The following is a 144,179-nucleotide window of genomic DNA, read 5'->3' as shown; positions in this document are numbered from 1 at the left end:
TTATCTGGTTTATGATCGGAAACAGGTTGTTTTATTTTTGTTTTTGCCTTTGCTTTGTTTTTGTCTTTTTTTTCTACCTGCGCTTTTTCTTTGGACTGACCGAGGCATGCTGCAAACAAAAAATAAGCCTACTTATTTTAAGGCAGCATTGTGTTTTAAGGCATCCCTCTTATTGTAAGTGAGATGCTCCCACCTAGTGGACTTGTCCAAATCGTAAAACGAGCTAAGCAACTTGCGAAGTACAATGTAGTTTGTGTTTATCTTGCATTGTAAGCACTATGTTGTGAATTGATATGGTGATAACGCACAGCGCACTTCAGGTAAGAAGGAAAATCAGTGAGTGTAAGTAATCTAAAATTACGACTGGCATTTTTCGTGAACTTGCACTCTACGGAACCTACTGCCATCACATTATCTGCCGTCGTCTACATGCAAATTTAAATCATGTCCTCACAATGTTATGCTCATGCTTTTGTGCGATTCCAGTAGACAATCCCATCAACTGCAGTAAAAAAAAATACTTACTCGATTTAGGAAATACCTGGACAAGATGTTTATCTCGATATGAATCGGTACAGGGAAATAATATTTCAACGGTCTTAAGATATCCTGCATAATCACCACACCCTATTGCCCTTTTGACTCAAGAAACTGAAAGTTAATTTTTTTGTAAAGTGTTAAGTGTGAACTATTCACACATCTGTAAACTCTAGAAACATACAAACTTAGAGCTGTATTTTCTAAGAATGCTTAGATTAATTGCAGTGAACATGCAACACCAACTACCTAAGGTCGTGCACCCCCCCCCCCCCGCCACTCTGATTTATCGACTTAACAACACATACAGTACTCGCACTATGGCATAGGACCAAGTCACGCCATTATTTTCAAATTGGTACGTGCATATCTGGATAGATAGTGATATAATATACATATACTGTAACATGAAAGACGTAAAGTAATACAAGGCCTTTACTCAAATTACAACAGGCTTCTAACATTTTAAATCGAAAACAAGTAGTCAACGATGGTACAGTACTTTTAGGCAACTCAGTTGCAGATTCAATGCAGGAAGACTCGATGTCAAAGAAGTGAAGGTCGCCCTTTGGTCCTACGCACAGTCTTCGTTCTCCGCGTCGTCTCAAAGTTCTTCCCTGGATCACATGACTTCCCGTCGTTTCAACTGCAAATGTCTTTGATCAGACATTCCGCCCGCTTGTGTTTCCATGACGTCACTTCTGCATCGCGAAGACTCCGGCAAGGACGGCGACAAGAATGACGAGGAAAAGGACACCAATGCCGACGACGATAGCCCTTTTCTTCTTCGACATCTGCAGTGAGATTTGATTAGATTATAATATTTCTAACGTTCCTGATTAAAGCAAAGAAATGTGCATCTCCAAAGACAGACACAAATCAATCCCCATGCTTTACTTAAATTCAATCAATGGCCGAAGCTGAGAACATGGGGGGGGGGGGGGGAGAGAGGGGGAGGGGAGGGGGGGGGGGGGGGGGGGGAGAGGGGGAGGGGAGGGGGAGAGGGGGAGGGGTGCTTTCCATCTGAATTCCCATCCGCCGTCGAAGGTTTGCTTTTAGACATTCGGCGTCGTCGATGTTTTCTCTAAAAAGGTGTTTTGTGTGTGTGTGTGTTTTTCCATGGACTTTTCGGGTTCTATCAACGAAATAACTTTTCGACATTCACAACTATGTAGATTTGAAGTTTACATAATCAAACATGCCATCTGTTATAAGGCGAATACCAAATTGTACTTAAGGAAAGTGTTATTTCAATGCTATTTTCTAAATAGATATTATGAGAAATTCCTTCGAAATGCAATTTAGATTACTGAACACGATACAATGAAGAAATACACCATTTTAGGGCATCGTGATGTCCTGTATGACGTATGTTCTACCAAAGAAGTATATATCAGCAAAGAGCTAGTGGGTAATAGCTCTTTGGTCACAGTAAGATCGGTAAACAGATAGGATGGGGAGGCCTCTGGGGAGGCGGGAGGCGGAAGGCGGGAGTCAAAGATATGCAGTAGGAAGGAAGGGTAAAAGGTGTGGGATGAAGAGGGTCGGTATTTGACAAAGCGTGGTCTTTCTACATTGACATGATGTGGGTCATGCACTGTTTGGCAAAGGATACAGTTTCTTTGCTTACCTGCGTATTTTCATTCTGGAGAAGGCAAAGGCATGTCAGCATCCGTGAAGCGCGGAACAATGTAGGGAGGAATAAAGATATAACGCTAATTAGCGTCTTAGTTTACCATGCGTATCATAGAAGGACACATTTATTTCACTATGACCGAGAGAACGCGGGAGCAATGTGAAATACTAGTATCGGAGGGTAGTCGTATACAGCAATGCTGGCAAGTTCTTGGATTGTGATAATGGTGATAATGGATACATAAAAACGTGTCCGTATATAATACAATTTGTATATGCTCATGGTCACCGATTGTATATCCCCCTGAATAAGGCGAATACCAACAGTGTTGTTGATTGTCTGCAATAATTTTACCTTGCCTTGTTGAACATCATGCATCGTGATAGAGTCTCCCATATTAATTTATTGCCAGCCTTATTCTGCACTCTGTACTTTGTGCTCTTGAATACCAACTCAGAACACGCGCTTACAACAAGAGCACCACTGCTGAGCACAACTTGCACCTCAAAATCCTTTTCTGGTGCTACACTGGTCCTGTCACAGCAACAGCCAACATTTTTCAGACACTCCCTCTTCCCCGCTTTTTATATACGTTGTCTGTCTCCCGCGCAAATAACCCCTTTCCTGGTTCTGATTAAAATGCAGATTTAAACCTTTCTTTGGATATCCAAAGGGCAGGCTCCCATTGTTACTCCTAGCCAATATTCTTGCATGGGATGTAAACTTATTGGTATCTTCCTGGACTTCTCCAAGGCCTTCGATACAATTAATCATGAAATATTACTTTATAAACTGTCTCATTATGGAATACGCGGGAAGGCCTTGGAGTGGTTCAGAAGTTACCTACAAAACCGAAAACAATATGTATCTCTGAACGAGTACAGCTCGAGTTTAGAATTCATTAAATGTGGCGTCCCACAGGGTATAGTTTATTAGGACCTTTACTTTTTATCATTTATATTAATGACTTTTGCAGATCATCTGACATACTCTCATTTATACTTTTTGCTGACGATTCAAATATTTTCTTTTCTCACCAAAATCCAGATACTCTTGTACGCATAGTTAATTCCGAATTGAAAAAAGTAACTCAGTGGATAAGAGCTAATGAATTATCTCTTAATCTTCACAAAACTAAGTATCTGCTTTTTAGTAATTCTTTAGAAGATTTAGACACAGGTATTGTTTTTGATGACACTTTGTTAGAACGAGTTTCTCATATAAAATTCCTTGGTATCACAGTGGATGATAAACTTTCGTGGAGGCCGCATATTAGTAACATTAGTACAATAATTTCACGCAATATTGGTATTATTAATAGACTCAAGTTTCATATTCCATTTTCCTCTTTGTTGACGTTGTATTTTTCTCTAATTTTACCTTATCTTAATTACGGACTCCTAGCGTGGGGTAGTGCCCATCAAAACTTGCTAGATAAATTACTTTTGTTACAAAAAAAAAGGTTATTCGTATTATTTGTGGCGTCCCGCCACGTTCCCATACAGAGCCATTATTTATTAAACATGAGATTTTGAAAATTAAAGATTTGTATTTTTTTCAACTTGGTCAGTTTATGTTTAATTACAATGTAAATGCACTTCCCAGTATTTTTAATTCAATGTTCCCACGGAACCAGTCTTTTCATGATTATCCCACTAGACATTTACCCCTCCTGACAACTTTATTTGCTCAGAATACATTTATATACACTGGTCCTAGATTTTGGAACTCACTGAGCTGTGAAATAAAAAATTCCCCATCTTTGTATTCTTTGAAGCGCAAGTTGAAACTTTTTTTTATTAAATCCTCCCTGATATGTTTTTATTTCCATTAACAGCTATAGTTTTTGTTAACCTCAGGGTTCATCATCCACCCACCAATCATTCAAACACTGAATTTATTATTACGTAAAGAAGTAGCCATTACAATCCTTGCTCAGCTGCATGCAGCACCAACTCTATGAAGCACATTCTCTACCATCCTCTGTTCCATTTCCCTTGTTCAGCGTGTAGGTATTCTCTCATTCTCTCTTTTTTAGTTCTTTCCTTCCATACTTTTCATCTATTCTGGCATGTTGTGTCATGTTGTTGTGTTTCTTCTGTTTTGTCCCGTCCTGTCGTATATTATATTCGTCACAAGTGTTTGTAAATAAGTAATTCATAGGTTTTATGAGTGGTTCACAATCTACAAGCTTTGCTTTTTAGTGGACCTCTCTATTCTTTCTTCCTTTTTTTTCAACTGAAGCATGACTTTGTATTATTTTTTTTTTGCCAGTATGCACTCCTATGTTTATTGATACCATTTATTAATTAAGACAAATGTTCTTTGTTTATGATGTAAAACCTGATCTATCTTGTGTTATGTTTTTTGTTGAAAAAGAAAGAAGAAGAAGAATGAAAATAAATGAATTGAATTGACAAAAAAAACAACTTAAACTCTGGCCCTGTGAAATACCCGTGCGGAGTATGTACCAAAGCATGCAAGTGGAAGCAAGATTGTATTGCATGTGATAAGTGTGACACTTGGCTTCACAAAGAATGTATACAAATGAGCTCCCAGATTTTCCAAATCCTAGGCAATTCTTCTTATTCCTGGATGATTATGCGATAATTGTGACCTCCCAAATTTCTGTACAAAAAGGGTAACTTTGATAAAATTAATGAAGATATTAGGTCATTTGGTGAATCTCTCACAGAAAATGTCATCAAACAGTCCAGTGTGAATGAACTACGGTGTTGTTTCAAAGACATAATCTCTTCTTCCATAGAGAAACATACCCACTGGCCTATCTAGGAAATGCTCTCAGGCACCATGGATTCATCGCTCCCACATCAGAGGGATTAGACGCAAACAACGTTTGTACAGCAAAGCTAAAAAGTTAAAGACTACTGTTACCAACACAGAATTTAGGAAATTTCGCCGTGAATTAGATAGGAGTGTTCGTAAATCCAGGTTTCAGTTTCTGTCAGACATCGGGCATAGTCTAGAACTTGGATATGTAAAACCTTTCTGGCGTTACATCAAGAACTCTCGACAAAACTTTTCAGGCATCGCACCCTTAAAAACAGCAAACGGATTTGCGACATCAGCCTCAGAGAAAGCTTCGTTACTCAACAAGCACTTCCAGTCTATTTTCACAAAGGAAGACACCATAAATGCTCCTCCAATATCTACACATAGTGGAGATTCTCCAGCTATGGCACCTATCACAGTCACTGTAGAAGGAGTTGAAAAGCTCTTGAAAAACTTGGACCCCCAGAAATCTTCAGGCCCAGACGGAATCTCAGCTAGGGTTTTGAAAGAATGTGCATCCAGTGTAGCACCTGTCCTAACAACAATTTTTCAGAAATCCCTTTCTACCGGAGATGTCCCAGAAGACTGGCTCCAAGCCAACGTTACGCCCTTGTAAAAAAAAAGGAAATCGTTCAGACGTCAGTAATTATCGTCCCATTTCGTTAACCTCAATAACGTGCAAGGTTCTTGAACACATCATACACACGAACATTATGTCCTTCATCGAATACCATGGCATCTTGAACGATAACCAGCACGGTTTTCGTAAGAAGCGTTCCTGCGAGACACAGTTAGCTCTTCTTATTGATGACCTCACCAAAATTTTAGACAACAAAGGGCAAGTAGACTTAATAATTATGGATTTCAGCAAAGCATTTGACTTAGTTCCCCATGAACGACTCCTCTACAAGCTCCACAACATTGCAATTCAGGGTGCCTTTTTGACATGGATCAGAGATTTCCTCACAAAACGAACCCAGCAAGTAATAATCGAAGGTGTCGCATCCACCTCAGTACCAGTTCTGTCCGGAGTTCCACAGGGTACTGTTCTCGGACCCCTCTTCTTTCTTCTCTGCATAAATGACATCTCTAATGACTCTTCTTCAACAATTCGCTTATCAGCAGACGACTGTATTATCTACAAGGAGATCCACACCACACAAGATAGTCAGGCCCTTCAAACAGATCTTGATCGTTTGAGAACGTGGGAACAACAATGGCAGATGAGACTCAACAAAACAAAATGCTTCATTATGCACATTTCACATAAAAAGAATCTAATTAAGGCAACTTATCATATCGGAGAAACCATCTTGGAACTGTTACAGATCACACTTATATGGGATCCAATTAAACAATAAATTGAACTGGGCAAATCACATTCGAGGTGTTTCTTCAAAAGGAAACCAAATCCTTGGCCTCCTGCGAAGAAATCTCTTCAGTTGCTCGTCAAAAGTCAAATCCATCGCCTACAAAACCCTCGTACGACCCAGACTAGAGTACTGCGCATCAGTTTGGGACCCATACCAGAAGGAATATATAACTCAACTGAAAGCTATTCAACGACGATCTGCCAGATTTGTCCTCAACATCCACCGAAGAACCTCCAGTGTCACTGACATGCTTGAACGCCTTGAGTGGAAACCACTTGAACATCGTAGGGCTGCCCTTAGACTGACACTACTCTATAAATCGGTCTACAATCTTAATGCTGTGGACACGTCTCATTTGCAATCAAGCCCAATGGAAAACAGCAGGACGACAAGGCAACAACAGTCTATCTTCTTCAAAAAGTTAAAAACATCAAAAGATTGTTATAAGCATTCTTTATTCCCAAGAACCTGTGCTGAATGGAATCTCCTTCCACCGGATATCAGAGAAGCTCCCAGTCTAAACTCATTTAAAGGGAAGTTACATTTATTTGACTTGGGGAAAATTATCCAAAAAGCACATTACAAAATATAAACACTCCGCTCACTCGACCACGCCTGCACGTTTATATCCCTGATGTGGAGTTTGTGCAGTATCTCACCAGATCCCACCAGATGTTTCCTTACAGTAACTATCTTTCAAATGATATGTCTTGTAGTTGGCAATAATAATGTGTTGCCAAATGTGTCCTCAGCTTATACATACATATCTGTTTAGAAATGTGTTTTTTTGCTAAAACAAAGAGAAAGAAAGATTTCTAAGGATCAAAAATTGAAACAAAACGAAACATAGAAATAAGTTTTTTTTTTTGTGAAAAAGAGTCACCCTGCGTCATTCAGGAAGTCCAATCCTTCCGGTCACATTCTCCACTTTTACTTGCCAAATTTGGGCATAATGTCCACTCTCTGCCCTCCTTGGGTCAAGCTATGACCTCATAGCCAGTTATAGCCCTCCACCCAAACAGAGTGGCAGTAAAAGTGACGTAGAACTGTGCGTCGGTGGATTGGAATTTAAAGTTAAAATATATCTTTGGGAAGGGTCCTAAACCCAATAAATAGAGAAAGTTTTCCTCTCCTCACTTCATATTGGAATCTTTGACAACGGGAAAGCATCGAGACATATTGTGAGCAGAATTCGTGAGAGTCAGCTATCTTCGTCTCCGGCAGGGGTAAGTTATCTTCTTTGTCAAGCTTAATCTGTGAAGGCTAGTTCGAGTCTGTTAGTTGTCCAGATAGTGTTAGGATTATCTATGAGCTGCTACTTGCGCTAAAGATCAGTGATAACAATGTTGCTATTTCAAATTGAGTTGAAATAGGGATCCTCTGTTATGTTGAACAGTGTGATGCGAATGTGCATGGGCACATCATGAGATTTCATTGTCGTTCATATATATCTGACTTCTGAAATGTACGGCACAAACCTGCCTCAGACTCAGATTGGTTGATATGACATTGTTTATCGGTTATCGAGCTCCTACATTATGTGAGTGGACGTTAAGTTAAGTCGAGTTGACAAATAGGAAGAACTGGTTAAAAAGCTGGTTAAAAGATAGACTTGACAATTTGGAGATGTATGTTCATTCCTGCTTTCAGTCACAACATCTTGGTCAGTGACATCGTGCGTGATTACATTGTGGAGTAAACACTCGCGAGTGTATGAATATTCTAGTCATATTGGAGTATGCACTAGGAACCCCCCCCCCCCTCTCTCTCTTCCTTTCGTGATTTCCATATCTTACCTATTGAAGACGATATGAGCGCTTAGCAGTTAAAGTCTATGATATAGGGAACTTATATGTCCAGTATTGAATGTACACTGTTGGTTCTTTGAGCAAATGGAATCTTGCTTTATTATGTTAAGTTGTATTTATAAGAGAATATTGAGATATCAATCTCTCCTTTGCTGGATTGGATTGCAATCATGTAAATTCTCTACATGTGATATCTGCTAATTACATTTGCTATCAATCATTCTGCTTAGATGCATTATTCTAACAATGTGACTATACTTGTTCAGTCAGTTGTTATAGCAAGACATTTATGAACTTCAAGAGCATTCAATAGAAGATTCATTGGAGCAAGAAACACATTGACGTCAAGATTCTAGAAACGAGCAAATTCGTGAACGGACTTTGGACCTAAGGTCATTCAATCCTCTCTGGTCAGCGAGAGAGCATTCTTGACACATTTACGACCTATAGGAGCTTTCACATAGGATACCTGTTAGAGAACACTAGAGTTACAGTTAAGCCAATGCAAACGCTTTCACATTGGAGTCTGTGCCAGTACTTTTGACATAAACTTAACTTTAGAGAGAAACCTAATGCGAATTAGATATTTGCTATTGTAAATATGTATCTGTAATGGAATAGCTATAATCATGCAATTGAAACGAGACTCAATGAGCATAGCATGAAGTATCAGAAGTAACCATTCACTGCTGAAATGTCGATATAATCAACGACTATGTGCCAATTACAAGTTGCAGAAATTATACTATTGAATGTCGATATGATATATAGCAATGATGCAACCAAGCATCACGATTAAGAATGAACACAAATGAATACTCTGTATTAATGAACCTCGTTGACAAATACTGTCAAATGTATTCATTGATTATACAATGTACTCATTATCCCTTGTACATAATGTTTACATCTTTCAGGGTTTGGGTTTGGTTTTGACGATCAGAACCTGCGAATTAATAAAGAACACCCGTAACCAACACTGCGAGTCCCGGCTCCATTTGTTGCCGTTACATCATAGATAGATAGATAGATAGATTTCTAAACAGATATGTATGTATAAGCTGAGGACACATTTGGCAAGATAATAATTGGCAACTACAAGACATAGCACTTGAAAGATAGTTACTGTAAATAAACGTATGTATATACACACAATATATGCATATACATCTATATAATTGTAGTAATCATATTTTAGACACAAATCATAAAGAGAGAAAGAGAAAAAAACACTCACGTACATCATAATGACATAACACGATCTAAATAACATAATGATTACACACGAGACTAAAAGGAAAATAGATCATTGTTTCACAGAAAATCTGAAATGGCGGTTTATACTCACGGCCATTCTGAAGCGCTCAATTCCAATCTTGGCAGGCTTTGCACACTATTCGTGTATTGCACCAACTGCTGTAGGTATACTCAGCAATACGCGAATATACTTTCTCTCCTTCACAGTTGCACAGAGTTGGCTCTCCTCTCTACAGTGGATGCGTATGTAGCTGCAATTGATTGACACGCCAACCGACGAGATAGCATATTTCTATAGTGGCGAATCTACTTCCACAGTATGCACCTTGTACAGTTAGACCATATTCATTGAAATGACGATATTCTAAGGAGTCACTGTTACTGTCAAGATGTACTATCACATAGCCGCTTTGATGGGTACGAGGACGTTCAGAGGAAAGGGATAGCCCATGCTCATGAATACTTATCGAAGCATGCGACGGCACGCGACGTAAGCGATTCCGAGAATTCCCAGCGGTATTCTCAGGGCAGCATACGTTCCCATACCCCGCGACGCGGGGACAGCCACAAGAGATCTTATCTTTTTTACAACTGACCGTTTACTTAATGACTCATCTGGGGGACACATGGACACGAGCGAGCGCACACAAACTTGGGCGCCCACGTATGCGGTTGGAATTCCTATCGCCAATGACGTCAAAATAATGTAGTAGTCTTGACGCAGGCTTTTTTTCGACCAAAAAAGGTTTGTGCCTGCAACTAACGGAGTTGTCACACCCTTTCCGGGTCCGGTAAGCCGCGCCGGCTTGAAACGAGTAACGTTAGGGATTTTCCAGCAAGCAGGAGAATCTTCTGCGGGCGGACAAGGGTGTTTGCGAGTTCCGTACTTGCGTCTTACCTGCTAGACGCGTGCTACTTACCTGTTGCTTGAGTGTATTCCGTGTGACCTGCGTGAAAGCTTCGAAACCGACCCGTTTTCAGTTCCGAGCGACATACGGGGACTGCGTAGTACCTACGTGGGAGTCACCTACGAGGTCTGCCACTATTGAGGGCCTCTAGCTTACTTGTGAAGTTGTGTTCTGCATGTACCTCTGCGGGCAAACCCCCGCGACTCACCCGGAACAAGTTTTGAGCATGCTCAAGGCCTTGTAAAACAGTGCCTGGGGAAGCCTTGCGGGTTGACTTGCGGGGAAAAAGATAGCCACCCGGAGCTCCCCGCAGTTGGCCAGCACCTGGTAGTACTTATCTGGTATCTCGCCCGTAGTTGCCGGGAGGTGCGGATGCTAATCCAATACATTTACCCGTAGCCAAGTTTTGAGCATGACCAAAAGATTTTCCGAGTGAGTCGCGGAGATTGCCTGCAGAGGTCCACGCAGAACACCAGTAGGAGGCCGGTAGCTGCCGCAAGTCGCAGGCAGTTGATCCGCTTTAAGTACGTAAGTTGCCCGTGAATCTATGCAAATCGAATTCCTTTAGAAGGATTCCTCCACCAAGTTGTCAGCCCTCATTCGCCACCCATGCGCCTGACACGCAGGTCACATGAAATGCACTTAAGACGAACGTAAGAAGAACAGGTCCAGCATGGCACTGGCGTAGCCAGGGGGGGGGGGGGGGGCGATGGGGGCGGTCGCCCCCCCCCCCCTAAGATTTGGACCGGGGATTTGGGAGGCGGAAAAAAAAAATGCGTGTATACTGTATGCATGCACATGAAGCGGGTCTCCTTCGCAACCTTTCATCAAATAAGATATATATTTTTTTTTTTTATATTTCACTCAAAGTGTGCACCAGATCGTTGAATTTCAATTCAAAATATGCAAAATCTCTCGTGCTTGGGAGGGGGTATCCCCCTCCCAAACCCTCCCCCTCTGTGCCTCTTTCCTTAGCTTAGTACACTTTTTAGATTAAAAAAAAAAAATGAATAATTCTGAGTGCACAAGACTTATCACTTATATTCCGAAAACTCAAGGTTCCCTCATGTATAAGGGGAATTTCCCCTTTTAATCGACCCTCCCCCCCCCCCATCAGTCTTTTTTTTTGTGTGTGTGTGTGATTTTCCAAATGTTGATTCCATCAAATATGCGTATACGAGATATCTCAATTTCAACCTTAAAAAGGCAAAAGCTCCATCGGAAGGGAAGGGTGGAGATAACACTCGCCTACGCCTTCTCCCTGCTCGCCCGCCCCTCCCTCCCCCCTTCCGCCCCTCCCCCCCCCCCCTCCGCCATGCATAGAAGTAGACTGTGGCTATACCCAGATCGCTTTATTTCAATTCTAAAACGCAAAAGCTCCGCGAGCGGGAGGAGGAATCCCCCTTCCCCTAAGCTCTACCTCACTAGACTTTATACATACACACAGATGGTGCACATTCTGAATAAGAGCTAAATTCCGTGATTTTAACACTTCGATGAGAAAGTATTGCACCAAAAATTTGCACCAGATCGCTGAATTTCAGGTCTGAAAACGCAAAATCACCTTCGTGTGGGAGGGGATATGCCCCTATCTACACCCTCGTGTGCATGCTTTTTCTGTTTGATTGCTGAACTGCAGACAGCGTTCATGATATTCAGTGTAAGAATTAATACAAGAAGATTATTTAAATGATATACCATTTTATAGGTAAATAAGTTATTGTTCAAAAATAATCTACACTAAAATATACTGCAACCTTAAACAAGTGGGACTGTTTCAACTCGTTAAAACACGCAAAAACATGCATCAAATTGCACCATTTGCAACATCAAAATGCAAAAAGTTCTCACCGTGGGAGGGGGACACCCCCCTCCCACACCCTCCCCTCCCCCTTCGCTCGCTCCGCTCGCTCGGGTTCAATCGCGTTCATGATATTCAGTGAAAAGAATTAACACAAGAAGTGTATTTGAATTGTACCATTTTATAGACAAATTGTTCAATAATAATCTACATCAAAATATACTGCTACCTTAAACAAGTGGGACTGTTTCTCGTCGATAAAACGCGCAAAAACATGCATCAAATTGCACCATTTACAACATCAAAATGAAAAAAGTTCTTACCGTGGGAGGGGGGACACCCCCTTCCCACACCATCCCCTCCCCCCTCGCTCGCTCCGCTCGCTCGGGTTCAATCGCGTTCCTGATATTCAGTGAAAAGAATTAACACAAGAAGTGTATATTAATTGTACCATTTTATAGACAAATTGTTCAATAATAATCTACATCAAAATATACTGCTACCTTAAACAAGTGGGACTGTTTCTCGTCGATAAAACGCGCAAAAACATGCATCAAATTGCACCATTTACAACATCAAAATGCAAAAAATTCTTACCGTGGGAGGGGGGACACCCCCCTCCCACACCCTCCCCTCCCCCTTCGCTCGCTCCGCTCGCTCGGGTTCAGTCGCGTTCATGATATTCAGTGAAAAGAATTAATATAAGAAGTGTGTTTAAATCATACCATTTTATAGGCAAATTGTTCAATAATAATCTACACTAAACAACGCTAATATACTGCTACCTTAAACAAGTGGGACTGTTTCACGTCGATAAAACGAGCAAAAACATGCATCAAATTGCACCATTTGCAACATCAAAATGCAAAAAGTTCTTATCGTGGGAGGGGGGACTCCCCCCTCCCACACCCTCCCCTCCCCCCTCGCTCGCTCCGCTCGCTCGGGTTCAGTCGCGTTCATGATATTCTGTGAAAAGAATTAACACAAGAAGTGTATTTAAATTGTACCATTTTATAGGCAAATTGTTCAATAATAATCGACATCAAAATATACTGCTACCTTAAACAAGTGGGATTGTTTCTCGTCGGTAAAACGCGCAAAAACATGCATCAAATTGCACCATTTACAACATCAAAATGCAAAAAGTTCTTACCGTGGGAGGGGGGACACCCCCCTCCCACACCCTCCCCTCCCCCTTCGCTCGCTCCGCTCGCTCGGGTTCAGTCGCGTTCATGATATTCAGTGAAAAGAATTAATATAAGAAGTGTGTTTAAATTATACCATTTTGTAGGCAAATTGTTCAACAATAATCTACACTAAAATATACTGCTACCTTAAACAAGTGGGACTGTTTCACGTCGATAAAACGAGCAAAAACATCCATCAAATTGCACCATTTGCAACATCAAAATGCAAAAAGTTCTTACCGTGGGAGGGGGGAATCCCCCCTCCCACACCCTCCCCTCCCCCTTTAATTCAAGAATTGTATTTAAATCATACCATTTTATAGGCAAATTGTTCAATAATAATCTACACTAAAATATACTGCTACCTTAAACAAGTGGGACTGTTTCACGTCGATAAAACGAGCAAAAACATCCATCAAATTGCACCATTTGCAACATCAAAATGCAAAAAGTTCTTCCCCTCCCCTCCCCCCTTTAATTCAAGAATTGTATCTAAATTATACCATTTTATAGGCAAATTGTTCAATAATAATCTACACTAAAATATACTGTTACCTTAAACAAGTGGGACTGTTTCACGTCGATAAAACGAGCAAAAACATCCATCAAATTGCACCATTTGCAACATCAAAATGCAAAAAGTTCTTACCGTGGGAGGGGGGAATCCCCCCTCCCACACCCTCCCCTCCCCCCTCGCTCGCTCCTCTCGCTCGGGTTCAGTCGCGTTCATGATATTCACTGAAAAGAATAAATACAAGAAGTGTATTTAAATTATACCATTTTATAGGCAAATTGTTCAATAATAATCTACACTAAAATATACTGCTACCTTAAACAAGTGGGACTGTTTCACGTCGATAAAACGCGCAAAAACATGCATCAAATTGCACCATTTGCAACATCAAAATGCAAAAAGTTCTTACCGTGGGAGGGGGGAATCCCCCCTCCCACACCCTCCCCTCCCCCCTCGCTCGCTCCTCTCGCTCGGGTTCAGTCGCGTTCATGATATTCACTGAAAAGAATAAATACAAGAAGTGTATTTAAATTATACCATTTTATAGGCAAATTGTTCAATAATAATCTACACTAAAATATACTGCTACCTTAAACAAGTGGGACTGTTTCACGTCGATAAAACGCGCAAAAACATGCATCAAATTGCACCATTTACAACTATCAAAATGCAAAAAGTTCTTACCCGGAAAGGTGACAGGGCCTAAACGTGACTGCGGGTAAATGTGACTTGCGTGCTCAACTCCGGGTAAGTACGGGCGAGATTCATACTAGGTACTGTCATGTGCGGGTTATCTGCGGGGACCTTTCCTCTGCTCTTTTCCAAGGTTGTTTCGAATAACCATCACTCTGTAAATACTCAAAAGAGCTAACATTAGAATATCATTGGCTTAATTGCTCTCTGTATTCACATATATTTTTAAGGGAAATTTGTGTCCATACATTGCTAAAAACTACTTTGCGTGTACTTTGAAGTCAAATTTGTGTTGAAAGTACGACGGATGTAACTTTTTCATGTATTCACCATTCGAAAATGATATTTTCTTTTCAATGGCCGTTTACTGAAAATGTGTTTTTATATGCCTTTGTTTACAGATTTTGCTGTAACTTGAGAATGCTTCCATATTTTCTTCCCATATGCGGTACACTTATGCAGAAGGACATGCTTATCGAGCTTTCTGAAATTATGGGCTTTAGTTTTAAAGTTATTGACAGCTGAATCTTGATTGGATAATACTGGTTGCCATGGCAACAGGAGATTTTTTTTACGATAATCAATACAAATGTTTGCTTTTTTTTTCATTGCATCTATCTAAAAATATGAACAAAAATACCAAAGTTTGCGGCAGTAGCCATTTTGGGGTTACCAATCACCTGTAGGCATCTCGTTACCATGGTAACCATGCCCAATATTGCCTTACAATGTATCCTATTGTATTGCTGACATCTCTAGCAACATGTACATATATGGTTAAATGGAGTTTTGATGAATTCTTCATGAAGTAAATACAAAAACTGTGATTATTTTGTCATTTTATAGCGACAAGAGTTACCGGCCCTAGTCTAGTTTCTAGACGTCTTTATTTCGTCTTTATTTCTCTCTTGCAGCTTGTGTATGTGCAGAAGCCCGCTGGCCCATACCCAGTGATTGCGACGCCCGAAAAAAAAACAAAAACAAAACAAAGCAAAACAAGACAAAACGGTTCGGGCGTCTCAATCACTGGGTATGCGCCCTTACTCATCTTGCTGCAACTCGGAAAAACTAAGACGAAATAAAAACGTCTAGAAACTATACTACGCCGACCCCAGCTTGGCATGAAAAGTTAGGTTGCAGGCGAAAACCCTTCTTTGTTGAAGAAAAAGTCTGCGTACGCTAAAACTACTACACGCACAACTGGCACTGGAGCCTGTAGCAGAGCTAGTGGTGCATATAGTAGTCTTGGCGTGCGCAGACTCTCTTTTGAACAACAAGGTCTTGTCGCAACTAAAGTGGCCTGTAAAATTTTATTGATACCACAATTTGGAATCACATACTAACTAGGGGTGTTCCAGAGGGTCCAACCGACCACCCCATGCAGTCAAACCTTTTCTGCGGGGTGGGTTGAACAAAGTCATTTTTTTCTGGGTCCCTGCGCCTTGACTAAAAAGAGATTCTTTTGAAAATGATGCCCTTTGGAATTTTTTCAAAAAAAAAATGTCTCAGTGCTAGCCCAAACAAAGAAATCCTTCAAAGTTGTGTTTCTGCCAAGATCTAGTATCACAAGAACACAATAAGAAAACAAATTGTAGTTGAGCGGAGTTGGGGGTGGGGGTGGGGGGTAGGGGGAAGTAGGGTGGGGTAGGGGAGAAGGGGGGGGGGGGAGGGACTCAATAGATCAACATAAACCAGCAGAGCTTGTGTTGGATGCTAAGAAATGGTGTTTAAATGGAAAGTCAATGACATCAACACCCCATGATATTTGCAGGATGTTGCTGGGAGCACTGTTATCTCTTCTGACAACGCATGAAAATTCAAAATTGAAACATTCATTTCGTTGATTTCCTTTAGTGCGATTTTTTATCAAACTTTTTTTTGAGAGGGCGGGCTTGATGAGCTGCCGACAATATGGGGGAGAAACGAAAGATGGGGGGGGGGAGGGTTAAGGGGGAGGGGGATCAAGAGATAAAACCTGTAACGTCCTTTGTTACCTGCCACCGATCATTATGTAAATGATATAGCAATGATCGATGTTGCCAATAATATCATGCTGCGCTATACTGGGTAACACATCTCTCTCGCGCCATGGGACTACTAACTAGTATGCGTATGAGTATTACATGCATTAACATCTTGCACGCGCCTGAATAATACAATGCGATGGCGATGGAATCACAGTCGTTTACTAATAATTATTCGCGCAAGCAGACAAAAGAGTGTCCTCACCCATACGAAAGCCTTTTGTCTATGCAGGGAGGTGGGAAGCCACCTCCGTGGTCTATGGGTATCAGGTGGCGGGAATTCATAGTCCATCCCCTCTTCTATAATCCCTCACCCCCCCCCCCCCCCCTCCCTCTCTTGATCATCAAATTGTCAAAGAAATCCCAACTTTCCAGCAACCTCACCACCATGTATACACTTTGTCATTAGATTTACCACATGCTTAAGTTGTAAACTATCATGGTAACAAAACTCTTTCTTTCTCACCCTGTAATCTTGCTGTTTAGTCTGTTCATTGCACTGAAATTAGCCAAATAGGGAGACAGTCAATAACATCCATCTCTTTGTTCATTGACTGAACCCATTATCATGACGAGTGATAATCATTACAGGAAGCAATATGTCTCTTTAAATGGTTGTAATTCACAAATGTCAAATGTTAAATGTGGCGTCCCACAGGGAAGTTTATTAGGTCCGCTTCTGTTTCTTATTTATGTAAATGATTTCTGTAGATCATCAGATACTCTTTCTTTCATTCTCTTTGCGGATGATTCAAATTTATTTTTTTCGCATAATATTCCTTTTACCCTAGTAAAAACATTAAAATTTGAACTAGAAAAAGTTGTTCAATTGATAAAAGCTAACAAATTATCTTTTAATCTTCAAAAAACAAAATATATGCTTTTCAGCAACTCCATTGAGGCACTACCTGCTGATATTATTTTTGATGGCACACCACTGGAAAATGTTTCTTATGTCAAATTTCTGGGAATAACACTTGATAATAAGCTTTCATGGAAATTTCATATTGATAGTATATGTAAGATTATTTCACGAAATATTGGTATAATCAACAAGATTAAATTTTGTCTTCCTTTGTCGTCTCTCCTTACATTATATTCATCCCTCATATTGCCTTATTTAAATTACGGTATTCTTGTGTGGGGAAATACATATCAAACTTTTTTGGATAAATTACTTCTGCTACATAAGAAGTCACTGCGTATTATATGTCACACTGCATATTTGTCTCATACTGATCCTTTATTTTTTGAAAATAAAATATTTAGAATTAAAGATTTGTATTTGTTTAATTTAGGACAATTTATGTATGATTACAATAAAAATAATCTTCCATATATATTTGAATCAATGTTTTCAAAAAATCAATCCGTTCATAATTATCCTACAAGGCAATCCAATGAATTTCATTTGCCATTTTTAGGACTTTGCTGGCTCAGCAAACCTTCATCTACGAGGAGCCCAAGTATTGGAACTCACTTCCCAACGACATAGTAACAGCACAAACTTTGAATTCTTTTAAGAACAAATTAAAATTCTTTCTATTGAAATCTTACGATATACAATCAAATTAGGTTCGGTTTTATTGTCTCAATCAAGTCATCTTTTTTACAAGTATTAAGATATCACACAGAAATCATCTTTTAAGAAAATAATCTGTTTAACATAAGTTTTCCACAGATTTTTCTTTTATTGTACCAGACAACAGTGAGTCTATTCTCTTTCTCTTTTTTACATCCGTTCCTATGCATTCATACTGGTATATGCACCCAATCAATCGCAATATCAAACCAGGGAGCGTTTTATCGTTTTATCATTGCATTTACATCATGAAGTACAGTATGCTTGTGTCCACGATGGCGTGTGTTGTACCATAGTCTCATTTCCCCTTTTTTCTTCTGTTTCCTTTTTTTTCTTTCTTTTTTTCTCTTCTTTCTTTCTTTCTTTTTTCCTTCCTAAGTTAATTTCATGTCAGTTGACATTGGTTTCTTTGATTTTGTGTACGTATTTCCGAGGGTCCCATACCCTACAAGCTTTGTTTTTTATTGGGACCCTCCATTTCCATTCTAATCTTTGTATTATGTATATGTATTTACCTTAGAAAGGAATTTCTGTTGTTACTCGTGACCACTTGTACGTTTTCTTTGAAATTCTTACAAATATGTTCTGTAAATGCATTGTATATGATTTTTCCTGTTTATTCAATGGAAATGGAAATAAAAAATTGAAAAAAAATGAAAAATTGAATTGAAAATGTTTACTTGACCACTGATTAGTTTACATCGAATGAATGTGTGTGTGTGTGTGTGTGTGTGTGTGTGTGTGTGTGTGTGTGTGTGTTTCGTTAAGTCGAGTAATATTCAGGTTCTTTGACAACTGACTTGGCCTACACTGAATGTACCTGATGTATCATTATGTCTTATAACATGATTACATTGACATCTGAATAAGTCTACACTTAACGAACCCAATGGCAGCATGTCGAGTAGTAATGAATTCAAGTTCTTTCATTAGTTTACATTGAATTAACCGAATATCATTATGTCCCTCAGCATTTTTTTTTCTTGAAAACTGAATAAGTCTACATTGACTGAACTCATTATCATTATGTCGAGCATTGATAAACATGTTTAACTTCTTTGGAGAACTGAATAAGTTTGTATTGATTGAACAAACCAAATATCATTATGTTGAGTAGCATTCATATATTTTGACCTCTGAATTATAAGATTACACGTTGGATGAAGTCACTTAAGAAATAAGAGAGAATTTTGAAGACTTTTGTACTTAGCAACCATGAGAAAAACAGAGGTTAAAGAATTGAAGTGAGGTGGCTCAGTTAACAACATAATATCTGCCTTTTCGTGCGGCAGTTTCGAACCTCGGTGAGTCTTGATGTGTGAACGGGCCGTCCGCTTTATTAGACAGTTAGATCGCACAATGGGTTTTAAACATTCTAAGCATTTTGAAAATAAATCCATTATCAATTAGAGTAAAATAAATCCTCTTACGTGTACCTCACTTGTAACATATAAGCAAGGAATATCCTAGAAGTTATGACTAAAAATATCCAATATTTTCTTTTTATTCTTTAAAAAAAAAATATTCCATGTTTTCTTATTCTTCTCTGTTTTCTTTTAGCAGCTGTAATTGCGAATATCTCATGAACAAGAATGGGGTTAACTCGTGTTAGATCAAACTAATCTGATTTGTATAGGCAGAACAATTAGTACCTTAGTACCATTAGTATCATAAAAAATAACGGAAGTCCCGTGTGAAAGAGAGTCATAACCCATCAAAGTAAAAGATCCCGCTTTCTAACATTCCTTTATGGGAATGATTAGGGCACACAACCTGGTGAAGTGGTCCCCGCCCCACTTTTCCAAGAACAAACAACTGGACCCACAGACCAATTTTATATTTTCAGGGCAGCTTTATTATGGAGTATCTAGTCATCTTCTCAAGTGGAAAATGAGAACAAAGACAAAAATCCTTATAAAATGGAGTGCATTATACACATGAAATGATATATTGAATACGGAAGGGGATGACATATAAACCCTGGGGGGGGGGGGGTGGAAATCCCCGACACTTGTAGTCTGGCTTCCAGACCCTCCCCCGTACTATTTCGCTATCCAAGATATTGACGGCTTCAACGTCGAAAACTAGTATAGTCTAAGGTACATGTGGTTTTGTACTGCACACAGAACTCTACACACAGTAGTGTAGAGTTCTGTGGTCCTGCAGAGGCCTTCCGCAAAGGCGGCGACGAAGTCGCCGCGGAGTTCAGTTGGCAAAGGGTCTGGAACAAGACTATGACACTGGGAAATGCCCTAACAGGGCTCACACCCTGTCCTGTAAATAAAATGGACTGTCCCAGACCCCTTCACAAATTCGTACCAAAGATACCAAAATACATGAAGAAAAAAAATAATAATTAAAAAGCAATGATGTAGTTCGGCAAAAAACTGAATAGCTGTAGATATTGAGTATGAATTCCTCTACAAACTGCATTTTGGTTGGAGGATGAAAGCTTTTCTGATGGAATTTTAGGGGACTATATTTCATTGGGTACGTGTACGGAAAATAGGTGATTTTTTTTTTTTTTTTTGAGTGTCAAGAACTCGTAGTCTGGCTTTGCGGAACCTTGAACAGAATTTGAGCCAAAGAACCCACCCTGGAAATTTGATGGATGAAAGGTTATATCTCACTTATCCAGGTTAGTGAAGCTGAAACACCTCATTTCTCCCAGCTATTTTATATATTTTTTTGAAATTTGAATTTTAACACACGTCTCTATGGGGAATTATTTACCCGTGTGAGTCCTATAGAGAATGCACGCAATGCACACAAGTCTATGGGAAGTATTCATCCCATACAAGCTCTGCTGGTTTATGTTGATCTATTGTGTCAGATCTCTTCCTCCCTCCCCCCTTATCCTTCCTACCCCCCCCCCCCCACCCCTCTCCTCTATCCCCCTCCCCCCAACCCTGCTTGGCTACAATTTATTTTGTTATTATGTTGTTGTGGTACTAGATCTTTGTACTAAGCAGTCATCTGTATCACAAAACTTTGAATGACTGTGTTATTTTAATGTTTTTCTTTGTTTTGGCTACCACTGAAACAGCTCAAAATTCATAAAGTTAGTCTGTTTGACAAAACAAAGTCTTTTAACTCTTTATGTGCCACGTTCGCACCTCCGACTCAGTCGACGGCGTGCCAACTTCGCATATTCCGCTCAAACGCACAAACCCGCCCAAACCGATCGATATTTTTTAAATTGCAAAATGTCACAGTACAATGGAAGCATTTTTCGTGATTCCGTTCCTCTCGTCTATATAGCTTGCATTTTACGTGGTGACTGACTACCAAGCAGTGTTTCATATTGGATCTGCGGGAAAATTTTAAGTTTGTGTGCAAAAGTCATACATTTACGGTAATGCAGCTATTATACTGGGCATTTGAAAGAAAAGCAACTATAGATTTGTCATAGAATTTACATCGATGCAAAGCTTGGCATTTTTTCTACAAATTTGCTCACTTCCTGTATTATTTAGCATAAATATATAAAAGTTACATAGATATGAAAAACAGAATGTTTTCTCAACGCATGACTACGTTGATGTCTCAGAATAATGTGGCATACGGGGGGTTTCCACCATAGCACATAAAGAGTTAAAGTGCTTTGTAGGCAATAAGGTTATGATGACACCCCAATAATCACTGATAACTGCCTGCATCTGTGTATTCATCTTATGAAGAACTGATCAACACTGCAAGAAAATTTTTGAAAAAAACCCCAAAGGGCATGATTTTCAAGAGTGTCCCTTTGAGAAGCTTTATAACCCTTGAATGTGTAATTTCCCAAATGATGTTGGGGCAAATATCATCAAAAATACATTTATGATGTTAAAAAGTCAAAATAAATGGACTGTCCCAGACCCCTTCACAAATTCGTACCAAAGATACCAAAATGAATGAAGAAAAATTTAATTAAATATCAATGATAAAAAAATGAATAGCTGTAGATATTGAGTATGAATTCCTCTACAAACTGCATTTTGGTGGGAGGCTGAAAGCTTTTCTGATGGAATTTTAGGGGACTATATTTCATTGGGTACGTGTACGGAAAATAGGTGATTTTTTGTGTGACAAGAACTCGTAGTCTGGAATTGCGGACCCTTGGACAGAATTTGAGCCGAAGAACCCACCCTGGAGATTTGATGGGTGAAAGGTTATATCTCACTTATCCAGATTAGTGAAGCTGAACACCTCATTTCTCCCAGCTATTTTATAGAATTTTTTGAAATTTGAATTTTAACACACGTCTCTATGGGGAATTATTTACGCGTGTCAGCCCTAATACTTTCGTGCGACCTGCAAGTTGGGAGCGCGCCCTCAATCTGTGTTACATGGCAACGAAACTAGATACTGTAGGCAATGCAAGAGGGCTTGAATCAGACTTCGAACCACAATCGTGAATAAATGAATGAATGAATGAATGAATGAATGAATGAATGAATGAATGAATGAATGAATGAATGAATGGATGAATGGATGGATGAATAAATGAATGGATGAATGAATAAATAAATAAATAAATAAATAAATGAATGAATGAATGAATGGATGGATGAATGGATGAATGAATGAATGAATGAATGAGTGAATGTATGAACGAATAAATAGATAAATGAATGAATGAATGATTGAATGAATGAATGAATGAATGAGTGAGTGAATGAATGATTGAATGAATGAATGAATGAAGGAAGGAAGGAATGAAGGAATAAATGAATAAATGAATGACTGAATGAATGGATAAATGGATGAATGAATGAATAAATAAATAAATGAATGAATGAATGAATGAGTGAATGTATGAATGAGTGAATGAATGATTGATTGAATGAATGAATGAATGAATGAATGAATGAATAAATGGATGATTGAATGAATGAATGATTGAATGAATGAAGGAATGAAGGAATGAATGAATAAATGAATGAATAAATGTATGAATGAATGAATGAATGAATGAATGGATGAATGGATGAATGAATGAATAAAATAAATAAATAGATAAATGAATAAATGAATGAATGAATGGATGGATGGATGAATGGATAAATGAATGAATAAATGAATGAATAAATGAATGAATGAATGAATGATTGATTGAGTGAATGAATGAATGAATAAATGAATGAATGAATGAATCAATCAATCAATCAATCAATCAATCAATCGGTACTCTGCTCATCATCATTACGAATATTATATACTTTTTATCATATGTAGGCCGAATTGCAAGAATCAATTCAGAAAGTAGGGTGGTAGCAGCAGTAAGGACATTGGAGCGACAGAAACGCTTTGATCTTCTGATCATTGCTGCTGTTGCTGCTGTTACTTCTGGTGCATACACAGTATGATAATGATATGATTATAAAATTTGGCCCACCCAAGTTCAGATGGGACCATGTTGGATGGCTTCCCCCTGCAGCAGGTGCAGCTGAAGTCAGTGTTTTGTTTGCTCCGTTGTTTGTCATTGTTGTTTCATTTTGTTTCCTCTCTGTATCTTTCTCATCTTTCCTCGCTCTCATGTTCAAAGTGTGCCAACCTTGGGTGGTTAAGTTTTGAATCCATTATAGGCCTTGTCCCATAAAACAATTGACAGCATATGGGGTATTCAATACTTGCTATTTCCCACTGTGACAACCTGGCAACATTCAATCAAGCAGTAGTAAGCCTTTTACAATTACCCGGAAATTAGATATCAGGAACTATACCTCTCTTAAGATCATGTAAGATAGAGAAATAGGGAGTTTATACCTTAAAACAGAACAAACCTCATGTAATTTATAAGTGTCTCTTGATTGACCAAGTTAAGAATTTATCCTCATTTCCTGCCCCAATTATACTGTCTAGATATACGACCAGTCCAATCCAAACCCTATGAACACTCCCCAGCTTTATAGTCTCATATCCTTTTATTAACAAGACCATCAAACCTCCAATGAAACTTCCATTCAGAACCCAACCATCTTTGTTATTACTTTGGTTAATCTCTACTCAATAGTTAATCCTTCCCTTTGTCCTCAATCAAGTTTAAGTAAATTCAGACCAACTGTGTTTACAATTCCCACCACCAGTCCCTTACACAGTACTGTTCAATGAACCTATAATCCCCACATCATAGACCCTCTCCTACTAATCTCTTAACTTCTATTCATGTCCCTATATATCTTATGCTTCTGGAGTTGTGAAATCAATCTTACTCCGGCCCCGACTCTGTTCGGTCATGTGCCAAGAAGGAGTGGAACAGTATTCTTTATATATACTACCGACAATATTCCCTTGTCAATATTATGCACCATTCTGGAATTCCTGATTATTATATCTAATAAACTAAATTGTATATCTTGGAACTACCACCTTGTCTCCTGCATGGACTAATGTTCGACTGTGACTTGACATCATATACTATAGTTAAGAGTGCACACCACGCTACCAACACCATAAACCAGCACTCTTACAGTGGTGGCAGCGGTAAAGCGGAGCCATCTACCCGCTCGACGTTACTCTTGGTGGCAGCAGCAAAACGGTGACCTGCAACCCGTTGGCGTGATTGACTACTCGTCGTGCTGCTGATCATCCTGATGTCAACTTATATGAGCCTGGTATGTTTCCTGCATATTGTACAATTGTACAATAATTTTTTGAACGCTCTGCTGCTGTTGACTAACTCAGGTTAGTCAGTGTTCCCGTCTACTCTGTCTGTGTTTCCTGTTCAACTCCGCCTGGTCATCTCTTCTCATCGACTTTCTGGGATCCTGTTCATCTTCTTCCTGTCTACCTTCGGCTTCTACCTGACGATCTTCTGTACCTGACGATCTTCTGTCAACCCATCATCTTCCCTCTAATGTGGTCATCCTCCTCATCCTGTCTCTGGACTTGTGCTATCTGAAGCTGCTCCTGCAAGGAAGCTGCCTTCGTGGGCTCCTCAACACAGTCTTCCCGGCAAACCTCGCCTGTTCATCTGTCCCTTCTCTCCAGATTGTTAAGTCTACTTTCGAACTTTATTTCCCCTCTTTCTATATTATTTCTATTGTATGAATTATATTGCATTTTTTGTGTGTATAAGACCTTATGCTCTATTTTAAGTTTTTATGTTAGCTGTCATTATGACTGCATTTCATGATTTATACATATATAGCTATAGGTATTGTGATAGCTTTTAGTAGTAGGCCTATATCATATAGTTGCTTTCTTTGCTACCTCTCTTTGTAGCTGTTGTTTTTTTATTGTGTGTTATCGGCTGACGCTTTACCAGGCTAATTACATTATTATCTTATAGCTCATACTTTTCACTGCGTAGTAGTGCCCCTCATTTCCCTTCAGTGTCCTGTTTCATTCTCTCAGTCTGATATCTCATGGCGCTTCTTTCTTCTTTGCTATTTTCCCCCCTCATTGTTGCTGTAAACATTTGGTTATATTGATTTTGTACATTGATATTCCTTCTTTTCCACTTTTTTTTTTTTCAACACAATGTATTCTTCCCGGGATCATAATTACTCTCGAGATCGATCTCACAGTTTTCGACCCCATTCACCCTCCTATCATTCCTATCGCTCCCCCTATCACTCCCGTTCTCCCTCCCCGGAGCGCCATTCATCCTACTCCCATTCTCGTTCACACTATCGCCCTCGTTCTCCTTCTCCTGGCTATAGTTCTTCCTATTCCCGACATCATCGCTATGATCACTCGCGTTCTCCTTCCCCTGATCGTTACTCTAACTACTATAACCGCTCCATCTCTTCAACCAGTCGGTATGGTTACGGTCATTGTTATGATGATTCAAGTCATTATCAATATGGCCCCCATACACTCTCTCCTGGGGTTCCATCTCAAACCACCAGACTTCATTCTCCACTCCCACCTCCACATGATACCCCCGGTGTGAGAAAGCTTTCTTCTCCACCCCCGCCTCCTTCTCCTGGTGGTCACTACAAAGGTGGTCATGACGATTTACCTGTATCGTCATCTTTCCCTTCAACAATAGACAGAGGTCATAATCCATCCCCTCCCTCATCTCCATCACCAGCTCTACCGATTGAAGTAGCTTCACTTCCGTCATCGGCATCAGCATATGCCAATTCATCGCCAATATCATCTCCTCCCTCTCCTCCCTCACCTCCTACTAACCTGTCCTCCTTTTTTAGTGTTCTCTTAGAACATGGTGTACGCCTTCATCAAGCTCAGCACCAGAATCTAATCATCCGGCAGGTCACTGCCTGGATCCGTTCTGGATATGTACCCCCAAAATCGACCATCCCTCATTACGAGGAATGCTTGTTCAAGTTCCGGCATCAGTTTGAACGTTTCATAATTCGTGATGGATTGTTGTATCGGCGGAAGAGATATCCGTCTGGAATAATGATAGAACAGGTTGTCATTCCCTATTCTGTGATCCCTACTGTCCTGTCTGTCATGCATACTTCCATGTCAGCTCTTCACTTCGGTACAGCCAAGACAATTGAGCTTATCGAAGGGCTCTGCTACTGGCATGGGATGCGCAAAGACATTGCGGACCTCTGCTCTCACTGTGAGGCCTGTAATTCATATCGCACCTCAGTTTTTCCACCTCCCTCACTACCACAAACATGTGCAGTGATTTCCGACCCCTCACCCCCATCTCCCCCAACTCCAATCCGATCTCTGAAGTGCACTCTTCCCATCTCTAGCCCACTTTCCCCTCTTTCTATTGACTGCGACATTCCTCCCCTTGCCTCTGACTCCGACGCCCCTACATCATCTTCCACTGGGACTGATTCGGACAGTTCCACCCCTTTCTCCACCTCTTCTCCTCCTGATTTGCCCGACTACCAACCCCCTCTTCAAGCTCATTGTACTGTTTCCTCGCAAACCCACACATTTCGGCCCCTTCCCCCATCTCTGCCCCATTCTCACTATCCTCAGCCGTCGCCAAGCCACTTCACGAACTGGGACTTTGTGGTCCCCTCTCACATGTCCATTGCCTCATCACACCTCTTTTACGATCCGCACGCTGTGATCCATGCCGATAGTGTTCGGACACACGGCAGTCAGCTTCCTAATCCCCCAAATGATTATGATCCATCATAATTTATGATCTCATTTTTTGCGACAGGATGTAATGAAATCTTTTTTTTCCCTTTACTTCCAAATTTCAAATTTCAGAATTCTCATTAATTATTTACGCATAATCGAGCATTTATGGCAAGTCTCCTTATCCCTTCCCCTTCCTGGGCACTTAAATTCCTATTTTTTAGTAGTGAGACTTTGTTTTTAATGTCATCTCTATTTTATACCTTCTTTCTGTACTTTCAATGATATTTTGCTCACTCATCCCCGTCCCACATGGCTGTTCATTCATTTTTCTGCATTGTCCATACTTTCCCTTTTTTCCTTCTCACTCTCTGTCACGTTCAATTGCCCCTTTCTTGACCGTTTTATATCCCGATTTCTGCTTCTTGCTCACCAATAATGTCGGTTTAACTTCTGATGTAAATTTGTAGCATTATTTGGTATTTAGGTTTTTCATTGTTAGCATGTGTATTTGTATTTGCATGTATGTGTTTTATTTCTGAAAGAATTCTTTTTAACATGATTAATAAGTGTTTTTACTTTTTGGCATAAATTTCTTAGTTAAGTATGGTTGTAATTTTTGATTTTTTTTTGTGAGAAATGTTGTTTTTCTGATCAATTGCTTTTGTATGGAAAAAAAAGAAAAAATTGTACCATTAGTAAACTTGTTGCAGTCTAGATATATATGCACATTTTCACCACATATAAATTTCCTGTTGTTTGCCCAACTTTTTCTTATACATAATATTATTATCTACACAATTTAAATTACTCTTGATGCCAGATATCTTTTTACATGTTGTTCATCAACATCATTATATACAAGTTTCTCTCATGGTGCATTTCAAAGACACCAACTCTGTATAATTTAGGTCATTTAATCTAATTGCTTCATTCTCCTTTCTCCTCTGTCTGTTCCTCTTCTTAAGAGTTTTTTTTTATTATTATACTGTTCATTTTCAACATATTTGCTGTGCACAAGACTAGATGTATGCAATCAGTGTATTCTTCTAGTTTGTAGTTTTGTCATTTATGTTGAGTGTTTTTTAACATATGGTAAATATAATTTTTGTCAATTTTTGGATCTCTGATTGTTCTTTGAGTTTCACATACAGTTTGTGGATTACTATGATGATCTCTTATTTTCCTATCCCTTCTATTTCCATTCTAAATTTAATGTATATTGTTACCTCGGTATGTATTGGTGACTATGCTATGTGTAGGCCATGCTGTTTTTCCTACACCTCTCAAGACAATGATATGTCCCCTGGAAAATAGGTTTCTTTGGTGATTTTTTTTAATACCTCATCTGCAAGATTTATGTACACATCAATCTTCTTTTTAATTATTTCACTAATTTGTTAATTATTAATATGCTACTCAATTTGATTATGTTTTGTGTAGCAATCATTTTTGTTATGTTTACATGTCAACAGTGTTTTTTTTTTAAGTTTTTTTTTCTCTCCGTAAATGTATTAGAATTTCTTCATTTGTCAATCGTTTGAACTCTTTAAATATTGCAGTATATAATTATGAAACGAGGACGTTTCTTTTTGAAAAATTGGACGAATGTAAGATAGAGAAATAGGGAGTTTATACCTTAAAACAGAACAAACCTCATGTAATTTATAAGTGTCTCTTGATTGACCAAGTTAAGAATTTATCCTCATTTCCTGTCCCAATTATACTGTCTAGATATACGACCAGTCCAATCCAAACCCTATGAACACTCCCCAGCTTTATAGTCTCATATCCTTTTATTAACAAGACCATCAAACCTCCAATGAAACTTCCATTCAGAACCCAACCATCTTTGTTATTACTTTGGTTAATCTCTACTCAATAGTTAATCCTTCCCTTTGTCCTCAATCAAGTTTAAGTAAATTCAGACCAACTGTGTTTACAATTCCCACCACCAGTCCCTTACACAGTACTGTTCAATGAACCTATAATCCCCACATCATAGACCCTCTCCTACTAATCTCTTAACTTCTATTCATGTCCCTATATATCTTATGCTTCTGGAGTTGTGGAATCAATCTTACTCCGGCCCCGACTCTGTTCGGTCATGTGCCAAGAAGGAGTGGAACAGTATTCTTTATATATACTACCGACAATATTCCCTTGTCAATATTATGCACCATTCTGGAATTCCTGATTATTATATCTAATAAACTAAATTGTATATCTTGGAACTACCACCTTGTCTCCTGCATGGACTAATGTTCGACTGTGGCTTGACATCATATACTATAGTTAAGAGTGCACACCACGCTACCAACACCATAAACCAGCACTCTTACAATCACACAAACTCTACGTAGAAAAGCTTTGCAGGATACATTCATGCAATTGTGTGCAAAAGTATAAATACTAAATACAATGTACATGTATGTATGTATGTATGTATGTATGTATATATATATATATATATATATATATATATATATATATATATAAGTAACCGGGCCAAATGTGATGTGTGCATCTCACATTGTACGTATTTATAGATTAGATTCTGTTCTTCCCTTCCTGTAACCTTGAATGCTGTCAAACACATTATTATACACTTATTTCCGGTTAAGAACGCTACTTATGTGCTCTGTTTTTCCTTTTTTGTGTGTGCCTACGTTCCGTTTATTTATACATACACTCCTTGATTTAATTACTGTTAATTGTCGTTATTGTTTATATGGTTGCCTGCTTTGACAGACGAGAGGAGATTCACATGTGTGATTGTGCGTACATATCCGTATCTATATGTTCATGTGTGTGCGCAGATGTTTATAGTCATACGTATATTGTAAATGCTTATAATATTATGTCATGCTTGTTAGTGATTGTATGTACGCAAGGTACATTATGTAAGATTGATGCATATATACACTCCCATTTGTGTATTTATTCTCTGTCGTCTCTGCCTCTTATCACTGTCGTTATTATTTTCACTATTGTCTTGATCATCATTATTTTTTGTATATGATATCCATGTTTTGTATTTTGTCCGATTTGTCCTCAGTCTTGACAAAGGGCAGAAAGCCCGAAAGCTTGAAGTAAAATCACTTGTGAGGATTCAAAAGCAACGTCTACCGCCTCCTTACTCTCGTTATATATATATATATATATATATATATATATATATATATATATATACATATATATATATATGTATATATATATATATATGTATATATATGTATATATACATATATATATATATATATATATATATATACATATACATATATATGTGTATATATATAGTATATATATATATATATATATATATGAAGGGTTTGTTTGCAAAAACCGATAAGTCCATTTTTGAAGATTTTGAAGTACGATCTCTGTCATAAAGTACAAAATAATACCTTTTAAATGATATATTGGTCACTACATATAAAGGTATATTTTTGAAGTTATGGTCAAAAGAAGCAAAAAAATTCTTATTATTCTCTTTATTTTTCTTGACCTTTAATCGCAAATATCTCCATTTAGCAAATATGGACTTATCGGTTTTTGCAAACAAACTCTTCATATATATATATATATATATATATATATATTCTTGAATATTAGCAATGGCATGTCGCCTAGGTCCACCAGAAATTGGTATTGGTCCACCAAATTTATCTTTTGGTGGCTAGATCAGGCACATGAGATTCAAAATGGATTGTTACTTTTACTTTTATTTCAGGCCTACAGTCACTACATAAGATATTACTGGCATGAATGACCCATTAGATATTAAAAAAAAAAAAGTTAGTGTCAAACCCTGTATGTAGACATATACACATACTGGGTACATTGAACATCAATCATCTTTATCCTTTGATATACTTCGTTTAATTTTTGCGCGTTATGAGGTAATGTCTCCCTTACAGTTAAACATCAATATCTTCATATAATCTCTCTTGTTCATGTTTTCTCTCTTTTTCTCTCTTTCTTCAGCCCTTCTCCCTCACCCGCATTCACATTGGACCCCGCATCGCGGGGAAAGTCACTAGAGATCGTATCTTTAAGGGACTGACTGCCAGCACTGTTCTTTTGACTGTCCCCAAGCCGCGGCGGGCAATCGGGGCTCGGGGTGAGCCCTGCCACCTGAAACTAGACTTTGCGCATGCACACAACACGTTGATGAATACAGCTGGGTACTACATGTATCAATTATGGATCAAAGTCACTCTCCCCTCCAAATTTTGTCCCCGGACTCGACTTGCTTCGTGAGGACAGGGGGGACAAGTCCCAGTGAGCATCCACACCATGGTTTTGGAGGTGAAAGTCCTGCAGCGTGGGTCATTCCCTTGATGTGAGGACTACAATGAAAATGCGGGGCAAGGCCCAGATGTGGGGGTCACTCTCCCTTGACGTTTGGATGCCTTTCTAATCCCTCTCTCTATCACTCTTTCAAGTTTTTTCGAGTTCTTTCATTCACCCGAGAGTACTATCTGGAGGGGGACTCAATTCCTCCCTTTCTCCAAATACAGTCCAGTGCACTCCTGTTGTAAAGAACCAAGATTACATGTATTCTGAAATTTCTGAGACAATAAAGTAAAATTCAGGGCCCAAAATTATCATCTACACATTTCTATGCCCTTTATTTGTTCAGGTATAATGAATGAAAACTGCCGGTCCCGAGGACTTTGTTATAACCGGAGTGCCTTTATATCTTAACCAGATGAGGATGAGCTGATTTTGCCGTTACCTACATTTTCCATAGCTGCCTGCCCTAATATATTTGGGGCTTTTCTTCAACAGGTTAAGACATATATTGCAATGAGAAATGGGGGGGGGGGGGGGAAGGGGGAGTGAGTACAACGAAAAGAAAAGTCAAGACTACTAATTTATCTTGTTCATAGCATAGCAGATAATCTTTATACAATGTACTTTCATATTTACATGATTACACATAAAATAGGCTTTATTTTACAATACATGAATGATTCCACTTTAGAGTGTGTGTACATACATCATCATCAAATCCCAATTTGTTGACAAAAAAGTAATTTACTGAGTCAAGGTAATTGGGAAATGAGTGAACTACAGTGGCACTATCATGGTAATGGTCATACTAAAGTTTTCTTTGAAAACACTTGAAAAAATATTTCAGTGATTTATTTCTTACCACAATCTTCAAGGTAAGCAGCTGTGATGACAGCTTACGCAGGCAATGAGTGTGCCACTTAATAGTGTCATATGTATTAAATGCAAATAGCAGAGCAATGCCCCCCATCACAAGGAATAAACTTTTTATGTGCCATGGTGTAAACCCCCTGTGTGCCACATTATTCTGAGACAGCAGTGTAGTCATGCTTTGAGAAAACATCCTTTTTTTTTGTCAAATCTATGTTACTTTTATGGATTTTTGTTTCCCTCGACATGTAATGAACAAAGTTTTAGAGAAAATGTCAAGCTTTGCTTTGATGTAAATTATGGGACAAACCCTTTGATTATTTTCTCTCAAAAAACAAGTAGCTACATTATTGTTGAGGTATTAATTTAGCACACAAAACACTGACAGAATTTTAGAATTTTCTCACAAATCCAGTACGGATCATAAATTAATATTCAATTCACCACACAGAATGCAAGCTACGTGTGACAGGAATAGAACAGCGAGAAACACTTTCATTGTACTGTGGCATTTGGCGATTAATCGATCGGTTTGGGCAGTTTGTGCATTTGAGTAGAATCTATGAACTTAGCATGCAGTCGACTGAGTCAGGTGTGCGAACATGGCACATAAAGACTCAAGCATGAGCAGAAACTGCTACAACTATAAATTTTGAGATGACTTCCCACAGGGGTCAATCAACAAAACGGCTTTAACTCATCTGACACCAGTTCATTTTTTTTGTTGCTATGGAGATGGGAGTTTTGCTTTGTTTTGAATATGCAAAAAGCCAAAGTTACAAAGGGGCATGTGACGAAAATTTGCTACAGACACATTCATGAAGCATCGCAGTTATCAGACATTCACAATCTAATCGTCACCACATGACATGTCTGTCACAGACATCGGTGGTCATGTCGCTTAATTTTGTCACATTTCTGTAGCTTCAGACAGAAAAAGAAAATGTGCAGTGAGAATCTTTACCTGTGGCAAAAAGGTTGCTGAAAATCTGAGAATCTCTAACCATCACATTTATGAAGCATATTGCATTCAAGTATATCAGACACGCACAACCTACTCCTAATCTACTGTACAAGCTGTTATCGTGTGCAGATATTTTTGCGGGTGAGGAGGTCATGGACATTTTTACAAGAGATTGTTTCGCGAATTGACACCGAGGCTATCGTACGTGCACTTTTACCCTTCAGCATGGTCACATATTCGTGTGTTGTTAAATTCGCGGTCCAACAGTGATTTGTGAAATTCGCAAAAATGAAACTCTCACAAGAATAACAGTTTGTACAGTAGTACTGCATTTTTGACAATTATCTACAGTTTAGGAAAGAAAGGAAAAAAAAACTTTCAGTGGTGAGGCTGTCATCAGTTGCCCATCTGACAGGGCTCTACAGACAAGCAAAAATTGCCTTTCCCTGCTTTCTTAGCCCAGAATGTTCCCTGTTATTCAGGATCTCACTTGTTTACAGTGAACCAAGGACCTGAAATCTGCATGAGCTTGAATATGATAATGCCATGCAAAGCATTTATCAAATGATACTAACAGTGGTCATAACAACAAAATTGATTTCAGTGTGTTTTAGGTCCATGTCAAAATAGGTGTTGCACTTCTTCAGTTGTGCAAACTCAACACATCTTTATCAACAGTCACATGCATGTTATATATAATTACTATTATAAATCAAGGTGATGGTGAAGAAAGTAGGATTTAAAACACATTTGACACCGTAAATTCATGAGCCAACATTTGCTGGTACAGTAGGACCTCGATTATCCTGTCATCTATTATCCGGATTCTCTGTTATCCAGATGTCAACTGGCTGACATTTTTTGTAATGTTTTCATGTGTTTTCAGTGCCAAATCTTACTCAAAACAAACAAACATTAATCATTTTCGTGCAAATACACGACAGGACATATTCCAGTCATCATAGCATAGAGAAACTTTAAAGTCAGTTTGTGAGACAATGTAAAAGACTGCTGCCGCGCTTGTCACTGGCACTGAGTGCACAGCAGTGCTTAGAGTTTAATGCCGAAGCAGTATTCAACGAGTCACAATATTGATCTCATTGTCAGTTAATATCAATTAAACAATAAATGAAGGGATATTTTTACTGTATTTCGTTTTATTTGCATGTCAGTTCTGAAGTATGAAACATGGCAATGCCATGTAGATAAGCAATTACATGTGTATACCCCTAGCATTGATATGCTAGAAAGAGACATATTTGAGCACACGTATCTCTCTTATCCGGCCAAATTGATTATCCAGATGTTCGCAGGTCCCGACGTGGCCAGATAATAGAGGTCCTACTGTATGTAAATCCTAAGAAATGGAGATGCATGAGTAGTTGTCTCTATACAGACTATGCCTTGGGCAGATTTCCTCTTTGGATCAGATGCCTTTTTTTCTCTCTCCATAGAGGGCACTGTTTAATTTAAAGGTCTGTTTAATACAGTGTATCTACTGTACGACTCTTTGCTGACTGAATGACAAATACATTGTAAGTCAACCACAGTTATATGCCAGTCAGAATTCTTTATTCTTTTTCTACATGTTTTTTTTTTTTTTTCTTGTTTCAGCTTCAATCAACTTCAACTTTCTTTGTCTCTGGTAACTGTTCAATATCATCAGCTTTAAGAGCATAAACAGCACTGTGCTACTTCACTTATAAACTTAGTAGCTCTACAGTAGTTCTACACTGGGCTATGGATAATACAATGTAGGTCACAGAATACTTGTCTTTACAAACCACTGCTGAGGACAGCTACATCTGAGAATCTAATCGTTTTTCACATACAATATACATGTTCATGTAAGATCTTAGTTTGACCTTCATGTAGATAGAACAATCTGGGCCTCCATTGAGTGATTTGGGAGGTGACCATTTCACACATTAAAAAAAGACCCACTTACATGGGCAAAAACAAACAAACAAACAAATGTTTTTTTCTGCTCTGTCATTTACGATGGTAAAAAAAAAAAAAAACAGTTCATGCACTCACAAAACTTTAGGTTCTTTGCTACATGTACAGTGTACATGTGTATGTATCTTTGTTATGCCCTGTTTCTCATGGAGGGACAATTCATAATTCCCTAAAAGATACAAGGTGTACTAAAAATGAAAACCTAATGCTTGTGTGTAGAAAAATGGGAGCCAAATAATCTAGACTGGAATTGTACTGCATACGCCATATATTTAGCGAGTCTAAATTTTCACGAATAGGGACTTCCCGACAATTTAGCGAGTAGTTAAATTCGCGATCGTGGAGTTCGGTACTGAATGGAGAAATGGATACGCGTACGTCACATTCATATCAGCATTAGAGTTAATATTTTCGTGCGTCATTAATTTTGCAAATGGCAGCTGACTCGCGAAATTTGCAAAAATAAAAACCTTGCAAAATATTTGGCGTATACAGTGTGAGGCATACATAGTAACTGATGTGCGGCACACGAATATTCATCTTGAAGAGGGGGGGGGGGGAGGGGATAAATAAAAAAAAAAACAAACAAACACACAAAGAACAAAAAATGACCAAGATCTGACTTGAATGAACTTCACAAAACATACTGGATTAATGAGTATCTATTTTTGGACTTTTTGCAGAGTTTTTGAGCAGTTGCCTAGCAACTTTGGACAAAATTCTGGAATGTGAGAAAACCTGCATACGTTTTTGCTGCTAATTTAATCACCCTTTAAAGGAGAGATTGACACAAACCTTCTGTAACATTAACCCTTTGAAGACGAGTCCTGAGTATACTCGGGCAGGTGTCTATGGGATATGCGTGTTGCAGCAAAATTAGTCCGTCCTCAACGGGTTTAAAGTAGAGCACAAAAGCCAACTGACAAGGCCACACTACCTACAATGCACACTCAAGACCAGGAATTCCTGAAGTATGGACAAATGTTCTTCATTGCATGTCACTGCCGCCTCTCTTTCACTTGTGGTCCACTACTTCCCACAGGTTGGATAGGGTGAAGCCGTCCTTGAGCTTCTCGATGGCCAGGCCCAGCTCCTCCGAGTAGACTGGAGGTCTGTCTTTCTGCTTATCCCCATCGGCAAAGTAGGCCTGGGGGGAAAAGGACATGAAAGTAACAAAACAATTAGACCTCTAAACCTAATAGAACAGGTCCCCATTTCATAAAAGATGATAGGATAGCAACTCTTGCTGGAATGGCAACTTCCCATAGCAACAGCCAATCAAAAGCTGGATTCTTTTCGGTACTATGACCATTGCCATTTCAGCAAGAGTTGCTATCATATCAACGTTTTATGAAATGGGGCCCTGGTCTCTGGGGGGGGGGGGGAATGAAATTACATGTGTGCCATGCTAAGATTAGGCTGTCTGTTATGGGAGGCACTACTTTCACAATTTATTACTTTCTCAGATATATATCATAAAATCGTCTGTTGAGAATGAGAAGGGCATTAAGTTGTCTTGAACACTATGGGTTTAGTGACAACTTAACGCCCTTATCATTCTCAACCGACGAAATTTGTGACAATATAAATATCAGGTATGCAGCACACGTTGTAGAATTCAGAAGCACCAAACCCAAATGGATGGGATCCACGAGCGACTACAATGATGACAATACTGATGTCGCTGATGATAATAATGACAAAAAAAAAATCCATAGCACTGTATTTTGGTGATTATCAACTGCTATCAATACTGGCTGTAATTTGTTTATAAGCATTCCAACAGGCCTGTTATGTGAACATTATATAAATAAAAACTCTCAGTCTAGAAACAAAGCAACACGTACAGCAAAGGCATCAGACTGTTCGTCATCGTCGACAATGTCAATGTCGTCCTGCACGTTCTCCACAACCAACTCGTCCATGGTCTGCGGGACGTCATCGACCTCGAACTCCACGCCCAGGATGGGGTTGCTGCTGTAGACACGGTGCAGCGACTGAATCTCTTTCACCACTTCTTGGAGCTTCTCAGCCGGGTCGATCCTGAAGCCGAGCACGTAACCTCCGCTCTGAAGGGAACGTTTGTGTGTAGAGGGGAACTTTAAAATGACACACTGTATAATTATGCCATATATTTCGTGAGGGTTTTATTTTCCCAATCTTCACTCTGAGGAGAAGGAATATTTGCATGCATAAAGGAAGGCATAGTTGCAAGTGTGCTTTGTTAAATGGGGCACTATAAAATGATATATAATACTAACACTTGCAGTGCAATGGTACTTCAAATTCATATAGTTATAAGCAGTCACAAACTACAAAAAAAAAAGTCTGACAAACATAGAGGTTCGAGTTTCATCGGCATTGGCCGATATACAAATTGTATGGTGCCGACTTTTTGCTCACAGAAGTTGTGTGAATGGACAACATTGATAATGTATCTGCAAATGAGTGAATCTATCTCAGCTTGTATACTCTGTTTCTGGTCCACAATTTTATCAGACTTCTTCCATGTTCAATTCACTTATTGGAATATGAAGTCAGTTAAGATATTGAAAACCTCATCAAACCATCCACCAAAGTACATTTTGTATGTTATTAGATAATTCTTTCATATGTACTTAACAAATTATATCACACCAAACATCTAAGATGGTCATTTCGGTGTAACAACAATGCATTTTAACCTACTGATCCCTATATATTGTAATCACACATAGACAAAGCATGGCTCATCCAGAATCTGCAAGGAAAGGAATAACCTGACTAATCGACCATCATTCTGTAACTGTCCCATGTGCACATATTTCACTGGTTATGTAAGGTATTATTTCCACTGTGTGCAAGTTATGCTTTACATATGAAGCTTCAATTTTGGTCCATTTACATCATAAAAGCATGACACAGGCTAGCCCCTCATTCACCGGACATCATTATTTTTTTTTAAATTGCTCACTCCTTCCAACCTGCCCCCTCCCAAGTTAATTAAGATATTTCATCTACTACAAACCTGAACAGATGATTCCACAACCAGAGCCAGGCCAAACTTTGAATCCCTAATTTTCACAGATCTCTGGAAATAGTAGGAATGAAATTAAATGAAACATTATACATGTCCCTATCAAATTTAAAATGAGCATATCCTGTACATATTCTGTAAATTCAATACAAGTCTGTGTTGAGCTTAACAAGGCATATCAGATTGATCAAACATAATCTTTACATGGCGTAATGGAAGATATTAATGTCTTCAATAGAAGGGTATTAAGTAACTTTATTTTATCAGTACATGAGCCCTTTGACATAACTTTAATTTCATCATTACGCTTATCATTGTTCAGCAGTTAATAAAACTGTATGCCTATTTTAAAGAAAGTTAAACTGAAAATGATTAGCAAAATACAGTGTTTGTCAATACAAGCATATTTCACTTATTTCCTTTCATGATGACTAATCTGAATATCAGATGCATTAATGGTGAGAGCCTTAAAGTGGAATGGGGAGCTGCGAGTATCAGTATGTTTCATTTATCTTTCGTAAATATTCATGTGTTACATGTACACATTACACAAAATTATCTGCAAGTGGTCTGAATGCTATTTGAATGGCTTGGCAAGTTCAGTACAGCAATGCACATTGTTACGAAAGGATAAATAGGAAAAATATGGTCTACTAAAATTCCACACTGGCTACTATACAGCTCACTACAAATCTATTCTCTCTTTCTTTCTTCTTTTGGAGCAAATATCCTTCTATTTCTTACTAAAGTATCAGAGTAATGTCGACGGCATCTACAGGTCAATGCAAATGAAGCTATATATACTATTGTGTTTTTATTGCCTCACCATCTGAAGGTATGGAACACTGACATTGAAGGCTTCGTTCATGACTGCATGCCACACAAGTCGCACGTTGGTGATGTAAAATGTACCCAGATTTCCCTGCGTAGCAAAAAAAAAAAAAATATGAGGAGTAAATAGAAAGATTAATGATAACAAATACGCAAACACATACTATAAATGTATGAATGAACAAATGAACAAACAAATGAAAAAGGGAATGAATGTATGGATACATTCACTGAATGTTTGATCCTGATCTAGTACACGTCTAATAGCCTAACAGAAGAAGCATTTTTTAAGTTGTTTCACTAAATAAAACATGACTTTAAGACTAGAAATGTCGCTATGGCGACTGATGCATCCGCCATAATGCATGATTCTCCAAATAGATGTATAGTACAATGTCTTCACAATGTGTGATGACAGTTTCACATAACTGGCAAAATATTGAAATGACAGGTTTGTCAGAAATATCTTGAATGTTCACTTTCCTTGAATTGGGTGTGCTATGATTGTCTAAGAGTGCAGGTACACATATTTAGGGAATTGAGAATTTTTACTTGACTTCTGATGGACCCTTTTACAAGTTTATGCATTGAGTAATTTCCAAGGTATGAAGAAAGAGTGTAATTACAGTACAAAATAGATTATTTGGGGGGCATTGAAACCTGGCCTTTGACCCTTAACCTTTGACCTTCTGGCTGGAAATTTCCCGGAGAATCTCCATTAGGTAATGCATGTATATATTAAGTTTTTAAACTAATAATGCAAGCATTGAATATACTAGTATATGAGGGAAATAGTAAAATTTTGAGGAGTTGATACTTTGACCCCGTGACTATTGACCCATGACCCCTAAATTCCCTAGATAATCCCTGCCAGTCAGTACATGCGTATGTACCAAGTTCCATGAAGATACATTGAACCATTAACAAGAAAAGTGATATTGCAACATTTTCACCTAACCTTTGACCTTTTGCCCTTTGACCTTATGACATGAAACTCTCTCTGGAGAATCTTTATGCAGTAGTACATGTCTACACTAAGTTTCAAGAAAATACCTTTGGGCATTGCATAGATATGGGGGAAATAGCAACATTTTTAGCATTTGACCTTGACATTTTGACCTTTGACCTCTTGCCAATGTCCCTAAAATCTACTCAACTAATTGTCCCATCATACATCATCCTTGGACCAAGTTTGGTGAAAGCTGCTTCATCCAGTTTTGAGTTATCACATAAAGAGATAAATTTTAGGATTTGACCTTGATCTTTGACCTTTGACCTCTGTCCGATTTCACTAAAAAAACTAATCAAGTAATTGCCCCATCATACATCATCCTCTGACAAAGTTTGGTGAAATCTGCTTGATCCAGTCTTGAGTTATCGCATAAACGGATACAATTTCATGATTTGACCTTGACCTTTGACCTTTGACCTTGGGCCGATTTCACCCAAAATCTAATCAAGTAATTGCCCCATCATACTTTATACTTGGACCAAGTTTGGTAAAATTTCAGTCAATATCACTCAAGTTATCGCGTAAACGAAAGCGGACGGACGTACGTACGGACGTACAGACGTACGGACGTACATATGGACGGACGGACAACCCGTAAACATAATGCCTCCGGCACCACTTCATGGCGGAGGCATAAAAAGATTTGCCATGTCATAAAAATCACCAGACATAGTTGCAACAAAATTTTCATAACGGTTCATATGTAAACATTGCATATGCATGGCATTTCCCTTCATCTAGTTTTTGTAAAAATTCAGGAAAAACTATTCTTTCATTACCTACAGCAAAATTTGTTAATGTAACTTTAGCAAGTGATGCAGATAGTACAATGCAAGCATACATGTCCCAGGTACTTAAAACCACTTTGCTTCATGCCCCTTTGTTTAATGCTTAACTGTTTAAACTTGTTCAATCTGTATACAATTAACCCCAAAAAGACTGGGCTATTTTGATGCCTCGTAGGACTGGGGGGATCATTGGGCCCCCCCCCCCCCCCAAGATCTCGGCCGTTGACCGCGTGATCGCAAGGAAAATTGGCACGCATATCACCCACAAGGTAATCTATAAAGCTGAATAGGTAATGACTTCACAATTATTCAAATTTATTTCCAATGAATTAATTATGCTAATTTATGCATGAAATACAAAAAATTGCTGTAAATCTGTAATTAAAGGTCCAAAACTGCTTTTTTTGGTCAAGGTACTCTTTGTAGGATTCTTATCGAATGTACATAAAAAAACCGGCGGTATCAATTTTTTTCCTATGTATTTTATTGTTTTTTAAATTTTTTATGTATTTCTTTGTTTTTGACTTTTTGTTTTTTATTGTTTTTTTTTCAATGGAAATCATCGGCGACATTATTCCGATCATAAAAAACATGAAATTAATTGATTTTGATCTGTAAAAGTAAGAATAATGATACATTTATGAATTTTGTTCAGAAACAGAATTTGCATTGGATTTGTACATGAATCACATTTTTTGAGCAATTTAGGGTCTGACATGCACATACAAAATATTGCGTAACTTCAGAACCACGTACCCGGGCTTCGCGAATTTGGTCTCAAAAGTTGCGCAAGACTTAAAAGAAAAAAGTCATAAAACGTCGCGGTGCAAGACTTTTATGTTACAGATTCATCGCAAAAAATGTCAAACCCCCCCCCCCCCCCAGTCTTTTTAGGGTTAAAGAGTTGCTGATAGAGCACTGGTGGCTACCATATGATGTTACCGAAATTTCAAAATCTCATAATGCAAAGCTAAATGCTCATTTAACTTTTTGTCACTGTTCGCTGTATATCTAGTACTGCAGTTTGTTGTGGGATGGAAAGTACACAGGAATTAATTAATCTTAATATGGCAAAAGAAGAAAATAGAAGAAACAGAAAGGAAAACAGAGAGGAGAAAAAAAAAATAAAAAGCTCCAGTACCTGATCACTAGAAAGATTCCAAACACCTTGCACTTTATCGTACACCTGTTCCAGTGGTAACATGCGGAGTTGCTTGTTGCTGATTATGGCACCGCGCAGCTTGAGATCCCGGTAAAGTTTGGATGTTTCATAGGCTCTGGATTGATACACACCGATGACAACCATGGGAAAACATACACATTCAGAGCAAAACGGTGCAAATGTACCGGTAGTAGAATAGCAGCCCAACCAATTAAAGCCATAACCTTTCAGTCCATACATACATTCAACAGTGCATGCTTTGTTACCAAGAGATTGTGATAAAGTTGCAGAACATGAACTTTCTTATTTTGATAATCAAACTTTCTAAACTAAGCTTTACATCTGCTTATGATTTGTCCCATTTCATTCACAACAACCCACCTCAAAGCATGCAACCAAAGGAATAAAGTCGAGAATCTAAGCTTCAAAGTTTTGATGGAATTAGGCAAGCAGGATGGAAGGCATTATAGATCAATTCTGAGTACCATGTCACCATGCTTCAGAAGGACAAAAAAGTGTACTTGTCCACCTCTGCACCCAAGGAACTCAATTACATAAAACTTGCCATTCTGTTTGTTTTCTATCATTTTCCCTTTGTGTCACCTTGGGTATCAATATTCTTAATCCTTTGTCCAGGAAAATTTTCAGGATTCATACAAGACAAGCATACATACATGTATAAAGAGCACATGACAATACATACAGCTTCTGCTGTGTAGTTAAATGAAACTACACGATAGCTCTAGTTATTCACATGTCATGAATGCATTCTGGTATATTAGAGATCATACACCATCCGTCAAAACATGAAATGGAAATTGATGTGTGTTACGTCACATTTCACACTTTTGTCTACATAAAATGCTTAGTGTCTGATAAAAAAAAGTGGGATAATCATGTAAAGACATAACATGGTACATAAATTTCAGTGAATGCACTACCTGTGGACTGAAATGACGGTTGTGAATAGTCTTGGGGAGCCAGGCACTAGGTTGGTGAAGATGAATTCAAATCTTGTGTTGTTACACTTGGTGAGAAGGTACAGTGCTTCTGTAGGCCCTCGTAATTTCTATATTATGAACAAAATGATATACACAAGCAAACAAAAACCAGACATACAATCAATCAAGTATCAGATGTACCATAGATATAAACAACTGCATAAAGAGAAAAAGGTGTATGAATGCTAAAAGAAAGTGATTCAGTCAACAAATGTAAAAAAGAATATGTATTGTAAAAAAAAAAAAGAAAGAAAGAAAGAAAGAAAAACACCTCAATAATCAATTCAGGAAATGCATTAAATATGAAACACATCACTATAAAGCATGGCACTTAGGAGGGCACAGTGCCATACATGTATTACAATTGCATGCAAAGCATGGCAATACAGGGATGACATACAAATCTGGAAAGGAGATATGTATATTTTCCATAACTGTACCCCCCCCCCCCCACACACACACACAAACATACAATGTATAGAAAGGGCATTTGCTTGTGCTTCAAGGCTAAAGGGTAAATCCTATTAAAACATATGGCACAAATGGTGCATCTCAGAACATTATCTTACCGAGCTTGCTGTCCTGACGGTGATGTTTATGATGCAATTCAGTCCCACAGCTGTAAGAACCAGAATGAGAAATACAGGGGTGTCTTTTACCACACAGCCGAGAACTACACTGTAGCTTAAATCTTACTGGGAAATGAACACAGCAATCACAGTTTACTGATAACCCTACACTAAATCCACTTTACAAGACCGATTGTGCTACAACACAAATTTCCCATAGACACCTGCCCGAGCATACTCGGGACTCGTCCTCAATGGGTTATTAAACAGTCCAATTCAAGCCATAAGTGCAGGAATTGATAAAAGACACTGACATGGAAAGAGTTATATGTACAGTGTATTACATAAATTTGTAAGATAAGCATTGCATGTGTAGTATGAAATGCACTTCTGACATATGAACAGACCCAACACAAGAAGAATGTAGGACCCCCCCCCCCCCCATCACAGTTATTGATTGGCATTGTTGCAGTCCAGAAACGTACTGTAGATTCAGAATAGCACAAATATTCTACGATTTTCACACCAATCTTTGAACCAAATGATGCATTTCAACAGAGAAATAAATGTGACAATTATGACACTAATGGTAGGCTCCTGATGATGTAATAACATGCATGCTATTATAGATCTGTATTACACTGCCACTACAGCTAGTGACATGGACGGTAATAACAATAGCAGCAATAGTAGCAGGAGTAACAACAACAATAGAAGTAATAATAATAACAATAATAAAAATAATAATAATAATAACATAGCAGGAACTATTACTAAGTAACTACCACTACTACTACATGTACTACTACTACTATTACCACCACCACCACTACTACTACTACTACTAACTACTACTACAACTACTACTACTACTACTACTACTACTCGATTACTACTACTTCAACTACTATTACTACTACTTCAACTACTATTACTACTACTTATAATGATAATAATGAAGACATGAAAAATGAGGAACTTACACAGATTGACCCTTGGTAGAGATGTAGAATGCCAAATGACCCTCAGGTTTGTGACCAGCAAACGACCTACATGTAAAGTGGTACCAGAAAAGTAGCATTCCTTTCTTATAATGACATAAAGGAGAACAATTCAAAACAAATAGCCACCATTTCAACACAACAGTGACCCTACAGTGTAGATGAAAACTGAGGATGTGAAATATGCTATCCTCACAGCTTTCATTATGCACTGAAACACTTCCAATGTAATTTTGGTATGTGTAAATATAATCCTAGGCCACTTGTATCTGTATATTGGACACAGAAAAGAATCTACACAATGATGAAGATGTATGCTTAAATCACTATTGGGAACACATGCTTGCAGAGTCCTCACTGTACTAAATACAGATGGCTGTTAGAAGGATGCCTTTACTTGGTAAATAAAGTGAACATTCCATTGCAGGCAAAAGTAATTTACAGCAGCTTATATACAAGAAGTGCCCCACATAATGCAGTTGTGTATGTGTAGTCTCATTTCAAGTCACTCACCTCTGTCTCCATTGTTACCCTTTGTGTCCTCAATGGACTCAAGCTTGTCTATGACAGCCTCACCTGGTCTCATGTTCATTTGACTAGAGAGAAGTTTAATACCATGAAAGAAAACAAGTGAAAGACAAAGGCTCTAAAAGTTGTAGGTTGGTATACAATATGAGTGAGCACTGTTAATTCTCCCTGCTGTTTTCTCTGGGTTGTTTTTGTTTTTGTTTTTGTTTTTGTTTTGTACTTTATTTAATATACTGTAAAACAAGGAATGTTCGCGTGCATTTTAATTTCGCGAATTTGCGAAATTAAAATGCACGCGAAAGCTCGTGTCTACACTTATAAAGATTGAATGCCAGTGGCAGTTCGCGAAAATTTCATGCCGCAAAAAATGCAGTCGACTCCAATTTGCGAAAAATTCATGCCACGAATATATCGTGTTTTACAGTACACTGCATCAGGATATAATTGCTTTCTCTAGTCTTGACTTATAGACTTTAGAATTCATGGCTGATGGTTAATGTAACAATCATACAAGGCATCTACAAGTAAATACCACAAGAAAAGTGAGAGATGATGTGAAGAATCCCAGTGCTATGACTATTGAAGTCAATCTTATACAGTTAAACCTCTCTTATCCGGCCTCCCTTTATCCGGATCTCTCTATTATACGGACGCAATCTCGCCGTGATTTTTTTATTATTATTTTTTTTTAATAATTACGGGAGGAAAGGGGGATTCCCAACTCCTTGAGAACTCCTACACAAGAATTACATATTACTTCCAACATTAACATACACCTCTATTTTGGGGTCTGTTACTGAGTGTAACAATGGAAAGGTTGCAGGATACACATTTAACATGTGGTACTACAATGGGCTACATCAGTACATGTGTATGTATATGTACATGTATACAGCACTGAGTCTCCCGTATCCGGCCAAATCCCTTATCCGGATGAGCCCCCGTCCCGACTTGTCCGGATACGAGAGGTTCAACTGTATCTTACATACTACATCCCTATCCTTGTTAAAACATGAACTGCACAATTTCCTACTATTAAAGTATATGTACTAGGATTATCAATCCATCTCACTTCTACATTTCATCACTTTATCAAATTCTTTTTCTCTTTTTTTTTTTTGCCAATGCCGGCACATAATGCACAAAGATTTGATTGATAACACACACAAAAAATAAAATAAATAAATAAATAATCTGTATGCCACTTGCAGATATCAGTTGTCCTTGAGACTAAATTTACTTTGCCTTCACTCAAAGAAGCGGGGTATTAGAAATTTTTATATATTTCTTTTCATCTTTTTTTTTTTTAACATCTATATGATAAAACTATAAAACTTCTTGTCTCCTACCTCATGATGTGGCATTTACAATATCTATTAAGTGACATGTTTTTCCTTTTTTTTTTTTAGGTGGAACTGACTTCATAGAGGGCGCCCTTTGTTCACTCACGTTGGATTGATGTCAAAGCGCACATCCCTGTCCTCCCACAGGGCATCGTAGACTGAAGAGCTCATCTTAAAATGAATAAATTACTGTTGAGAGAAAGAGAGCAAAATCCAAAAATGCTGTTGGCCTCATCATACATTTGACATACATGGACATGCATGTTGTCATATTCTATTAATTGCAATATACGCATAATTTTTCATAATCTTTATATAAAGGCAACAAGCCAATGTGTTTCAGTATATGTGACCATGCGTCACAGAACCAACAAAAAGTCGCACCCCTTGATTTTACGCGAGGACTAAAAAAAAGGTGAAACGGGTCAACCAAGTAAATTTTTAGTTTTCCATACTTTCTGAAAGAGCTACTCTTCTTGTACATTATTCTCGAGTTTGGAATCATAAAATGAATGGGAAAGTGGGTTTTCAGCAGTTTTTCTACAACCCTTTTTTGGTAGAGTAGTGTGATCAGGTATTTTTAGAGGCCCCTTTTCATTTCATGAAAATCCTTTGCACACTCTTCACTTTCAACTCTGATAGCTTTTGAAAGGATAATCCTAACTGCTTTGAAAGTGCTGATAGTGTGCCTAATTTCAACTTAATTTGATAATCCCTTCATTGTTGTTGCTACAGTGGTTTACATCCTGTTTTTTGTCCTATTCATCACGCAGGTAGCATGGCTTGGTAAAAGATTTAGAATTGAATAGACCCTGTACTTCAGAGCCTCTTTTCTCAGTTCATACTTGTGTGTGCTTTCACAATGTATTCACAATGTTGTGCAACATTGAAAATACCCTCGAGTGCGCTGCATAAAGGGCTCCACTAACGCCCTCTCACCTGTGCATTATTAAAATGTATAAACTTTACTGCAAGTCTACTATAACTCATCGACCATCTATTTTTAGATTGACCACCTTTGCGCAAAGGCTTTCTTGCCTACAAAATACATAGTAGTTTTTTTTTTTTTTTTTTTTTTTGTTTGTTTGTGTTTTTTTTTTTAACTTTTACAGCTCTCCTCCATAGGAGGCATTCCATGAAGCCAGATGTAGAATGTAGGGTAGGGCCACTAGGGGCCTACACTGTAGGTCTAGTCTCCGTGGAATACATGTATATCCTTAACAACAAGATACAGACTGATCTTTCGGTCAAATTCAAACATAGGCCTTGCTTGCAACAAATCAACAGAAATGAGGGAACACATAAATAACCATAACCAGACTGTCCCGAGGAAACAGGAGGAAAAGAATTGAAGAAAATCCTCATAAGTTAATCACTATTAATACACTGTATACAGTTCTAACGTTGGGCCTAATCAATTGATGTTAAAGGTAGGGAATCCCATTTGCATGCCTTAAATGAAGAGTTGTATAAATACAGTGGTATGTTGAAGAGAGTATCATTTTAGAAACTCCCATAAAGTATTGAAAGTGGAAGGTAACATTTAGTACATTTTTATTGACCGGTAGATTTTGAATTTATTTTTTTTCGGGGCTCACCGTAAATTCCAGTTCATTACTAGGCTACCTTTGCAGACCCATGCACTGCATGTGTGTCCATCATGTATATTTTGTGAAGAAAGTTCATCAAAACTTACAAACATTTCTATGGTGAGATATACATTCTTGCCACACACTCTATATGTTATTACATCAGCTCTTATACTTTTAGATTTGTGTTTATAGATAAAAAGATACAGAAGACTGCAACAAAAAGGCGTAAGTGTGGCTGACACACAGAACTACCGAGAAGTTGAGTTTTGTGCATTATTCAAATTGTAGATAACTGTTGACTTCCAAATTTCTCAGCAGTGGCCTATAAGTCCCCTGAGGTTCATATTTAATGTTTTGCTGCATTTTTGGAGGTCTGTAAAAGGTATCCCCTACCTTTAACACGTCTTTGCCATTCACTAGCAGTGACTAGGCAAGTGTACATCTACAGTGTACGTGTTTTTATCAATAGAAATCTAGAGAACAGGCGGTCAGTCAAAATGATGTGCTAACACCAACGGCAACGACCCAACGCACAGTAAAAAATGTCACTTGCGTTTCATAGTCGCCGAGAATTCCGCACGTACGATGCGAGTCAACTGTCCAGTCTGTAATCTGAATCCGGGATATGAATCTGCGCGACTGCGGTATTTTCTGCCATGCGTTGCATTAACAGTGAAAGTGAAACCGAGGAATATTTTCTAAGAATCGACCAGTTATAGATGAATTAGAATCTACAACTCGGGCATATGATTCATGAAGGCATTTAATTAAAAAGCGGTCGATGAGTAGATTTCTAGTTAGACCCTAGCCTGACCAGACTGCTGTGCAAACAGCAGTCTGACATGTACTAGTGTTTAAACGTTGTAAACGACCGTCGCTTTTGATGGCAAGACCACAAAAATGTCTTTTATTTTGTTTTATTTTAACAGTAATACCACCCACCTATATCGTATTTTGCTGATGGTTGAGTTGAATTTGGTGTTTTGTTGGTATCCAAATCTTATTGTTGAATTTTTCAGAGTAGATTGTGCGATGATTCACAAAATCAACGAACTACCACGAACGCTCGTGCGTTTCTTGTGTTACGTAAAGCTTGTCGTCTTCTACGTACATGTATTTCCGCGCGTGCTGCTCTCATGATTTGACGTCACTTCCGCTCCGACTAGCTCATCCACTTCCGCTCCAACTAGCTACGTTGTAGTATAGGAGAGTGATTGCTATTCAATAACACGCAGAAGATGAGGAGTGAAGCAATACGGACGCTTACACTACAGACCTGATTTTAAGGACGGATTTCGGTGGGTTTTTGACGTAATTAAAAAAAAAAAAAAATACGCATACCGATTATTGAATGATTATCACAGATTACGGGGATTCCTTATATTTTAGTTTTCCACGATTAATAAAGATATTCATGAAGGAAACGTACACCCACCGCTGAAAATAACGTCTGCGAAGGAGTACAGGTGCAGCCGCTGTCGCGCTAGGTCCACCTATACATGTAGTGGGCACAATACTAGCTAATACTAGATCTATTACATCTAACTGTTTATTGTTTCACTGTTGTTACTTATTATTGTGAGTATTAATTATTCGCTACGTAGGTCTACGTAGCCAAAAGGGTCTCTCTACTAGCCTTGGATGACTACGGCAATACACAGATACAAATTAATCGGACTAAGGGCCTATGCAAAATATTCCGCGTCTGTTTATTTTCGTTGTACGGGCATTTTGAGCATATCAAAGACAACAGAATTGTGGCATATTCATTCCACACGAACAAATTATTGAAAATAGTTCAGAATTACCTTGATTTGAAGTTGAATAAGGACGTAAAATAGTCGGAGAATACGGTTGCTCAGGGACGCGGAACGTCGTCAGTAACAAACCTTGCAGATTTTATATTGGCTACATACACAAACGTACACGTTCGATAGGGATGGTCCGAAAAAATGTGTGTTGATTATGCATTATTCTGTCGCTAGCTGGAGACATTCCTTTTCGGAAGATCAAGACGAATAAATTCGCCTTCCAAACATCGATTCTTCAAGAACACAGTACAACGGTCTTGTAGGCCCTTCAGTTGAACGTACACCTGGGACCGACAGCTCTGCCCTTGGACAACATAATAGTACATTGTACTGAGTATTCAGTTTTAGGGAGCTTCTAATGACAGAATTGAATGCCTTTTAACAGAATCGAGCATTGCCTATCGTTTCAAATTCTGCAAGTGTTATCTTTCACAGTATTGGTCAAAGACAAAATATCACAGTCAAATGGGAATGCAATGAGAAATCAAGACGTGAAACGTGACAGAAAGGAATATCAATGTGAACAAAGAAGGGTTCAGGGGCGGATCCAAGAATTCCGTAAAGGGGAGGCGCCTTTGCAAAATTAAAGGGGGTCGCACGCACCCCTCCCCCTTTTTATCTTTTTATTTCTTTTGTTTTAACAAAAAAAAAAAAAAATAAAGAGGGGGCGCGCGCCCTGTGCGTCCTCCTCTGGATCCGCCACTACTGGGGTTAGTTATCATTTTGATAGACAACAATAGATTCTTTCTGGTTATACAGGTAAATGCCATTAATAGACAATGTGCAAGGGTTTAGAAAAACAAACAAACAAACAAACAAACAAACAAATCCAAAAATACATCACCAAAGCATAAATGTATATTACTCCGGAGAAGAACTATGGTAGGCCTCCTGTGAAATAAAGAAGGAAACGTGTTTCACATGGATTCAAAGTGATAAGCCGAGAATGATTCAGGTGAACTCACAATGTTGCATGCCGAATTTACAAAGTGAAGGGAATTTTCTTACTTTGATGAAATCAAATACGAGACTCGTATCCATTAAACATACATTTTAAAGAGGAAATCCAGCCCAAAAATAAATAAACTTCAAAAGAAAAAGAAAAATATGCCATACAGAACCATACAATGACAAACATCTGATAAGAAATAATGAAGATGTGACATTTTAAAACTTCACAATTTTCGGGGAAAAAAATCTTTACCAGTCCCTATAGGAATATAAAAAAAAAGCGAGTTAATGATGTCATACCCTCACATTATTTTTTTTTTCAGGTATATGTTATACAATGTATATGAAATTCGGAAACTGATACAGGTAAAAGCATGCTCTTTATACCAAGATAAGGGCCTATCAGAGTAAACATTTTGTTCTTTTTTATTTTGGGTGGTTTTAAGGCAAGTTTTAGATTATCTATACACACAGGCTGAAATATGAGATTTTGTCATTTCTGTATATGAAATGAATAAGAAATTGTGAGAGCATGACAACATCAAGTTGCTCTTTTGATTATTATTCATAAGGACTGGTCAAGAAATGTTTTCAGTTAACCCCCCCCCCCCCCCAACAAAAAGCTGAAATTTCAAAATGTCATATCTTCCTTATGTTTTATCATTTTTTTTTTTGTCTTTTTTATCATCGATGGAATATTTTCTCTTTCTTTTGAAGTTTATTGATTTTTTGTGGATTTCGGCGGGAGCATGTTCATGGGCACGATAGCATACACATGGTATTGCTGGTTAAGACGGGTGTTTTGTGTTTTGTATGTGTGTGTGTGCGTGTGTGTGTGTGTGTGTGGTGTGGGTGTTTGTGTGTGTTAACATATTGGCAGGAATCTTGGGTTTACAAACTGCTTGACTTTTCGTATGTGGTTTCGTAAGGAAGGAAGCGCTAGTATGCTATTATTATAATGTTAATATCTTTTGCGTACTGCAGAAACTTTGTTACAACAGGAAGGGAACAATATGCACTGATTGACAACTTGGCCTTCATCGACACAAGCACCGATCATTGTTCAAGTTTTAGCCATGATGAAAACAAAATGGGCTTGCAAATATGTATGCCCTATATACCTATATACTCGGGTTGGATCCAACCCCGTGAGTATGTATGTCCATGATTTTTTTTTTATTTTTTTATCATGGCCACCTTTAAAATATTTAAAAAAAAAATGGTTCTTATCTACTTCAAAATGAAGGGCAATATTCCTTTGTCAATCAGTTGCGATAAAAACAACCCGACACAAGAATATTCATTAATTTGAAGAAGGGAAGAGTTTGCATTCCTTCTCAGTCTTTCGAGTCTACCTCTGCCCCCCCCCAGTCTCTCTCTCTCTCTCCCTCCCTCTTTTCTCTTATTGATCTCTCTACATCTGTCTGTCTGTACAGGGACCGGGGGGGGGGGATGAGGGCTCCAGCCCCCACCCCCACATGCACACATTTTGAGCTCTCAAAAAATATAACAACAACAAGATCACTAATCCCCTCCGAGAGTTCCGCCAAGATATTATCTCCATCAAAACGAGATGGGGGGGGGGGGGGGCACATTGTACGTTGACCCTTGACACCCCCCCCCCCCGGATAACTTTATGCGAGCAAGGAACTGTTTTAATTTTAAACACTCTATTGTGTGGATATGGAGGGAGGGTGTAATGGGTGGGCGTTTATTTTAATTTCGAATTGATTGTACTAGTATTCATTGTTCTCACTATGAAAATGATATATGATCATAATTGTTCATTTTATGCTATAACGTACATAGGGTCTACTAGTTAATGGCAAGCCTATATAATGGAATTAAGTTGGAGAGGTCTTAAAAGTGGTAGATTGTTCATTTTATGGGACAATAAATATAATAACAACAACAAAAATTTCCAAATTATTCTAGGCACAATGACACATTTATACAACCATTTTTAAAACCTTTGAATGCTTTTTTTTTAATCTCCCTCCATTTGAAAATTATCATAGAATCCACTGAGGTGGCAACGTTTGATTTTTTTTTTTTAAGTGAGTCACCACAATGACAAAATCAGTTTAACATGTCTAGCAGTGACATTGAGGATATCATGGAAGAATTCGATTTCTGTGGAGTCTGATCATTTCTTGGGAAGAAGAAAGAAAAATCTAGAAGAAACATTTAAACACACAGTCAAGATTATTCACTAACGGTCACGTAGGCCTGCACAATCTTCTAGACTGAGAAAGAAAAAAAAATACGAAGAAGAAAGGGGGAAAAAATAATATCGGGAGTATTGAGGCCCTAAACTATAATTGTCATAGCATCCAATCGAACGGTGAATGACGTACTTTAACTTGTAATGGACGTTTTCCTGGAAAGGGAGGATTAGTCAACGACGTGCGCAAATCCCAAATCCGTCGTGATGAGCGAGCGAACCTGAACGACGGACGGACACACAAAACACTTTCAAGCCAGTGAAACCTGTGAAAGGTGAACAAACTTTCAGTCGTCAATTTTCGAAACCCCCCCCCCCCCCTCTTTCCGGAGGGGAGGGGGAGTAAACACGTGTTATAAATACGCACACATTCCAAACAAAACAACACACACACACACACACACTACGGATGCCATCCAACCGCACACGATATCGATAGCAAGCAGTGGTCTAAAGAAAGAGATGACGTTTACGTTACATGCATTAGCGTATTGACCGATTCGGGTTCGTTGAGGGCAGCAGACATTTTACGGCACAGGGCGCAGCCATAGTGGGTGTATCAGCCGACCCCCCCTGCTCTCCCCCACCCCCGGGCAACATGTTTACACGCACTTGTGACAAAGGTTCGCGCATTAGCAATCATTCGCGCACTCAGTACGAGACGCCTATTGGCGAAAGCAGTTTTTCATTCTGCGCGCGTGCTAATATAGGGAGAGGGGTGGGGGAGTGCGGAGGGGGGGGTCGGCTGATACACCCACTATGGCTGCGCCCATGCCAAAAATACACATAGCGCGTCACAGAATCGGTCAATATCTCAGCGAGCAGCGGGTACCACATTTTGTCGTGCGTACAATTTCACTCGCGCTACGACTGGCTAGTCGATAGGCAAGGTTCTCCTACGAGCTATAAATGCTAGCCGCAAGTAAATGGAGGTACACTGTATCTGCTTTCTGTCCTAAATTCGCGCAGGAATTTTTAAAATCGCAGTTACTGTAAAACGATTTTTTTAAAAAGGAATATAGAGGTGCACAAACAGTTTTAGCAGTTCGTTACAGGAAAAGTTGTCCATTGTTTTTCAAGTGATTTAATCATCAAGTAGCATTGTGCGATCAAATTTTATCAGACGACATCGACAGTTCTCTCTGTAACGTTAGGACTATTCAACACGTTAGACGCGTGAAGGCTTGTTTTGGAGAATATATGATTTCACTGATCATCCGATCAGGCCCCTAGTGATCATTATAAACATTCGTAGCATTGCCTCTTCAATTGTAGATCTAACGTTTAGGTCTACAAACCTAAAATTTTTTTTTTTTTTTTTTTTCCTCCGGCCATTTGATCACTTCGCCCGTGTGGCTTGATGAGTAGCTGTGCCTGTAGTGTGGAGGATGGCAGAGGCATTTGATCGCTCGGTCAAGGAGTCTGGACAATTTAACGGTTAGTACAATTGATGATGATGATGATGATGATGATGGTGATGAGAAGGAGGAGGAGGAGGAGAGGAGGAAGATGATGAGAATGATGATAACACCAACAGTGACGAGGAGGAGAGGAGCTATAGGAATAGGATGAAAGGTGACAACGATGTCGATGAGAATGACAATTGTGAGTGATGACAGTGACAGTGACGATGATGATGATGATAATGATGAAAATGATGGTTGTGAATGATGACAATGACATTGAGGATGAGGAGGAGAATACGAGGAGGATGAAGATGAGGAGAGTGATGATTGTGAATAATGACAATGTCATTGACAGTGACGATGAGGAGGAGGATGAAGATGATGAGAATGATGATTGTGAATGACAATGACATTGACGATGATGAGGAGGATACGAGGAGGATGAAGATGAGAGTGATGATTGTGAATGATGACAATGACAGTGACGATGATGAGGATGAAGATGACGACGATGATGGGAATGATGATTGTGAATGTGATGATGGTGAGGAGGTACTAAGCTGTTATTTTGACATAGAACTCACTACAGATATTTTCGCAAATGAGGAGGTCAGAGACATTTTCGCGAGATGTCTTTTTGAATTGATACCGACGCTATGGTAAATTGCACTAAATATTCCCCTAACGTGTTAGGTGCATGGCAACAGTCTTTTGTGTTATTAAATTCACGATCCAACCGTGATTCGAGAAATTCACAAAAATTAATAAAATAAACCCTCACAAAATTTACAGCTTTACAGTATTATAGGGCCTAGATTATCTACTTGTACACTTGTGTCTGTGTAGGACAAAAATAGTCCATAGTGAGTGTGCTATAGAAATGGCTACTCGACAGAAGCCTTATTCTTACTGCCAATTGAAGCCATAGTATAGGATGTATATTCCAGAAGTTGGGATGTATGAACATACTACACTTTGTAGGCTGTAGGAATTATTGCATGTGTCCATCCTGTCAAACCTACAAAGTTCCATATCTGGCGACCCCTTTCACAAGCATGTTCCCCCAGAGACAGGTCAATTGTATGTGGGTCAGAGATTAAATGCATTTATTTGTAGGGGGCCTACATTGTATGCTGTAATTTGCCAAAGCTCAATTTGAATCTTTTATTTTACGTTGCCTTGTTACAGCGATATATGATTTTACATTATAAAAGCAAGATGGAGTTTTTGTTTTCATACATACACCATGTAGTATATTCAAAACTTAATACACTGACTGTACAGCTTGTATATGTGGATAAATCAGAAAACAATACTATGGTACAATTATGTCGAAGCAAGGGAATCAGATCAGAGAACTTCACCTCTATAGAAGATCATCATATCTCAGAAAAGTTCAAGTCACTCATTTTCTACTCAAAGATTCCTTTGAGTAGAAAAAGTCTGAACTGCAAGTACAGTGGATCCTGAACATACAGTTCCCATTACATGTTGTACAATGTATGTCACAGCTTTGATAAAGGAGGCAGTCGTGTGTCGGCTACGTCTTTCCATCAGTAATAGACAATTACACTTTGTGAGCCAAATCTGGTGTGTGGGGGAACTTTATGAGCAGTGCATAATGTACACTGTGGAACTGTTAAGAGAACTAATGAGTAGCTTGCCTTTGATTCACAGATCTTGCAGAAAGAAGATATTCTGCTCAAAATTATATTTCTTTCATTCCTACAAGAATTTATTGAAGCATTGAAGAACATTTTGGCACCCATAGAAGACATTGTTTGTTTTGTTTTGTTTTCATGAAAGTTTAGTTGTCTTTGCATTTTAAAGGCATTGGTTGTCTTGTTAGCCTCTTCTGCTGTAGATTTGTTTTTATGCCTCCGCCACGAAGTGGTGCCGGAGGCATTATGTTTTCGGGTTGTCCGTCCGTCCGCACGTACGTCCGTACGTACGTCCGTACGTCCGTCCGCTATCGTTTACGCGATAATATGAGTAATATTTACTGGAATTTTACCAAACTTGGTCCAAGTATGAAGTATGATGGGGCAATTATTTGATTAGATTTTGGGTGAAATCAGCTAAAGGTCAAAGGTCAAAGGTCAAGGTCAAATCATGAAATTGTATCCGTTTACGCGATAACTCAAGACTGCATCAAGCAAATTTCACCAAACTTTGTTGGAGGATGATGTATGATAAAACAATTACTTGATTAATTTTTCAGTGAAATCGGACAGAGGTCAAAGGTCAAAGATCAAGGTCAAATCCTAAAATGTATCTGTTTACGTGATAACTCAAAACTGGATGAAGCAGCTTTCACCAAACTTGGTCCAAGGATGATGTATGATGAGACAATTAGTTGAGTAGATTTTAGTGACATTGGCAAGAGGTCAAAGGTCAAAAGGTCAAGGTCAAATGCTACAAATGTTGCAATTTCCCCCATATCTATGCAATGCCCCAAAGGTATTTCCTTGAAACTTGGTGTGGACATGTACTACTGCATAAAGATTCTCCAGAGAGAGTTTCATGTCATAAGGTCAAAGGTCAAAAGGTCAAAGGTGAGGTGAAAATGTTGCAATATCACTTTTCTCGCAAATGGTTCACTGTATCTTCGTGGAACTTGGTAAATATGCATGTACTGACTGGCAGGGATTATCTAGGGAATTTAGGGGTCATGGGTCAATAGTCAGGGGTCAAAGGTCAAGGTCAACTCTTCAAAATTTTATTATGTCCCTCATATACTAGCATATGCAATGCTTGCATTATTAGTTTCAAAACTTAATACATGCATTACCTAATGGAGATTCTCCGGGAAATTTCCAGCCAGAAGGTCAAAGGTCAGAGGTTTAGGGTCAAAGGCCAGGTTTCAATCCCCCCCCCTCAAAAAAAAAAAAAAAAAAATATATATATATATATATATATATATATATATATAATTATATATATATTTTGTACCATCATTACACTCTTTCTTCATACTTTGGAAATTACTCAATGCATAAACTAATAAAAAGGTCCATCAGAATTCAAGTAAAAATTCTCAATTCCCCAAATATGTGTACCTGCACTCTTAAAAAAATTATAGCAAACCCAGATCAAGACATTTTTGACAGACCTGTCATTTCAATATTTTGCCAGTTATGTGAAACTGTCATGGATTACACATTGTGAAGACATTGTACTATACGCCTATTGGGAGAATCATGCATTATGGCGGAGGCATCAGTCGCCATAGCGACATTTCTAGTTCTTCATAAATTTGATAGAAAATGCAGTCACAGATTTTTGAACTGAGACCATTGACCAATGCACAACAAAGAATGTGAATCTTGAAAAAAAAAAATGAAGTATACAGTAAATATTAAAGGTAGGGGATACCTTTTACAGAACTCCCAAAATGCAGGGACTTGTTTAGGCCACTGCTTAGAAATTTGGAAGTCAACAGTTATCTACAATTTGAATAATGCACAAAACTCAACTACTCAGTAGTTCTGTGTGTCAGCCACACTTAAGCCTTTTTGTTGCAGTCTTCTGTATTTTTCATCTATAAACACAAATCTAAAAGTATAAGAGCTGATGTAATAACATATAGAGTGTGTGGCAAGAATGTGTGATAGAAATGTTTGTAAGTTTTGATGAACTTTATTCACAAAATATACATGATGGACACACATGCAGTGCATGGGTCTGCAAAGGTACATTGTAGCCTAGTAATGTACTGGAATTTACGGTGAGCCCCGAAAAGAATTCAATTCAAAATCTAACGGTCAATAAAAATGTACTAAATGTTACCTTCCACTTTCAATACTGTATGGGAGTTTCTAAAATGATACTCTCTTCAACATACCACAGTGTTTACACAACTCTTCATTTAAGGCATGCAAATGGGATTCTTAAGCTCTTATGATATTCTTTCTTTTTTCGTTTTTACTTTTTGGTAATGGACATTCCATAATGCTTGAGGCAAGTGTCAATATCCCTGTTAGCACCATGTGAACACAGGAATTGCTGTCATTGTTCAAACACATTGTGCATTGCTTTCCACGTGGCTGTGAAAGCGAAAGCACAGTTTTACGTGGGACTGTGACCAATATCCTCTTTCCTCAGTCCTACACCTAGCTAGAATTCCGGGATGCCCCCAGTGTATCAGTAATGGAGGAAGTGGATTGAAATTACATTTACATGTGTCTGGTTATAAATTCAGTCACACAGAAACCAGAAAGTGTGATCACATTTTATTAAAGTAAAGCCTGATGCATCAAATCTTTCTCTGGCAAGTTTTTATTTATCTGTTGTTTATAGATCATTCTTATTTTCATTTTCCAGCACATGTGCCCACAAACAAATGCCTCTAGGGTCCTACACAACTGTACGTGTAGTGAGTGCTCTGAACTTTTTATTTTCAACTGAAGAGTTTTTTTTTTTTTTTTGTGTGTGTGTATGTTTTTTACTCAATTTGTCTTTTTGAATTTGAAGGGTTTACAGTAGTACCAGTAAATGTGATTCTTCAGCTGGTACATCTGTTTAAGGCCAGCCCCCCCCCCCCCTACTCAAAAAAAGAAGATCAATCCTTGTATTCAAAAAATGATTTAGACTACACAGGATGCTCTCAGAAACTGTGAAATGGTTGATGATATGAGCAGTTAATGTCCATAGTGCATCGTTGTTTTGATATGTAGGCCTACAATGTACCTTTCTTTGATTAAGTAGGACATGTGTATGATGAGATGATTCAACAAATGAATATGTAGGCCTACAATCTATGTTATTTGCTTTATCTTTAAACATAGTTTTCTATGTGATATCATTTTTTTCCAGAGATGTGTACCGGTAATAAATTTGAACTGAATTGAATTGATTTGAATTGAACTTGCTGCTTTGCACTGTTTAATGGAGCTGCCATTACTCCTTCTTCAAATTATAGTGTATAGCCCATTACATGTATGATTCAATGAAATGGAATCCCCTCTCCCATGGTGTACAGGAAATGTGCAGTCAATGAAAAGTTTGTTGACCCACATTCTGAGGTGGAAGGTAGACCACCACAATGAAAGCATTCATGGGTGAGAGTGTGTTGACCTATGATTGAACTTACGGTAGCCCCATTGATCTACATCTGGCAGGGGCGACACTCCAGGATCTAGCATCTTTGAACTGCTGCAACTGATTCTCCATCTACAACTATTTGTACATGCACATGTGCTACAACTGTAGAGTGAATGATAAATATTCAATATCTGATTTGTTCCTGCATGAACACAATAGACAGATAGGCCTAATAATGTGTATGTATGCTACCATCTTGAAAATCTTGGCATGTGTACTAGTAGTATAGACCTAATCCATGTCTTTATATTGAAGGTCATTGCTGACAACCAGAATACCTTTTGTTTTTGTACAAGTTAACCTAGGGCACGGGTATTACTATTATAGCTGCAACTTTCAATACACACAAATTTAATTATAAGTCTTGATATTCTTGGAATATAATGCATGTGTGGGTGAAATAGCTTTTTGGTAGGTCATCAGCAGCTAGACTCATTATGTTTGTAAATATTTTATTAATGAATCCAAAAATTACAATATATGTGCCCTGTTGACTCATGCACAGTAGCTTTGTTTGATATTAAAGCTTCTCATAACCATTCAGCAATCCATCCAAATTTTACCTGAATACAAAGTCAATGAGCAAGCTCACTCAGGTGCAGCTACAATTGTAGGTGCCTCACTTCCACAGGAAGGCCATAGTAACACAAGAAGGATTATGTACAGGGATAAGGTAATCTCTATTCACTAACAATTTGTGACCAGACCTCTACAATATTGTGCCAGCTGGCTAAGATTAAAGAAAGTACCGCAATGTGCATGCCAATAGGTGAACAAATTCAAAGCAAGTGCTGCATAAGGCTTTAATATACAAACTTTGTAGGTACAGAAAGAGTGACACAGTGCAGGAATATTCATTGTGCATAAACTGTGTCCACGATAAATTACATTGTTTGTCATCTTGCATTATTGCAATGCAGCTGGACTCAAGCAGATATTTCCTGTCTTTCTGTCTCTGGGATGTTACTGATACAACATGTGGAAATGTGCTCTCGTACATGATACAGTTGTACCACTCCCAGCTTCATCACATGAAGAGAGAGAGGGGAAGAGAGAGAGGAGGTATAGAAAAATGTACGTGTACAAACAGTAGGTCACTCTTGAGGATAAAGGTCACTCACTCACACTGTGCAGTTCAGTGGAGTGTACTACAATTGTACAAAGCAGCATCCTGTTCATATTGCCTGAGTACTGTGTTTGTACAGATCCCTCATCACTTGCTTTGTACTGGAATGCGGAACTGCATCACAACCACCTTGTCCATGAGAAAGTTTGTTGACCTGAGTTGACTCACTGAGGTCATGTGGTGGTGGTGGTGGTAATGGGAAGGGGGGGGGGGGGGATGGGGAATGGGGGGATGGGGGGGGGGGGCACGTAGACTCTTCTCCAGTCTGTTGATGCAAATACTGTACCATGTACAGTATTTCATGACAGATGGGGAGGAAAGGGCAGGGAAGGGGATTGAGTGAGAAGATACAGCAAACGTGTAATTATTCTGTCCACTAGTGTGTTTTTTTGTTTTTTGTTTTTTTTTTTTTGATAGCTAGTATAATATGTTACATGTGTGATGGATAAAAGTAGACGTGCATTCTGATGCTGGAAATGTACCGTTATCATTGTGTTCTCCTTCGTTTTGGAGCAGGGACATTGGCAATTAAGTTTGTGATCAGCAGGGGATGAGTTGTGTTCAGTCTAGTGACATGTATGAACTACTGATGTATAGAATACATAGATGCCTAGTTGTGTATTCATGCGTTTGTGTGTGTGTGGGGGGGGGGGGGAGTCCACATGTCAGTGTAACGCAAACAGTGATAGAAAGCTAAAGTTATCGGCTTGTGGAGCATATGTGTAGGCTCTTATAGCTATTTTCAAATCTGTTTTACTTACGACTTATTGTTCTCTGCATTCATACATTACAGTATTTCTCTACTTTCACTATGATATCAGATTGTCATTGCTTGTTGCAGTGGAAATTTTGTGCATGACTCATGTGTATTAGTAACGGTGAATAATTTCCCTTTGTGAAATTGAATAGCTATTTTAGTTTCATGGATATATTTTGTACTACAATGTAAATAGTACACAATTCTGTGTTTAAATGAAAATTTCTGACACAAATGACATTTTGTTATTGCACTAGCAGTCTTACAAACGTATCCAAAATGCACAGCAAATTGCTTTGCAATACCGGAAAAATTATTCCCAGAGTAAAACAACTTGGGTGCAGGTTTCTTTTCTCTGTACTTTCAATACGCTATGGAAATACGCTAGCAGAGAGGCAAAAGTGGAGATCTGTAAATGACAAAGTTCCATATTTTCATGTCTGTTTGCATGATTTATGGTAGTCAAATATGCTCAGCAACCCATAACCCATAAAGGGATGAAGTACAGATGTGTACAGAACTACAATGTAGGTATCTGGAGGAGGTCATCAAACTTTAGTAGTACCAAGCTAAAATAGATTTTATTGCATAGATGTTGATTTTAAACACAGTGTGCTCATGTTACACCATCATGGACAGACCTTCCGACCAGTATCTGTATGTGCGTGTGTGTGTGTTTGTTTTGTTTTGTTTTGTTTTGTTTGACAGTATTTTTGAATTTCTGTTTTAAATATTTTATGGAAAATGAGGAAGTGTGATTTTTCATTTATCAAATTTGAAAGTGAGAAAATATATGTTTGGTTTTTTAATGATTTTTCCTCCTGTAATTCAGCATGAAAACTACAATAGTATGATAGTACATGCTGCAATTCTTCTATTCATAAACAAAAATGCAACCTGTTGGCTTCAAAGCATATTTAATACATTGTAGCAGTAGGCTTACCTTGTATTCATATCATTATGCATCAGTGTGTTTATCGAGCTCTGCCGTTTAACTGCTCTGCACAAAAGATTGCAACACAATGACCACAAATAAACACAAAATCTCCCGCCATGTGTTCACAATTGTTTTGTTGGCCTTATTATACACTGTGACAAGAATCTGCTGCCAGAACATTGACTTTCATAAATTTTCATGGTGTGACATGGCTCTGATGCATTTTCAGTTAAAAATGATGTGAGTGATGAATCCAGTGAATTGTGAGAGAATGATTGATTTGTTTGTTTGTTTGTTGTTGTTTTTTGTAGAGCTTGTCTTGTCCCGTAGGTGCATATCGTCGCCGGTCACACGAACCGACGAATCCCTCAGGTTTGCGTAAGAATGACAATTCGAGAAAATCGCGTTTGAAGTTAACCCATTTTTTACTTATGGTTGCTACACTTTAATGACTATAATTTCCAATTATTTTTGTAGTACATCAGACTTCAATTCTTGCCCTAACTTGTGAAGTTTTTATCGAATTGTATTGTTAACAATAAGCGGGAAATCGTCAAAGAGCTGCATGCATGTATTTTCGGTCTGCAAAGAACGTTGTCATTTTCCATGTGTGTCTATATGTACATTGAGCGTTGTCATTGTCAACACATGTATTACATAGTACGCGCACTGTGCACGCGGTCAATGAACTGTTGAATCTCAAAAACTACACGCAAGTCAATGCGCACTGATTCGTCGGTTCGGTGACCGCGCGTACTACAAATGTAGTACGTGCAGTCACCGAACCGTCGAATCGCCTGATTGTTTAACACACGCGTCTATGGGGAAAACAAATAAATTTCACAAATGGAATTACATACTTCTACAAAAGTGATAACTACGTAAAAACTACACCGAATTACACACTGAGAATATCAGAATATGTAGTATGGAATGTCTACTATCGAAATGATTGAAAATCTCAAAATCGAAAATTTGACCCAAAATCGAGTGATTCGTCGGTTCGTGTGACCGGCGACGATATATACACACAATGAAAAGTATCTGGTACATGCTATTGTTGTACACAGATTTTGATCATATTGATTAGATGTACAATGTATGTACAGTAATGTACTGTATAGTAAAGGACACCTGTCCAAGCTCAATGTTGAAATCTGACAGTTGATTTGTGTACACTGTAATACATGTTTTCTTCAATGCAAACTGATTAAATAGCTACAGCTTATAAAAGTGATGGTAGTATAATTACTGACAAAGAAGCAAATTGTCCCTTCTCATGTCTTATGTACATAGAGTTTGTTGGAAAACTTTTAACAGTGCCCTTACGTGTAGTTGGAATATTTTGATTTGGGTTTAGAAATTGTTGTCATGAGACTGATTCACAGTGCTGATAGTATAATGTCATCTGCAGAATAATGCTATCAAAGGGCAAATGTAATGCCAGAGCCAAGCAATTCCCAGTTTTCCAGAATCCTTCCAATACTTCTAACAATCCATATCCATACAATGGCCATATCATGTTGAGGTGTTGGTGCTGAGGGAGTTAATTGTGGTTCCGCCCACTTCATGAATGTCACACACTGCAGGGATGGAACACGGCAGTGCGGAAGGTGTGAAGAAGAGGCCAGCTAATGGCACGACGGAGGTCAACCGCAGCATGCAGTCTCCTCAGCTGGATAGAGACATTGCTGTGTCCCACATCAGGGATGCTGCACAACAGGTACAGAGAAAAATGATTAATACACTCTGTAACTCATTATGACTTCATAAAAACCTCATGTTTTTCAAGAATGCTATCTAATCATTTTTTTGTCACTAATCATTATTGTTTCATACGATAGAGCAAAAATAAAACCCACAAAAAAACAAAACAAAACCAACAACAACAACAACAACAAAACAACCCCACTCTTTCATATGATCCCTTTGTTGCTCAAATACTATTGGTTGTTTTGGTTTGCAAGATTGTGAAAAGCCTCTAATTGCTTGATTTGTATAGAAACTGATTCTTAAATTGGCAACACTGATTTTTCACTTCTTGTGTCTCTCTCAAATTTTCAACTTTTTAAAAATGTCCTTCTTTGTAAATCTGATGGGTTTAAAGGGACTGTACAGTACTGGTTGAAGTGGGAATTCAGGTTTATATCATTCCTAAGTGAGATAAGGAGAAACCTCTTATGAAATATGAAAGAGCATGTAATTTTAAGAAGGATTCAACGTTTATTTGATGAAAATTGATTTTCAAATGGCTGAGATATCCAAAAAAGTGATAATAATGAAAGGCGACAGGCCACGCCTTTTATCAGGATCTCTTTGTTTCACCTTGTTTTTGAATACTGTATACGCCAAATATTCGCGAGGTTTTTATTTTCGCGAATTTCGTGAGTTGGGTGTTATTCGCGAAATTAAAGACACGCAAAAATATTATATTGACTCTGATCCCCGACGTGAATGTTACGTACGTGTGTACATTTCTCCGCTCAGTATAGGACTCCACGATCTCGAATTATACACTCGCAAAATCGTCGGGAATTCCCGATTCGCGAAAATTTAGACTCGCGAAATATATGGCGTATACAGTATCTCAGCCATTTCAAAGCCGATTTTCATTAAATAAACTTTTGATACCCCTTAGAATTGCATGCTCTTTGACAACTCAAAGAGTGGTTTCTGAATATCTCGCAAAACGTTAAAGGACAAGTTCACCTTCATTAATATAAGGATTGAGAGAATGTAGCAATATTAGTAGAACTCAGCATTGAAAGTTTGAGGAAAATCGCACAATCTGTTCAAAAGTTATGAATTTTTGAAGTTTTAGTGCAGTCACCGCTGGATGAGAAGACTACTGCAGTGTAGTATGATGTCACATGCGTACAACGATATAAGGAAAATATAAAGAGAATTTCACAAAATTTCATCTTGAAAAAAGTACACATTCCCTTGACTCGTTACTGACATATGTTATGGGTAATATTATTCCCATTGTCTTTAGAAAGAGGCAAGTCAAGTGAACATAAAATGTTGAATTTTCTTTACATTTTCTTTACACTGTTGTACTCATATGACATCGCGAGCCTTAGTAGTCTCCTCATCCAGCGGTTCCAACACAAAAATTTTAAAAATTCATAACTTTTGCATCGATTGTCCAATTTTCCTCAGACTTTCACTGATGTGTTCTACTGATATTGCTGCATTCTCTCAATCCTTATGTTTATGAAGGTGAACCTGTCCTTTAAAAGCTAAATCCTCACCTCAACCAGAACTGTACACACCCTTTAACCAGTTTCATCTAGTCATTCTGTGATATTACAAAAACATGCTGTGGGAATTCTGAGGTGCCAATTCAATGACTTTGTGCAAGATGATAAGTTTTGCAGCAAATTTTTCCTTGATTTGATGGGTTAAAGCTGTGAACTAAGAAACAAATAAAAAAGGTAAAACTTGGGAGAAAACTTCAGCGACAATGAACACTGAAAAAGTGTAACCAGAAAACCAGCATATTCTGAATGTACCCAAACTTTTTGAAGTTACTGTCATAATGACAATATGATTCTGACTAATTACGATTTAAGGCAGCAAAAACTAATCAGCAAAATACTGATGGTAGTTTGGGGAACATGACGGTTTTTGATAAATTAAAGTGTCAAATGATTTTTATAGAAGGATTCCTGTTTAATAGGCTTAGTTCTTGATGCAATGTTTATTACTTTGTGGGTAGTTCTCTGATACCAAATGCAATCTTGTAATATTTGATTACCAGAAAAAGCACCAGCCGTTAAACTTTAGGTACAGATTCACAATGTCTGACAGCGTTTATATAGGCAAGACCCATTCAAGCAGGTTTATCTTTGTCCAATAGAATTAGGTCACTGCATTTCATACATTGTCAGTAGATTAAGCGATCCTGAAACTAGTGTAAAGTCATGTTGCGCATCAGGCCAATGTCATGAAGTGTTTAAACCCTATCCAGTACAAAGACCTGTACGATCTACATCTCTAGATTATTGATGGATTCAGTGATCCTAAAACACTATACCCTGCATTACAAATTGGCTGTTGGAATACAATTTAATATGTACTGATCAAGACAGCAGCCTTTGCCAAGCCTCCGTATTATGCAATTACAATCAACAATCATTCTGTTAAGAGAGCTGCAGTACATGCAACGCAGGTCTGTGGAACATTCATTAAATAGCTATTAAACTCGGTTGTATATATATTACACTATCCTTGGTGATTTCAAGGTACAGTGTAGCATACCGATACACCAAGCGTGTTTCTATGTCCGTCTGCGTGTGTGTGTTCATATTGTACAATTGCCAAAGATTGGTGAACTGAAGGGGTAGCAACTTGTACTACCAGCAAAAATACAAATTGCAAACATGTTTAAACTGCTTCTGTAATGTGACCCAACTTTTTATAAATGTGTATTCCTCTTTATGTAAGGGGATATTGAAATGCTATCCACAACTCACGTTCCAGCAACTTCCAGTATTGGCATGTACACTGTGCCAATGCTAATATCAGCTCAAGTTGCATGGCATTTTTTTTTTCTTTTTTTTTTGGAACAAAGTAGATAGAATAGCTCACAACCAGGACCAGAAGCATTCTATGACCCCGTTTACAGTGCGAGGCTCGGCCGCGGCTCGGCCCAGCCCCGCTTCAGTGTAAATGCGCAAAAGGCCAAATGCGGGGCCAAAATTGTCCTTGCATTTGGCCTCGGTCTGGAGGTGGTCTCGGCCGTGGCCGAACCGCGGCCGAGCCCGGCCTTTTCTCAGTGTAAGCGCAAACTGGGCCAAATGCGGGGCCAATTTTAGTCTGGCTTCCAAACCCTCTGCCCTTATTATTTCGCTATTCAGAATATTAACCCCCTCAATGTCGAAAGCTAGTATAGTTTAAGGTGGTTTTGTCCTGCAAAGGATTTTTCCTTCGGCAAAGGCCTTTGCCCGAACGGCGACTTCGTCGCCACGGAATCCAGTTGGCAAAGGGTCTGAAAACCAGACTATATCAAACTGCGTTTGTTTACAAGCAGAGCGCCACTATGACAAAATATTGAAAGGTTTGGATTAAAAGCGCGGCCGAGCCCATCAAGCAGTGTAAACGGACAAAATTGCGAGGCCCGGCCGCGCAATTGATGCCGGGCCGCACTGTAAACGGGGTCTTACATTGCTGTATTTTGCCTCTAGTAGATAGCAGAGTGCAGATATTTTGTTTCTCGCCAACATGAATCCAAAATGACATTGCCAATGATCCCTTTTATATTTCAGGATAAGATTTAATAGCATCTATGCGATTTTCATTTTTACCTGCATTGTGTATACAGTTTTTAAGATTGAGGTGTTACTTTTCATTTTGTATTGACTCTATGACAGAGAAAAATTAAACGCATTGCAAGGTATTACAAAAAGATTATGCATAATTTATGAATACGTAGAAAAGTAATTTTCTCTTCTTCATACATAAAGGTACAGTGTACAATGTATTAAGTTTAATGCAAGTCATCATCACAAAAAGTTCTGTGTGGATATAATTTCCCATGTAGATAGTGTGTAAATGGGATAGTTTGAATGATGTTCTGTGTGTGAAAAATTGTTATCCCGTCTCTTCTGTAGATGCAGTCAGATTTTGTGGATCAGATGTCGGACAGACTGACCAATCTCCTAGACGGATTTGTAGGTCAGGTCACGAGAATGGGGGAACTGGAGTCTCCCATGACGGAAAGTGCTAAAGGGAAAAGGTCAGACTTGAGCTTTGTGATCACTTTTCTTTCATAGCAATGTCAAGCCATTGTACCGTATTTAAAAAAAAAAAAAAGAATCACAACAGGACCCTCCGCAGCAATAACTTAAAAAATAGCAAATCAATCCAAATTCGTCGCTGGGGCAACAAGACCTCGTAACTACAAAATGTCAAATGTTCTGGAGAGCAAAAAAACATGGCAGCCAAAGCACTGCATCAAATGGGAGAGCCTTTCCTTTGACATGCCGTAGCGGCTTTATTTTTGGGGTAAGACAGCTAGGATTTGGACAGAACATCACTTAACTGATTATCTCACCATTAACCAAAAAAAGTCATTTTCACCCAAATTTCAGATACGAGGTCTTGTCGCCCCACCAATGATATAATTTTAGGGTATAAAACTATAACTTGTTACCCACATCTTACAGAAAACCCCATCCGATTTGCTTCAGTGGTCAAAGAGAAATGAGGAGTTCTGTAGAGCTTGTCAGGAATCCCTTCCCTCCAAGTTCTGTCCATTGTGTTCACACATTGATATGCAGTTCCAAGAGCATCCACCAAATGCTACACTTGGAAGAATCAGACCCATGACATGCTTGACAACGATTCACATTTTTCTGTGACCAGTTAACCAAATTGAATGGGGTTTTCTGCAAATTATAGCTATGATATTATCTAGGTGGGACTTTATTTTCCCTTCATTTTGAAACAGTGGTGGTGCCTGACAAAGGAAAATGAAGTTGATTGTTGTTCCGATAGTTTCATTTTCTGATGGTGGAATGCTGTTTCTTGATTTCTGTTTTGCTGTGCTCAGTTTAAATACATGTAGTGTAGATTAGCCGCCTTTTTCAGAACAGGTTATAATCTCCCTCAACCCAATCTTGGACCTTGGATTGCCGCATGTCACCACATTGGTGGTAAGATTCATCAGGTCATCAACTCTGTAGACTTTGTACCATTCATCGACCACTCCCCCCCCCCACCACCCCCTCCTGTGAGAGATAATACTAAGTCACTGTTCATTGCACCTTGGCCTTTACAACAATTAATGCAACCTGTAGGTCCATTATCTGTCATTAACCGTGTGCCGGTATGGTGAAGTATTAATCGGGTCCCCTTGCATCACAAAATCAACAGAAATGGCTAGATAAGGTTTTTCTTTCTTTTCTTTCTTTCTTTCTTTTTTTTTTTTAACAGTACATTTAGAATCTGTCAGGTTTTTTTGAAAGAAGAGGTTCCTGACTTGAAAATTATGTATAACGCATCAAAATTGAATGTTGATAAGATTTAATAAGCCAAATGCACAGCCAAACTTTCAGGAAAGTTGTGTTGTTGCTAGAGAAAGTTGAAAGGTCTATTGAAATGTGCTGCTTCACTCTTACATTAGGTGTACCAAGACCCATAGTACTGGTAGGTCACATACTGGAGTGCTTTCTCTGCTGATTAACATATATATAATAGAGATTATCTCACCTTCTATAAGCCCTATTGTGTCACCAAGGCCTTCCTGCAGGACTGAGGCACATTGCTACATCTGAGCGGGTTTGTTGTAGATTTACCATTTAATAGATCAACTGTTGAGGAATTGAATAATTGGTGATAAAAAAAAACTGGTACCTGGGCACCTCAAGGGTTTAATGGATGAAATGTGTTTTTGTTTGTTTGTTTGTTTGTTTGTTTTCAAATCCCTTGGTCTCATTTACATTTCAAATTCATTCTTTTTTCTTTTTTCCAGATCACCACTGGCCCAGAAGGTCTTTGTCCCTCGCGAGTCACTCCTTACGTAAGTATTAACAGAATGCCACATGTTAGCATTGTCACCATATCTTCACAAAAGAATATGTGTGTCAAATGAGACATTTGTAACCAATAAATTGCCCATGATTTTTTTCATGAAGTTATTCAACAGAGCAGAAATCTAAAGAAAGCATAACAAAACTAGACAAGCACTGAGTACAGACCTTCACCCAGCAGTTTATTTCTACCCATACACACATATAATATGCTGAATATGGCCCTGTTTCTCTATGATAAAAAATCCTGTCTAGTGTCTCTACCTTCCATAGCTTACTGCTATGATGCAAGCATGCACTTAGTGCGCCTATGCACACCGCAAGTATCCACAGCTTGAATTCCCTCGTTTGTTAGCCCAATGAGACAGAATCCTTCCATTAAGAATTCAAATAGATTACTTGATTGGCATCCCAGCCAGAATTTGATATTAAAAAAATGCAAACAAAAACCATACTCTCTTATGAGAAGTTGTAGTCATGTAAACCTGAAGTAAAGCTATTAAAGGAATGTGACTGCATGAGTATGGAAACTGCCGAAGAAAATGAATCAGTGAAAACAAAGAAGAAGGCAAACAAACCCAATATCTTTGTATGGTAGCTGCAGAGTACAGTCTTAAGAATTTGTCAGAAAATGAACAACAAGAAGAAGACACACAGAGCGTATGAGACCACAATATGACTTGTACTCATTGACTTGCATCATTGCTGTCTAGCATATAGTGTACCTGCACTGTGTAAATACCACGGGTATGCATTTTATGGCTGTAGTTTATGGTAAATTAAATGGTTTGAGAGGGTAAGAGTCTGCAGTTTATCAAGATGTGATGTGTCAGATGTTGATTTAATTGCAGTATTGCACCTGTTTTTATTACATTTTTTTTTTTTTTTTAGTTTCATGGACTATTTTGTCAATACACACTTGAGTACACTTTTTAGTGTGTATCAATGTGTACAAAATACATGTGAGGTGCAATTACAGTGAAGGAAACTTGGCTGTGCCTTCCAGCAATTGTCTACTACTTTCACATCAATATCATTCGCATCTGAAAAGCTGAATGATTGTTGCTACATAGTGTGCATATTAGATGGTCTCTGTAAAGTTCCTGGTATATTACACATTTGCAACTGTATCATGCATGAACATGGCCCCTGATTGTATGTGTGTACACTGTATGTGACGGTTTGTTTGTACTGTAGCACACACTGAAATCTTTTGAGAGTTACATGTCAATAGTGTGTTATGACAGCCTATAAATTCCTCTTGCTCTTGTACAGGAGGTTTTACTTCATTTTTTACTTCCTCAACAACTGGTTTTATTTATTATCTGATAAAACAAAGAGCAAAAACAGAAGGAGAGAAAAAGGGCAATGTCTTTTAAATCAACACAAACCAACAGAAATATACCCCAGGACAATGTGAAATAAAGGAAATAATTAGAATATATTCATTTTAGCTCTTCAGTCAAAGTACACTATACAATGATAGCTTGTTGACTCTGCTGAAAAAAAAAAAATCCAAACAAAACACTGAGGCAGATATATGCGAGTACACTGTAAAGGACCTTAGTACTGCTATACACAGTTATACACAGGTCTGTTGAATACTTGTATAGAGAAAGCTGCCAACACCATAAATTGTGATTTGATGGCCAAAAAAGTAAATATTGAGAGTTCCAGATATCAAAATCCATGAGAGAGCATTTGTAGTACGGTACAATAATGTAGGCAACTTCACTTTAGGGCACTGTTGAAAATGTGAAGGGCTGAATTCATCTTATTCTTTTGCATGTAGCAATCTTTCATGCATTTTTACAGGCATTAAATTCAGATGGTATTAGATAGTTACAAAGAATCCTAAAAAGAATTTGTGAGATATACATTGTAGATACATTGTAAATGTCAGTGTCCTGCTGTGCTACAATTTAACATAATTATGTAGTTTGAGTTCATACGTAGGTTGTATGTGCTCTAAAAAGGAAGTACCTCTGACGGTGTTTATGATATTTGCTGTACACAATTAACATCTGTTCTGAAAAGTTTTGTATACCAAGGGGGGGGGGGGGAGGAGGTAGGTTATAGTTAAATTGGTTCAAATAGTGACCCCTTGTCATTAATCCTATTCTCCCATGAAATCACCCAAGCAGAGCTCTTCCCTCTGTTACAATACACAATCACCTAAATCTATTGTGACCAGGATTCAGACCCTATTACCTCTTCAGTCATTTTGAATTTATAAAAAGAGATGAAAAAAAAAAAAATCCATTATTTCTTTCCAGCTGTGCACATTTACAGTGCGTCCTGGATCTGTGGTACTCCTATGAAGGCCGGTAGTGTGATCTACATTTGGACTATGTGTTTGTGTGATCTACTTTTTTTTTTCTCCTCCACTGCCATAAGCTAATTATATTTGTGGAGAGTCTTGAGGATATCCCAAGAAAGATGTTTCCTGCTATTAAAGGCAGAACATTCACCCCCCCCCCCAAAAAAAAAAAAAAAAAAATCCCAAACAACCAAACAAAAGCAACATTCAAACAGACAAATAGACAGTTATCAAATAAACAAACAAAAACAAGCCCCCAGTTTGTAATTATATGATGCTGACTAGAAACTCTCTTTGGGTCAACTAGTAAACATTCCCACATGCAATATTTTCAGTCAACACAACCAACAAAGTTGAAACAATCTTCAAAGCTTTCATGGCAACTCAATGCCTGGAAAATACACCAACAATGACGTTTTGAATTGAATAGATTTGCTCAGGCTCTGGTACTCTTCATTTTAAAGGAACTGCTTCTCAGAACTGTGATTGCAAAGATACAACTTTATTTTCTATGTGATTTTGATTTCCCAACACCATTCTGGGACGTACCTATAAACAGTCATTCAGTCTGATACCCTTTGTTCTAGTACTCCATGGGAAATGTGATTTACAGGTTATATCAAGTTCTTGTATTATAAAGATTAGTGATATAAAAATCCCAAAGATTTAGAGCCTATTTTGTTCAGCAGTCCCATACTTGGCAACTGTCCCTATTTAATAGGGAATAGGGACTGTCCCTATTTTCAACCCAGGAAAAGAGAGAAAAATGAGCGATTTTACCATGTGTCTCTATTTTTGTGAAAATCTAGGTGTAGTAATGCATTGGAAATTTAGGAATGTCTCTATTTTTAAAGATATTCCCCTCATTTGTGCCTATTTCTTAATAGGTTTCGGGGTTGGCCATTATGCAATTTCTACCTTTGCGAAATTCAAGAATGATGGTCATTCTCTTGGACCCCGTTTACAGTGCGAGGCTCAGCCGCGGCCGAGCCGCGGCCGAGCCCAGCCCCGCTTCAGTGTAAACGCGCAAAAGGCCAAATGCGAGGCCAAAATTGGCCTCGCATTTGGCCTCGCTCTGGAGGTGGTCTCGGCCGCGGCCGAGCCCGGCCTCTTCTTGGTGTAAACGCAAACTGGGCCAAATGCGCGGCCAATTTTAGTCTGGCTTCCAGACCCTCTGCCCGTACTATTTCGCTATTCACGGTATTAACCCCCTCAACGTGGAAAACTAGTATAGTTTAAGGTGGTTTTGTCCTGCAAAGGATTTTTCCTTTGGCAAAGGCCTTTGCCCGAACAGCGACTTCGTCGCCACGGAATCCAGTTGGCAAAGGGTCTGAAAACCAGGCTATACCAAATTGCGTTGGTTTACAAGCAGAGCGCCACTACGACAAAATGTTGAAAGGTTTGAATTAAAAGCGCGGCCGAGCCCAGCAGTGTAAACGGACAAAATTGCGAGGCTCAGCCGCGGCCGAGCCGCGGCCGAGCCCGGCCCCGCGCTGTAAACGGGGTCTTACAGCGCAGATTGAAATTGCTATAAAAAACAACAACACACATTAAAAAAAAAAAACATGTTTAAGTCAACACAAAATTAATTCAACTTTTTATGGAATGCCAAGTAAGACTATATTTCAACATCACACACTCTCAACTTTAATTTTTTTTATGCCTCCGCCACGAAGTGGTGCCGGAGGCATTATGTTTTCGGGTTGTCCGTCCGTCTGTACGTACGTCCGTACGTCCGTCCGCTTTCGTTTACGCGATAACTTGAGTAATATTTACTGGAATTTTACCAAACTTGGTCCAAGTATGAAGTATGATGGGGCAACGATTTGATAAGATTTTGGGTGAAATCGGCTAAAGGTCAAAGGTCAAAGGTCAAGGTCAAATCATGAAATTGTATCCGTTTACGCGATAACTCAAGACTGTACGGAGCAAATTTCACCAAACTTTGTTGGAGGATGATGTATGATGGGACAATTACTTGATTAGTTTTTCAGTGAAATCGGACAGAGGTCAAAGGTCAAAGATCAAGGTCAAATCCTAAAATTTATTTGTTTATGTGATAACTCAAAACTGGATGAAGCAGCTTTCACCAAACTTGGTCCAAGGATGATGTATGATGGGACAATTAGTTGAGTAGATTCTAGTGACATTGACAAGAGGTCAAAGGTCAAAAGGTCAAGGTCAAATGCTAAAAATGTTGCTATTTCCCCCATATCTATGCAATGCCCGCAGTTATTTTCTTGAAACTTAGTGTAGACATGTACTACTGCATAAGGATTCTCCAGAGAGAGTTTCATGTCATAAGGTCAAAGGTCAAAAGGTCAAAGGTTAGGTGAAAATGTTGCAATATCACTTTTCTCGCAAATGGTTCAATGTATCTTCGTGGAACATGGTACATATGCATGTACTGACTGGCAGGGATTATCTAGGGAATTTAGGGGTCATGGGTCAATGGTCAGGGGTTCAAAGGAAAGTGAACATTCAAGATATTTCTGACAAACCTGTTATTTCGATATTTTGCCAGTTATGTGAAACTGTCATCACACATTGTCCAGACATTGTACTATACACCTATTGGGAGAATCATGCATTATGGCGGAGGCATCAGTCGCCGTAGCGACATTTCTAGTTTTTCACCCTGCTTCACTTTTGTTCAGTAGAAGTGTGCCACATCATTGTCACTGCATTTTTTTCACATCACTTTTCACAGTTCAATTAATAGTAAAATGTTCTTTGAAACCACTTGTCTGTGCAATACTTATGTTAAACAGTATTGAAAGTGTTATAAAAGAGCACTGTCGTATTAAAAGTTTGTCTACCCTGATGGGCACCCCCCATGGAGTGATGCAATCCAGTGATGTGTGAGTGAAGGAAGTCATTACAACTTTACACATGGTCAGAAACTACGTGGGTGGGTGTGGGGGGGGGGGCAAAAGTAGAAATCAAAAGCGTGGCTGTAGCATGGAGTCTATTTCAACATTGTACTGCCATTCATATGTTGGTTGCTTTGTTTTGGGTAGTATAGTACAACAAAGTTTGTTGAACTTGTGTGTGGGTCTTTTTTTTTTTGGTAGTTTTTTTTTGTTTTTTTTTTTAAATGCAAGGACATTTATCGCTGGAAAACAAAAAAATTCCCATCCATTGTTGTACCATTCACCTTGGAAAGAGAACTGACTCATTAGTGAACAAAATACCCATTGATAAGCATTGCAAATCTGTGGGTTGATTGAAAAAAAAAAACACAAAACTTTATAAGGTTAAGATATTCAAATTCAATATAGGGCCTAGAGTACTGAGAGGCTAATAGATTCAAAGTTGGATCTGAACTTAACTTGCAGAAGTCAAAATTATGGAGAAAGAACACAATCCATTTTGTCAAACAAATTTGTGAATGATTATATCGACCAGTCGCCTCAGGAATGGTAATTCTCCACAATATTTCTATGGTGTGATAAGTACATGTACATAGAGTTCCTGAAAACAATGTTTGTTTACTGCTGTTTATGAGTGGAAGGAGAGAGAGGAGTAAAATATGCTAATGCTGCACACTTGCACTGGTCCAACGGTCCCTCACCAGTAAAAATCACTGTCAGACCAGTAACATTTTCAGGAATGGACCAATAAAAGATGTAAAAAGTGGGCACCTTCTGATCCGACAGACAGGTCAGACCAGTAGAAAAAATTTTTTTAGTGTGCTTCCCTGTCTATGCAAATGATATTGATCATGATATACTGTAAAAGTGGATATTTTCGCGCGACTAATTTTTCGCGCTAGGCCGGGTCAGAAGAGTTTCGTGCGTTTTTAATTCCGCGGAATCAAGACATCACGCACAGGAACGTATGGCAAGCAAAAATATTCGCGTGTTTTTATTTTCTGGTTGCGCGAAATGCGCGAAAATTTCAACACCGCGAAAATTTCCACTTATACAGTAACTCATGTTTCAAAGAGTAGACTCTCATTTGTTACATCCACACCTTACTCTTAATACTTGGACGCAAAACAAGGCCAGCTGCGGTGTCTCAGGGGTTTTGTTCCTTTAATCATTATTAAACTGTTGGACTACTTTGCTGCATTTTTATATCAAAGTTTTAGGTGGCATTAATAACTTTGGTCATCACATTTACAGTTTTGCTCTTCTTTGTTTTTGTCCTGTTATGGCAACTTTATTGTCATTGGCATCCCCCCCCCCCCCCCCCGAAAAAAGAAAATGATGCACATATCGAGTGCATGTTTTTTGTGTTCAATTAAAGTTTAGATTGTGGACATTGGTTCACCACCAGAGAATCATGTCCCTCTGTGTGAATATCAACTTTTTTTTTTCCTGGGCATTGCTGTACATTTTCTCCTGTGTATTCCAGCAATTTTGAATTTTGTAGGCCTATTGGCATTGGTGACCTACTCAACTCTCTGTTCAAGTAGACTTTCTGGGTTTGGTTTTTTTTTTTTTTTTTGCCCATCACTGATACTTGAAACTGAGATGTTTCCCATACTGAGCTATTTCCTGTCGTTTAGCCGTGACGGAACGTGAGCACGATTTTATTCCTTTGCTTCTTTGTTTTCCTCCAGTAGACAATCGAGCTGCTGTATCATTGGCACACGTGGCTTGGTTTCTCTTTCGTACTTTCCCCATTATTACCGATTAACTTTCTTCCTGTTTTGTGAAATGCTATCTGTATGCTATATTTTCAAAGTCAGCTGGGCTCTTGAATTATTGAACGATTGTTATTTTTTCCTCAGTCTCCATCTTGTTCCTTATCTTTTCCTCGTTCATTTTCCCCACCTTCAGTCATTTTCCCTCCTTTCCTAGTAACTCCTTGTTCATATTCCTTTCTCTTTTTTTTTTTCTTCAACCACAATTCTTGTGCTTTTTGCTTTTGCTCTATTTTGTCTTCTTTGTCTTATTCTCTTCTTTTATTTGTCTTCTTTTTTCTTCTCCTTCTTCTCCTTCTATGGCTTTGTTTTTCTGAAGCATGTGACTCTTGCATTCGATCTGTTACCTTGTATTTGTATGTGTGTCCCCCTGCTGCAGAGAATTGACAATACAGTGGGCTCCCATTGTAACAAACAAGTAAACAATGAAGACCATGGAGCTGATAATGTTGCGGCCTGAATTTCGATTTCGTTGTAACCGAAATTTCGTTATAACCGTGTAAGTTATGACGGGAGTGCACTGTATTAATTACAGTATATTTTGTAATGAGATTATAAAGCGCATAGGGAACATTCATTTGTTATATGCGCTATAAAAATTTCATTATTATTATTATTATTATTATTAATTCTGTGCCTATTGACTTGACATGGTATGCTCATTATACAGGGGTATCTATTTGTTTGTTTTTGTTTGTTTATTTTTTTTTTTTCATTCAGGAACTTATTGAAGGACAAAAATATCCAGACGATCTACAACATCTTTGTGGCTATCATGATTGTCATCATCATGAATACTTTCATCACAGACTTGATAGACACAGGAAGGTGAGTTGAGGTGGAAGTACACTGTAGTTCAACACAATAATATTATATTCAGCGAATCTCAATTTTTCGCGAATTGGGATTTCAGGACAATTTCGTGAATGGATAGATTCGAGATCGTGGGGTACAGTCATGAATGGAGAAATTTACTTGCACATATTGGGATCAGAGTTAGCATTTCAGCATGGTGTTAAATTTGCAATTAGTAACCATCTTGTGAGAATCATGGAAATGAAAACTCTGCATGATAATGATTATATGGTATGCAGTATGGATAGGAAAAACAAAGAGATCCTAATGAAATTGTGGCCTGTCAATTTTATTAGGATCACTTTTTTGGATAGCTCAACCATTTAAAGGCCAATTTTTATTTTTACTAAAATGTTGAATCATTGAAATTACATGCTCTTTCATATTTCATTAAAGAGGTTTCTCATTATCTCACCAAAAAAATGTTACAAACCTGAATCCTCACCTCAACCAGTACTGTGCTGCACAGTCCCTTTAATTGTTATAGTCTGAAGTCAATATTGTTTGGGCCTGCTGTCATTGACATTGCACAGACTCTGCAGCATTGCCATCCGGCATTCTAAACAATAAGTTATGGTAAATGATTGATGAAGATTTGATCAGATGCTATTTTAGTACTCTTAGATGGTCTTTTGGGGGGCAAAAATTGTTTGATGTTGGGATTTTTGCCATCTGCTGAGTTCTGACACTGAGTTATCGCACCAATCATTTTGTCCGGCACTAATGGACTTTAGCACAGCCTTTTTGTCGTTGTTGTTGTTGTTGTTGTTGTAGTAACTTGATATGGGTAAACAGCCTAGACAATATTGTTTTGCTGTGTTTTGTTTGTTACAACGCCAGTTATATTTGGTCATGAGAGTATTTCAATTTGCCTCTACGATGTACAATGTAAATGATTAACCCCACACATTTTTCTCTTTATGGAATACATCTCAAGTGGCTTTTATTTTTCCCAAACACCCATATGCCAGAAAATTTCCATGATGAGGATGCATGCATGCTATTACAACATGTGCTTCAAAGATATGCAAGGTTGCCGCCTTTCCGGTTGGTCGCAAAATCTAAAATTAGGTCTTGCGTTTCTGCAGTGACAAAGTCCATGTCGTTTATCCAACTTGACTTTAATTACCAAATTCTTTTGCAAGCCTCACTGACCCTGTGTTACATTATAGTAAAAGGTATTGTTTATCATTGGGAGCAGCGATTTAAAAAATGTTCGAGTTATCACATTTGATGCATATGTGTAGGTCAGTTGTATGATCACCAAACATCCTACCATATATTAATTTTGCAATAAAGTCTAAAGGAGTTATCACCCACTATTTTTCTCAATAAACCATAACTGTAGATGGTTTTAAGTCTAGACACAATTTTATTATAAATAATGTTCACATTTTGTATATTCAACACTACTTACCATTGATTATACTGATTTTACATTTTAAAATTGGTTGTGTCTATCCCTAACTCACATTTTAGAACTATTTTGAAGCACAAAAGCTGGGTTTTTGTTTTATCTGCAAATGGTAAATAATGCTTTTAATAAGTAGCAGGGCTTGTGACTGGATAATAAATTGTATTTTTTTAAATAATTTTTCCCCCAATCTCCTGGTTAATATGCAATGAGTTTGACCATTTCACTACTGTGCTTTGTTTGCTGCTGGCATTCAGTCTGGGCAGCTTTCTCTGCTGATCGTCATGGACGTCTGAAAAAAATGAATAGAAATTACTCAATCCCCCTATTAAAACTCTATTGTGTCTATTGTTGGGCTGATAAAGATACATTGCTACACCCGAGTGGGCTTTACAACTTCCTGGAAGAATTAATGTGGGTGGGTTACCTTTTGCAAATTGCTGTAAAATGCCTTGATAAATAAAGGGCTGATACATCAGGGACTCATGCATTTTGAGCTCTGCACTGTACATGTAGTTTAATAACTTATAAGGTGATATTTCATCTATCACCCCAGCCCTAACACAATTCAAAAAGGTTTTAAACTATAAAAAGAAACAAAGCAGTGAAGATTTATTTCATTTTTCATTGTAAAAATAGAATCAGTCGTTACAGTGATGTTGGGATTCTTGTTAATGTCACATCCAGCTGAACCAAACGCTTGCATGCATGTACATGTTTGTGTTTGTGTTTCTTTTTTTTTTTTTTTTTTGGAGAGAGAGAGAGAGAGAGAGAGAGAGCACACTGCAGATGACTATATTCCCACTCCTTATGACCTAATACTTATAGGTTTGCTTGTTTGATGTGGCTTATTTTTTTTTTTTTTTTTATTGGGGGGGGGGGGAGGGTGGGGGTGGTCAAAGAGCAGATGATGGAATTCCCATACTCTTCCCTAAACAACAAAACAAAACAAAGCGAAACAAGATTCTTGTCATTTTTTTTTTCCTTCAAAACAAAGAGATTATTAGTGCTAACTTTTAGTGCATGGCCTTTGATTTCTATTTTGTCTGATTGATTGCATTTGGTTTAAGAAAGTTGCTGACTCCTCGCCAAAAGAGAAGGGAATTAACCCGTTGAGGACGGTTTGATTTTGCTACAACACATATTTCTCATAGATACTTGCCAGAGTATATTCGGAACTTGTCCTCAACGGGTTACGAGCACACTGAGAATTAAAAAAGAACAAAAACAAAACAAAATCAAATTAAAACAAAACTGAAGTGAATTAGATTTTATGTTTTTCACTTCGTGGACTGTTTATATCTGTCAAACCAGCACTGTTGTGGTTATTTCTGATGTTGTATGATGATACTAGACATAATTTATACTGAACTTCAAACTTCTTGCATGACAAAGGAGACTTCTTAGGTCAGCCCTGCCTACGATCATGTACATATGTCTGAATGAATAGAAAGATGAATCATGTACACATACAATGTACATGTATATAGACAAACCATGTTAACCTGTAATTGTTGACTTTTTTCATATCATTCTTCTTGTGTGCTTTGAAATCTCTTTGTAATATTTCATACTTTAATAAACCAAACATGGTATGACAACAACAAGAACAGTAACAGAAGGACTTTTTTTTCTCCATCCAGCATAAGACTGGAGTTTGACCTTCTCCAGCGGGCCTTTGGCCAGGCTCCCATCGTCCTCTGGACCTGGTTCCTCATGCACGTCTGGGCCATGGTCATCTTCTACTGCACCTTCCAGTACTGGTCCCAGCACGAGTCCTGCTACTACACACCTTTCAAGTAGGGTATTGTGAAAAAGAAAGAAAAAAATCTTTCACAAGGAGAGAATGTTATTAGATGTGTCAGTTCCTACTAAAGAAATTTACTAAGAGAATGCAGTGGCACACAACAATGAATTATTTTTGAATTTGCATTATGTGCATTACCTTTGGTTTTATGAAATGTTAATGCCATTTTTTTTTTTTTTTTTTGGATAGTCTATGGTTTTATATGTTGTCATTATGTTCTTTCATGATGTCAAAATATGAGCAAAATGATATAATTTTGTGTTTACATCTGTGATTATCGTCCATGATTACTTTGGAAAACAAAAGCAATAAAATGCTACATGGAAAACTTATTTGTACATGTATGGTAAGGAGGAGCAATCCTATAGAGATATGAGAAACAAATGAAAAGGAATGTGTACGAAATTATATTTAATGAATATAAAAATATATGAATATATGAATGAGTAGAAGAATCTATAGTCAAGAGTATTTTAACCCGTTGAGTACAGGCTGATTTTGCTACAGCACGCATTTCCCATTAAGACTTGCCCGAGTATGCTCTGGACTCGTCCACAATGGGTTAATCGTGAGGGGGAGGGGTGCAGTGTACTTACATACGAGTACATTGTAGTTTTTCAGTTGCATTTTAGGTAAATGAAATGTCTCATCTGCAATTCAATTTTACTTTCAGCATCTACATTCCAGAGGTGGCATGGTTGGTTCTGTACGTCACCTACCAGGTTCTCTTCCTGTACCTGCCGATGAAGGCCATTCTGGTCAACTCCCTCCCCCTCGCCTCCTCCGTCATCATCACTGCCGAGCAGATCCGGCTGATGATGAAGATGCACGCCTTCATGCGGGAGAACACCCCCGGAGCACTGGCGTGGAAGCAGAGCAGGAGCCGGAGGAAACAAAGTGAGTGGGCAGCCATGGTTTTGTTTTTACCTTTGCAGAGCTGCCAACTTGTACTGATTTTCAGTAATTTCTACTGAAATTGGAGAAGAATACTGAAGGTTACAAGCGAATTACTGATTTTACTAATCATTGTCTGTGATAAATTCTATTACACTGTTAAGCATTACTGATTTTTACTTAAAAAAATGGTGCAAATTACTGATTTTCAGCCATCAAAGTACTGAAAGGCTTTTACAAAAATTGGCAGCTTTGACTTTGTTGTTGGCTTTTTTGCTAACCGGGTTTGACTTAGGACCTACTGTAACTTCAGCATGACATGTTGACCAATTGAACTGTCTTTGACTATTTTCACACGGGTCAAGAAAATTGATTGCAATGCTGAATTACAATTATGATTACAATTATGATTAGAAGTATTTTCCATACATATGACCAAGGAGGCTTTGGAGAATCTGCGGTTTTGAATTTTAGAGCATGGAGAAGAGGTGTGGCTTTTTTTCGTTCCCATCAATCACTCTTGTGTGGTAAGGAGCACAGTTTTTCTGCAGAAGTGGTTGAAAGGATACCAAAAGCTCCGCCACCAAAACACAATTTGGAGGTCAATCCGTACGCATGACTGTTTTACTATGTAATTCTGGAGAATCATTTCTGGAAAACATCTGCGGACCGTCATTTGAGTTATGATATGAATGATGATTCAAATCGCCCTCCCCGATTCCAGTTTGCATATACATGTACACAGCCGAAGTGTGTCATTTGAATTATGATTCTAGTGATAGAATTGTGATTCAAATTATGGACACTTGGTACGTGTGAAAATGACCCTAGATATTGCTCTCCCCTTGAATGAGTAACAATGTGATAAGAACAACGTAAAAAAAAAAATTGAATCAACATAAGCTAAAACAGTTTACAAATTTCACAAGGTCAGTGAAAAAAGAATGAAAGAGTTTTGTCTTACAGCCTAATTTCAATTTAACAATAGGACCATAATTACAACTCATCACATTTTTTGTGTCATGAATAAAAAAAAATAAAAACCATGACAAGGCAATCAAGTGTTTGTTCACAGTAGGAATTTCAAGGTGAAACTTGAGGACTACACGTGAAAATGTTTACAAGTGTTCGTGCTGCCAGTGTACATTGTATAAGGGGGTGATTGCAGAGGGTCCTCTTCCTTTTCCTCTTTCAGCGCCAAATGGTGAACCCAAAACAAGCCAGTCAGGCAAGGGGGATGCTGATGATGCAGGCACTCTCCAGGGCAGCATCGATTACAAGGATGTCCCCACACCGTGCCCGGACTTCTCCAAGTACCTCTACTTCCTCTTCTGCCCCACCCTCATCTACCGGGACAACTACCCGCGGACGACGATGATCAGATGGGATGTGGTTCGCATCAACTTCATGCAGGTCAGAGCTTCAATGTAGTCCTCTTTATTGGGACCAGTTTTGTTGCTTGGGTATTCCTATGATAACAATTATTTTGGATCTTTAACTTAAATTCGTAACTTGCTACTGGATCGCATATAATTTGTATCAGATCAACTGACCCATTTTACTTTGCCATGTGTATGTATAATTCAAATAAATATAATTAACCTGTTTATTTCTGTGAGTGGTTTTTTTTTTTTTCTAAATTGTACTGAATGTGATTTGAATGCTCTCTTATGTTTGCTATGAATTCATGTTTTGAGTTCAGGGAAGACTTTTTGTTCAGATGATGAGCAAATTAAGGTTTCTACCTCCAGCATTTCAGTGCAGAGAAACACAGGTTCATCTACATTCATAGGAATCACATCTCCCCCCCCCCCTTTTTACAGACAAATAACACCAACTTAAGACACCCTTAATAGAAACATATTTTGATCTTATGTGTTCAGTTCACCCAGTTTGTCAAAAATATTCTTTCACAGTTTCTGTCATTGCTTCTCCAGGACTAACATTCACAATTCCATAGCTCAGTGCTTTCACAGAAAAACACACATACAGCATAATATAGTCAGCATTCTTTCCTCTTTGGTAGGTACCGAGTGCCCTTGTTGACCTGTTAATCTAGCTCATCTGTAAACATTTGTTTTTTAGGATTCATCAAGAGATAATTGTTGGGACTTGATCATTGGCCCGCTGGTACCTATTTTGGTATCTAAGGGACTATCGTGCGATCTGTCAAATCAGGCATTCTTGGTCTGTCACTGACCCTGCCTGTGCAAACACTATCTTTTGATTATGAAGTCCATATTCCATGTGGAAAACTGTCAGTTTGCAGTACTGTGTAGCTGTTTTTAGTTATCATCGCTCTGTCGAGTGTGTCAATAACTGACGTCTGAATCAAACCGTTCTTTTGATTCATATGCTCATCTCTTGGCATGTGTATTCAGTTGATTATTGCTGTAACTTTCAAAATGTATCATTTTCACCCGCCAAATGTTTTATTTCACCAAAGATAGCTGTCATTCACATTTGATTAATGGAGAACTGGGGGGTGTTTCATCAACATTTGTGACCCGCGACAACGGTTTCAGGCAAAAGTCGCAAGAGCAAATTCCCTCCTAGGCGAGGTACAAAGATTTTGACCATTATTTTTGTCGATTTAGGTTTTTTGCAGAAATCGAATCTTTGATATGTTTTCTACATCTACACTAAATTTCATAGCATAAGACTAACTTTTTCCTATCGAAAATGGAATTTTAAGCACCCTATGTTGGATCGCACTCGTCAGTTTCGAGCTTCTTTCGAATGCCGCGCCAATATCCCCAGCGTTGCTACGGCGCAGGGACTCGCATGCGATTGGCTGGTGCGTCGCACACATTTACATAATTCGGCTTTTGGAGAGACCAGTTGCAGCGTTTGGGGAATGCTTTGTCCACGCGTGCACGATTACACGCTCCATTGTTCTTGCTATAGTGGTTTATATACGTTCGCTCTGTAGTGCGTGCTCTTCGTTTGGCTTTCTATCCAAACTATTCTACCCCAATGTTCGACAACGGAAGTGAAACAAAAATCATGTAGCATGACATAACCGTGTGAAAAGAAAACTAGATATTCTCAAATTTGTCTACTTGTACATGTAGTAAAAATTATGACAGCAGACTGACTCAATGGAAGGTAGATGAGAGGAAAGGAGCAGTCACATGTGACTAATTATATTCAAATACTACACGTCACGATCGCACCAAACTAACGAGTCGTGTTTGTTTGTTTGTTTGTTTCAATTTTTAGCACCACCGAACAAAGCAACTATTATGCATGTCTTGTAAAAGCAAAACAAACAGGAAGCGTGACCCTTGCCAGCACTAGCAATTTTCTGCCTTCAAAAGGGTCGCCAATGATATAGACAAATCAACCACAATGAAAACGCGATTTGTAAATGTGTGGATTCGCCATCGCTCCTGTTACATGCACACGGTCATGGCGTGTGGATGCTATTGCGTAATGCGTGCACCAAATACACATGTACATGTGCACCATACAGCTGTACATGCAATTATCGTATTCGCCATCTTGAAAGACGTACTGTAAACAAACCCGAGCGAAACGCATTGTTTTTCGGCTCCATACGCTGAGCTAGCTCCGAGGAAGGTGCGCGGGAAATTTGACTCTCTCAGTGAGCCAATCAGAAGGCGATGTGGTTGCTAGAGGCGGAGCTTAACATCGATTGGCACCATCGTACGGATGGGTGATTCTCCCCTCGTATCGCCGCTCGGACATTGTCTTTGAGAAAGAGGTGAATCTTCAAAGCCTGTTTTCTCGCAATTTTGACAGGCTAACAACTTAAAAAGTGCACTTTATTTCTCTTTCTATGCCCACTTATGATGCCGAAGAATACAAGTGTTTTATATCAATGCAAAGCTTAGGAAATGGACAATGTGATTCAGTCAAAAAATGAATTTTCAAAATTCCCGACTTTTGCCTGAAACCGTTGTCGCCGGTCACATTTGTCAGTGCTGACAATTTCAGCAAAATCCTTGGTTTTGATTGGCTGGGATGCTCTGGTCACTGACTGTTACTATGGTGATTCAAGTTGTCAGCGCTGACAAACGTTGATGAAACACCCCCCTGATCTCCAAGCATAATAGTCATTGCAATTGTATCTGTGATGACACAATTAAATGATATGCATTATAAATGTTCGTTCCTGGTTATGGTTCTGTGAAAATACTGTAAACACCATATATTATTAAAGTGAGTCTGGTTTTTCACGAACGCAATATCATTAGTGGTCCAAATTTGTGATCGTGAAGTACAGTAATGAACGGAGATGTGTGCACATTGCGTTCATGTTGGAATCAGAGTTGATGCTTTCGCGTGTTGTTAAATCTACACGTATCTGATTTGCTAAATTTGCACACACAAAAAAGCGCATACCCGCAAAGTGTATGGTGTATACAGTAGAAAGATGAAAAAGTGAAGTTGAATATCCCTGTTTTATAAAGTAAAATCATGCCCTTGTGTTTTCTGATTTTTTGGTGTGTACAGGTGGTAGGATGTCTGTTCTACACGTTTTACCTGTTCGACTGCTTTTGCCTTCCAATGTTCAAAAACTTCACCGAGGAGATGATGACAATGAAGAACCTAGCGAGGGCGACATTCACCTGTATGCTGCCCGCAACACTCATGCTGCTGTTGGCTTTCTTTGCCATCCTCCACTCGTGGCTCAATGCATTCGCAGAGATGCTGCGCTTTGCTGACAGGCAGTTCTACAAGGTGGACTATATATAATTTATTATATATATCTATCATTTACATAATCTTTTTACTTATCAAGCAATGTGTGTGACCCTGCATCGCAAAGCTACCAAAAACTTGCCAGACATGGTTTTTAGTTTAAGGTCAGATTCTGAAAGAGCAGACTCCACAAAGGTTTAAAATGACATCTACAACAACTCAAAACATAAATGGACTCTCCTACCTAACCCATCTAAATGATGAAAAGATTGTACACTCTCTGAAAAAGTAATTTAATACGAAGATTGGGACTCTGAAGTTTAGGGTCTGGTCGAAAGTACTTAATCTCCACCCAGCAGTGTTCTGTGCAATGAATGGGACAAAAACCAGGATGTATTAAACTCTGTGGAAATCACTATGAAGGGATTATCACTACTACCCTTTTTCTATGCAATTGCAACATCCTTTCAAATGTTGTTAGAGGTAAAAGCTAAGAGTGTGGACAGGGTTTTCCAAAAGTGGAAAGGGACCTCTAAGACATAGAATTAAAAAATCATGCACACACACGCACACACATAAAAAAAACAAAACAAAACACCAAACAAACAAACAAACAAAAAAACAAGAAAGACTGCACAAAGAAAAAACTTACAATTTTCCATCCAGTTTGATGAGTAGAAATGTTGTAGAAGAATAATTGTGCTTTCAGAAAATATAGAAAACAAACAAACAACAAACTGACAAGATTTACCCATTTCAACTATTTTGGATCGTCACCTAAAATCAGGTTATGTGACTTTTGTTGGTTTTGCGCGATGCATGGTCACATTACACTGTATGTATATGTGTATGCTGTTTGTGCATTATGTGTGTGAGAGAGAAAGAGAGATGGGGGCAGGGGAGATGGTACAGGTTGAAAAGTAGAATAGAAATTGACCAAACAAACATCCTGAGTGCAGTATTTTGAGAGGGGAGGGGGACTTAAGTAGATGTTGACATATCGTACCACCAGAGGGGATGTTCTGAGATTGGTGAATGTGTTGAAAGTCAAATGAGGGTATTCTCATGTCACATAACCTACACTGTATTCCTGCATAAGGAAATGCAAAACACTTCTGCCAGTGACATTGATACCTACTTCATGAAAACAAGTTATTCTCTGGCAGCATCTATATTTATTTGTTCATTTATTTCTTCTTCTTTTTTGTCTGCCCAACAAAATCTCATGAATTCATCTGTTACTGCGGCTTGGTTTATTTGTTTTTATTTTTTCTTGGTGTTTTTTATAGGTATGACAAGTTTCCATCTCCTCATGTGTTGTCAGAGAATGACACACTTGTTTAATATCGAAAAGTGAGAGTCAAAAGTGAACTTTCACAAAAACAAAACAAAACCATACCCCCAAAGAAAATACAAAAAAAAAAAAAAAAAATGGGGAAAACATGAACTCTGTCCCTAATGATGATTGCTTTACATCTAATCATAACACTGTACCCTAAATTCATTGGTTCATTGAACAAGGAAATATATCTTATGATTTCATCTGTCACTGTGCCTGGGTTTATATGTTTTGTTTTGTTTTCTCCAGATTATTTTTCTTCTTATGACAATTTTCTAGCTCCTTTTAAATACTTGTTAGAGAATGGCATACTTGTCATTGAAGAATGAGAGTCAAAAGTGAAGTTTCACAAAAAACCCTCCCCCCCCCCTCCCCCCCCCCTCCAGAAAAAAGGAACTCTGTCCACAGTGATGATTGCTTTACATCTGATCATAATACTGTACCCCAAATTCATTGGTTCATTGTCCAAGGAAATCTAACTTATGATTTCAGTTGTCACTTTGGCTGGGTTTACTTGTTTTCTATTTTTCTGGATAATTTTTTGTGGTATGATAATTTTCTTGTTCCTTATCAGAAAATGGCACACTTGTAATTGAAGGGTGAGAGTCAAAAGTGAATTTTCTTAAGAACAAAAAAACACTTCCTACCCCCCCCCCCCTTCAAAAAAAAAAGGGGGGGGGAGATTCTGTCCCCAATGATGTTTGCTTTACATCTAATCATGCTACTGTTCCCCAAGTTCATTGGTTCATTGGCGTAGAGGAACGAAACATACATCATTGACCTTCCTCATCATGTTTTGTCTGGTCTAAGGTCATCAGCCTGCAAAGATAATGATATCACGTTTGCGTCATGCCCAAAGAGTTTCAGTTTGAGTGCTTGTTCAATAGATTTTTATCACCTTTGTTTGTTGTTCCGTAGCACACTGAACCTGATAACCAGAATTTTACAGGCATGCAGGGCAAATCATTCTTATCTCGGTCTTACCACAAACAATTCAATTTCACTGGCTTTGTGTAATTACCATAATTTGTAAACAATATGGACAGCTGTTGTTGCTCTGTTTCAAGCAATGAAACATGTTTTTCAAAACTAATTTGTATCAAGGTTACAGAAAGTGGTGCTGTGTTTGATATCTATAGAGTCATGGCTATAGAAAGCCAAAAACATGTCTTTGGTAGCATGACTTTTCCACAGTATATTGGAACCAGATGTGCCGTGATTAAGTTTAGAGTTGTATTTTGAAGGCAATGAGTTGAGAAAAAGAAGGGTGAAAAATCAGACAAAGCCAGCCAGTGTTAATGAGTACATGTAGTTTAAGGAGATATTATTCAAAGTGACTTAAAGTCACTTAATTTGACAAATTGAGTGACTTAAAGTCACTTAATTTGACAAACTGAGCACACAAATGCCATTTCCAAGTCTCCATAGCAACTTCATAATTACATGTATGATCCTTCGAAGATGGACTTTTTGGCTTTGTGTGTCTACATGTTGACTTCTACTTGACAACATTCATGAATTGTAAAAACATTGGTTCCCATTCATATTAATGAATTCTTAATCATTGGGCCGTTTTTACTGCAACAGATGGACAAATTGCCCTTCACACTTTTTAATCAATTCTTATCTTATCTTTCTTTGACTATGACAACAAAAAGAACAAGGCTTTTGTCCTCACTTTATTTGCTATATGCTGTATACACTGTATAATTATTCAGAAATAGAATTCTGAAGACGCGGTAGTGTGGAGATACCACGGAGTGGGAAGGCTGGCCTGTGGGATATGGGAATCCCTGTAACAAATCATGTAAAGCCAAAGAATCACAACTACAGTCGGCCATTACAGATAACTGTACACTTTGAAGCACATATTTACTGACATGTTGCTGATGGGCGCTATTCATGGTTTTCGAATGCACCCTCATGGGTAGCGAATGAGGATTGATTCAGTCAAACCACCCATGTTTCCCAAAACTGCTTGGTCCGAAAGAAGAGATTACAGTGTCTGCCTGTTTGTAGTATCCAAAAATAAGAGGCTGCTTTGTGTCAGTACAGTCAAACTCGGATACCTCGACCTCGGATAAGCCGAATATCACTTACCTCGGGGGCAAAATGAAAGTCCCGATTGTTCCAATGGAGTTTCCGTGTATTAAAATTTGCGTTGCTCAAAAAAGATAATTCGAAGTTCGGTCACCTCGAAGAGAAATCTAATGTCCCGATCTTTAGATTAACTTATTGTTCTTCACAACATGTTGCTCGAATCGAAATTGCAGTCATCACTCAGCATCTCCGATTAAGCGCGCGTGGACAGCGAAGACATGTCACAAATATTTTCACACTCTATTGTAGATATTCTGAGACCAGAACAATCGCGCGCCCAATTGAAATACCCGGTACACAGCTGACAAGAAAAATCCCCAATACCTATACCTACACACGTACACAGTATGCACATAGCACCCGTGCCTATGGAGAGCTTACGATAGCACTACGCTCTGCCCCATCATCTTCTTTTCTTTAACCACTGTGTTCTGATTTTTTATTGTGATTGCGCGTAGATTTCTTAACCGTCATGGGGCACCTGATTACGTGTTGACAGTTATATCTTTGGCATTAATCACGCTCCGCTGTCAAAACATCAATCTCCTGCGTAGTGCCTTTTTTAAACTTTTTTTTTTTTACCTTTCACGAAGTTTGTTTCATTTATTCTTCCCCGAGAACGCAAGCACTGAAACTTTTTTTTTTTTTCCGGCAATGCGATTATGAAAATAGTGTGGTATATGATCTGGAAGTATAGGCCGAGCATAATGAAGAATAGAATAGACAGGGCTCCACACTAACTTTTATCGGGCCACCAATATCATTGATTTTTATTTTTTGGTGGTCGAAAGTAAAATCTGGTGACACAAAAAAATCAGGAAAAACATTAGAAAAACTAAATCGGTCCTACTAAACATAGAAAAATTAATATTAAGCATTATTGAAGTGATACAGATGCCAATGTCTAAAACAAATGAATAGAAAATTCAATCATCTTATTCTTTGTTTTAATATTTGGCAAATAGGCATAGAGATTATTATAAAAGTTGATGCCTATATATTTTCATAGGAGGTCAAAACTTACGTTTGAAATGAGAAAATGGGAGCATTTGCTGACATTTGTAAGCATCCGATATTTGTGTTAGCATTGTAAAAAGCCAAAAGTTACCGTTATTCATTTTTAAATGTAAAAGCAAACAATCGACATTCATTTTAGAATCTTACGGAGCTGAATGCTATCCTAATCCATTCCAAACGTGAAAGCAGACACCTGCTATTTGTTTTAGCATCTAACTGAGCAGATTAATACCGTTAATCATTTCCAAATGTAAAAGCAACAATCTGTTATTTATTTTTGCATTGTATGGAGCAGAATATGACCATTATTCATTTCAAACATCCGACATTTATTTTATTATCGTACGGAGCCGAAGTGAATGTTACTGCTATCCACTTCCGAAAGTGAAATGAATCATCTGACAATTATTTTATCACTGCACGGAGCCGATGTTTTTCATTTTTGCACGTCAAGGCAGACATCAGACATTTATTTTACCATCAAACGTAGCTGAATGTTACTGATATTCATTTCGAAATGTAATAGCAAATATCCAATATTTTTTTAGCATCGTATGGGGCAGAATGTTACTGCTATTCACTTCCAAACATGCCAAATGTAAAAGCAATCATTCGACATGTATTTTAGCATCTTCCGGAGCTGAATGTTATTGACATTTACTTTCAAACGTAAAAGCACACATCGGGCATTTATTTTATCATCGTACGGAGTTGAATATTATCGTTATTCATTTCAGAACATCAAAGCAAACATTCAACATTTATTTTAGCATCTTCCGGAGCTAAATGTTATTGCAATTTACTTTTGAATGTAAAAGCAAACATCCAGCTTTTATTTTATCATCGTAAGGAGTTGAATATTATTGTTACTCATTTCCGAACGTCAAAGCAAACATCAAACAATAATTTTACCATTTAACGCAGCTGAATGTTACTGTTATTCATTACAAAATTTAAAACCAAACATCAGACAGTTATTTTAGAATCGTATGGAGCAGAATATTACTGCTATTCACTTCCGAACATAAAAGCGATCATCTGACATCTATTTTAGCATATTCCGGATCCGAATGTTATTGCTATTTCCTTTCGAAAGTATAAGGAAACATCCGACATTTATTTAACCATCGTAAGGAGTTGAATGTTATTGTTTTTCATTTCCGAACGTCAAAGCAAATATTCGACATTTATTTCAGCGTCTTCTGGAGCCGAATGTTATCCTTATTCATTTCCGAATGCAAAATCAAATATCTGACATTAGTTTTAGCACCATATGGAGCTGAGTCTTATCGTTATTCATTTCCAAAAGTATTAGCAAACATCCGACATTTATTTTAGTATCATACTGAGTCAAATATTACTGTTATTCATTTCCACAATTAAAAGCAAACATCTGACATTTATTTTAGCATCTTACGGAGCCGATTGTTACCGCTGTTCATTTTCATAAAGTAAAGGCAAACATCCGACTTTTTTTTTTTTGTGGCGCGATCGGGCCACCAAAATCTTTATTTCTGAGATTTTGATTTCAATTCCGATTTTCATTCAATTCATTCATATAAAAGTCGATTCAATTCCAATTTACAAGCATGCAAACAATCAGTAGGCACTATAACAGGTACCATGTTGAACATCGATAAACGTCGGATAAGCCGAAGAAAATTCGACGTACGCGTACCTCGAAGTTTGCGTACGTCAAACCATTTTCTTCAGTCCCAACGAATTCGAGGTATCCGAGGTTGACTATATTTTGTGTATAGCGCCCTCTTTGCCAGACCTCATTGACAAGTTTTGAACAAGCAATGTCCTTTTTGCCTGTGATTATCTCTTCTTCCTTTTGCTTTCTTCATAGAAGTTTCAATCACTCTGTTTTTTTGTTGTTTTTTTAATATTTGCAGGATTGGTGGACGTGTAAAAACTACTCAACATACTACAGAACGTGGAACATCGTTGTCCATGACTGGTTGTACACTTACATCTACAGGGACTGCCAGGTATTGCGATTGATGATCAGAAAAGAAAAAGTGGTAGCAAATGATATGATTGAAAACCCTGTTTCTTTCTTGTATCAGTATTTTTTTCTAATTTATACCCCATACTTGCATGCATATTTCATTCGTATCTACAAATGTGTAGGTTGCAAATGTGATGGAACATTGTGGTCTGTTATCTACATGTATGGTAAATGCATGTAATGTACTGTTTAAAAAAGATTGAGAGTCACGGGTCTAGAGAATAATGCTGCCATTTTACCCCTTTTGATACACTCTATATATCTTCTCTACAGCTTATGGGGCTTGGCCGCCTAACGAGCAGTCTCACTGTGTTTGCAATATCTGCTGTTTTCCACGAGTACATCATCGTCATGGCATTCCGCTTCTTCTATCCCATCCTTCTCATATTCTTTGTCGGTGCCGGCGGTAAGTTTTGAGCGCAAAAATGATAACAGTAGTAAGTCATATTTAATGAATTCTCGTGTTTTGATTTTCTTACAACTTATTGACAAATTGCTCTTCATCAACATAAATTAGCTGTGATTATTCAGTATCTTAGTAGTGATATGACACTCATGGGCATACATACTCGGTTTGGATTTATGTTGATGGAGGCAATTTGTCAATCAGTTGCGATAAAAACAGCTTGACACGAGAATTCATTAATTTGATTAATTATGCAGTGTCCACTGCTAATTGCTCTAAGGATTAAAGACCAGCGTTGACTGTCAGGCGGAAGCTCAGTAATCTATCGGATACGACGCCTGTCACATAATCAGAAGGCGATTGATTTGAATCCCATTGCATGCCCTTGATGTTTACTACTCAAAACACTGAATAATTGGTGCTTATTTATGTAGTTGGAGGGTAGTTTGTTAATCAGTTGCAATAATAAGTCTCCTTAACATGCACTCTTCTGTCAGGCCAGTGGGTATGTCTAGACTGCTCTTGCTGTTCAGTTTATTTTGTTATGTGAAAGGGGCATTCCAGACGATTTTCATAATTTTACATCATGTAGTACATAATCGACATCTCCATGCAGAGGTTTGTGGAATTCATTTTTGTCCTTGAGCAAAGAAACCAACACTATGAAAATCTTAAACAAATTACACTGAATAGCGTTGATGACATACACTGTAGGAGCCTCACACATTTCCGAAATGGCGCAGTGTAATTCCGTTACAATACCGCTTGCTTAACGATACTCACCTGTGTAGAATCTATGCATGCCTTCTTCTTATGTTCTGCTTCCTTGAGCCCCAACTCATGCATTCTTATGGTGAGGCTGCCATGTCATCATCCTTGCCCATTGCAATTTGTTATAAATTTTGAAAACATTCTTATTCCATCCCAATCACTATAAATTCTGAAACTCTGTACTCAGTATAACTCATTTATAGTTGTTCAAATGTAAAGTCCTGAAAATCATCCGGAGGACTCCTTTAACCCTTCCTCTACCAGGGACTTTGGACTGTGTGTACAATGACATGGGGTTTCCTTTGTCAACTGGCACTCAGGGGGCACAAAGGTTAATTGTCATTTCATACCCACCAGAGGGCGCTATCCCGCTGAGAGAACAAACAAAAACAAAGGAGGAATACTTGTGAGGATGTCTATACGTTGCATTTCATTTTTTTGAGAGGATAAAATGTCTTTTATCTGTGGTTTGTGTAGATGAACCACATGTGACAGAGGTCTCATGATTTAGCGTGACTTGAAGTTTGTATCCATTGCATCTGTGAGAAAACTATGAATGTAGTTCTTGTGTTTGAAGATTTAACTTAAAGGGGAAATTAAACCCAAATATACATGTGGATTGATTGAATGCAACTGTCAGCAATATTAGTAGAACACATCAGGGAAAGTTTTAGGGAAAATCAGACAATCTGTTCAAAAGTAATATGATTTTGTAAGGTTTTGGTGCAACCATCGCTGGATGAGAAGCCTGCTACACTTTGTGATGTCACATTAACAACCGTATGAAGAAGATAAAAAGAAAATGTATTATTTTCACTTTTCTAGCATAATGGAAGAACACTTGACTTACCTTTACTGTACGTCATTATCAAGTCGGGAATGTATGCCCTTCATTAAAAAAAAAAAAATGAAATTTTGTTGTATATGTTTTACAGTATATTTTCTTTATATCGTTCTTTATGTGTGACATCACAAATTGTAGAAGTATGCTCATCCAGTGGTGACTGTACCAAAACTAAAAATTCATAACTTTCTCTTTTAGTGGATTGTCTGATTTTCCTCAAACTTTCACTGATCAATGTGTTCTACTAATATTGCTGCATCCACTCAATCTACATGTCTGTTTGGGCTTCATTCCCCTTTAAAGGGACTGTACAGTACTGGTTGAGCTGGGGATTCATGTTTTGAACATTCCTAAGTGAGATAATGAAAAGCCTCTTATGAAATATGAAAAAGCATGTAATTTTAAGTAGGATTCAACATTTATTTGATGAAAATTGGTTTTCAAATGGCTGAGATATCCAAAAAAGTGCTAATAATAAAAGGCGACATGCCACAACTTTACTAGGATCTCTTTGTTTCACCTTGTTTTTGGATATCTCAGCCATTTCAAAACCGATTTTCATCGAATAAACTTTTGATACCCCTTAGAACTGCATGCTCTTTGACATCTCATAGAGTGGTTTCTGATTATCTTGCAAAACATTAAAAGCTAAATCCTCACCTCGACCAGAACTGTACACACCCTTTAAGAAAACACATATCACTCTACCACTGCAGCCCACAAAAGTAGCATTCTGTCATGTGATGATGTATAGATAGACAGACAAGCATGGCAGCAAACATGCAGAATGAATCATTAAAAAGATTTAATAACTGCCATTGAAGGATGCATTACAAACCTAAAATAGCCTTTCATGCTGTCGTGATTATAAACCGATTTCTATGTTTCCCAGAATAAAAGTCATCATACAACGTGTATGTTATAGGGGACAGGTTAGTCAAAGTGTGTGGAGAGTTATGCATACCATCAACATGGACTTTTTTATGTTGGCCAATTACAGGTGTACAGCATCACCAGCAAGCAAAAAGACAAAAATGTTTTTCGACATGTCAACGTCTTTGACAATGTTCTGCCCATGGTGAAAAAAAAAAAATCAAAAAATACATATTGTTATTAACCAAGATTGAAATGATAAAAGAAAATAAAAAACTATCAGAAATAGGCTACCATCACGTGATCACATACCTGTAAGACATGAACAATTTGTGGCATTAAACTTTTGCAAACTGAAGCAGTGGGCATTTTTGGCAGCATGAAACTTTTGCAAATTGCTACTGGCATTGAATGTATTCTGTAGACAAACACTTTTGTGTGCATTTTACTTTAGCAAATCTCAGCTCCTCACAAAATTCACAAAAGTATTATGCATGTATAAAACATTTATCGTTTTCCAGTAATCCATGCACTTATTAGATTATAACTAGCCCATGAAGTATATGAGAAAATACTACATATGACTGTGGGTTTAAAAAAAAAATATAAAAATCCATACCCTTATTTTTACTGGATCAACCATTATCATGAACACATGCTTTTATGATTCCCTAGAAAGAATTCATGTGACAAAATTGTGGGTAACATGAACTTATTTACATGTGTTGAAATGTAAGTACTGCCAGCAAATATTTTGCCAGTAAATAATAACCAAACCAAACCAAACAAAACAAAACAAAAATCACTCAGTTGAATAATACGCACATGATCGGGAGAAATGCTATGAATGCAGTGAAGTGCTCTCTTTAGTCTACATATTGTGAGGATAAGTTTGGACTCCGAAAGCAATACACTGGTTTAAAGAATGACTGTCCGTAAACCTGTACAAACTACCCATTTAAAGGCAAAGAAGAATAATCGTGACTCACAGAAAATTACCCAAATACGGAAATGGGCGATGTCTACCATGTGATTCACTACATGTATAATCGATGGGCACAGACCATGAGTGTATGTTGATTTGACAGAAAACATATGCGTCGCTCTTGGCAGCATGCTGGTGAATTTACACACAGCATTCTGGCAAAGGTATTTAAACATCTGTGCATCGTTCTGCCTCTCAGACGATCACAGTAGGCGTTTTCACATCAGCCCGATAAAAATCCAAGCTCGAGATATTTTTCGCGATCGCAAATTAACGCGCTATTTCATTTCCTATTACATCAGCCCGAACATTATCAAATAACGCGCTAGTTCGCATTAATTATCCTGCTATTTCGGAAATTTCCCGAGTTGAACTCGAGAAATTTTCTCGATCAATTAGTTCGCTAATTTGTATTCACATTATCAAAAAGCTCGCTACTGTAAAAGTGGATATTTTGGCGCAACTAAGTTTTCGCGCTTGGCCAGGTCAGAAGAGTTTCGCGCGTTTTTAATTCCGCGGAATCAAGACATCACGCACAGGAACATATGGCAAGCAAAAATATTCGCATGCTTTTATTTTCGCGCTAGGTTCTGGTTGTGCGAAATGCGCGAAAATTTCAACACCGCGAAAATTTCCACTTTTACAGTATTTCGTTATCGGGTTAATTTCCCAAGTCAGAAAACTAGCGCGCTATTTCGAAACATCGGGCTGATGTGAAAATGCCTAGTGTGTTTCTACTTGTATCTAGTCACTTCCTTGTATCTATATTTTTTCATTGTCTCCCAACTCACATTGAATGTACGTTGCTTTTTAGCTCTCAGTGAATCAAACTGCGCCTCTATATTTGACTATGATGAAACCAGAAACATGATTAGTAGCATCAAACTGTCGCAAATTGCCGACCATGAAAAAATATGAGTAATTTAATACTCTACTGTACATGAATAGAGAGAATGGTGGAACACAAACTGCTAGTTGATGTGAAACACACAACAAAAATGACTGCACACTACTAAACCCACACACACACACACACACACACACACACACACACACAAAGTATGCATGCACTGGTACAGTCTGGAACAGTGTACTGGCATGCAAGGCACTACAATGTGTGTAAACAAAAATTTCTGCATGCATTTTACTTTCACAAATCTTGGCTTCTTGTAAAATTTGTGAAAGTTTCATGCGCACAGAAATTTCTGGTTTTACAGTACTTACAATATATCTCGTTATTGTACAGTAATTTCTCTTCTCATGCACAGCTTTCATTATAGACATTGTACACAACCTATCTATTCTGTATCTCAGGTCAACTGTCTTCCTTTCTGTCGTACGTACATTGTACATCTACGTAGATTCAAAATATCATCTCAGAAAATTATTTCATATCAAATTCATGTTGCTGTTCTGAGGCTTATTTCACCCCGATGATCTCTTCTTTTCTCTTCAGACCTGGGGCCTCTTGCATATTAAAAAGTTTGTGAATCACAATCGATCATAACCCTGCAAGTGTAAACAGACCCCAGTCGGTCATTACAAGTGTATTGGCATGCCTCCCAGTTTTAAATATACCAGTATGTCTGTCTGCTTATATGTGACTTTGCATCACAAAAGCAACAAAAACTCGCACATACAGATTTTTTGCTGAGGACTCAAAATAGGTAATATGAGTCAACCAAGTCAATCTTGTGTTTTTTTCTGAAAGAGCAATACTTCTGCTACATTTTATGATCATGAAATGAACAGAACCAATTTTCTAGAACACATTTTTGCAGAACATTGTGTTACGACCAAAATCACTCTGAGAATGATCGCACAAAAGAAACAATCAACTAATGTTCAGGCGGTTTATTAACAGCGATATTGTGGGTACAGACTCGTAATCGGTTTTCACATCAGTACAATAATGATCAATAGAAACAATTACAAATCGGTAATGGAATCACTTACACGTATTACATGCAATATCCCTGGAAATGTCCAACTACGATGTTCGATGCACAAATGAATGATCCTTGATGCACTAATGAATGATTCCTCCGACGTAAATCCAGAGGCACTGGTTGCAATAATCCACGTTATAGATCCGGGGTAAAATCCACGATATATGTCCACAGCGAAACGTGCAGAATCCAAACGTTATGACGACCACGTCCAGTCGATGCGTTGAATGATGGTTCACTTTATAATGTCCAGCAAGGAATCCAGCCCGTCACAGCTTTGCCGTGATAATGTCCGTTGACACTAAAATATGGAGTCTATCTCCAATGTAGGCAAATTAATTCTCTGCAGGCAAAATGTCTCCCAGGCCTTATCTCCACAAACACAGTTTGTATAGCAGGTCAGCAGGTAACACAGGACTGACTATAACAAGTCACTTCAGAGCCAGAAGTGACGTAACTCTCAGAGCAGTGGTGTTAGGTACTCTGCCTACCTCAGAATTTCTCCGGCTTATATATTATCCATTCACCCCTTTCTAGTACATTCTGTAATTTTCTCCAACCTGGGGCTAACACACTTGAATATTCTAGCAAGTCCAAGTTCCAGGAATCCTGGATGACTCACTGCCTAACTATGTGCATAACATCATTGCCAAAATTAACTACCAATCCCATTGGGCTACAGGGACAGTGCCTCACTCTGCCAAATATGTAAGCACTTCCTAGAATATTCTGGAATGGGTTAAATCATTCTAGATTGAGTGAGCTATAATGTGTTTCCTGTCACATGCATGTACTGTAGCTACATTGTATACCACCTATAAAATTCCCCACTGATCTGGTCAGCCTGTATGTACTATATCTATATCATATAGAATGTTCTCCATTAATCTGGTCACCCCATGTACATACACATTAAAACAACCATGCATACAGCCTTGATACATGTACATAACTACTTGTGTGTACATTTATGACAATTGCGATTAGGTGTAATTTTCATGAAAAAAACAAACAAACAAAAAAACCCAAAAGACTTTTTATACACACTCTTCACTTTCAGCTGTTCCAGAATGTGTACATTCTTTCAAATATTTGATAGGCTAGGAGAGTCTATGTGAATTAATTGTGACCCTGCCCCACAAAATAAAACAAAAAGTCACCAGACATGGATTTTTACTTAAGGGTAGATTCTGAAAGAGCAGACTCTAAGCTTTAAAATGATGTATAGCTCAATTGAAATGGACTTTCCTAACCTATCAAAATATTGGAAAGAAAGCACACACTCTGGAAAAGTGGCTCTGAAGTAAAGGGTCTATCTGTCTATTCATCCGCTTAATCTTTACCAAACTGTGCTAGCTGTGCAATGAACGGGACAAAAAACAGGATGTAAACCACTGAGGCAACAACAATGAAGGGATTATCAGATTGAGTTGAAATTTAGCATGCTCTATTTACACATTCTGTCCATGATTAATGCCAACTTTCAAAGCAGTAGCCTTATTTCTTCAGAAGTTATCAGACTTGAAAGTGAAGAGTGTGCAAAGGGTTATCAAGAAATAGAAAGGGCCCTCTAAGACATACCTGTTCTCACTACTCTACAAAAAAAGAGTTGTAGAAAAACTGTTGAAAATGCACTTTCCCATTCATTTTATGATCTCAAACTTAAGAATAATGTGGAAGAAGGGAAGTACTTTCAGAAAATATGAAAAACTCAATATTGACTTGGTTGAGCCGTTTCACCCTTTTTGAGTCCTCACGTAAAATCAAGGGATGCGACTTTTTGTTCGTTTTGTGATGCACGGTCACAATTTATATATCGTTTTAAAGCTTAAAGTCTGCTCTTTCAGAATCTGCTCGTAACAAAATCCATGTCTACGTAGTGACTGTTTCTTGGTTTTGTGATGAAGGGTCACATATACTTTCTACAGGTTCTTTAATCGGTAACTCTCTACATTTTTGTGCATTTTATTCTTCCATGTTGCACTCAATATCACCCTCTATTCTGGTCTCTTTCCACCTTCCCCTCTGTACACAGTTCCCTTATTCCTGACAATGGCTGGCGAGAGGTCGTCGGCGTTCTGGAACATTTTCATGTGGATTACCCTGATATCGGGCATGGGGCTCATTGTCGTTCTCTACAGCCTAGAGTGGCACGCCAGGGTCTACTGTGAATACGATAGGGTGAGTTGAAATGTTACTGTAAAGTGGAAATTCTCACGGTGTGGAAATGTTCGCGCATTTCACGCAACCAGACGCGTGAAAATAAGAGCACGCAAATATTTTTGCATGCCATATGTTCCAGCATTTAAAGGGATCGTATAGTTTTGGTTGAGACCAAACTTCAAGTTTCTACCATTTTTGATGAGACAATGAGAAACCTCTTCTAAAATGTGAAAGAGCATGTAATTTTAAGATGAATTCAACATTTATTTGACAAAAATTAGTTTTGAAATGGCTGAATTATCCAAAAAGAGCAGTCCTAATAAAAGGTGGGACCCACCTTTCAATACGATCGCTCTGTTTTACTTTTTTTTATGTCTCGCAGCCATTCCAGAAACGATTTTCATCAAATAAACTTTGAATTCCTCTTAGAATGGTATGCTCTGTACTATCTTTATAAGTGCTTTCTTGGTATCTCACAAAAAGTTGAAAGTCCAATTCTCATCTCTACCAATACTATACCAACCCTATAATGTCCTGATTCTGCAGAATTAAAAACACACAAAATCCATCTTACCCGGCCAAGCGCGAAAAATTACTCACACAAAATTATCCACTTTTACAGTACTTTAAGTGACCCGGTAGCATGGAGGTTCATGGGTGGCCCGATCCATTCGCTGCCCACCAGGGTACATTAGAAAGCATAATATTACGAATACCACCTATCAGCAAATACATGTATGTGCATTGAAGGGTACGCACATCGGTAACGGTCGACCCCAGTCGAGATTTCCGGCTGTGCGTGTTTGTACTTTACATGTCTAGATCAGAGTTAAAGACTATACACAATTCCTTACTGGGATTTCCAATATGTCCAAGCTTGGCCAGACTTCCCACTCCATCATATTCCCGTGCTACCTGGGGCCTGTTGCATAAAACTCCAACCGGATTTTTTTCCGGTTGAAATCACAAAATTCCGGTTGGAAGCTCCCAACCAGAGTTTTTATGCGATGGATTTTACATTCTTAGATTGGCAACCTTAAAAAATTCAGGTTGGGCAAATCGCAACGTGAATTTTTTAAGGTTGCTAAAAAAGTTTTATGCAACGGGACCCAGTGGTCATTTGGATGCAGCATGCAGTCAAGTGTGGCATCCCAAGGTCTGCTCGGAATCTAACAGGATGGATTGATTTTTCACTTTGAGAATATACTATCCAGAATGGTTTGCCATGGTCTACTGTGAATATGATAGGGCAGAGTTGAAATTTCACTTTCACTGTTGAGGACAGCTGATTTTGCAATACATGTAACACGCATTTCCCCAAGACACCTGCGCGACTATACTGGGGACTAGTCTTCAACGGGTTAAATTTCAATGTACAGTGTGGAATAGCATGCCCGAGTGTACCTTGAATATGATAGGATGAATTGAAATTTTACTTTAAGATGTAATGTACAGTCAAGAGTGGCATGGTAGGGTCTGCTGTATTGTAGGATGAGCTGAAATTTCATGTAAAAGTTGGACTTCACTCCGTAACCATCAGACTAGTACTGAATAGAGTTTGATACAAACAAACAGAGCAGTGAATGTCTCATTAAGGTCAAAGAAAATATGAGTTGCAAGATTTCAAGTTTCTATGGCCTTTTGCAAGACTGTCATATTGTTCACATTTACATATTATGCAAATTAGATAAGGCTGTGATGTCATGGACTAGCTCTCCCATTTACTGGTACAAAAATATTCATTTCCTTTTTCTCTCAATTAGCTATCAGAAATTCCATCCTCTATAAGCATCAATCTATTTTAGAGTGGTAATATTTTGATGATCATGACTTTTTGAAGGGAATGTTATTATAAACAAAATAGATTAAAATCAGGGGGGGGGGGATGGGATCACTCCAATACTTTGTGTGTGTTTGTGAAAAAAACAACAAACAAATGGAAGAGAGAGCTGCATGAAATTGATATCACTGCAGGCAGTGAATTGAAGAACATTAAGGTTTGCAAAAATATTTTGTTGCCTTTTTCATTTTGTCGTGTTTGTCATGAAATTTCTTCTGTTTTTTGTTTGACTGGTGTTGCTTGTTTTTATTCCAATTTAAACTTGTTTACTAACTTCCATTTTATACCAAATTAAAAAAAGAAAAAAAAAAGAAAAAAGAAACACACACACAGAGACAAAGGACAATACAAACATGATTTGGCATACATCGTATGCTTGGCAAAGAAAATATTGCAAATACACAGCAAAAACATACATGTAATAGCAGGGTGTTGAAAACATGTTGGCCTGGATTCCCAGAAATAGAATTCATACATTGATTACTGCCCTAAAGCATGGCAATCCACACTCCCTCTTGTAGCAGGCAATTTAACAGAGCATTGAACCCATTAGTATGGAGAAAAATTTCTTCACTTTAGGCATCCTGTCACTGTGTTGTCCGTGGAATAATAATAATTAAAAAAAAAAAGGAATTTCAGATTTGTACTCTTTATTTAACACCAACCCTGGGACGAATCAATTATTTAGCTACATCCTACTGAGGTGAATATCATATGTGACCCTGCATCACAAAACCAACAAAAAGTCGCCAGACATGCATTTTTAGTTAAGGGCAGTTAAGGGCAGAAAGATATAAAAAAGTAAGAAAGTATGAAAAACTCAAGATTGATTTAGTTGACTCATTTCACCTGTTTTGAGTCCTCACGTAATATCAAGGGATGCAACTTTTTGTTTGTTTTGTGATGCACAGTCACATATCATGTATAATAGCAATATACGAAATGCTATGATATCTCATGTACAATTTGTAAACTTAAAATATCACAAGATGGGAAAACACTTCAATGTACTGTATCGTGGAAAGGATGTTTAACCATATTATTTGGAAATGTTGTAATTGACATCCACATATGACTCTATCATGGATATAACATATGATGAGTTAGTATAGAAAAGATAATAAGCTACTAGTAGTTTGGAGTTTCACTTTGCACATGAGCAGAAAAAGGTCATATGTACCAACAGACATGTTTAACCAATGATTTTCAAATATTTAGTTGCCATTCACATATGACCCAATCGCAGAGAAATGATATGATCAGTTAGTATGAAAATGATAAGCTAGTTTTAGTTCCACTGTGCACATGCTTACCAACAGGCATGTTGGATTTTAGGTTCAGATTTGAGATGAGCATTATATGTGATATGATTATTCAAGTAATCCATATAAATGGTACTTGCCAGCACATTCACCTGACAGCAAGTATCTGACAGCATTGTAGCAGTGTTTTGCAATAATGTATTAATAGAAAAAGTTTAGTAAGACATTCAGTGCAAACTGGTAGACCATTCTTGCCACCCTCTCTACAATCAATTTCATTCTTAATTTGAACATGATTGATGAATTCCATAAATTGGTACAACGGGCAAAACCAGTACAGTGCCTGACCACCTGAAAAAAAGGAAAGGTCATCTGTTCAATGTGCTCCTGAGAACTAACTACCAACTGGCTTATTATTGAAGGCAGATGCATTGCACAATCAGCCATGCCTAAATCAAATCTATTTGGACTGAAGTGTAGCTTTGAGAGAAAATTTGACTTACGGTGTGTACGAGGGATTAAAATCAGTAGAATATAAGGAGAGGAGAACTTGAAAAGACCTTTGACTTTGGCCATTATTCGACTTAAATATGCGAGGACGACTTAAGCAAGGTTGACTGTATTATAGCATCAGTTACGAATAGCAGAAGTAAGAAGCTGATGATTATTAAAAAAAAGAAGACTAGAAAAGCACTCTGAGAGTGCAGACCTCCGCCAAGCAGCTACTTTCCACCGAAGAGATTTTTCTCCTCTCCTACCCTGGGGAAAAGCAATTTGGGCTCTTCCATAGAGATCAGCGATTTCCACCCATAGGTATACATGCTGAAAAATCCCCCTATTTCTCAATATAGAAGCCTTTGTTTCGTCATAAACCCTCAGCTGTGCGACGCGCCTCGCCCTAGCAGAAAGTAGAGCACACACTTTAGTGCGCATTTGAAAACCTCAAAAATGCGCAGCTTGAACTCCCAAGTTCATTGACCCTACCTGTCAAAATATCAAAAATCCTTCATAAATTCCCCCAAAATTCTCGGATCACTACCAAAATTTGGTCATTTGTTACTTGTGTCATTCTCAACCTTTCCTGTAAGTTTCATTCAAATCCGTAAACTACTTTTTGAGTTATTTTGCACAGGGACAAACAAACTAACTAACTAACAAACACACAAACCAGCGGTAACGAAAACATAACCTCCCACCTTTGCGGAGGTAATTATTAGAAAATTATATTATGCATGTACTGCAAAGACACAATGTCCCTTAAATTCATTAGCATATTTATGATCAACTTGAACAGGGAGGAGACTCTCCTTTTAAGTGCTCTATTAATTCTGGTGGATTCACAACTTGGCGCCATGCCAGCTGCAAGCCTCAACTACACTTGTGCAAGTGTAATGCAAAAATTCCATGAGGGGTAGCGTGATTAGGTTTCTGCTTGGCACATTTAACCCTTACTGTGCTACTAGTGTTAAATTTCTGCATCCCCAAATTTTCTTTCTAAATTATTTTGAACCTTGGGGATGTAATGCATTGTTTGTATGTATCTGCATCACTTTGCAATTTTTAGACAGGACTAGTATGGCATGGCATTGTTACATCTACAATGTCTCTGTATGTAGGTCGTCTGACCAGCTCTGCATACATGATGGTCACATTACACCGTATGTCCCCCCAAAAAAATTACAGCAGGACCTTCCGCAATGATAACTTTAAAAATAGTTAATTAATCCAAATACAATTTCAGAGTATGAAACTATAACTCATTGCCCACATCTGACAGAAAACCCCATTCGATTTGATTCAGTGGTTAAAGAGAAATGAGGAATTTTGTAGAGCATGTCAAGATTCTCTACCCTCCAAGTTCTGTCTGATATTGTATTTACATGTACACACAAAAGCATGGAAGTGCTAAACTTGGAAGAATCAGACTCAAGACATGCTTTACAACAAGCCACATTTCTCTGTGACTGCGTAACCAGATTGAATGGGGTTTTCTGCAAAATGGAGTTAAGATGTTATATTTTCAGGCCCTGAAGTAGCATTTTAATAGGGAGTTTTCAATGTGAAAATCCGATTGTAATTTTTTTTGGACATACTGTACGTTCATTGGCCACTTTGTCAATGAACAAGTGACAGTGAAGTGGATCGGCAAAGGAAGGGTTAACCCACCATATGCCTAATTCTATATTGACAGGTTTTTACTCACAAAGACTCAATGACCTTAATAATGACAAGTAAAGGCTGAGCAAGGGCCATTGGCATGATTTATTGACTGTGGATCAGCAAACTATATAGACCTGACATTGCAGTATATCCTTTGAAGGTGTTTTTTATCACTATCTTCATTTATTAATAGTGTATTTATTTATTCATATATTACAGTACCCAACTACCCAGCTGTAAAGATAATGCAGTTTTGTCATCATGCAACCAACAATATAGACCCAATCTACTTGTTATTATGAAACCGTGTCACAAAAGAATTATACTTTCGTCTTTCTTTATGTCTGCATAGAGCAGTGTTTTGCAATAGAAAGTAAAACATGCTATACTTCAGATACTTGTCATATGAGCAGCACTGCAGGCTACAGCACCGACAAGTGCCTAGTCGTTTATACTTTAATATCACAAGACTACCCACCATTGTTTCTGAGCCCTTTAAGACACTCTCACTCCATACAATTAATCAATACTTACTTTCTTTTTAATATCTACCGCGATAGTTTCCAGTCTACTTGGTGTGTTTACTGATCGCAATACTTATCGCCGTTAAAGGAGTGTTATGCAAGTTTGTGAATGATTTGCGCTGCTCATGATAGAGGCAGCCTGCCTACAAAACGCATTGATTTTGCATGTGTGCTATGATTATGAGGAATGCCATAGCTGTCATTTTTAGAAATTACTATCAGGCGAAGGGAACACATTGAAAGCAGCAGGACTTTTGAGCACACCATTAGTGCAACCAGCCTGCAGTCTTGGAGCAGGAAAACGATTTAAACATGATGCCATAATTTTACCAGGCAATTCTTTCATCGAGTTATGAGCCCACCAAATTTACATACCAAAGATGACAAGGATAACACTACCGCTCATTACAATGGTGACTGTAATAAAGATGATGATAGTTATGATGATGATGATGATCATCATCATCATCATAATAATAATAATGATAATAATAATAATAATGATAATAAATGTAACAACTTTATTGTCCCCGCCGAACGAGTTCGAGCAGGGGACTATGAAACGGGCTCCGTACGTGTGTGTGTCCGTGTGTGTGTCCGTCCGTGTGTCCGTCCGTGTGTCCATGTGTCCGTGCGTCCGTGTGTCTGTGTGTCCGTGCGTCCGTGTGTGATCAAAATGTTCAATTTGCTACTTCTCTGTCATTTATGAGCCAATTTTTATTCTATTTGCTTTATATGATAGCACTACATGGGAGCTTTGAAACTTCTACACAGAATTTCAGTTGTGACCTTTGACCTTGACCTTTGACCTATATTGTACATTTTGCTTCAAAATGCTAACTCCTTCGCCATTTCTAACCCGATTTCGATTCCGTTTGCTTTATGTGATGGCACTAGGTGAGGGCTTCAAAATTTCTACACAGAATTTTGACATTTGACTTCTTTGACCTTTGACCTTGATTTTTGACCTATATTGTACATTGGGTACAAAATGCTACTCCTTCGCCATTTCTAACCTGATTTCGATTCCGTTTGCTTTATGTGATGGCACTAGGTGAGGGCTTCAAAACTTCTACACAGAATTTTGACCTTTGACTTTTTTGACCTTTGACCTTGATTTTTGACCTATTTCTAACCCGATTTCGATTCCGTTTGCTTTATGTGATGGCACTAGGTGAGGGCTTCAAAACTTCTACACAGAATTTTGACCTTTGACTTCTTTGACCTTTGACCTTGATTTTTGACCTATATTGTACATTGGCTACAAAATGCTACTCCTTTGCCATTTCTAACCCGATTTCGATTCCGTTTTCTTTATGTGATGGCACTAGGTGAGGGCTTCAAAACCTCTACACAGAATTTTGACCTTTGACTTCTTTGACCTTTGACCTTGATTTTTGACCTATATTGTACATTGGCTACAAAATGCTACTCCTTCGCCATTTCTAACCCGATTTTGATTCCGTTTGCTTTTTGAGATGGCACTAGGTGAGGACTTCAGAACTTCTACACAGAATTTTGACCTTTGACTTCTTTGACCTTGATTTTTTACCGATATTGTACATTTTGCTACTAAATGCTACTTCCGGCGGGGACATATTTTGCGCACCGCGTAATTTCTACTTTTCCTTGTTATGATGATTACAATTATAACAATGATGAGGATAAAAATGAAAATATGTAATATAAACATGTATTACTTATGTCAAGATTTCTCATTGTGAGGAAGACATCTCTAAAAAGGAATTCATGTACTATACAGAATTATATCCAGAACTTTTTACTGGAAAAATCTTTTGCCTTCTCAGTTATGTCTCTGTGCTTCTAACAATAAAATTGTTTACTGTAAAACACAATATTTTCACGGCATGAAATTTTCGTGAATTGGAGCTGATGGCCTTTTTTGTGGCATAAAATTTTTCACGAGTTGCCTCTAACATTCAATGCATGTAGTGTAGACTAGAACATTCGCATGCATTTTAATTTTGTGAATTTTGGCTCTCGCGAAATTTGCGAAATTAAAGATGCATGCAAACATTCCTCGTTTTACAGTACTCATGCATAGATTTCATGCTTTGTGTTTGAATGCAGTACATGTGTGCCTCTGTAAAAACTGGCCACTGTGTTTTTGGACTTAGAAAGGAAATTGAATTTAAACGATATTAAAGGGATCGTATAGTTTTGGTTGAGACCTAATTTCAGGTTTCTAACATTTTTTGGTGGGATTATGAGAAACCTCTTATGAAATATGAAAGGAGCATGTAATTCTATAAGGAATTCAACGTTTATTTGAAGAAAATTGGTTTTTGAAATGGCCGAGATATCCAAAAAAGAGTGATTCTAATAAAGTGTGGGACCCACATTTTATTACGATTGCTTTGTTTTACTTTATTTTTGGATGTCTCAGTCATTCCGAAACCGATTTTCATCAAATAAACTTTGAATTCCTCTTAAAATGGTATTTTCTGTGCTATATCATAAGTGTTTTGTTGGAATCTCGCAAAAAGTTAAAAGCCCAAATCTCATCTCCACCAATACTGTTTCATCCCTTTAAGATTGTAAGCAAGACACTGAGGGCAAACTAATGCAGACGTCACAATCTCCTCTTGCTGTTCTTATCGCAGGATTCGTGGTTACAGCTTTTGGTGCCACAGACGTGGGGATGCCGTGTGTCATCGTAGGAGGACCGGTCTCCAGTTTCTCGCCACCCAGATGCCTTGTGTACATTCCCAGCCGAGAGCCGATTATCCGTTATTTATTCTTCTTCGAGAACGCGAGTCGTGATGCGGAAGAGTCGAGCAATACCGAGAAAACGATGTCGCCACTGTCCTTACGCTAAAACCTTTTCGTATCACCAAAAAGTGCTTTTATGATAGTCAGGCACGTTAAGAGTCAACTGGTGACCCTGGAGGTGCAGAAGGACATAAGAGCCATGATTATGAATAGTACAGAGCTTGCTTCCTTTTGTCTCTCACTGGAAGATTTGGAACAGTCAAGCGTGATGACAGATGATTATATTTATACCAGTGATATGGAATTTCCTGCCAATGTATTACAAGACTTTAATAGTCTGTGCATCAGTTTCCTCAGTAGAGGTCAAAGGTGAAACAGGATTCAATAAACCAGCAAAATGGCAATAGATACCTCCAGTGGTGTCATTATATAGGCAGTTACAAGTAGTGCAATAGACATTGTTCACTGCTTGATGTAGTGTGCATCACAAGTACATAAAGATATACCAGGTATTGAATAGAGCAATCGATCTAATGCAAAAATTCTACTTTTGTAGAGTCATGTATTGCTCATGCATTTTTGTCTGAAGTAGCCGCAAAACGTACTACTCAAAACATCATCACTTTTAATCATTGCTGGAGTCATGTCTGTGGCTCGTGTAAATCCCAGGAATATCCGACAGAAAATGGTTGAAACCAAATGTGGATACCTACAGTAACCACTCCTTCCCCCCCCCCCCCCCCCCCAACCTTCAAAATAAACTGAAGGTCAAACGGTAGGATGTTTTGGTCGATCATATTATCACACCAGATTCAGAAGAAGAGAGGAAGCTTGACTGAATCTTACCAATCTGGTTTGAGTGCAGTGTTTAGAGGATGAGTGCAGCTCTGGAATAGAAGGAAAAAAATGGAATAGCCTCAGACTTTTATTCATCCTTTTTTTTTTAAATCATTTTTTCCTTGTATTTACTTACAGAATCATGTCAAATCGTCATTGAAAAACCATACCTCTAGCAGCCGCATTTTTATGGTACATGTATTAAATTTAATCCCTACCTTAAAAGTTAAAGCCTTGGAAAAACTGCACGAATGATACGTTTGATTGAGATTGAAGGAACATTTTGCATTAATGCTGGCAGGATGTTCAGGAAGTGAAAATGGGTATTTCCTGGTTGATTGTTTAGCAATGGCTGCCTTTTTTTTTTTTCAATGACAATCTAACCACAGACATTTGTGAAACATCTTTCAGTATGCTGGTACACTATCTCTAAGAATCAAAAAGACCTGTTACACAGTCCTTTGTGTAGAATGATGATTTCCACATACCTTATTGTATTTAAAGGTAATCGTAATTTGCTGTATGTTTTGCCAATTTGAAATATATACGTGTATATTTTTTTTTCCTTGTGGTTGAATGCCTGAAAACAAAGCAATGTACATCAACTTGGCCTTTCTCCATTTATATCTGTGTGACAGCCAGTAATTTCATGAAATTGCAGGATATTTGCCTTGCAGTGTTGTGTATTTCTTTGGTGGAAGCAGTGTGCTAGATACCTTTTTTTTTTCTGTTGACAATCTCAACAACAGACTTTTAAATATCTTTCAATGTGCAAAATCTTGGGGAATCAGAAAGACATGGCACTCTGCCAGTTGTGTAATGGATGATGATGATGAATTCCTTATTGTATTTAAAGTTGATTATAATTTGCTCTCTTTTTTTGCAAAATTGAAATATTTCTTTTGTTTAGTTGAATGCCTGTAAACAAAATCTAATACATCCATGTGGCCTTTCTATGTAATTAACAAGTCAGTAATTTTGATTTCAGTCAAAATAGGATTGAAAGAGAGAAGGGGAGAGAGAGAGAGAGGGTGAGAGAGTGAGAGGAAAAGGGAGAGAGATAAAGAGAGAGGAAAAAAAAAACAAACTGCTGTAGTTCTTTGACATACTGTACAATATGCGTCATGTATACCATCTTGTGATGATAACGGTCACATTAAATGACCCAGAATTGATTGGATTGTTTCAGTTGCACTACTACTGTATGTTCTACAAAGACATTTCGTACGGGAAGAGCGAGAATGAATTTGCAGTGTGTCTAAAAGTGTTTACATCAGGATTCGCAATTTTGTGTGTATGTAAGTTCTACATGCTACGCGTTACTTGCTCAATGTTTTATTTGGTATCATTTGAAAGTCGGCGTGCCACAAGCTATTACGGCCTGACTATGCTTTGTGTTTCAGCCTTAACCCTTTTCGTACGGAAACCTACTGGCCTGTGTATTAAGTCTATATGAGCATTTCAGAATTCGGTATGGAATGGGTTAAACTGTACAAATACTACCACGGTCAACGTGTATACTATTAAGCACATGTTAACAAGGTACAGTGGGGGTATATGATATGTTCCACCTTTCATACTATTCTCAGTCCATAATTTGCATGCTCTTCCCATGTGGTTGAGAAGACCAAAGGGATATGAAATTGTCTAGGATGAAGTCATGTCTCCTTTTTATCATCATGAAATGTAGCAGCTTCTTAATGGCAATTCATCATTAGGGTTCATTATAGGTTATAGACGTATACTTCAAAGCGAATTCATTCTAGCGTGATAAGTACACAGCAGCATTAGATTTGTGAAACCGTCAATTACATGTTGATATCTTAGAGACACCCTTCTCATCATGAGGTTCCAAGCTATGTTTTTATTCAGGATATTATGCTTCACAGAAAATGGAAGTGATATTTGTTTTAAATGACTACCCAGCCAGTTGGTTCATCTACTGTTGCATCATTATTAATTTTCAATGACTAGCAATAAGTACTAGATGATATCACAAAACTATAGCTGGTGGTGACATATGGCGTTTTGCCATAAATACAGTACATTCATTTGTCCGTGGGATGAAATGAAATGTGTGCTTTGATAAACAGTAGTACAATGTACTTCTCTTTCAAAACCGTGCAGGTCTATTTCTGAAAGTGATGACGAGTTTGAGTGTTAGTGTTTGAGCATGATCTAGCGTCGCAAAAGGGAAAGCAGTTGTATATACTTTTAACAAGCCACTACTGAACCTATGGGTTTTGGGCTCTTCCCTCAATCGTATGGATTTTTTTTTTCATGGTTTATGAATAAAGTCCTGCCCCTATGAGAACTACATACTGTTGGTTCTAAGGGACTCGAATTGAGGGCTTTTCATTTTTTTTTCTTCAAATTTATTTCACATCCATGCTAAGAAGAAAACATCACGTTCACAATAAAACAGAAGGGAAAAGTATGTACAAACATAGCACGTGAGGGATCAGTAAAGGCCATATGAAGCCTATCGAGGCCGATTCCCTTTACATTTGGGAATCTGTAGTTTCAACCACTGAGTCTCAACAGCTCATCACCGTTGACAGCGGCTGTTTGTTTGGGTAGTCAGTGTTGTTTGTGCTCTGTGTACATTGTACTGTTCATATTTTGTGCGTGAATTGCTCTACTTTCCTCCACATCATGTGCATTATTCCGCTGCGTCGGAAGCTATTCGTACCGAGTCAATAATTTGTTATAGTCCTGTCAGATTTCAAGCTACATCAAAATAATGTAATCATCTGCTTCCGGTTTTAATAGAATGAAAATCGACCGACTGAAATGGGAAAGATTTATTTCGACAGAATTTGCGCTGATTTCAAAGTAATCATCTCGACCTTGCGGAAACATTTATGAGATTAGTTTGGTAGAGTAGTAAGTAACTGAAATACAAGAGAGTTAATCCTATGCTGCGTAGTTCATCTTTGTCAGTATTGTTCTGGTGTTGCTTTTGTTTTCGCCACCTTGTCAGGAGGAGTAGAGCGATTGGCCTAGATTCTAATTTTGGTAATTGGATTGAATTTTTACTCGCTTTTTGATGAGGTGAGGGCTGATTACTTGAAATGGGGGACGAAGCACGGTATTATATTAGTGACTGAAATGTGGGAGTGATCAGTAATGAGCTGATGGATACGTATGCAGGTTGTGCATTTCAAAGGGATTAGATGACCCGACATTATTAATGCCTAGCGTTGTATTAACCCAATGCAATTAATTAATGGTCACTGGAAGTGTGCAGCCCATTGATCTCTGCAGGAGGTATCTGGATATCTCATAGGCCAATTGCTTTGAAGACACCGCGCCGCCATCTTACCACGCATATCGCCCATACATTTTATGTACGGAGCTCACGACATCGCGTGATTATGGTGGCAATCTCTGCTTGTAAATGCAGGCAGATCTGCCTGCCAAGATGGCGACGCGGTGATGGCTTATTGGCGCACCAGTCTTGGCACCTCTTATGGAACCTTTTGGAGAATGTCTACCAAGTACCAAGTATAGCGTGAATGGACCAGTGATATGTCGAGATACACCTCGTATAGAGATCAGTGGTGCTAAGGTATATACCAGTTGCGTTGGAGCGGCAAGCTCCCCCAAGAGCAAAGAAATTCCTCCCGTTTTTGCGGTGTGATGCCGAAACTACGGAGAAAACCGTGCAAAAACATTGACATATAGACCAAAATTATTATCATTTTGCAAGATATTTTAGCGTTACCTGTCATATATGATTAGAAACACCAAGTGCTTCTCTATTACAATGTGTTGCAGCATATCGTATATGCGTGTTTTATGTTGTTGTTGTTGTTTTTTTTTTAACGTGCAGTATTAGATAATTTTGCAATGTGTGAGTTTTACTAGGATGCTTCTGTACTGTAGCTGGCAGTGGGTGGACCCGTAAGTCTTCCGGGGTATCGATGTACTATAAGTGCAGAATTAATATTCGTTCTTGAAAGTGAAGCTGTGCTTACGATTGGATCATTGCAGTATATGCAAGACAAATTCACACCTCATTGTAGTATAGTTTCGTATCGGGTAGAGTTTGATTGATATAGACAAGTGTGACGTGTAAACCTGTCAGTTTGACAAATACATTCTGAATAATTATACTTTCTCTCCTAATGAGGCAAGATCAAAAGTACAAGTGTACCATGTGTCACCCCTAGAAAGGTATGACGCTCTTTTTGCTTTTATTTTTTCGTATTAGCAGTACGAACTGTGATTTGTACACAGTATGAAATAGAGTTTTGTCATTTCTCATGTGAAGAAATTAGACCGAAATTGTCGGCAGGCCTATACTAAGTAACCCTTTATAAATGGATTTCGCGAACCTTCCAATCAAACGACTGGATATTTGTCACACTGGATGACGCTGGATTTTGATACGACGACAGCTCAGAAGTAGCCACTTTATATATTCACTTTCACTTCAGATGGATACTACAGTTCAACCTCGATTATCCGGCCTCTTTTTATTCCGAAATCTCTATTATCCGGACGCGTTCACGCAGTGAAGGACTCTTTTTTTTCTTCCAAAAATCGAGAAAAAACTGACTTTCATGGATCTATTTCACTAATTTCATAAGATATGCATGATAGGTTTCTCAACATCTAATGAGGTAAAACATCTATGATTTTCACATAAAGATATACTTTATGTTTGTGAAGAAGGGACTACAATTTTGCGCAGGCTAGTATAGATTATACCACCGTTGCGGGGTACGCTACCTGCCTAGCTGCCAGTGCACTGGGACGGCAGCTTGGACGACAGCTATGTACATTAACATCGTGTCTCCAATATCCGGCCAATTCGCTTATCCGGATGAGCGCCGGTCCCGACGTGGCCGGATAATCGAGGTCGAACTGTATTTATCGTTCGGCAGATTAAAGTAACTTCGATCAGACTTGAAATCGAATCATGAGAACAATAGCATGATTGTAATAACTAATATTATACTGTTTGTTGATTGATGGTATGAACCCTTATGCTGCTTGTGATTTCGATGTTATCATGTGATGTGATCGTTTATGTGCGAAGTGATGAAAACTGAGACAGTGCTTAATACAGAAAGAAATTTGACTTTTTTAAATATGTAAATCTAGATATTGAACGATGATGTGACCATCTGATAATAAATTCTGAAATATGATATGTGACACATACAAAGTGCAGACTGGTTTTTCTTGATTATCATGCGTTTATGTGTGTGTGTGTGTGTGAGTACGGATTACATGCTAACCTGGGTTTGAAAAAAAAAAGAAAAAAAAAAACCATCAAGTCAATTCACGGTGACTATTACCAATATAGTAATCATTCAGGACGTATGAGCTTACGTCGTTCTGTCATAATTGTCTGTTTGCGTAAATATGTGTGTGCATGCCTACGTTTTTATTATTTTGTACATTCTGTATATTTTTCTTTCTCAGAAATATGCACAATCAGGTAGATGGTGGAATTGAAACAGATTATTAAAATCACTTCTGTAGGGTGGGTTATAATACAGGGCATTCCCCTATTGAGAGGATACTTAGTAATAATAGTACATGTATCGAGAATATTGTACACTGAATTTACTTCCTGCTTTTAATCTTGATCGTATAACTTAGTACAGATCCAAGACAATGCGCATCATTGCTCTCATTATTATGGTGTTCGTTTACTTTTAAAACTTTCAAACGAATCACTGCCTGCAGGTCGTCATCCCCCCCCCCCAAAAAAAAAAATAATAATGATGATAGATGAAAAATATTGATCGTCCTTTTCATTTGAGAACGGTGGCATGATAATGTTCAATATAGATTTGGGTTCTATTGCCTATATACAAGACCAATTATGAGTCACATTAGGTACTAATTCACTTTTTGAATGACAGGAAAAATTAAAGAAAACACACCATGCCACTCTATTTCAGGTGAAATAAAAGACAGTTGGATGGGTACATACCTTAAGGCGGTACCGCGCTAGCAACCAATTACATTTCAATTAACTGTAACCGGACTTAAGGGCTGATTTAACTGAGCACGGTGACCATTTGCGAAAAAATGGCAATATCCAACATTCGGAAAAGTCTTTCTCCGGATGACTTCCGACAAAAAAACAACAACAACAACATCCTTGCGCAGTTTGCGCAAAACAAACAAATCAAAGAACATAGTAAAAAGTATGTTAGTTGAAACTTCAGCGTACACCCTATCGTTAGCCCATCAGATCTCCACATATCAATATTCCTGCATGGGCAACACCCAATTCAACCTGCTCTGTTGTACTTGTAATGGCATAGATTGCTTAATCCCTTGCTTTAACTAGTGTGTCTGTGCCCAGCCCACTCCACAGGCTGTCATTAAGGGTTAGGCTTGTTTCGAATCCGTTGAATGAGCTTTGAAAGAAGATCAATGCAATCACCGACCAGAAAACACTGTAAAGAGAGAAAGAGATGTAGATAGATAACTAGAGTGAGAGAAAGAGAGAGAGAGAGAGATGGTGGGGGGGGGGGGGGGGAGGGGTGAATGTAAAAACAAAAATTTACCCGGGCCAACGCATATTCCATTTATTTTAGAATTTCAGAGTATTCAGAATATTCATCGTTTTGTTCGAATGTTTGTGTTCACCCTAATATTGGCTACATTAATTAACGTCTGCGAAATCTCATACGTATCATTATCAAAAGTATGTTAACTATACCAGTCAGGTTCTGTGTCACACCACAGAGCTAAAACACACAGGGTCACACTGTGGCTACATGTACATCACCAACTGCTTTCCATCATGAAAATAGTGTTTAGTTGGCATGGGATTCTATCGAAAAGTGTTGAAGGCCCCCCTTAAAAAAAAATATGGGGACCGTCCTGCTTCGACACAATCTTAGCCAGTGTCACGGTCTACTTCGTCTGCATAATCTCAAAATGTATCATTCTATCATCATTTTTAAGTATGTTAACTATACCAGTCCTGCTCTTTGTCACACGATGGAACTATAAACACCCGTGGTCACGTTGTGGCTATACATCGGCAATGATCGGTAACTGTTTTACAATACGAGAGCAGTAATTAGAGTGATTTTTATCGAAAAGTGGTAAAGTAACCCCTAAAATATGCATAGAAACTACTCATCATTGAGGCAGTCTTAGCCAGGGTCCCAGTCTACGCATAACATTAATGTTAATGCTGTATCACGTGAAATTTTTGCGTACATTTAAACAAACGAATATGAAATACTAACGGTTTTATGATATCTGTCATGACCACCTGTGGAATTAGTTTCTACACACTGTCGAGGGCGTTTTATTTTACTGATTATGAGAGAAAAAAGTCCAATTTTGAATTTGATAGGTGAAAAATAGCTGAAAAAAAAACTGTCTCTAAGAATAATCATGAAATGTTGATCAAACGATGGTATAACCAGAGTCATAAGACGAACATTACTCCTAGCTACAACAAATACGGCAATACTTTGAACAAGTAAAGGACATCATAAAACCATAAGCAGAAGAAGAGGGGATTATAGACAACCTGACGTATATGGATTTCTGCAATCCGTCAATCCGTCCCTGTATATTTGGTTCTCAATCTCAGCACATCATACACTGTCTGCAGCAGTCGAGGGCTGTTGACACGCACGAGGTAAGGTTTGCTCCTCAAGAAATCCCCGTCCATCATTCGTACAGTTTTAAACGAAAAAAAAAAAAACTACCTGCAGGTCTTCATTCAAAATATTGAAAGAAGTTGATATTGATCATCATTTTCACATGATTACTGTCGTATGATTGTTCAATAGTAGGTTTCGTGTTTTACACACTTTTGCTATCACAAGGCCAATTAACAGTCAAATTAGGTACTAGAACTTCCTAAATAATAGGGGGAAAACACCTTGTCACCCCATCTAGGAGTAGGTGAAATTAAAGAGAGTTGAACACCTGCAAGGCAGAACCGCGCTAGCAACCAATTACGTGTCAATTAATAGAAATCTGAATAAACGTAAGTATTGGCTTCAAACAACGTCAAACATGTACATCCCCAAGTTAGTCGTCTGATCTCACGCAAGGCCAGACCAAGTGCAGGAACTATCCACACCATAGAAAACACCCAAGTTGACTGCAATAAAAACAGTATTATGAAGCAAAGTAATCTAGAGTGAGCCCTTCAGATCTCCACATACATTGTTGTTGATGTGCCAATATTTCTCGACAACACCTCGTTCAATCAGTTTCGTTGCATGTATACTAATGCACAGAATGCTCAGTGCAAGTCTTCGATTCAAGTATCGTGGGAATACGTGTCCCGCCCATCGCGCTGTCATGAAGGGTTAGATTAATTTGTTTCGAATCCGTTGAATGAGATATAATATATGAAAGGAAACTGTCAAATGCAATCACCGGCCAGAAAACATTGTCAAGAGAGAAATAGAGGTAGATATAAGGTAGATGGATGTATGAGAGTGAGAATAGAGAGAAAAATAAGTACGTCCATACGACAAATATTTTATCTTTTATTTGGAATTTTAGAAATTTTGGAATATTCGTCGTTTTGTTTGAGTGTGTGATTTTTTGATTGTCAACCATAATATCTGCTACAAATTATCGTCTGTAAAATCTCAAAATGCATCATTTTTATTATCACTATTAAAAGTATGATAACTACCAGTCCTTCTCTGTGTCACACGATGGAGCTATAAACACTCATGGCCACACTTTGGCTACATTGGTGAGTCTGAGTATTATTTCCAGCATGGGCAAAGAGTTGGGCTTGGGATCTTATCAAGAAGTGGTGCGGATCACCCCTCCCCCCCCCACCCACACACAAAAAACAACAACAACAACAACAACAAAATATTGAAACCATTCTGCTGTGAAATATTCTTGGCCAGTGTCCCAGTCTACGCCTAACAATCCAACGTTACTGCGTATCACAATGACGAGAAATTGCGTGACTTGTTCAGCCAGATGGTGACTTGTTCAGCCAGTGACTTGTTCAGCCAACTTGTTCAGCCAGAATAAGAGCATAGGATGTTCCAGGCTTTATAATCGCTATACCATTACTGCCCACAAAGAACTTGTTTCTACAGGCTGTCAAGAGCATTCTGCCTCCGTGGTCCTGAGAAAGAATCCAATGATTTTGAATTAAATAGGTTAACATAGTTGGAAAGGTATGGTATATAATAATACGATCAGAAACGTCGATCTGGAGATAGTATAACAAAATTCGGAAATGAGTTGGACGAGTACGAGCATTATAAAAGGAAAAGAGGGGAGTTAAACTACCTGAAACACATATGTATATCTTGATTATGATTGCGATTAATTTGTCGATTTTTCCAGTTTCCAATTACTGGTACTTATTCTAAAGGGGTAATTACAGTTTTCTACATTTGAATCTCTCACTAATAGTCATAATGGCAGTATAGCACTTTCTATGCCTCCGCCCGAAGGGTGCCGGATTCATAATTACTACATACGTCTTCTTGGTCGCATATTTTTCCCTGTTTAATTTCACCAAAATTGTTTCATGAAATTAAATGAATAGAATGAATGAAAGTACCACGAAATGTTTGAATGATTTGTATGTCCTTTATTGAACTATCAGAACTAGGAAGCATTTTGATGAAGTGCTCTGCTTTTATTTTGAAAACACACCTTGTGATTGAACCTCGAATGTCACAATCTGTTCCATACCGCTCGTGTAAAATAACAAAACCAAACAAAACAAAGCAACGACATCTTTCAAAGCTTTTGACATGAAAGCGTTATCTTCATGCTTTGCGTCCTGTTTGCGATTGATCGATTGATAATCGATCGATCGATCTTACGCTTATCGTTTCAGTCTCTCTTCTATCTCTCTTTCTCTTAATCCATCTATACGTCCATATCTCGATGCTATATTTGGTTCTCGGTATACATCACTGTCTGCAGCAGCAGTCGTGCGCTGTTGACACGCATGAGGTAAGGTTGTCACCTCAGGAAATCCCGGTCCATCTTTCCATCGTCACTCCCCCAAAAGGGGAGAAAACTATCGGATGAAAGTACAATCGTGTCCCCTCCTGACGACAAGTCTCGATGCTCGCATGGAGGATGGAGTGGCTGCAAACTTTACTCCAGTCAATCATTTGCTGAACATGAAAACGGCGCGAACGAGCGGACCCGGCAGACACAAATAAACATAATACATTTGTCAGGGGTAGACCCACCCACAAGATCAGGAGAGTTTACTCCTGGGTTTGACCGATTTGTCTGGAATTGCTCTGTTTGCATTGCGCTTATATAGATTCGATAAAAGTCACGCGTCTTTCTTACCGGCCTTCTTTCATTCTTAAATGCAGATTGCAAGATATTTGCTTTGCCAACCTGAGCGGATAATTAGTGTAAATAAGACCGTGATATTTTCAGGCATATGATTATGAAGACAAGTACAATTCACAGCCTCAAACACGAGTTGCCACATAAAATTTTAATACAACATAAAACCCTTTTCCCCTGTGCAAAGCGTCGTGGTGTGATCTAGAAACCTACAAAACTTCAAACCAACATTTGATTTCGCTGGGAATTGAGTATGAACCTCACAATGGGGTGATAATTTCTTCGCAAGCAAGCATGCATGCAAAATGTGCTAGAAATAGAAATGTCACCAAACATAAAAATCATACGTCTCGTGAGTCTGACTTTTACAATATCGTTTCCATGAATTAATTCAGTTTCAGCATGGTGTCTGTCACCTGTTATATTTTTGTTTCTACTCAAACAAACTTCTCCACTATTCCTGCTTTGGATTCGCTGTTGAACATTTAATCCAAAGATCTTTTCATTTTTTTTTAATCCTACGGAGTTTTTCACTTGAATATCTTTCTTTACATCAGAGGAACTTATTACTTGTTTGTTAAGTTTGTTTTACATGAAAATGTATACATACAACCACACATATCGGGGAATACCCCCAACTAATTTGTTGAGGTGTTTTACACAAAAATGCATGAATACAGCCACACGTTTATTTTGTGTCATGTTTTCATGTTTTTTGGTTTGCAATCCTTCCAATTCTCCTCATTCTCCAAATTGACATACTTAATGTAAATTTATCCATGTACGGTTGATATGTGTTTAGTCTGCGCATACGTGACAAAGTACAAACTAATTTGAACTATCAAGATATACTATTTGCTGCAGTGGTTTTGTCGATATATTGCGCATTCTCAGCTGTAACCTTTTTTTTTTTTTTCTTTTCTTTTCTTTGGAGGGGCGGGGTGGTGTGAGATGTATATATCTACCGATATAATTGTTCATCAGGTTTGTTCATGAAACTGGGGTTTTGTGGAAAAGGTAGGCCTATAAGCATGACAAGGCTGTGGTTGAAGTGATGTATCTAAATGCCTCGTGGTTAGTAATATGCCTCGATCTGTAGACCAAAAAGGTCCTATTATGATATATTATGTATAGTCATTTTTATATGCGCCTAATATATTTGTCTTTTCCGTCTATTACAGAAAGAAAAAAGCTCATCCATGACTTTCTGCAGCGGCTGTGACGAATAGCACAGTAAAGAACACAGTGTTCTTTTGTGCCACCTGTATGGCAAACAGTATGTGGGGACATGGGGGGGGGGGGGGTGGAGAAGCCTCTTAACATCCCCCAACACGTTTTGAAAGAGGAGAAACTGTCTGCACCGTTGATCTAGATAACGGTAAGGGAACATCCCCCTTTTTTTTTCTTTCATATGTTGGTGAATTTCAAATTTGCTAAATTGAGACAAATTGACGAGAAAATTTCGAACTGTCGCGTTGAATTTGTCACTTTATAAGAACCCACTGTTTGCATTTCATTCCCTGAAACGTTCACTTACATGGTCGAAAACTAATAACTTATTGATGTGGTGAGCACTATTGATTCTGCAACATTCACGTGATGCATCTTCAGTGAGAAATAAGCGTGAACAGCTTGATGGAAAAACGGGCTAACTCCATTCTTGTCAAGTTGAGATATATGCGATTAACCTGCAAGAGAGAGAGAAAACAATGTGTAATTGCGACACTTTTAAATCATAACTTGAAATCTATTCCTTTCTATGCAACTATATTTTCAGATAAAATGTCTTATTTTGCTCTTTAAGATGATGAACTTTGATAATTTGAATTGTTTGAAAATGATACTTAGCACGTTTTGCAATAAAACTCCTCATAGTGGTTTTGGACATTGAGTCCGTCCCATCATTCCATTCCTCCATCCATTCACGACACTTTCTGGAATCGATGAAGAGTGTCAGCCCAATCTAAAGAGTGTCATCAAGATTTCTCTGGAGAGGGAATTGTTTGAATGAGACTGCCAACTCTGCTTCAAGGAAAAAAATGCCACAAGTTGTGAATGACAGGAGAGTCTCTACATGCATTATATACGTAAATTTGTGGTGGACTATCATCATAGCTAGTCATAAAATATGACTGGAATTCGAATACAAAACACATATTGGTAGTCGCGGAAGTGTCCCCCCCCCCCCCACACACACACACACACACATACGCACACACACTTTTCTGGCTCTCTCTCTCCAAAAAAAAAAAAAAAGAAGAGAAAATTGCAAAGCAAAAAATCTTTAAAAACACAACATTAACATAAGTATGACTTTCCGAAGGTAACACCCGAAAAGAGTGTGTGTGCGTGTGTGTGTGTGTGGGGGGGGGGGGGTTGGGGTTGGATCAGAAAGGGGAGTGGAAGAGGGTACCGTTGACCATCCAGTCACCTTTAATCCTCTCCCAGACATACAAACACACACACACACACACACACACACTGAAAAAACAAAAACGTTCCGCTGCCCCTGCATATCATACAGTTAGGGGATCCGAAGTAATAACAAATGGAGATTTAAAAAAAACAACAACAACAAAAAAAAAAACCAGAGTTTTTTGTGTGTGTTTATGTCTGTGTGTGTGTGTGTGTGTATAGATCTACAAGGTCAGACCACGGAGGTGATGGAGAGATTTTACCACTGTGGACAGACCACATTATTGACCCCAAAAGAATGACATGACATGTGAACAATGTCATTTTATTTTAACATTATATAGAGAGGCCAGAAAAATTAGGTCCGATAAACATGATACCTGACTTTTTGTTTGGATTTCTCTTTTGTAAATTTCCTTATTAATAATCAAGTCATTTCAGTGCTCAGATGTGTTTCCCCTGGCGATATTAGCGAACTTTAGATTTGCGACAAGAACACTATACGGACAAGGCAGCCTTCCGGGTTGGACAGCCTTCCTGGTTGGACAATGGAAAGAGCTGTTTCGCGTATGCGCAGAAGACAATTATGACCTAATTAGCGTCATCTTAGCGTTCGCAGTTCTACTAAAAGCTCGCTATTTAATTGAAAGATCTACATATTCAGTGGAATAGTATCATTCATGATTTAGCCTCATGACTGCTTTAGCTGCAGTAGCAGCGTTCGAAACGACTCCTGAAATTGGTTTGATAATCTTGAACCGGTGCGGAATATGTAGTGTCGCTTGAAGGCAATGACATTTAGCGATACATCCTGTTGAATACAAGCGCACGTATCGATGATGTGCAAAAGGAAATGAATGTTCGAAGGGATTACACTTCGCCCCATGTTGTCATGGTCATGACTTCGAATGTTATTCTTCGAGGTCTCCTGTAAATTCAGTGAGGCGATCAAGCATCTCCACTTTCTCTCTATTTTGTCAGAGAAATTATATAAAAAAAATGAATTGTGTCACTGTTCTTCTTCTCCTCCTCTGTTACAATAATCGAATCTTACACGGAAACAGGAAATAAAAAGAATAAAGAGCATCACAAACAGGTCTGAAGGTTAACTTGTTTACAAGATCCCAATAACACATGTCAAATGCATGTGATATGACCGTAGTATTAGTCTCTCACGTACAAAGACTGGCACATTATTGCACGCACACACACATACGCAGACAGACACACACAAGCTCAACCAAGGTGAAAATGAAAATAATGAACTGAGTTAAAGAGAGAGAAAACAAAAACAATACCGCGTAGAGGGAGAGGGAAGTGCTATAAAATCTCGAGGCCATCTTACAGTGCTGAAAAATGAAACATTGCCGTACCTTGCACAATGCCATGTGCAATCAAGCACAGTACGTTAGTACAATAGGCAGTGTCATCATAGTGCTGACAAAAGAAAAATGATCAGGGACGGCAGCATTGAAGAGGTAATTACAGTCAAAAAATACAGCTGAAAACCGTGTCACGTTACAAGTGTAAAATCGTACATTATATCAGGTTTGAAAAAAAAAATGTGTCAATTTTTGATATTGGAGAATTGCCTGAAGATGGACAAGCAAATATATTAATCACCAGAGGACAAAACAGCCCTCTAAACATTCTCTTACACCAAACGCTAAGCATCGAAGATACTCACACCGTATAGAATGGAATTCCGCAGTAGGACAACTAGACGAGTCTTATACAATCTTGTTCTTTTTTTTGGGGGGGGGGGATGGAAATTTATCGTTAATTTTGTGAACTATCACTCATCGAGTGACATGCTGCATTGTACTGATAAAAGCAAAGTAAATATCCAGATGAGTTTGTTTGCATGCAGAGAGAATATCCTGGTACAAAATGGTGTATAACTACCTCACACCATCTGTTACACTGATATACAAATTTGTGTAAACTTAACATGAATTATACAATATTTGTATCATGCGTCAGCATTTCCATCTATTATATCCCATGCTTCCTTCCTTTATCTGTCAGCCCCTCCCCCTCCCCATCTCTCTGTCCTCTCTCCCCCCCCCCCCCCATCCCCCTTTCTCTCTCGCACTGTTTTTTCAGTCAGTTTCAGCCTTTGACGTGATGTGTCATTTCGAAATCGGCACGATGCACCGTCCGAAGAAGTTCACATCTACGGGAGATTTCTTCCCGCGTTCGCTCCACCGCAGCACGGGAGCGCGCGCAGTGGCTGGTAATAGCCTGATCCGTTATAAATTGCCACTAACGGTGCACAGTGCAGTAGATCATGTCAGACTGCAATAAGGCGCCAGGCGCACACCTTTCGGTGACTTGGTGACTTAGATACTTGGACACTGTGATGGCTAATCTCAACGCCATTTCATCTGGGTAAGTCCAATTCCTATTTTTTCCCCAACAAGCCTTTTCGGTGGAAACTAAATCAGCGTGAGTTGACTATTGTGTGATGAGCGGTTGTTTTTAAATAATATGTGATTGATTATTTTGCTGATGTTTCGTCATTTTTGCAAAACATTCCTAGTAAAAATATCATTATATTGAAATCATTACTGAAACTGTAATCCTGGTTTGTCTCTGTTTTATTTGATTGCTTTTGTCAGTGTTTTTTTTTTCCAATCCGATTGAAATTGAGGCATTTATAATTTCCCACAGATGGTTATCAGCTTGTAAAAAGACTGAAACTTAATATTGATCTATACAAATATCAATGTCTTGTGGTTAGATATGATATATGATATATATTATGTATATATATATATATATATATATATATATATATATTACATATTTAGTATACAAGAGCAAAGAAATTTCAAGATTTTAGCTACATGCCGTATTTACCGGTGTTGATGAAGTGGTCCTTTGCAATATGAACTGGATTCCGAAAAATAAGACACGACAGATTGTAATCGCTTGGTGGTAGAGTGGCGCCGCCGCTGTCTAAGGGTCAGACATTCAGAAGCTTGGGAACTACAGGAGATTAAAGCAAAATTGATAATGACATTTAAAACCAGTATTTCTTTCTTTTAATGATATCAAGTCCAGCAAGATTGTGGAATACATACGCGGGAGTACGATGATACTTTCCGTGTTTGGTCGAAAATGGATACAACAGTCTTGGAAAAATAGACTCTCGGATGTGTTAGGAATACGCTGATGTGTAAGCAAGAGAAAGTGCAAAATGAAGACATTCGGCTCAAAGTTTGACATCTGAAAGAAAGAAAGAAATGACAGAATTTCTAAAAAAAAAAATTACTCTATACTACCTTGAAAGGCAAATCCTCTCTGTTTGTTCTGAAGCTTAATGTTATTTTGAATCAACTTATTGCCTTTGCATGCCAGCTATCTTATCTATAGAGTGGAAAACTTTTAATAATGCACGCTATCTATAGAATGTGAAATGAATGTGAAAAAAAAAGTATGAAAAGGCTTGGCTCAAGACAAGAGCAGATAAACTCCTTGCTGATGTTGCTACCATGGTACTCGTTTTTGTGGGTTTCTTTGTTATAGTGGATGAGATTTGTTATTTATAAGGCAGAATTGACTTGGTTTAGATCTGCCTTCATCCTGAGGTAAAATGCCTTTCCCGCAATATTCTCGACATAATATATTACGCTATTATGAGATAAAACTTTGAAATGACATAAAAGCGCTTCATCATGATGGGGAAGCGCATGATTTAGAAACAAGACACCAAACAGGTTAGTGATTGCATTCTTCATCAGCGACCAGGATGCGATGTATGATGTCAGGTTATAATCCGTTTCTGAGGCAGACATACACACAAGGTTATAAGTCTGCTCCTGGTTGAACGGATTTCAAAACTTACATGCTTGTGACGGAATGCGTCTAGTCCGTGTCGTTGCTGCGACTGTGCATGGTAACCGCGCACCAATTGGAATTTTGCCAATAATATTGCCTCATCTTAATTATGGAGTATTAGTTTGGGGCAACACCCATCAGAATTTTTATAGACAAAGTGTTCCTTTTACAAAAGAAAGCTCTTCGTGTTATCTGTAATTCCTCTGTATGTTCTCATACAAATATGTTGTTTGCCTCCAACAAGCTCTTAAAAATGACAGATTTGTTTTTGTTTAATTTAGGGCAATTTATGTACAAGTATTGTAATAACTTGCTTCCATTTATTTTTGATTCTATGTTCCTCAAAAATCAATCATTTCATAAATATCCCACTAGGCGATCTGGTGAATTTCATTTACCTCTTTTAAGAACGATTTTTGCTAAAAACTCTCTTATTTATGTAGGCCCAAATTATTGGAATTCTTTGAATCATGACTTAAAAGATGCTCCATCCATATACTCTTTCAAGAGGAGACTGAAGTCTTTTTTATTGCAATCGTATGACTCTACAATACTGAATTAACCTTTTGGGGTTTTTTATACTAACCTGTTTACTTTGTCCCCTATTCGAAGAATTAACGGTATTTTTCCCCCTGGAGGTTTGCAATGTTGTCATCTATGCCATTTTTTACCCATAGAGTCTAGTAGCTGACTCTCCGTGTGCTACTTCGGTTCATATATCCCTCTATTTTCTATTTTCTTGTCTTTCTTCAAGGCGTCAAAATTTCGCTTTCCCCAGCAACTATCTTCTGTTTCTCTCGGCATGCTTCTGCCGAAGATCGCTGTTTATGTTTGTTGTTTCTGTTGTTCTGTTACTGTTTCTGTCTCTTGTTTGCGTTCTTGTCTGCTATTTTGTCTTCAGTTCGTCAGTCTTGTCCATCCCGTTTTGTCCTTTACAACCTTTTCTTTAGTAGTTGTCCTGCTGTCTAGTCCTGTTTTATGTTAGTTCGCGTCTATGTAAATGTATTTATTTGTTAATCTAATTTCTAGTGGGCTTCCAGACTTCTTCCACTTTGTTATCTGTTTGTATATACGACGGTTCAATTTAGGATCTTTTCTTTCATGTTCTTCTCCAGAGGGACCCACATACTACAAGCTCTGTCTTTTTAGTGGATCCCTCCATTTTTCGCATTTAAAACAACGGTATACATGTATTTCGCTTTGATCACTTATGTTTCTTTCTTGCAATACAATGTATGATTACTGTAGGTCCTCAATTGTTATAATCTATTTATTTCACTATGTTCTACTTACCTTATTTTCTGTTACAAAATGAAGTGAAACATATGTTTTTTGTTGAAAAATGAAATAAACTTTGAACTTTGAACTTTGAAACTTTGAAACGTTATGCTCCGATTACTATCACGGAGATAAACGTTTCAGAGACCCACCTAATCTTGTCTTTGACTGACGTATCCTCACACCTCCGGCCCCCATCCCAGCCAGCTGTATAGTTGTGCCTTGTCCGTGATGGAATACTGTATCAGACTTTGCCTGATAGTCAACCAGCGTTACCTGGTAGTCACTGATCATAAAAAAACAACCAAAAGTGAATGTAATAATAGCCTAAAACGGAAATAAACCTGCCTCATCCTAAAATGAAATGCTTTTCCCGCAATATTCTTGCTATATATTTACTGTATTATATAAATGAAGAAGTAAGCTAGTATTTTTTTTTTTTTTTTTTTTGGCCAAGCTGAATAAAGCATGAGTTTCTTCGACTCAAATTTTTGGCGTCCTCCGCCTTCTTCAGGAGTCTTGATAAGTCTCCTGAAGAAGGCGTAGGACGCCGAAAATTTGGGTAGAATAAACTCAGTGCTTTATTGGCCAAAAATGTATTACCAGTTTGTTTCGTCATTTCTTCGTGAAGCCAATACGTGAAATTTCAACATGTTTATGTATGTATGTATGTATGTATATACAGTATATATATATATATATATATATATATATATATATATATATATATATATATATAATGTGCTAACGCTTAAAATTCTTCACAGACTGGAGATCATTATAATCATCATTATGCCACATTAACACGAGGTTTCCTTGCATCGCTTGGTAACCTGAAGGTTGTTTATATATAGACTGTTGATAAATGGACGATCAAGCGATACGGCATTCAAGCTATTTACAAAATCAATGAAAAGTTTGAGTGGCCATTACTTAAATAACTTAGTCATGTCAATAGCTGAGCGATGGAATGCATGACCTTCCTTTACACCTGCTTGATGAATTGATTTCAGTTTATGACATTAAAAAAAAGAGAGACACAAATAAATGACATGCCTAAAGTACGGGAATAATCTATAAAGCCATTTGTTGAGCTGTTGAACCGATTATACCGATCTAGATGTGATAACACGTTGTAGGAGAAACCAACTTACTGTGAGTCCATTCAAATGACTGTTATGTGAACTTGGTTCAAGTCATGCGCATCCTGTGAAGTCAATATGGGAATAATTTTCGAAATTGAAATTTAACAACTCTGTCCCGCTTTTGTCTCTCCTCGTATAAATTTGATAGCATGAATACCCTAGACACACACACACACACACACACACACACACACACACACGATAACGAGAAGGAGAGATACAGAGACGTCAAAATATCCATGGTGACCATTGAATATCGACTGAGAAAGAAAGTTTTTACACGTTAATGATTATCATAACAGTGCCAGAAACCCTCAGCATTCATCTTTATCATGCTCATGACACAATGTGTACTTTGTGATAAGGCAGTGCGCTTAAATGTGGTGTTTGTTTGCATGTCGTTGACATTATGCCAAAAGGGCCTTAAACCACTTCCACTGTTATGCCAAAAGGCCCTTAACGCTATAGACTTTGTACACTATTAGTGCCCTTTGGCATAACAGGGGAAGTTCTTTAAGGCCCTTTTGGCATAAGGCCGACGATGTGTGTGTTTTCTGTATTAAAGTCATTATATTCAGCTATAAAAAAAACCAAACACCTGTTTTAATCAGGTGAATGAGAACGTCTTATTTGCCTTGCCTTTGCTAGGTCAAGTCTTCAACATGATCAGTTTTAAGGCTTATATGGTAGACAAAAGGAAAATGACGAAATACCATTTCTCTGTAGGTCATGTTTATCTCATGTCTATAGGTTCATGTGAATTTTGTGCACACTTGGCACAGAAAGGGTTACCCAAACTTTCTGCCATTCATTTTAATAGATTCAGAACGAGACATTATGATCTGCAATCCGTCGCTTATATGGCTTGCGGGCTACTTCCGTGTCTTGTATATATAGGTCCTATGGTAAATGCAAAAGGAAATGCCCCTTGGCAACCAGAAACGTGGGTGACATCCATTAATCGTCGACAGACACTTTGAATGAGTGTCGACCGACACTTTGAATGATTGTCGACCAACGACAGGTTAATGCCCCCACATCAGGGTCGTGACTTTACTGCTGCCAAGTTAAAACATAACCCTCAAATCTTATGCAAATCACGAACCTGTTACGTGAACGTATTCATCATGCGTCAACGGGGAAAAAGATACTTTGAATAATAGTTGATCAACAATCGGTTACTATTCCACGCCTCAGGGTCACCGCATGAATGCTAACAAGTTAAATCATAACTTTCGGCTCCATCACACGTCAGAAACCTGCTGGTTTGAAGTATTCATCATGTTTTATTTTCTAAAACTATGCATGATAATGTTTAACTGATGCTGGCGGGGGAAAAGACACTTTGAATAATAGTCGTGACCAACAAACTGCAGGTTACTACCCCACTCCTTAATGTCACGACTTGAATGCCAACAAGTCGAATTATAAATCTCAGCTCCAATACAAATCGCGATCCTCTTACGTGAACGCATTCATCATGCCGTGTAGGGAAAAGACACTTTGAAGAATGGTCGACCAACAACAGGATACTATGATATCCCACCCCTCAGGGTCACGACTTAAATGCTACCAACTTCGCTCATCTCAGCTCTATTGCAGCTCACGGACCCGTTGGGTGAAAGTATTCATCATGTGTGCAAACAATGTATGAGATGTTTTACTGATGCTGGCGGAAAAACAGGTTACTATCCTACGCCTCAGGCTCACAGCTTGGATGCTACAAGGTGTAGATTATAACCCTCAGCTGTATCATAAATCATCCACCATGTTAAATGAACGTATTCATCATTGTGACGAAACGATGCATGCAAAATTTAACTGATGTTGGCGGGGAAAAGACACTTAGTTTGAACAATGGTCGATCAACAAACCTCAGGGTCGCCACATGAAGGCTAACTAGTTAAAATCTATACCTCTCAGCCCCATTAGGCCTACACAATTATCACAAACCTGTTAATTGCTTAGAAGTATTCATAATGTTTTATGTGTCCAAACAATGCAGGAGATGTTTAACATTTGTTGGCAGGGAAAAGGGACACTGAATAATGGTCGATCAACAACAGGTTGCTATCCCCTTAGGATCATGACTTGAATGCTAACAAGTTAAATTTATCACCTCTGTTACAAATCATGAACCTGTAAGGTGAACGTATGCTTAACGTGTCCAAAGAAATCATGAAATGTTTTTCTGACGTTATCGGGGAAAATCACTTTGAATAACAGCAACAACAACAGGTTAATATCACATTCATGCACCTCCAGGGCTACGACTTGAATACTCTCAAGTTTAACCATAATTGTCAGCTCTAGTACAAGTCATCAACCATGTTAAGGAAACATTTTGGTATGTGTCCAAACAGTGCATTAAATGTTTAACTGGGGGGGGGGGGGGGGAGGGAGGTCGTGAGACAGGTGAAAAAGTGATACAATCAGGAAGTTTTCTTTACCTCCCCCCATGTTATGCCTAAATAAAGTTCACCTTCATTCGTTGCAGAGTAATTCATTTGCTTGCTGGTTTAAGGCTGCTCGCACTACAATATTCATTACTCGATGTAATCATTTCGACCGTTTTGAACCGACATTAATGTGTTGCCTTGTAATCCCCTGTGAATAATGGCTGTCATGCCCCGTTTCCACCACTCTGTGGATTAATATTCATTGCAGGACTGGTATTATCCTTTCATAATGATGACTGTACTATGCCTGCGACCTTGTGGAAGGTGCTATCATAGTCCATATGCGTCCTTTACTCGCGGTTTTGTCTGCTGCATCATCCACGCTTGCTCCTCCAGATAACCACTTAGGGCCAATTTCCTGAACAAGGTATCATAGGATTTACCCCCGTCACTCAGCGTGCCAATATCACTCGAGACCGTCTCATCTACACGACCCGGGAGAAGTGAGGAACGCGCAGACCACTGAGGGAGTTTAGATTACGGATGTACTGTCAGAGAGGCCAGGTGGGAGTATAGTGAATTCCGCGCATCTTAATCTCCAGCCTCGAGGACTTTCTTATCCACGCTGTTCAAAATGACAGCACCGACCTCTACAATATTGTGCGATCCCCTCTAAAACCATGTCTACGTGCACATCGTAATGCAAATGTTCTTGAAATCATGTCTCTTACGTGTTTGCCTTTGGCAATTATTTGACATTCCCATTGTTTTACGTCACCCAGATAATGCTACTGAACATTAAAGGAGACCTCCGGATGATTTTCAGACGTTTACATTTGAACAACTATAGATTAGTTATACCGAGTACAGAGTTTCAGAATTTATAGTGACTGGGTTGAGGAATAAGAAAGTTTTCAAAATTTACAACAAATTGCAATGAACGTGATGAACAAGGATTAAACATGCCAGTCTCACCATAAGAATGCATGAGTTGGGGCTCAATGAAGGAGAAGAAAAGAAGATGGGCATGCATAGATTCTACATAGGTGAACTTGTTAAGTAAGCGGTAATGTAATGGAATTACACTGCTACATTTCTGAAATATGTGAGGCTCCTATGTCATCAACACTGTTCAGTGTAATTTGTTTTAGATTTTTCAGAGTATTGTTTCTCTGCTTAAGGACCACGATAAATTCCACGAATCTATACACGGAGCTGTCGATTTATGTACTACATGATGTGAAATTATGAAAATCGTCTGGAATGCCCCTTTAACACGCGGTATTACTTAAATTTCCAATCACAATCCACATTAGGAAAACTCAATTTAAAAGTAATCACGCATGGCACTCTCGTCAAATTTTGGGTTCTCATCCCACAGTAGTTGAAACAAGAGCAATTCTCACCGCATTGTGTAATGGAAAAAGACATGCGCTAATAAGAATGTTGGAAGATGAGTTATCAGACGCCACAAACAATTGAGACTCTAACTATTGCGGGTCTGGGTAGAAGAAATACACTCGACGTACACTACCAAAAAGAAAAGAGTGATTACGTTATGATCTACATCTTACAAAACATTCCGCCAACTTTGACGTCAATGTCGCCGTCCTTATTTCATAATGTTAACAGCGTAATGTAAAAATGTTCCAAGTAATAAAAGCTGTTTTCTTAATCAAAGCAAGATGCAGCGAGGAATGACATGTGGTATGTAAATCAACACGCCTGTACAAATTCAATTGGTGGTTAATGGTCTGAAGAGCATGGGATTACTCATTGTCTGTCAAAAATGACAGTTTATGATTGTCATGGACAACATTCAAAACTAGATTCCCTATAACGCTATCGCAATGAATAAAACAAATCCTTGCTACACGGTTAAAGGAAACCAAAGCCCCGATATATAAACGTGAAAGCAGCAATATTAGCAGAACACATCAAGGAAAGTTAGAGGAAATACTGACAATTTTAGGTGCCGCCATCTCTGGACAAGGAAACTACTACACTTCATGACGACATTATGGAGAACAATATAAAGAAAATATAAAGAAAATTCAATACATTTTCAATTTTTTTGTAGCATAATGAAAGAGAACTTATCTTGACTCTTTCAGAAAACAGGGAGAAAAATGTGACCCTTAAAGGGGATGGCTAGTATAACTGATCAGTGGGAATCAGTGGGAATGCTGGGGGATGATTGTTCAATTCTTGTGGGATTCATTTAAGAGTACATTATATATCTATTGTTTTGTGAAAATTATTTGCTTCAGAACGGTCTTATATTCAAGAAATGTGCAGTTTAATGTCCCGTCACTGTACAGGCATGCTGCTGCTGCTTTGGAACCATTAAACTGCACATTACTTGAATATGAGACCATTCTGAAGCAAATAATTTTCAGACAACAATAGATATATGATGTACTCTTAAATGAATCCTATACAAGAATTGGAACAAGTTATTATCCCCCAGCATTCCCACTGATTCCCATTGATCAGTTACTAGCCATCCCCTTTAACAACAAGTCAATGAAAAGCACATGGAAAAGTGTACTTTTTTATGAAAAAAAAATGAAATGATGACTGTGTTCTGCTAATATTGCGGCTTTCACTCACTCCACATTTATATTTTGGCTTTTGCTTCCAACGAAGCTCTTGGAACCCCTCGGGGGCAAGCCTCAACCGCACCTGTCTGCTGGTAAATCGTAGGGAAACATAACCCCGACCTGCTCGAGGGGATCGCAAAGTTCTGAGAAAGCATTTGTCGTACTACCCGTGGTGAATATCATAATAACGACTTCTTACACTATGATACTGCTTCTGCGGGCACTGCTAGTGGATATCGATACAGTGCGCATAAAAAAAAATAATAGAATAGAAAATGAAATAAAGGTAATCCAACTTTGGAGGGCTACTATTTCATAATTGTCAGTCGTGCAAGATGGCCTATTTATTTGGCCACTTTCATTGACAGATCTCATCCATTCAGTGAGACATTCATTGTTCCTTCATGTGATACTAAGACTTGGAAAAATTTGTCATTGTTGTCACTTAAGTTTATGTACTCAGTTAGTAATGCATGACATTTGTCAACATAATTAGGTATTAATGAAAAGAGGAGTTAAAGAGTTCCCTTTTTTCTCACGACTAATATTGAGTTCTCCCTTGGTGACAATCATCAAAAAGTAATCCTCCTAAGTTGGATTACCTTTTTTTATATACGCACTCTACTGCAGGAATAAAAGTAATGATTTAAAATGGTTATATTAAAAGTGATGACCATAGTTACAAAAATACGATTTGTAAGAGATAATATAGATATTCCAAGTGAAAATGTGCTTAGCAACAACATTCTGCGTGAATTGTAGCACAATTTTGCAGTCATATAAAAGCTAGTTGCACTCTGAAAACATACAACACGTTTCATGTATAAAGACTGAAATGGTTTTGACTATTATACAATGATTATCTCAGTAACTTTACCGATGATCTTATACCGATGGGTTATACTAAAAAAAAAATGGAATTGTATTGGAGAATATGAAAATCAAAAATTCCATCAGTATTATTGGTAGATTTGCTTCTCAAACCAATGGCTGGAGGAAGGAGAGAATACTAGGTACACTATACGGGGCATTGGCTTGACAGAAGATTCATGTTTTCGCTTTTGGCGAATTGGTTAAGTATATTATGACTGTGGTCTTTCATTATCTCAGAAATTTGTACAAAGATTGTGGGAGTTCAAGACATCAAGCGTTACTTTGTTTGTTTTAATTTTCGTATTCAGATAAAAGATACAATAAACAACAAAATACATATTCTGAAAAAAAAAATGGAGCATCACCCATTCATCCGTATTCATAAAATACAACTGTGTTTCTTTGGGGTTCCACATATACAAAGTAAAATTATACGAACATTAAAGATTTCTCCCAATGAATAAAAAAGAATATATACCCCCCAAAAAATTACAATAATTAAAGCAATGTTAAAGATGTTATAACAATGTTTCTATCCAAATGGTTGCAGATTCGCAATTTTTAAAAGTCCTGTCAGGAATCGTCAATGAGAAAGTAAAATCAAAACACCTAAACCTGTCAGTTTTTAGCAAAATGAATATAAGAATGCTATTGATTACTATAGTGTTTAGTGTTCCTTGCATGTTTTGACTTTCAGAGTGATCAAAAGTAGATCGTAAAACTAAAGATCGAATCGATAGCATAAAGACAAGACAACTTACTCTCCTTAACAAGAGTATAAACCTTGTTTCCATAGTTCTTGAATTAGTGTGTAAAATGTTGCCAATTTGATGAAGATTAAAAGAATCACAAGCTTAATTTCCATACATCCCACCGCATAGTATGTCAGTAGAAAGCATAAATAAGTGTTCAGTTTGAGATTTTTTTTAAGATTCGTAATTCCCATGAATGCGAGAAATATAGGGGTCAGGTTTTGAGGCGAATTACTTTCAGAGTGATCAAAAGTAGATCGTAAAACTAAAGACTGAATCGATAGCATAAAGACAAGACAACTAACTCTCCTTAACAAGAGTACAAACCTTGTTTCCATAGTTCTTGAATTAATTTGTCAAATGTTGCCAATTTGATGAACGTAAAAATATCACAAGCTTAATTTCCATCCCATCGCATAGTATACTACATGTCAACAAAAGTATATGCGGTTGAGATTTTTCTCTTTTTTTTTTTAAATTCCACTGAATGCCAGGAATATAGGGGTCACTTCATATAATTCTGGTCTTGTTTGAGGAAGACAATTAACTCTACGATCCAAGCTTCTGAGCTGAATGGTGTCATTAGTGGAAAAAGGTTGCTATGGATACGACGGACATATGCAATCACCAATAATCGTCTTTGCCTCGTTTCTGTTTGCTGCGTTATTGCCCTAAAGCCCAGGTGGGTGAAAGACAATTAAAGCTAGTGATTTTTACCCCCATCATCTTTATATTTTTTAGCCTACCGCTAATATACACTGCACAACATGCCTCGAAAAAGGCAATAAACTTCAGCGCATATATATGTTCAGTTCAGTTCATCCTATCCTGATAATGCTCAGGAAGATATGTGTAGTGTGTGTGTGTGTGTGTGTGTGTGTGTGTGTGTGTGTGTGTGTGTGTGTGCGTGTGTGTGTGTGTGTGTGTGTGTGTGTGTGTGTGTGTGTGTGTGTGTGTGTCTGTCTGTCTGTAGGGGGCCGGTATTGATGAAATAGCAGCCTTAAAAAGCCATTGTATCATGCACTCTAGATAGAAAGGCTCCCAATGACAGCATCGAGAGCGAATTAAACAAAACAAAACAAACACAAAATAATATTACGATGGGCTCGTATTTTGAAGAGAAGCAAAGAGAAGCAAAGAAGCAAAGAGAAAAGAAAGTGAGGGACTGAAGAAGAGAAAGAGAGAGATAGAGACGGAATGAGAGAAAGAAAGAGATAGAGATTGGTGAGAGAGACGAGGTAGAAAGAATTGAGACATCGTATTCTAAAATGGGCATGCGCAGGCCTCAGGACCTGTGTTCTAACTCAATTTGTCAGTGGCAATGGTCAAATACTGATATGCGTCGTGGGGATCCCATACGCATCCATTAACTGAATTCTCCGTCAAGTTCCCCAGCTCCTCTCGCGTTTATCTTACAGTGGGATCCACTATCCGCCCGATGGCCATTCGGCACTCGACGTGACGCGCACTTGAATAGATCGTTGGTTACGTATACGCATCTCGTTAAGATACGAGCCCTGAATACGACCATCCCCATCAAACACTTCGTTGGCAGTTTTCGGTCTTCAACCAGGTCAGGTCAGAGGAACCTCTCGATGTGAATCGTCTAGAGGACAATAACAACAACATTTGACTTTCAAAGTGAGATCGTCCAGAGTGAAACTCATGGGGCAATTCTATTTCCGTGTAAGGCGCCCCTTAATCAAATACATCGAGGAGTCTACCTTGTTGACCTTTTCTCTTTCCCTAAATTGAATTTTGATTCTCACCTCTTGTCGTAAGCTTTTACAAAAATGTGAAATCATCACCTTTGTTAAATGTGCACTTTGTCCTGAGGTGAGATAACCTTTGTGTAATTGCCTTTTTAATATTGAAGTGGGTGGAGCTTGTATGTGATCTGCTGCACATTGTGCCCGTGTTTGTGATTCTGTATGTGATTGCGTATAGCGTGTGTGTGTGTGTGTGTGCAATAAATGTGTTCAGAACGATGGGGAATTGCGTTACTTGGAATAAAAGATAATATACAAGCACTCACACACACACACAAAAAAAAAAATATGCACCACTGACAAGAGTACATCTTTAAAAGATACTCGCTGCTACAAAGAGAATCAAACAAAAATATTCAGCTCAGCGTGAAACACCTTGTCCGCGTTTTACGTAAGCTACTTACAATGTAGCACTGTTATATAAAATCACAAGTGATTTATATGAAAAAGACAAGGATATAATTAGTGACCTTGCCAGAGGTGCTTATGTGACATGAGACTGGAAATGAATGGATGAGATTAGTAATAATATCACTTTAAACGAAGTAGCATAACAGGAAGCGACAAAAATACATTTCAGACATTAATATACATTAGAATTTCTTGCATCTTTGGGCATCGGCAAACGTGTGAATTGCGCGTCATTGACGTCATGCGGTGCCTATTGTCTATTCTGTTTTCAAAATAACACCTTAGATGACGGGAAATCAACAATATGCCAGGAACGGAAGAGAGAAAGAAAGAGAGAGAAGGGGGGAATTGAAATATACCGCTGATGATTGTGAATGCATAAACTATTGCTGTTGCAGCAACAATGCATTATGCCTCAAGGTTGTTTCTGCATCTTAAAGCGTATTCTTCACTATGTTTGACTTTTCTTTATAATACTCTGAGTAATTTGAGGCGAACTAAAGGGAAGAGGTGTCATCAAATTAAACACTCGCTTATAAAAAAAAGTGGGAAAGTTTGTGAATTTCAAAGTTTCCCATGTAAAAAAAAAAATGACGAATTCAAATCTAGAGAAGAGATGACGTCACCATCACAGAGGTCTGTATTGGACAGCACACCAATCTTTACAATATTTCTTTCTCTATCCAGATTAATGACGAATAATATCATTTATAAAGTAAAGTCCTATGTAATCATTATTATTGAATTATGATATAAGCCCAGCAAACGACGACATTAGGAAAAACAAGTTGCAGTTTAAATTCAAGTTCAAGTTCAAATTTATTTCCATTTTTCGACAATAACATGATATACATCTTACTTTCTTTAGTGAAAAAAAAATAATGTTAACAAGATAACGTGGATTGAACAGAGTTAAAACAACAATAATTGAACCCTGTAGTAACTATACGTTATATAATGGCCACACCTGAGTAATGAAAGTGAAATATCAATATGCTTTGTATAAAAAAAAAAAAAATAGAGGGACCCACAATTGAAAAGACAATGCTTGTAGAATGTAGTCCCCTTTTGGGGGAAAATATCAATAAGTATGTTGCTTAATCATTCACACACAAATATAATTCTCGTAATATTTTAGAGAGTTGTGAGAAAGGATTAAATCATTGACTCCTCCACTGTGCGTTTGCTCATTGGAAACATGTACACTTTTCTGATGGAAATGAATAAACTATTGAACTGAATTGATTTAAAGTAATTTAAACATGGAGAGAGACAACTGTGACACCACTTTATATTTAGCCTCTGCCTGAGAATCCTACTTTGACTGTTTGACACTAATGGAGCTGCCACAGCTCAAAAGTTTATACACTCACACCTCACAACCTGTTTTTTGTCACTTTTACTTTCCCTTGCATTTGAAGTTTTGTTGTTGCTTTTGTTGTTTATCCTTCTAACTCTTTAGAGAAGATGGTCCAACTGACAAAACATACTCCAGAAAAGGGTCACATAAAGGCATGTTTGTGGTAGATGTCGGTCAAGTGTAGCAGTCATGTAGCAAAGAGGAATGAGGGTTGCCATGGAGACGTCTGCCAGGCTATGTTCTCGCGCTCCGTCTCATCCTGTTTGGGATTCCTCTCAAGGCCGATGACTGCGGAAGTGACTGGTACTATGTGGCACACGGTTGTCAAGTGTCCGGGTGTATATTGTTCGGGCAAGGAGCTTCCTGGGTTCAGAGGGGGATGTCATGCTGAGAATGTTTGGAGCGAACTAGGTCGGGCTTCACCGCGATTGACTTGATCGATTTGATCGTTCAATTGAGAAGGCAGACTGCGTGTATACTCAGTACCTAGTGCCAACTTAGGTTGTCATTGCACTTCTGTTCTATGTGGCCTATTTATGGCAGTAAACCTATTGACCAGTTCGATACCAGCTATTCTTGGAATGTATAAAAATGCTCATAATATATAGATTTGGGATTATGACAACTGGCGTAAAGTGATGAATGCTACCACTTTATCCTCATAAGTTTTCAGGTTTAATCACAATGTCCCCACAGGCCGATGATTTTAATTTTTACGGGGGGGGGGGGGAGGGAGGGGTTAGAATAGGAAAAGGAGAACCTTTATGTATGTAATATCAGATAATAACAGTGTAATAACTATAGCGCATTTCACACTTGTTAAGATCTCAATGCGCTTTACAGACTATCATATAACACACACACACACACACACATACACACATATATATATATATATATATATATATATATATATATATATATACTTTATCTTTTTTTTTTTTTTAATTACATTAATGAACCTTCGGAATAACAGACCTTGCTTTAATTAATATTCTGAAAAAAAAAATCAAAAAACTTTCCAGCTGCGTAAGGCCATGGTCGAGCCTGGGCTACACGCTGGCTCTCAAGATGATTATCTCGCGTAAGCCATTCCCTCAGAGTCAAGACTCTCAACAATAGGAGTGGGAGTGGTTGCACTCATCAAGGTCATCTGTATGCATATGGATTTGAGATAATAAAAACACACATATACACATTGTTCTGTCATGTCTCGCGCAATTTGAGCTTTGGAAAGAAGTTTTCACCTCTGTTTCTTTCATTTTCTTTCTTCTTTTAAAGCGGACCCTACTCGCAAACGTGACCCCTCCCCTCCCGGCCGTTGCGGGCCTGCCTCGCATCCTACTATTATAGTGACGTGCAGGCGGCTTTTGCTAAAGACCGTTTTTGTAATCCTTGAACATGTCAAGTGCACCTGCCATAGAGTGAAAAGCCATTTCACTGCAATTATTAGTAATATGCTGCATTTCTCATAGTGCGGACAGGAATCTACGATGTGCTTTTAGCAAGTTGTACTTTGTTCGGCGCTGGTTGCAGACGAGTTCGCCCTTGCCAGCTGATACAGGTACGACGTGTTGAAAAAGATGATTGATTAAAACAGATGTCAGTAACCTGTTCTTTCATGGACCATCAGCAAACAATGACAAAAAGCACATATTATAACCATGACAGCCACATCACTAACACGTGTTGTGCATGATCTCAGTGAGTGGTTCGTAAGACAGAAATATAAAACAAGAAAGACTGTCTTCTGTGTTGCTATCAACCAGCAACCTGTACACTGTAAACATGGGTCGTTGTAACCTTGCACTGATTGGATGGAAGCAAGCGGGCAGACTGAAATTACCTGTTGTCATTGTTGCCTGTGAAACCAAAGTAGAAACTAAACCCGAGACTGAATTAATCAAAACATTCGGCAAGAATTTCTCAAATGTAAGAAAATATGCGACTTGAATGGAAATACTTATCATACGCCTACACTAACACTTGTAGAATTCATATCGTTATCATTGTTATCACGGCTCACTTGAAGAAAAACATGAAGAAAAATAGAAGAGGACATCGAAGATGATGAAAATGTTTTTCCTCTCCTCCAAGAAGGAATAAAATTTCAAATGAGTAAGAAAAGAATGATAAAGTGTTTTTTTCTCCTCATGGTGAGCCAGAAGCAAAATACTGAACTAAAATCTAGGCCAAACAGCCATTTCCCTATCTCAGTTATCATAAATGAATGGAATGTGTTGTTTTTTCCTTGTCGTTTTTTTTTTTTTTTTCTCTGGTGGAAAACGACAAGGTCTTGCCTTTGAAATATCAAGAAGCTCTAGAATGTTTGAAACAGAAGATAAAACTTTTTGGAAGATGACCTTAATGATACACACATAACCTACCTCCAACATATTGAAGTTTCGTAAATACAGCACGTGCTCATGGAGTTTTCTCCACGTTCAACAGTGAATCCGTTTTATATTAGATTGAACCGACACTACGACTATTGCATCCTCATTAGCCCTGAATTTGACCTCTGCAATGACAATAATCATCATCATCAAACTGGAAAAGTGGTCACTGGGGGAACGTAAAATATTTTCTTACAAAAGAACCATTAACTTTGAGAAAAGAGAGCGGGAAAAAAAGTGAGTCGCTTACGATCAGACTGATGGAAGATTGAAGAGCTGCCCCGTGAAATACTTTACTGTCATCTCGAGCACTGAGCACCGGACGTTACTCGTCAAAAGGTCAATATCGAATCGTCAGTCCTCAATAAAAGTTAGATTTCTCTGACTACAATTTCACTCTTATACTTCATGCAGTGTTGCAGGTCTCCGCTAGAGCAGAAAAGAGAAACACCAGACTCTGTTTCTTACTTTATACTTTCAAGTAAACAGCAACGTTTTACAACGAAATGTGTTGAAGTCAGGACTGCTATGTGCTCACAGAAGAAAACGGATATAATGTTTTAACTGAAAAGTTGAGTTTATCTCACAGGGACATATTATACATTATGTCTTATTCGCTATATGTTATTATTATTATCATAATTATTATTATTATTATTATCATTTTCATTATTATTACTATTATTATTATCATTATCATTATCATTATTATTATTATTATTATTATTATTATTATTATTATTATTATTATTATTATTATTATTATTATTATTATTATTATTATTATCATCATCATCATCATCATCATCATCATTGTTATTGTCTACGTCTATGTTTTAAGTCTACATGCTTGTAACGGCCACTCGTCATCCTGGCCTATTCGTACTAGCGTATATTCGACTATTCTGATAGGAGATGTTTGTTGGAAGCCTGTTGTAATACAGAATCCAATATTTCAGTTCCTGCAATATCACAGCCCAGCAAATATTTGGTTCGAATTTATGACAATCTCTGCGTGTCAGTTCTCATCTGGGTGTATATTCATATTTCTTATATGTTCCATCCGATATAATCCTGTCTCTTTTTCTCTCTCCTAAGCATTCCTTTGTATTGCTACATTTTTCTTATGTCTCTTCTACTTTTATTATGTTTATTCCAAATTGCATCATTCTGTTCGTCTATATATTTCTATCTTCATCCTTATAGCTAGTATAAACACGTTTTCTCAAATGCAGTTGCACGTTTCGCCATCTTACTCGCCGTATCTTCATCTCTATCCGCATCCATGTTTCATCAGTCCCTGTGTTTCAACTTATCAGTCTCGTTATCTCGTTCTCTCTCTCATGTTAGTTCCTACACTGCAAAAACACCGGTGTTTGATTTAACACCACGGGTGTTAAATCAAACACCGATAAAATGTCAATAGAGGACCACACTCACAGGTGTAGAAAGTATATTGTAGTGGTGTTGAAAGGTGTTCACCTGGCACTTCGTGGTGTTAATTTGACACTGTAGAGCTGGTAATATTTTGACACTGCGCTGGTGTTAATTCAACAATGACACCGCATGGTGTTGATTTGATATTGCTGGTGTTAATGCCAATGGTATAACACCAGTCCAGCTTCAATAAGAGACCACACCAACTGATACGTGTTACTATGGAATGAATGTGTTCACACCTTCTTGTTTTTTTTTTTTAATAAGTACTTTATTGGAAAATTCTTGATCGTCTTATTGAAGCTCCAAATCAACAAGAAGAACAATAACTAAGAAACTATTCAAAAACAATTTCATATTTTGAAATGACACCCGGAGGTGTTAATCTAACACCATAAGTGAGCATCGGAAGTTTAACACCAGCTCGGTGTTTCATATCTAACACCGGACTTTTTGCAGTGTATATCTTCTGAGTTCGTACGGTAGATTGGCGACATTATGCAATAAAATACTGCCTTTCCATCAGGCTTCTATACTAGTATCTCTCTTCGTCGACTGTTTGACAACACTTGAGAGGGGGGGGGGGGTGGAGGGGGAGGGTCGTTCCTGTTTCTGTAAAATCAAGGCACTGTGCTATACTCTTCAAGATGTCTATGGAAGAGATCCGCAAATCGTTGACCACTCCGATTATCAATTCCCACTGCATCTCCAATTCCCGCCTGCATGCTCCTCTCCGTGAAGAGGTTTGGAAAGAGAATGGAGAAAGGAGGTAAAAACGGAGGATGGATAGTGGGATGGGGGGGGGGTCGTAGTTGGGTAAAGGTAGTGAAAGTGGATATCCGCAGATTGACGTCTGTATGCTGAAG

At 38.1% G+C, this 144,179-nt stretch overlaps 2 protein-coding genes across 2 annotated transcripts; one reads left to right on the top strand and one right to left on the bottom strand.

Moving 5' to 3' along the window:
* Positions 1-34,421: 34,421 nt before the first annotated feature.
* Positions 34,422-49,938, bottom strand: LOC140243666 (BBSome complex member BBS5-like). The gene is made up of 11 exons (XM_072323330.1): positions 49,866-49,938; positions 46,572-46,654; positions 45,108-45,190; positions 44,577-44,642; positions 43,594-43,643; positions 42,965-43,092; positions 42,003-42,138; positions 39,057-39,152; positions 38,222-38,284; positions 37,062-37,283; positions 34,422-36,361 (listed from the first exon to the last, which is right to left on the bottom strand). Exons 2-11 carry the CDS (start codon positions 46,634-46,636, stop codon positions 36,230-36,232), a joined length of 1,041 nt encoding a protein of 346 aa, XP_072179431.1. The 5' UTR covers positions 46,637-46,654; positions 49,866-49,938; the 3' UTR covers positions 34,422-36,229.
* A 14,025-nt stretch (positions 49,939-63,963) lies between these two features.
* LOC140243426 (sterol O-acyltransferase 1-like) lies at positions 63,964-134,418 on the top strand. The gene is made up of 12 exons (XM_072323105.1): positions 63,964-64,095; positions 67,988-68,112; positions 69,850-69,897; positions 77,599-77,706; positions 80,791-80,946; positions 81,628-81,851; positions 83,044-83,261; positions 86,328-86,555; positions 92,871-92,966; positions 93,260-93,392; positions 100,850-100,995; positions 134,362-134,418. Exons 1-12 carry the CDS (start codon positions 63,964-63,966, stop codon positions 134,416-134,418), a joined length of 1,671 nt encoding a protein of 556 aa, XP_072179206.1.
* The last annotated feature ends 9,761 nt before the right edge of the window (positions 134,419-144,179 follow it).

Source organism: Diadema setosum, chromosome 20 (genome assembly GCF_964275005.1).
Source record: "Diadema setosum chromosome 20, eeDiaSeto1, whole genome shotgun sequence".
Classification (NCBI taxonomy): Eukaryota; Metazoa; Echinodermata; class Echinoidea; order Diadematoida; family Diadematidae; genus Diadema; species Diadema setosum.
This window is presented reverse-complemented; position numbering and strand designations above follow the sequence as displayed.

What these genes read in the sequence shown, in the direction of transcription:
- LOC140243426 (XM_072323105.1), top strand. Translation starts at nt 63,964, where the DNA reads ATGGAACACGGCAGTGCGGAAGGTGTGAAGAAGAGGCCAGCTAATGGC. An exon ending in TGCTACTACACACCTTTCAA is followed by an intron (nt 80,947 to 81,627) that starts GTAGGGTATTGT and finishes TTTTACTTTCAG; the next exon opens with CATCTACATTCCAGAGGTGG. An exon ending in TTCGCATCAACTTCATGCAG is followed by an intron (nt 83,262 to 86,327) that starts GTCAGAGCTTCA and finishes TGGTGTGTACAG; the next exon opens with GTGGTAGGATGTCTGTTCTA.
- LOC140243666 (XM_072323330.1), bottom strand. Translation starts at nt 46,636, where the DNA reads ATGAGCTCTTCAGTCTACGATGCCCTGTGGGAGGACAGGGATGTGCGC. An exon ending in ACCGTCATTTCAGTCCACAG is followed by an intron (nt 42,139 to 42,964) that starts GTAGTGCATTCA and finishes GTATCAATCCAG; the next exon opens with AGCCTATGAAACATCCAAAC. An exon ending in GGAATCTTTCTAGTGATCAG is followed by an intron (nt 39,153 to 42,002) that starts GTACTGGAGCTT and finishes TTTGCTACGCAG; the next exon opens with GGAAATCTGGGTACATTTTA.